The sequence below is a fragment of the Gadus chalcogrammus genome, chromosome 14 (genome assembly GCF_026213295.1).
Source record: "Gadus chalcogrammus isolate NIFS_2021 chromosome 14, NIFS_Gcha_1.0, whole genome shotgun sequence".
NCBI classification, from domain to species: domain Eukaryota; kingdom Metazoa; phylum Chordata; class Actinopteri; order Gadiformes; family Gadidae; genus Gadus; species Gadus chalcogrammus.
In genome coordinates this window covers 20,381,124-20,502,356 of record NC_079425.1, presented here as the reverse complement: position 1 = coordinate 20,502,356, position 121,233 = coordinate 20,381,124, and the positions used below count along the sequence as shown (strand labels likewise).

Here is a 121,233-nt window from a genome sequence, read left to right as displayed (position 1 = left end):
ACATTTTATGATTACAATCCATTATTTCAGGAGCACCGTAATAATACAGTTATTTGTGTACTTAAAATTTTTAAAAGCATATATTGCGAGTGACATATATGTGCATTCCCATGTGACTATTGAAATAATATCACTTTTATTGCAGCAATAATACATTCTTCCTCATCGTCAGACCTTAAGGTTAACCACAGGTACCCTGAGGGTTGGAGGTGAACACAACATGTAGCCAGACAGCAGTGATGGGGTTTATCCTACATGATAGCATTCCTCCACTACCTTCAAACAGCACGGTCACCTTGGCCCGGTCCTGGGTGTGTATGGAAGCCAGGGAGAGACGGAGAGAGAGTCTATGTGTGTGCCCATGAATCATTCCATGTGTGTGTGTGGGGAAGAGTGACGTAAGGAAAGGAGGGAGGAAAGAGGACGTTGAATCAGAATTGTTGTGATTTCATGTGAGGAGGGAACAATTCTGGAGAGAAAGGGCGTAGCCAGGAACACATGTGACAGCTGATTGATATTTAGGGGCAGTGTTGGTAATGTAAGAGGTCTCTTGATCAGTGATGGTCTGAACAGTGGGGGGGAGGGTGGGAACTATTTGTGAGAACCTATTTCTGATTGTGTTTGCTACAATGGTAAACAGTAAGAAAAGAGACTACTCATATTGAAGTTGTGTTGAACTTTTGATCAAATTCCACCATTGTGCTATTTCTGTATCAAATAATATGAACTGCTTACAAGTAAAGTACAGATTTTATTATTAGCTGATGGAACATTTAGACAAGCTCACATTGAATCTGACACACACACACACACACACACACACACACACACACACACACACACACACACACACACACACACACACACACACACACACACACACACACACACACACACACACACACACACACACACACTCCCCATCCTTAAACGTTGCTGTATTTCTCTCTCTGGTCCTCGCTCAAATCTCTCTATTCCTCAAAGCACGATTCATTTTGGGTTACACATTTTGTGCTGCTGTGTTTAGAGTCCAGGGTCTATATTAGTTTCAACTCAACAGCTGCAGTTTGAGTCACAGCTTTTTGAAAAAGTCCCTTTTCCAACACAGACACGCATATAACATCCCAAAAGATAATAATAATAACCATCTAGCTGGCTCAAATGCATACCTCCAAAATATAATCTGTTTACAGTTAATCATCATGGAATGCAAATAGTACAGTTTATGTAATTACACATTACATAAGAGCTTCCATTCAAACCTTCATGTACCTTGATTGTAGCCTATGATTCGCTTCACAATGAATACCGTCATGGATCTATATATTCTGGGTTTGTGGTTTTAATAGAACAAATTATCATTGAAGTCTACCATAACAGATTAACTATGGTAAATGATTGACAGAATCAACAGTCAACCAAATGCCAACCTCACCTAAGGGAGGGGCTCTCAACGGGTTTTAAAGGCCCATTTCGGCTGTTGTCCTTAACAATCGCTTGTGTGTGTGTGTGTTTGTTTGTGTGTGTGTGTTTGTGTGTGTGTGTGTTTGTGTGGGTGTGCATGTGTGTTTGCGTGTGTACACTTGTATGTTTGTGTGTGTTTGTGTCTGTGTGTGTTTGTGTGCTCCCATGCATGTGTGTGTGTTTATCCAAACCATCTAAATGATATATGGTAAAAAATAAAACTACCCATGATAGTAATACCCTTTACCCTCAGATAATTGACTGTTCACATCCCAGACCTCTCCCTCCTTCTCACTTTATGTTCACACACACACACACACACACACACACACACACACACACACACACACACACACACACACACACACACACACACACACACACACACACACACACACACACACACACAACCACACACACACACACATGCATTTAGCCTCGCAACAACATTGCCACAATCAAGTCCACCAATGCCATTCTATGTAAGAAAAAAATAATATCACATGTCACACATATTGCATTTCATGTATGTAGGCTAATCAGTGCAATGCCACGTATGCTCAGCATCCTGTCACCGACTCGCCTTGGGTACCAGCAGGCCATGTATATCCTGGTAGCCAGCAGAGGCTAACATCCACCGACTCATCCCCGCCCCGCCCACCACTCTTCCTCTTCCACACATTCTCCCAGACTGGAACATACTGTCGTGTGTTGAACCTTCGGTGTGCTCTGAATTTCGCTCACATTGTCAAATAACGGTAAGTCAAACTATAATATATTTTTGTCATTCGTTATACCATGTCTCTCGATCATTTTATGCGTATTGTCGGCTTCGGCGAAGCCGTAGATAATCTCCATCATCGGGTAATATGAGGCTCATTTACGCAATTCATCGGCGTTAAAAGGGACACTGTCGAAACTGTTGCTGTATACACGATGGGAAATCACCTGATCTTTGTGATTCATTTGACACATGAGAGTGGGTTGTGTATACCCTGTCGCTAAAACGAGCCTGGACCATTAGCCCGTACAAGTAAGGGTGCGAATGTGTTTTGAATCCACATTTCGACCTTGACAACCCATCTCCAGTGAAGCAGAGCAACCGAAAGGGATTTATTAATTGATTGTCATAAGCTAAAATGTCAGTGCATTCGTTTTTCTTGGTGAAATCAAAGCTCAGATAGTCGGGTTATCCTTGACAGGCCCACGGTAGGCCTTTCGGTGCTGGCTGCCACCTTGCTCCGTAATCGGGAATATAGTCGGTTATAGTTGACAGGTTATAAATCCATCCCGAAAAGCCCGCAGCATAAGAAGCCATGTAATGCGTAAACCTATTTTTCATCCTATTTTTTTTCCAACTGATACATTGGCAATTTTTATTTAGGTTTAAGAGCTGATTTAGCTTACAGTACCCTAAATAATTGATCGGAACTGATCAGTCCCAATTAAAAAAAAAAGAGGCATTATTACGAAAAAGACCTAGGCCTACTAAATGGCAAAAGAACAAACACCGCAATAGCCCCAATGAATTTAATTTAGTCCTATGCAAATGTGATCTGACGCCATTTCGATGACTTCATATTATTTTACTGCTAGGTTACTTTTTTATGTAGGCTATGTTTCTTTATAGTATGATTATATAATGCTCACAATCCCGTAATGTTAACTATCTGAGAAAAATAACTATGACTAACTTTCTTGACAAAACTATATCAGAGTCCACCTGAATTCAGTCATCCCTTGCAGCAATACATTTGGTGTCCCTAAGAGCCTGAAACTAAAACTTTAATACCCACAAGTGTATGATGCATATACTTTTGAGAGGGTCATGCAAGTTAAAGTTCACATATTTTAAACAAAGTAATTTCTGAATGGTTAAAACACCCTTAGCTCCACACAGGCTTGTTTTCATCAGGGCCCATGATGCTACAGGGCATGTGTCTCTTTGCGCTGAGCTCAGCAATATTGGATGGGCTGGGGCGTGGATAGATGCAGTGCTAAGGAATCATTTTGTACTCGCTTTGCTTCCGCTCTGGTCTTTGCATTCTTAAAGTAAAGCGATGGTATTACTATTGTCGTGCTCTCCTTCATCGTTCTTGTACACACGTTTTGTGCTGACCATGCTACTGGCCATAGGATTTTCATTTGTGATGGGGAAGATGGAATGGACCCAGCCAAAATGGGATCCAATCAATCAAATATTGTTGTAAATGTACGGAACATTCTACAAACAAACACAGCAAATGAGGGCATTTCGGTAACACTGGAAACAAACATCGACCGATCATTGGTAAATGATAGAGCCGGCCCCTTGGCTACGCCCCAGGTACTCAGCAACACCTAATAAAGAGAAGATGAATCACCCAGCCTCATCCTAATTCACCATGCACGCATCCTACTGCCACAGCTGTCACAAAACGACAGTCTGCTGTGAAGGTGATTCCAGTCGACTTGACCAATCAGGGTAACCAATTAGTCGGGTCTCATTGTTTTGCTTGGAGAATTAATCCCTGGTGTTTATTTACGAACTGCTCTCAGCTCAGCTTGTTGTAGCTCCTCCCAATAAAAAGGACAGATGATTCCCTGCATGGTTGGACTTTTAGGAGGGGGCGTGATTGAACCATGAACCACTGAACCGTGTCACCATTGCTTTGATTTCAGATCTACTGTTTGATGCACATGCTGTACCGGTCGTAATGTCTGTCACTGGTGTTTGTGTTTGGTTATTGACTTATCAGTTGTCACAGCTCTATGCAGTGATGACACCTTTCTTCGGCAGATCACTGACAAGCTTAAGGATGACGACTTAATTGGTAAGAGTAGAATGGTACAGCGTTAATTAGCTGGCGTTACCTAGCGTCCCTTGTAGCATTGCCTTGAGAGAAGGACGAAATGCACGCTTCAACAGCATCCAATAGATCACCTTCATGGCTGCATGCAATAGCCTCATTTGTTCTAGATATTTATCAAATATGTCCATAACGGCTCAATCGTTGATTGTGTGCCAAGTGAAAATAATTGCATTCGGTGATATATTCTACGGTTTGATACATTATAACTGCTAATGCTGAGTAGACCACTCATCAAGAACACAGTTAGTGATTCTTACCACTGTTAAATGGCCATTTTGGGCCTCTTATAACCAGATTAAATGTTTCTCCTTAATGCTCAATGTGTTAAGGGAAATTAAATCAACAACGAAAGAACATACATTCCCATGACATTTATTCAAACATACAAATCTGGTTATTCAAATCATTCTTATTGAGCAACCATTGGTATCCAATTTAGCATGCGGCCAGAGTCTTTTGGTCTGCTTTAGATATGAAGATGAACATTATTGCAGTCATCAGTTATACATCTGATTCAGTGTAGCAACTATCTAAATACATGCTTGGAAGTTTACCGAACTTCTGAATTATTAACGACTCTATTTTGCTCTAGCGGCAGATTTTATTTTCCAGGAGTATAATTATTTGAATCATTTCTGCCTGACCTTCTCATGGCCTTTCCCCCATCACACTTGACGCTATTTCCTACGTTTTCGTCAAAATGGAAATGTCAACCTGCCATAGGCGTTATTCCTTCACACTGTTTGCCAGCTGTTCTCAGCTAGGGTGAGCAGGATCAAGTAGAGAGTCATGTATGTATCCCCTCTGAAAAACATTTGTAGGATAGGTCTGCTTTCACACACACACACACACACACACACACACACACACACACACACACACACACACACACACACACACACACAAACCCGCAACAGTGTGATTGCATTTGGATGGACACACACATTATGCATGCACGCAGCAGAAGCATATTTACAAATAGGGCTGCTTGATTATGGGATAAATCAAAATCACGATTCTTTTGTTCAATATTGAAATCACAATTATCGATTATTCAAACGAATATTTTTGAGTTTGAAAACATGTATTTATTCAGCATGTCTCTCCCAAAGATTTTTTTGTAACTGAGAACTTAGAACTTTCGCCTTAAAAAAATACACAAAATGGTCAAAAAGAAAGTGTATCCAGCTGTTCTGCCCTTTCTATAATACATATTAAAAAAAATAATAATAATGAAAAGAAAAATGTATTATGTTAATTGTGTGATCATTTGACGCTAAAATCGAAATCGCGATCAAAATTCAATTAATCGGCCAGCCCTATTTACACATGCAGCATAATTGCCAACATGCAATCCCATGTGTACGCAATCATGCACACACATAAACACACTCACACACACATCCACAAAGTGTGTTGAGCCCATAAAAAGGCCACTGTCCTCTGAGCCGGCATTCAAAGCGGTGGCTGCAAACGGCAGTATACCGCCCACACCGGATCCCTTTCCTCTCGTGCTTTCTCCTTGATACGGCAAACTCCTACTCACCATCAGCCAACACGTACACAAACGTCATAAAGAGAGCATTGCTGTTCTCGTACAAATCTGGAGAAAGAAAAACCCACACAGGATTACAGCACTGCTTCCCAACGTGCGTGCTCTGCTGTTATTCACATAAATGGATCATTAACAAAGCAAATGGGGAAATGATGAGAGTACAGGCGTGATACATCTGCGATTCAGTTTAGAGACTAGTCAAGCACTGACCATGGACTTGGGAGTGCGATCATTTTAAGCCATCTAATGTCTGCACTGTCTGCTACAATGTTGCAGTAGAAATGCAAGGTGCAGTTGTATTAGGATCATGCTTATCAAGCAATTCTTTGTTTCACACATTCTGTTTACACAGAGAGTGTAAATGGCTTTATTTATTGAGATTATTTCACCATCCATTCTCCTTCATAACACTAGAGGGAAGAATATTAACTGCAGGATAGCTAATTGCTTGAGATGTGATTACAACTAGAGACACGACAGCCCTCTGCTTGCCAGTGTCCTGGTTTAAGGCTTAGAATATTTTCTAAACACGTTTAATTATCATATTAATTACTTAGTTTGTCGAAAATTCTCCAAAATGTGCTGGCTAATTCTTTAAAGTTCACTATAAATCTCAACTGCTGCCTTAAAGTGAGGATTTTATCTTTTTTCCCATGTCATGAATTGGGTCACCCAGTTCTCTGAACCAAATATAGGCTGACGCATTATGTGTAAAGCCTATTTATACTTTTAAAAGTTTGTCCGGGTCCTTTATCAGAAGTGTGCTATTTCGATCACTGTGGAAGATGTGAAAAACCACAGGTAGGTCTGCTGTAGGGCTAAATGTGGAGCATTGTTGATCCATAGATTCACTGTGACTTGAATTTCAGGAATTATATTATGCTGTTGTTGTCGGTTAGTTGAAAACAATGTCAATATGAAAGTTATGGAATCAGATACTGGTATACCTTGGTTTCTATTATACGAGGTAATCTGACACCTATACATTTTTACATCGTAAGTAAAACACTAATATTCAGCTTTAATTTGGAGAAGTCCAAGGAACAAAACATTTACTAGGACTCGCTTGGTAAGCAGTACCTAATGAAAAATATCAGTAGAAACATATTATGCATATTAGGCATGTGGGTGGGGGGAGCATGGATTATATCGGGGTCGTGGACCCCCCCTGGCTCCCCCTTGGGTGCACCACTGCTTCCAAGTGCCAACTTGAGTCCATTGTTTGAGGCACTGAAACATGAGAAACAACACTGTTGTGTTGCTGATGAATGTGTTTGAATTGTATTCGCTTTTTTAGGATGAATGGTATGCACCAAAGATCTTAGGTATAGTTTCCCATAAACAAAAACAATGTTTACATCTTAGAAGAGACATTGCATTCACTTGAGTCGGACAACCTATTTAAGTTTTTGTTAGCAGTTTATTTTATCATAAGATAAGTTAGTTCATTCATATGTTATGCAGAAATCGATTTGAGTAGGCTATATAAGGCTCAAACTACAAGGCTAAAAATGTTAGCAAAGAGGTGGAAGGGCTGTATGCCTCTGAAGGTCATCGGGTCAAACGTGTTTTTAGGATCTAAAGCAGTTTCATCATGTTACACAAAAGGCTTTTTCACTGAAGGGCATTTGTCTCCATTTACAAGGGCACAACTTATCAAATAAATAACTGAATTGCAGCTCAAAATGTTAGACATAACGCATGTTTTTGAAACACACATTTTATTCAAAAGCTACTCAGTCGAAAAAATCTCAGAATAAATGAAACGTGTGAGTCAGTGTTGTTTTGCTTGCAGCCAGAGTTGGTCATGTACTGGAAGAGGCATACTCAATTGTTCCTGATAATTGTCTCAGACAGGCCTGTTTGTGCCCGATGGGCTAAATTTAGACACGCTTGGATTTGTTTGAGTTTTTAAATACAGTTACAAGAGAGTGAAGGAGGTCCTTAATACAATGCCAATAAGTGACCAAATTCATGTTTGTTGCAATTTTCGGAATGTAATTTAATTGTGAGGATTTATGTTTAATATCAGGAGGAAGTGACTTATAAAACAATATGGGATGTAACTGGCCCAGAATGTGTGAACTCTGTAAGCATAGGCTGTTGAGCTAATTTTGGCTTATGCTGTTGCTGACGCATCAGACGCTGAAAAAGCTATTCGAATATTAAGTGTCAGACCATGACTGTGCCTGTTTGTCTGCATGTTGTATTCCTGCCTTGTGCATGTAAAACATCTCTCGACCATACGTTTCACCTCTGCACACAATGGCACGCTTCTTCCCTTCTGGCCTTTAATTATGTCCCTTAATGCCCTAGCCTCCGTATGTCAGCAGGCTGGGGGCAGATGCAAGCCCCCTGTAAAACCCTTGCATCACAATATCCAGATGGGGGGGGGGGGGGTTTGCCAGTAACATTTGTCATGCTAAATACAGATAACTGATGCAGCAGCCACACATGCTTATTATGCTGTTGTTTGCCATCTGCAATTGCCTTTCTCCTCTATGTGTAGCACTGGGCTGTCTCTCTCTCTCTCTCTCTCTCTCTCTGTCTCTCTCTCTCTGTCTCTCACTCTTTCTTGCTCGCTCTCTCCCTTCCCCTCTCTTCCTCTCCCCTCCCTCTCCCCTCCCTCTCAGAAATGCTGCAATGCGTCTTGCTCAGCCAGGACTGGGTCAGTGTAACTCGCCTGGCGGAGGAAGGCTGATTAGCAGCTCCATAGAGACGGCAAATACAGAGCTTCGTTTTTGTATCATTGATGCGATTCTATAAGAAGTGTTGCAGTGGCAGGATTCAACCCATCAGAGGGCTTCGGTGGTCGATGCCAGGGAAATAAGCTCGAGAGCTCCTGCGTTGGTATTTGGTGTGGTCCAATGAATGCTATCTACAGTCAGAAATTAGCTTGAACCCCCCAATCTTGGATCCAGCCGTCCCACTGTGTTATAGCACCACTTCTGGGGGGAAACGGCACAAAGCCTGAGACCAAAAATGAAAGGGGCAGAGTTACGCCTTGTTTCCTGTTTCGTTACAAGAAATTCTACAGAGGAAAACTCATTGGCGTGAGTGGATGAAGCTTTTAGATGGGGACTTTAATAGGCATAGAGTGGCCTGTCTACACAGGGTGGATTGAAGATCTCAACAGACATTCATTATTTTTTTATTACAATTTATGTCCAAAATACCCACCTTCAGCAACCTGATTGGAAGTAGTAAATATGAAGCAAAATAAAATTATCACAGATTTCAGATTGTCTAACATAACATGTCTAAAGTCAGATTTATGCGACTAAGAATCCCCGAAGGCAATTGCATTTGCCTGTGATATTGACTGTTGTTTACGCCTTTCTGTTTTCAGGCCTGCTAAACCTTCAGCTTAAGAGTGATGTCCTTGAGACAGTGGTGTTATTGAACCGTTCTGAGGTGCTGCTTTAGAGGTGAGTCAAGATTTCATGTTCCAAGACAACAAAGATTTATACGAATCACTGCTGTCTATTCTGAATGATGTTGATGGTCGCGTAATCATGCAAAGCCATTTCCCCCTTTAAGTTACAACCACTGTAAGTTAACGATCTGTATGATTACATATTTGTGATATGTATGTGACTGTGTATGGTATAATGTAAATGCATATGTGTAAGATACACCCAGAAAAGACCATTTTAAACATTGCTTATGCAGTGCATGTTGTCTGTTGCTATGTATTGTTGTAGCTCTCCTGTCTAACCCATGGTGGTTCGTATAAATCAGTGGTTCTCAACCTTTTTTGAGCAAACACCCCCCTGATCTTATCCTGATCCTAAACCAACAACCCCACTCACACTCGTGTTATATTGCTTAAAGTTGTCAGTGCATCGTTTTTCATTGATTTTGCGTTGGTCACTAATAGCAATGAATGCCCTCCGAGTCGGTATTGGTGCAAAAAATATAAAAATATTAGTGAATATTCATGACATGCAATTAAACTTCCAGAGATGAGTTGGTTGAGGAAGAAATGGTTGTATTGAACATTCATTCACCGTGACCGCGGTGCGGGCACTCCCGCGACTCCCGACCGCCACGTCTCCCGTCGTGCCCCGGCACCCTGCGGCCCGGCCACCGTGACCTTGGGCACCGCGACCACTCCCGCATCTCCCGCCATGCCCGGTGAACGAATGAATGAATGGCCCGGGAACCACGGGCACCGCGGCCCAGGCAACGCGGACTCGAAAACAGATCGCACGCAGAGGCCTAATAAGGCCTATATATTTTGTATTTGAAATGCAACAGCCTTTTCGTGGAGACTACGCTCAGAGCAGCTGGAACAGAACAAGAGGAAGGAGGAAAACGGGCTATGAAACAAAATTAGATATTTTTTTTGCTCACGGCCATGTTTGATTGTGTTGTGTTGGTTATTGAACTGTTAACCCGCGAACTTGGGTTATGTTTATCAGCGTTACTGTAGAGTCCATGACGATAGCTGATGTAACGGGAGTCCGAGCTTGTGCAGGACCGAACCGCGCTGTATTATCAGGCTATTTATTTCAGGTAGCCTATTCTTTCACCCAAAAAAAAAAATCCCCCCCCAAAAGTGGAATCACGTTCCCAGCGCCCCCCCTAGGTTGTGCGAATGCCCCCCAGGGGGCGTTACCGCCCCGTTGAGAAACCATGGTATAAATGGTTTTATGTTTATTTGTTTTAATGGAGTCTATTGGCATCATTTTATACTGTTATCTGTTGCTGTGTGTATTCTTTAATATGTTTATTTACTTTTTAGCCATCCTTTGCCTAGCTTAACATCTTGCCAAAGGACTACATTTGAAAAATAGCCTGCTGGCTAACACTGACACATGTACAAAAATATAGATTAATGTGCACTGTCCTTTAAAAAAAGAATATATCTATATATTTGTGATTCAAAATTGAATATCCAGAGTATAGAAGGTCCTTGACCTGTAAATTCATGGAAGGTGTGTTCTCCCAAACACCTTATTCAGATCGGATCTGTGATCAACGACTGGATTCAGGTGACTGGTGCTGAGGGGTTTGAGCTCAAGCAGGGGACGCAACCTGTCGGTGCAGGGTGGTGCCCTCACCTGGAAAGACTTCTCTGAGTTTGTGTCTCTACCGCAAGTAAGCCTTTCTACAGTTATCGTGTACAGATCTTTAGAGCAGCACAACATACAACGGTAGCTATTGATACACTTGTATGAAATGTACTTATGGCGACACATTAGTGCCATAATTCACTAATGTGATAAAAGATGCATTCGGGCGTATTATATTATTCCACACGCGTAGATATTAACTGTGAGCGTGCAAATGATCTCTGCACGCGCAAAACAGCCTCTCGCGCGCGCAAATTACCTCAGCGCGCGCAAAACCTCTCTCGAAAGATGTTTTTACGCTCTCGCTCAAATTTAATTGTGGCACTATGGGGGAGGGAACCAAGGCAGGGCGGGCTTTCCTATGATTGGCCGTTTCTGGAGCGCGATATTTGATTGACAGCCCTCCTCTCATTCAATTCTGAATTGTACAGTAAATGGCTGAAACGATAGTTACGTATTGTAACTCCAGATTCTATGAGTAGGCGCAGCCTTTTAAGTGTCGGCCTCATTGTCCTTTAAATAGCTGAAGAAAAGCTGTTTATTGGGAGCAGAACGTCCTCCGGCGCCTGACTATATCTGCGAAATGCGGACGTCGTTGAGGCACGCCGCACACGGACGTAATTGAGGCCCACGCTGTTGGTGGTCGGGGATTAAAAAAATTTCAGGGCTACGGCTCACGCCTAGGGATAACCCAATAGCGATAGCCTTAAAAGGCTGCGCCTATACTCATAGAATCTAGAGTTACAATAAGTAACTATCGTTTCAGCCATTTACTGTACAATTCAGAATTGAATGAGAGGAGGGCTGAGGAGGGCTGTCAATCAAATATCGCGCTTCAGAAACGGCCAATCATAGCAAAGCCCGCCCTGCCTTGGTTCCCTCCCCCATAGTGCCAAAATTAAATTCAAGCGAGAGCGTAAAAACATCTTTCGCAAGAGGTTTTGCGCTCGCTGAGGTAATTTGCGCGCGCGAGAGGCTGTTTGAGATCATTTGCGCGCTCGCAGTTAATATCTACGCGTGTGGAATAATATAATACGCCCGAATGCATCTTTTATCACATTAGTGAATTATGGCACTAATGTGTCGCCATATGTACTTTTTTTTCCCTCTGTTTATGTTCCCAAGGTGATCAAGATCCTTTGGTGTCAATCTTCAGGGCAGCTTCCAAGACTTACTGTGTCCAGTCAGGGAGTCAGGGGCTGGAGCTCCTTGGTCAGCCAGGATCATCAGTTGCTCCAGAGCCATCTGGAATACTGCCAGAACACTTAACCTATCCAGACATGGACGGAGGCACGGAGTTCGCGGAGTATGAGAATGCAGAGGCAGTGGATGCAGTCTCCTCGCCATTCGAGCTACTGGAGCCCCCTACTTCTGGAGGCTTTCTGAAGCTGTCTAAGCCGTGCTGCTACATCTTCCCAGGTGGAAGGGGGGACTCTGCCCTGTTTGCTGTGAATGGATTCAACATCCTGGTGGATGGCGGGTCCGACCGGAAGTCCTGCTTCTGGAAGCTTGTTCGTCACCTGGACCGGATTGACTCCGTTCTGATCACCCACATCGGGGCGGACAACCTCCCGGGCATCAACGGGTTGCTCCAGAGGAAGATCGCCGAACAGGAAGAGGAGCGTCAACAGGGATCCGACTCCGATGGGGACTGGATGAAGAACCTGATCTCTCCCGAGCTCGGGGTGGTGTTTTACAATGTTCCAGAGAAGCTGAGGATGCTTGAGTCCACAGTGAAGGTAAAGCGCAGCATTGAGGAGGCCTCTCTTACGTTGCAGTACCTCAACACGCTCGGCATCAAGCCGGAACCACTCTTCAGGGTCGTCAGCAACACTATTGAACCGATCACTCTTTTCCACAAACTTGGTGTTGGGAAACTAGACATGTACGTTCTGAACCCTGTCAAAGAGAGCAAAGAAATGCAGTTCCTCATGCAGAAATGGGCTGGGAACAGCAAGGCCAAGACTGGCATTGTGATGTCCAATGGGAAAGAAGGAGAGATCTCTGTCCCTTATTTAACTTCAGTCACAGCCCTCATTGTTTGGATTCCGCACAGTCCCACAGAAAAGATTGTGCGTGTGCTGTTCCCTGGAAATGCATCACAGAACAAGATCTTTGAGGGGCTTGAGAAGCTGAAACACCTGGACTTCCTGCGATACCCAGTGGCGACTCAGAAAGACATATCCTCTGGAGCACCACCGCCTATTATCAAACAAACTAAAATCAGATCAAGGACCGATAGCAAAGAAAGTCTGAAATCCTCCCCCAAACCACACACTAAGACCAGCAAGAAAGAAACCAGTGGACAAGAAGAGTCCAAAAATGACCTGAGTAAAGAAAACAAAGTAGAGAAGAAAGAGGAGAAGAAAGTCAAAAGCATTAGTACAAAAGCCACCAAGCAGCAGAAGAACAGTGAGGTAGCTCCCCAGGCAGCCAAACTGGAGAAAAAGAAAGTAGCCAAGGACAAAGTTATCAAGAAAGAAAAGACAGCCAAGATGGACGAAAAGAAAGACATGGAGAAGAAAGAAGTCAAGAAAGAGAAGCGTGAAGTCAAGAAGGAAAACATCATGAAGAAAGAGGATAAAAAAGACTCCAAGGTCAAGGAGGATAAGAAGAAAGACCCGAACAAGCCTGAGCTAAGAAAAATCACTAAACCAGACCTGAAGCCGCTTACTCCTGAAGTTCGGAAGACTTTACACAAAGCAAAGACTCAGACTAAACCCAAGACGGACAAAAATAAATCGGCCAAAGAGCAAATGGAGGAGAAAAAGGCAGTCCCCAAAAAGGCCCCGGAACAAGCAGCTGCAGCTTCTATAAACCGGTCCGTCCTTTCCTCCCCTGAGGACCTCACTGAGGACTTCAAAGCCCTTAAAAAGGACGAGATGTCCACCCTTCGGAGTGAGCCTATACAAAATGATATGATGTCCCAGCGTTCGGATTATACAGATGCTAAAATCTTCACTGATGAGAAAATAACATCTCCAGACACAGAGTCTACATCCCCTCTGCCGCTCAACACAGCACAACAGGGAGAAGAAAGCAACGATGAAGGGCCATCGGAACCGATCTCTGACATAGTGAAGAAGGAAGAAAATGGTGGGTTAGATAGAACGCGTGAGGAGGATAAAATGGAAAGATATGAGAACTTGACAAGATCCGACATCAAAGACACGTCTAGGAGGAGCGACAGCTCAGAGGAGGAGAGTGATGTTATTGAAAAAGCAGACCTGGAGGGAACAGAAGACGATGAGGAGTTCAAGTACAAAACAGAGGAAGCAAAGAAAGGAAAGGAATCTGGAAAAGAGTGGAGCACCATGCCAACTGAACAGAAACCCCTTTCGGCCATTGCCACAGCTGGGAAAGCAACAGCAATGTCCGCCTCAGAAACATTTCAGTTAATCCAAGATGAGACCATTCCTGGTTACTCCGAAACAGAACAGACCATCTCTGATGAGGAGATTCACGAAGAAACAGAAGATAGGATGCCACAGCTTCAGTATGACACGGCCTCCTATAACATTTCGGTCCCTGACGTCCCAGGAACGTTTGACTCCATGCACGGCATGAAGGAGATAAAGACCCCCACTGTCTCTAAGGTGGAAGACGTTAAACCCAAAGGCTTCATGGTAAGTCATGATCCCGTTCTTTCAGCATTTCCCAGCATCATCACGGCTCCACTCGCAGAGGAAGAGCACATCTCCTCTGCCACCTCGATCACCGAGTACGACAAACTGTCTTCCTTCCCTACATCCATGGCAGAGGACCAGTCCATAGCATCAGTGACTGCACCTCGGACCGAGGAGACTGGGAAGAGCTCACTCCACCTGGACACCATCAACGGCATTCCCTCCCGCACTGAGGCAACCCATGGGAAAGAATATCTACACTCAGCAGGAACTATCTCCCCCACTTCCTCCCTGGAGGAAGACAAATGTTTCAAATCACCTCCCTCTGAGGAGTACCAGCCAATTATTCCCGAGATGGAGGCTATAGATATGAAGGCCAAACCAGTCCAAGAGGACGAAGATGAAGATGAAGATGAGGATGAGGACCAGACTCCCAATGTTGACATTCCTCTCGGTAAACTTCATGAAGGCTACGAGAGGGCTGCTTCGGCGATGCTCCAGGAGAAGGAGAAATCCTCTTCAGCTACTATGTTTTCACCTCCTTCCTCTGACACTGAGCCCTCTCCGACACGGCCCACTGAAGCAAAACAAGCTTCATTTAGTGACGAGTCAAAGAGGTGGGATGAAAAGTCACCTTCTCCACCCTCATCGGTGTCCACTGGTATAGTTTCTGGCTTCATGCAGGAGAGTGTCACGACCCAAGTAAAACCAGATCCATTTAGTCAAGAGTCCATGCAGTTGGAAGAAAATAAGTCACCTTCTCCACCCTCATCCTTGTCTACTGGATTTGTTTCTGGCTTCATGCAGAAGACTGAAGCAAAACCAGATCCATTAAGTAAAGAGTCAATGCAGTTGGATGGAAAGAAGTCACCTTCATCCCCTTCATTATTTTCCAAGGGGATGGGGTCTGGCTTCATGCAGCAGACTGTCATGACCCAAGCAAAACCAGATCCTTTTAGTGACGAGACACAGAGACATGACATTCCTCTCGGTAAACTTCATGAAGGCTACGAGAGGGCTGCTTCGGGAATGCTCCAGGAGAAGGAGAAATCCTCTTCAGCTACTGTGTTTTCACCTCCTTCCTCTGACACTGAGCCCTCTCCGACACGGCCTACTGAAGCAAAACAAGCTTCATTTAGTGACGAGTCAAAGAGGTGGGATGAAAAGAAGTCACCTTCTCCACCCTCATCATTGTCCACTGGATTCATTTCTGGCTTCATGCAGGAGGCTGTCACGCCCCATGCAAAACCAGACCCATTCGTTAAAGAGTCCATGCAGTATGATGAAAAGAAGTCACCTTCTCCTCTTTCATCATTGTCTACTGGATTTGTTTCTGGCTTAGTGCAGGAGAGTTTCCCGACCAAAGCAAAACCAGATCCATTTAGTAAAGAGTCCATGCAGTATGATGAAAAGAAGTCACCGCCTTCACCCTCATCATTGGCAACTGGAATTGTTTCTGGCTTCATGCAGGAGACTCTCGCGACGGAAGCAAAACAAGCTTCATTTAGTGATGAGTCAAAGAGGTGGGATGAGAAGAAGTCACCTTCTCCACCCTCATCATTGTCGACTGGATTAGTTTCTGGCTTAATGCAGGTGACTGCCGAGACTGAAGCAAAACAAGCTCCATTTAGTAAAGAGTCTGCAACTTGGGATGAAAAGAAGTCACCTTCACCACCTTCATCATTTTCCACAGGGTTAGTTTCTGGCTCCATGCAGGAAAGTTTAGAAAGATGCCTAAGTCCAGATGACAGCACCATGAAACTTGCTTCTCCTACACCGTCAATCCCCACCAGCAGTGGCTACTCTCCAACTGAGGAAAAGCCATTTAGGATGGAGGAAAATGAAGCTCAAACTTTAGGCAAACTAAATGCAGCTGAGACTTTAAGCAAGCCAAGTGCAGACATTCCGAAAACTGACAACAGTGCCGTTGGTCTCTCCGATGAACACTCAACATCAGAAGGCTCTGAGGACTCTGAGGATGAAGAGGAGGATGAAGGTGATTATTATGTCAAGAAAGACCTACAGCCTGTTGTGAATGCAAGGCTCATGGAGGAGAAGGAGGGGAGGTTCCTAGACGATGACGACCTGTCTGACTCAAAGCCTCCTATGGAGGGAAAAGAGCAAAATGAACTCTTAGAAGAGTATGACATAGAATCAAAGAACTACTCACAGGTCAAGGACTCAGAAAAAACTAAAAACAGACAAGGCATTGAAGAACAGCCCAAACGCCATGTGATGTATTCAGATGAAGAAGACGAGGAAGAGGATGATGAGGAAGATTATGGTTTCCAAAGTGGGGGAGGATCTAAGACTTCAACGGCTGATCCTATCCAACATATTACTAAAGAAGACGGCAAAGAAAAACCAGACCAAACTGAAATCCAAGAGCAGGAGAAAAGTGTTCATTTTAGTCTCTATAACTGCCCTGAGAGGGAGAGCAAAGAAAAGGAGTCCGAAAGGGACATGAGGCAAGATACCCCCTATGTGCATGGCAAGACATTTTCCTATAGTGACATTTATGATTGCAAACCAAGCACGCTTGACTCTAAACAGGGGGCTTCTGGGACAATGGAGAGAGCCACTGTAAAAAGCAGTTTGGATTCAAAGAAAGAATCGGACGGCTCCCCCTGCCTGCCCACAGCCCCCCACATAAAGCCAGAGGAAGAGGAATATATCAGCTCTTACGAAAAAAATCGCTCCACCTCATACGGTCTTGAGGCCAAAAGCCCTGTAAAAGACGTTGAAAGAAGTAAGAAAGAAACAGATGTATATGAGTATGGCAGAGATACCCGTTTTCCTTCTGTGGCTGATAGGCCTGAGGCCTCTTCCACCTCCCTGTCACCAGAAAAAGAGGCACTCTCCTTCAAAGATCACAGTGACAGTCTGAAGTCTGGTGCATATTCAGAAAAATCCTCTACCGCAAGCTACTACGAGAAGGTTGCTTCACCAACAGCGAGAGATGAAGAGGATTACGATGATGATGAAGTTATTGATGATGATGATGATGAGGAAGAAGAGGAGGAGGAAGATGAGGAAGCTGCCAGCGATTCAGATAATGAGAAAGGAGCCAAAGAAAAATCTGAGAAGGACGTCAAAAGTCCAGTCAGCCAAATGATAGAGTCCAAAAGGACTGAGTTCATGGTTTCCATGGCTGGCTATGGTTATGACAGTCAGAGCAAACCAAGCACCACCGAAAGCAGTGCCTGCCCACCCTTCAAGGCTGAAGAGAAGGCCAAAGCCGTTTCCCCATCCTTCAGCAGCAAGCCCACAGACGTAGGAGCCACAGGGTTCTCTGGCTCCTCCACTGGGTTTCAATATTCATATGGAATTGGAGATAAAGACTCATGCCTATCCAGTCAGATTAAAGACAATGAAAAGATGGACATCTCCCTAAAATCAGAGGATCGCTATTACCAGAGCGACAGATCAGATTCTGATTATGATAAACAGAAGACACCGGACCATGTAGGAAAACCCTCTCTGGACACAAGCTTTCAGTACACCTCTACAGCAGCTCCTGCCTACTCTTCCTCTTCTGCCTACAGCTACTCCTCCTCCACCTCTGGCTCTCTGTCCACCAGCCGGCAGTTTGGAGAGGACCTGGAGACCCCTGCCACAGCAGAGCCTCTGTTTGAATACTCTTCCTTCAAAGACGAACCCTCCCCAAGCATTGACTCACCCTTCTCCAGCTCTGGAGCCACAAAGGATGAGTATCTGGAAGTGTCTGAGAAACAGATGAATGCCCTATCCACCACAACCTCCACAACAGAGCCCAACTCTAGCCAAGCTCGCTCGTCACCACTCCCATTCCATGAGGTCAAGAGCTTTCCCTCAATCTCTTCCACTGCCTTTGCTGACGACCACAAAGTGGAGTGTAAGACAGGCTTGGATGGATTCACAGAGAAGACGCCTCAGTCTGAGTACTTCTATAAACCAGGTTGGTCTGAGGACTCCAAGCTGGAGACAGCTAGTGGGTTCGGGGCGTCTGCAGGAGCATTCGGCCAGCCGCCACCACCCTCAAAAGACACAGAATCAGCCGCTGCTGCTCTTTTCGGCATCACCTCCTCACCTCGCCCGGAGACAGCAAGCAAGCATTACTTTGAGGAGACAGATAGCAGTGAGGAAGAAGAGGATGAGGAAGCCTACGTGCGTGAGGTCGCTCAGAAGTCTCCATGCGTTGACGGCCTTAGCGGTGCCCTCTCGTTCTCTGAAAAAATAAGTGAGCCTTTCCCCACCATGAGTTCAGGTGCTAAGGTCCCTGATGTTCTTAGCTCCTACAAACCCTCACCATTTGATATAAGCAAGCCTGACACAGCCAATGGACCCACAGAGGTCAGCATGAGCTCTCCTGTCACCCCTGCAGCAGCGGCGTCCGGGGCCACGGCCCCCAGCTCCGCTAGCTACAGGGGTACGTACGATTGGGAGATGCCCAAGCCTCAGATCGGAATGGTTCCCGGAGATTCGCCTCCACATTACCGCCATGAGGATGAATTCGAAGAGGAGCGTGAGACGGAACCAGAACGACCCGCCCGTCCTCTCTCCCTCTCCTCTACCGACCAGGCATTCCGCTCTCCGTTCTACGCTGAGGAGTGTAGCCAGGGCGGGATGGAAGACGACGACGAGGACAGCGACCAGGACGAGGCCGAGGGTGAGACACAGATGGGGGCGGCCTCCTCTTACGTCAGCCGCAGCTCCCCAGGCTACTCCGCCTCGGAGCAGAGGCAGCGCAAAGGGGACCTCTCGCCGTCCTTCATCAACCCCTGCATGAAGCACATGTCCAGCGAGGAGGAGGATGACGAACAGGGATGCAGGAGTGACCAATCCCAGGAGGGCATTGAGCACGATCTGTCAGTCAAGAGAAGGGCCAACCGACAGTCGTCGCATCATCCGTCACAGAGCCAGGAAACTGCCGCTATGTACCAACCTGGTACCATGTCCATGGGGCTGGCCCTGGCTACCGAGGACACCCCGCCGACTTCAGTCAGCGAGTCTTTGGCCTCTCAGTCTGACTCAGACGTCCCTGGCGGCGCTGAAGAATGCCCCTCACTCCCTGGAGACTGCAACATGGACTCAGATGACGATGCTGTGTACCTGCCTAGGGACAAGGCCACCGCTATGGCAGGAGGCAGCCAGCGCTCTCCCACCGCCGGCAGCCGTGACCCTCCTCCTACCCCCTTCATGGACCCTCACCCACGTCCCCCTCACCCTGATGTCTGCATGGTGGATCCAGATGCTCTGGCCCCCGAAGGCCTCACAAAGAAAGAGGCCAAACCCAAAGGCCTTAAGAAGACCTCTGGCAAGACCAAGTCAGCTTCCCCTGCCAGACGTAAGAAGTCCCCCATGCCCCTTAAGCAGACCTCGTCCCCTCGCACTTTGTCCCTAAAGAAGAAAGAGGCAGACAAGAGCTCCAGGATGTCTCGTTTGTCAGACGGACAGGGATCCAAGGATGACGACCTCTCCAGGTCAAGCTACAACCCTGGAAAGGCAACCACCAACGGTGTCAAGAGCAGCTCCGGTGAGCAGCATTTGTTTAACTAATTTTAACCGTGTAACATTATGCAGGGATCTGTTTAATTTAAGCGTACTGGAGAACAAGCATTGGCAACTAAATTGACTTTGCTAGTTTGTACAAAATGGTTCTGCACTGGCATAACTAAAAACAAATTGAATCGATTTAACTGTATGAGCTGCACCTGTTTTTCTCCTGGTATAATCAATGAGAATGTCACCAACAACCATTAACTGCTCTGTTTGCTTCTTCCGGTGCAGGCTCTCTGAAGTCAGGCTCAGCCACCCCCACCACTGGTATGCCCGTTTATGTGGACTTGGCCTACATTCCCAACCACTGCAGTGCCAAGAACATCGACCAAGAGTTCTTCAAGCGCGTTCGATCCTCATACTACGTTGTCAGTGGCAATGATTCAAGCAGTGCAGAGCCTAGCCGAGATGTCTTGGATGCGCTGCTCGATGGGAAGGCCCAGTGGGGATCAAACCTGCAGGTAATTTTGCACGAGCATCTTATGTAGAAGAAGTAGTAGCAGTGGTAGTAGAAGTAGTACTAGTAGTAGTAGTAAGATATTTTAAATCCAGGGGATTATAATGGGATCCGAGAATCTTTTTTTAATTTTTACGTAAAAACATATCTTGTTGCTGACAGTCCCCGAGACAAGATCCCTGAACACGACCCCCCCCGTCCTCTACCTCCTCTCCCTCAGGTGACACTGATCCCAACCCACGACACGGAGGTGACCCGGGAGTGGTACCAGCAGACCCACGAGAGGCAGCAGGAGCTCAACATCATGGTGCTGGCCTCCAGCAGCACTGTGGTCATGCAGGACGAGTCCTTCCCGGCATGCAAGATTGAGTTTTAAGACCATCCATCTCTCTCTGTCTCTGTCTCTGTCTCTCTCTCTCTCTCTCTCTCTCTCTCTCTCTCTGTCTCTGTCTCTGTCTGTCTCTGTCTGTCTCTCTCTCTCTCTCTCTCTCTGTCTCGCTCGATCTCTGTCTCTCTGTCTCTGTCTCTCTGTCTCTCTGTGTCTCTGTGTCTCTGTGTCTCTGTCTCTGTCCTTCTCTCTCTCTTTGTATGTCCCTGTCATACCCCGTTATACATAACCTGTCTCTGCTTTGGCAGGTCGGACAACCGGTCTGTCCAGCTCTTACTAAAATTTGGTTCTTGTTTATATTGGTATCGCTGGGGTGCTCCTAAGACAACGCTGTCGACCACATCATTGCATCTATTCGTCTTTTTCATCCTTGTTGTGTGGTAGCAGTTCCCATGGAAGAAATCGCTAAACAATCATGCTAATTTGACCCAAGGATGGAACATGGAACAAAAAAAATATTTTGCCTTATATCATATAGTGGTTCTGTACTGTTTCTTTGTCTTTCTCACTAATGAATCAAAGCACACTTTATTTTACTAAGTTAATTTGTAGAATAATTAGCAACAAAATATATAAATATAATTATATTTATGCCATCAGCTATTATAAGTTTCTGATTTATATTGGTTTTTGGTACCATTTACAGATGTGTCTGTATGTCATCTAAAACAATACTAGTCCAACTGTACTGCTTTGTGCCTACTGTTGTCATAGTAACAGATATTGATCCAAGTAGACTCCAGCTGTCTTTTTGATACGTCTTTCATAGATAATTGCAGTAGGTTCTTTCATGAACTAGATGGGTCCATAGTTATCCGTTTTCTTACAGGTAAAAATAAATATTTAGTAGTCTTGGCTTTGTTAATGTTGTTTATGTTGTCTTGGCTTTGTTTTTTTCGATTGACATTAGGGTTAACATATCCTTGCAGTGGAAGTTTTTGTAGTGAAGGGCAGGATATTGAGTAACAACATGAAAATATGTAGGTAACAGGGTCGGCATTGTTACACTGTAAAATATTTAAAACACCACATATTAACGTCTCTATTTATTGAACATTTCAAAAGTTTTCTTGATGAACTCTGCTATGGTGAGAGTGGGTGACCTTAATGTGAAAGTTCTGTAAAGGACTGGGGAAGATTGTATTTCATGTGAAGCAATAGGAACATGTGGCTCTGACGGGAGTTGGCGGATAGTTGTGCCTGGTATAGTTGTGTGCTGTTTGAGGAATGAGTGACAGAGTTTTGGATTGGGCAATGGTTGGATTTGATTAGAAAGTCACCCACATGTGCCTTTCCGCCCTGGTGTATGGGGTAAGAGAAACACAATTGGCTATGGAATGTCAGATTTTTGAAAGCCGTCACCACAGTTCATTGATTGGCCTGTGTTAAAGGCTTGGTGAGCTGGCCTCTTGTCTCAGTCAGAGTCTGTAGAAAAACTGCTACACAAAATGTCTCAACTGCTTTGTTTTGCACATTGTAATTATACTTGATTGCACCTTTTAGCAGAAAATCAAAAATTCTAATTAAAGGGTCTTTCATTCCTATCGCGACAATTTGCAAAGAAGCACAAATATAAAATTATTTAAAACACAGACCAATGTGCAAAACTAAGGCAAATCTGAGGCTGAAAGTATCATTGTTCACATATGATCAGTTGTGCTGTTGCTCTATCCTACAATTGAATAACGGAAAACTTAATCAAATTGATGATTTTTCATTCTCTTATCTGTATGCATTTGTCTTTAATGTACTGGAACTCTAAACAGGCCTTTTTAAGATGGTTATCTTTGGAAAACATAGTTATCACTTGGTGTGTTTTTATTAACAGGTTACAATTTTAACACTGTATTATGTGTGATGTCTCCTGATTTGATATTGATTCTATTTTAAAGTTTTTGTGGAAGAAAAATGGATTTTTATCAAGCTTCAATGGCAACTTAAGAGCAAACAAACCTTAAAAACTTAAACCACAAGCCTTGCCTGGAAATATTAAATAATTCAGTGCAATTCCTACAACCCGTATTTGCAATCCAAAACTCTACCCCGGTGCATGTCATCTCTTCCACATTCAAAGCAAAAGGACACCCAGTTGTATCAAACAATATACTGTAAAACATCATGTTCAGACAGATTTTAAACTGAGGTTCCTTTGGTCATACCATGCAAAAACAAGATGAGGAGGTTCAGTGGCCTCAGTTGAATGTGTAGAAGCAGATTACCTTTACATCCTCCAACCGGAGGACTCTGATCTCTTGGTTGCCTTGGTTACTGTGCATCACATGGTGCAACCCTGAGCACAAGTCCAATTATCACCTGCAAAGAAACATGGCACTGGAGTTTAGGAACACTATGCTCACTGTAGATAATCCACATTGGGCATTCTTGTGTCATTAGTGTGATGGCTCCTCACACTATGAGTGCTTTTGATTCATTGGTCTTTCAACTCTACAAATTACATAACAAACAGCATCTATTGGATGATTGTAACCTTAATGTGTGGGTGGTGGCAGCTAAATATGGCTGCTGCATTTAGAGAGAAATATAGATGGTGCACATTCATCTCAATTACACACTTATTCTAAGCTAAAGGTGACATAATCAATTATATTATAGCGTAGCATAACCGCACAAACGTACAGACTGCCAGGTGGAGGGACTCGGATCCCTCCGTCAATACATAATAACCTGCACCATATTTATAACCACACACGGATTCATCTGTTTTAGTTTCGGGTTAAAAAAAAAAAAGGAAAAAAAAAAAAAGCTCAAGAATAAGCATTTTTTCTTCTGTCATATCAAACGTATCCAACTCAACCCCACATCTGGATCCCGCTGTTAACGCTAGGCCTGTTGGTTAACCGTAAGACCTGCTTGTATGTGCATGTGTGATTTTGGGTTCTTGTAATAGCTTAAAAGAAAACCGACTTACATAGAAAAATTGTATTAAAAAAAAAAAAGATGTATATTTAAGAAACTAACTATGTGGTACTGAGAAGGGCTTCTGTGGCCTGGCTGTGCTGTGGCTTTACACATATGCATTGTGGTCCCTTTCCATCTCTTCCTGTAACATAGCTTTCCTTTCATTTCCTGGTTTAAGTGCAATATTCTTATGTATCTCTTAAAAAAAAGCCTAAAAGAAAATGATTAATTGTAAACAGGAAAATGTGGTAAACCAATAAAGTACATTTATTAAGGGGAAATTATTGCTGTGTTTATTTTTTCAGTGGTAAACAGATGTATCATTATTCAATTACTTTCATTAAACAAGCTGGCTTCACGTATATACAGAAATACAAAGTATACATCTTACTATAGCAACTCATAATACACTTAACTTCAAACATATTTAGCTATATAGACAGGTACACCCTTTCTGCACTAATGTAGATGATAGTTATTTATTAAGTTCATTTTTACATTCAAAATTATACATCTTTAAACATCATGCCACAACCTTAATTTGAAGACATGATTATTACACATGGAGTAAGGAGTGCGGACAATTGCCGATTTTCTTTTTTGTCGATTTTCTTGATGCAGGGCACGCAGTACAATCTCTTCTTTCATGGGCTGGCACATAATCAGGGAGCTGCTGAATGGCCTCTGGCACAGACTGAATGGGCATGACCATGACATCATCTCCTGAGTCACGTGACCAGACTGGAGCAGGAACAGCATCACACCGCTATGGAAGCAGTCTGTGCTGTGTAGTGCCAGGCTACCAAACACAAGCAAATTTGTCCTGGACTTTAAACTTGTCCAGACAGTCATTGAGAGTTAGTGCAGCATGTATAGGGCAAAAATAGGAAAGTTGATAAATGTAATTTGTCTATATCTACTTACATATTTATGCATTATATTCATATGACATTTCATTGGTTTACGGATATTGGAATGGGCTGATGCTCAACAACAGTACTGATTCTGACTGCGTCCGAGAACATCTCCCATATTGTAATGCTACCCGCCATCCATAGAAATAACATCTGCGGTGACACGATTCCTCCCCTTATCGGTCGATAAGGGGACCCTTCACAGGTTTTCATAGGACTAATTATAGGTCTGCCACTTTTTGTACCAGAGCACAGTACCACTAATGATGATAAGTATCCTACCTACCTTCCTTGTACATACAAGTATCAGAACCATAATAAGTGTTGTGGGGGAAAAAAACGTCTTGAGTCTCACATCAATGCTTCTGTGAAAAGGGTCTATGGGCATCTAGCCAAATCTGCCATAGCAACAGGTGAGCAGGGTAGCACAGAAGTGTAGAAGACAACATATAACTCCACACATCGATAGACATGACAACATATCAAATGTAACTATAGAAAGGTCACAACCCACTTGCTTACCAGAGGGGGGGGGGGGTGGTTTGTCTTTTTAATCAAAAAAAAATAGGCAATCAACAGGCCTAATTCTTTTTTTTAATTAATGGTTGGCACCGATTAGCCTACATTTCAAACAGTTGATCATTCATCTTAATTGCAAACTAAAAAGCCATGAAACATTAAATTTCCCCCCAAATACACAGGGGGGGGGATGATCCCTCCCATCCTCCCCAACAAATCTCACCCTACTTACACATATCAAGTATTTAACAAGTAAATAGAAGTGCACATGTGCAAATGTCAAATAAAGTATTATGGCGATCACAACCGTGGTTGCCATGTTCTGGATGGCTGCAAGGAATTCTGGGACCGGTCAGACCTGTTTGGTTTAGGGTGTGTTCCAGATGCCTCGGACACCAGCCTTCCGAGTTGCACTTCTATGTATTATATTACAAACTATGTATTATTTCTATTTTTCTAATCATGACTGACTTGAATTCTCACAGTTTGAACCCGTGATTGCCCACTCTCTTGGAGTCCCCCCCGAGCCCCACATCACCTCCCCGTAACCCGCAGGAACGATCACTCAGTTGACGTTTTGCGCAGAGTACCCAGAGGAGAGCCGCGATCCTACTTCAGTTCAGACATGAAGTTTGCGGTGGCAACTCTGAGCAACCTAATCTTAACTGTCTAAACTGGGTGGAATATAGAGTCATCCGAACTTATAACAATTATGCTCATACATTTGGGTTATAATCAGTTCCCGAGATGAGGGGGGATGTCATCCCCCTTTGGAATTAAAATTATCAAAATCATCCCCCTTCTGAAACAGCCCATCCCCTGTTATATTATCAATTAATGTGGAAATATTACCGCTATTTCATTTTCAACATTTAGTTTTTGCGCATATTGAGTAGGCTAAAATACTGTGGACGAGGGGCACATGCACACACAAATTTATGTCACTTCCGTCAGCGACATAGCAACGCTGCATGCGCCATGGCATGCGCAGGTGATTTCAGCATCATGGCCAAGCGACAAGGAAAGCTTGATCTGAAGGCCCGTTTCCACCGGACGCGTTACGGCAGCGTTACGGCTGCGGCACGTCTTGGCCACGGTCACCGCAGCAGATAGGTTCCACTCTAATCATGAGACCCAGGGGCGATTCGAGGTTCTGACTTTTCAGGGGACTCAGCCCCAGGAAGCTACAGGGGTATCTGAAGTATATAAAGGGGGGGGGGGGGAATCGTAGTTGTGATTTCCTCCATTTTTATAAAACTGCAAAAAAGTCTGCAAGTACAACATGTGGGCTTACTAGCCTAATTCTATGAGAGCAGGCCGCTATTTTGGGAGCACTAAACTGCGTCAAGTACAACATGTACTAGACTAATGGTGCGTGGCATGATAAAGCACAAGAAGCAGAAAAAGTTGACACAGGTGCTAATTTTCAGTTAAAAAAAAACGCTGGCATTATTTTATCTGAGGGAGTTTTCAGGGCGAGTCTCATAGTATTAGTCTAGAACATGTTGTAGGCCTACTTGTTGATTAGCTCCCGTTGTTATGGCAATGAAAACGCCCTGAGCTGATTAAATAATGCCAGCGTTTTTTTAAACTTAAAATTAGCACCCATGTCAACTTTTTCTGCTCCTTGCGCCTTATCCTGCTTCGCACGATTACAAGCCTCTGCCGACTAAAACATGAAGCAATTCAAGAAGAGGCATCGATAGAATCAGCTTGTGGTCAACTGTCATTTAATAGACATCTGACAGATTATGTCAAGGTTTTTAAATGAATTATTACCTGGTCATGTTATAACACAGCTGGAAATCGTGGATTTTCTGATAAAGACTAGCTAGCCTCTTTGACAGACGAGGTAGAGGGAGTTACAGTAATCCAGCCGTGATGTTATGAAAGCATGGATGACTATTTCCAGATTGTGGTATGATAGGGAGTGCTTTATTTTAGAGATGGTTCCGAGCTGGGAGAAGCTGTTCTTCACGACGGAGAATTGCTTATTAAAGCATAGATCAGAATCAAAAATAACGCAGAGGTTTCTAGCAGATGGTTTTAAGAATGAGGTTAGACTACCTAGGTCAGTGAAGATGGGTATTTTGAATTTGGAGGGGTTAACGATGATATCTTGTTTTGCCATTGTTTAGTTGGAGGAAATTATCCCCCATCCAGTCATTTATCTCCTTGAGACACTCTAGGAGCGTCTGAAGGCAGTCCCTGGATCTCAGAGGATGATATAATTGTGAGTCGTCTGCGAAAAAGTGGAACGACATGTTATCTTTTCTTATTATATTCCCCAGTGGGAGCATATATAAACTGAACAGGATTGGACCCAGGATGGACCCCACAAGACAGAGGGGCAGAGGAGGAGTGCTGACCTATGGACACTGAAAACGATCTATGGAGAGGTAGGAGGAGAACTACTGCAGAGCTGAGCCCCTAATACCAACCCACTGATGGAGACGGGCTAGAAGAGTGGGGTGGTCTACAGTGTCAAAGGCAGCACTTAGGTGTAATAAGACTAAGATGACATTCTCACCCGTGTCTAGCGTGAGGAGTAGGTCATTAGACACTTTCAGCAAAGCCGTTTCAGTGCTGTGGCGTGCCTTAAAGCCGGACTGAAAGGGCTCCCAGACATTGGCAGAGTTAAGAAATGGCAGTACTTGAGGACTGCTTTTTCCAGATTTTATTTTTTTTTTTTAAATGAATGGTAGTTTAGATATGGGACGGTAGTTATTTGGGCAGTTAACATCCAGGTTATGTAGAAACATAACCTGGATGTAACGGCTGGACAACCGTGTGCTTGAAACAAGAGGGAACAGTAGTTTAGGAGTTTAGCTTGACATTAACCAAGTTAAAGGACAATTAAATGAACCGCACCAAACATGTAGAAGTCAATGTGGGATTTTAATATGTAAACAAAAACACTTGACAGAAGTTTAATACAATTTTGTAAAGGAAAGCAGAGAAAAACATTTTCCCAAATGAATCTTTTCAAAATGTCACCACCATACCGAAAGCAAGTGAAGAGGTTTGTGTAAAAGCAGTCCTCCCTGACCAGCTCTGTCCCTGACTCTAAACCCTGACTCTCAACCCTGACGCTCAACCCTGACGCTCAACCCTGACGCTCAACCCTGACGCTCAACCCTCTGAGGGCAGGAAGACGCGCCTTCAGTGTAAAGGTTTGAACCACAGAGAAGGAAGAAAAGAGGAAGCAGTAGAGAGAAGTGTAGTAGTGAGGTTAGTGACAGACATGAGGGAAAGGCGTGTGGAAGCACACGGTTACATGTGGGGTTAAGAAGATCACTCCCACTGGAGGTCATTGATCCATCAGCCTCAGACTGCCGAGCTCAGCAGGTCTTCTGGAGGACGAGGCTCAGATGAACCGAGAAGATGGGAACAGCAGGATGACAGGATCAGGACGGGTGTAGCTCAGGTGTGTCTACCCCCGACCAAACAGGATCAGGTGAGGTTCAGCTGAGGTGTGTCTGCCCGGACCAAACAAGGACATTGATTAGGTTCAATATTCAAAAGATGCAACATTATCTGAACCAAAGATAAGTCATTAAGGAGCAGGCAGGCTTTAGGGCGCCTTGCTCAAGGACGCATCACTGTATTCTGAGGACTTGAACCCTGGTTTGAGAGTTGAACCCCCAACCACCTACCTAGTACACTATGTCCAGATAATGCAAACTTATGAGGAATCCTTGATGGTAGAGCCCTGGTGGTCCTCAGGATTTGCCTTCCAGATGTACGGCTTCTCCATCAGTCCTCCAGATTCCTGATCTGGTTACAAACGTAATTTGTCTCAATTTTGTAAAGGAAAGCAGAGAAAAACATTTTCCCAAATGAATCTTTTCAAAATGTCACCACCATACCGAAAGCAAGTGAAGAGGTTTGTGTAAAAGCAGTCCTCCCTGACCAGCTCTGTCCCTGACTCTAAACCCTGACTCTCAACCCTAACGCTAAACCCTCTGAGGGCAGGAAGACGCGCCTTCAGTGTAAAGGTTTGAACCACAGAGAAGGAAGAAAAGAGGAAGCAGTAGAGAGAATATAGTAGTGAGGTTAGTGACAGACATGAGGGAAAGGCGTGTGGAAGCACACGGTTACATGTGAGGTCAAGAAGATCACTCCCACTGGAGGTCATTGATCCATCAGCCTCAGACTGCCGAGCTCAGCAGGTCTTCTGGAGGACGAGGCTCAGATGAACCGAGGAGATGGGAACAGCAGGATGTCAGGATCAGGACCGGTGTAGCTCAGGTGTGTCTACCCCCGACCAAACAGGATCAGGTGAGGTTCAGCTCAGGTGTGTCTGCCCGGACCAAACAAGGACATTGATTAGGTTCAATATTCAAAAGATGCAACATTATCTGAACCAAAGATAAGTCATTAAGGAGCAGGCAGGCTTTAGGGCGCCTTGCTCAAGGACGCATCACTGTATTCTGAGGACTTGAACCCGGCCCCATTGGTTTGAGAGTTGAACCCCCAACCCCCTACCTAGTCTACTATGTCCAGATAATGCAAACTTATGAGGAATCCTTGATGGTAGAGCCCTGGTGGTCCTCAGGATTTGCCTTCCAGATGTACGGCTTCTCCATCAGTCCTCCAGATTCCTGATCTGGTTACAAACGTAATTTGTCTCTAATGAAAGGTAACAATCACAGGAGTAGTTGAGGTCTAATATCAGGTAACAAACACAGTAGTAGTTGGGCTCTAATGTAAGGTAACAAACACAGTAGTAGTTGGGCTCAAATGTAAGGTAACAAACACAGGAGTAGTTTGTCTCTAATATCAGGTAACAAACACAGTAGTAGTTTGTCTCTAATGTAAGGTCACAAGCACAGGAGTAGTTGGGCTCTAATGGCGCGTAACAAAGTAGCAGCTGTAGTTTGTCTGGTAAACAACCACAATAGTATGCCGTAACTTGTACTGGACAAACTAATCCTGCGTTACAACAAGTGCACTTCGTAGTTTTAGGCAAACTTACGAGGATCCTGGTTGGTGCAGTGATGTCGTCGTCCTCCAGAGTTCTTGGCTCCTCCATCAGCTCTCCTCAGCCAGAGTCCTGGTCTGGAACAAACAGCGCAAGTCTGGCCCTAAAGTCTGGTAACAAACATGTAGTTTGTCTTATTTTTAAGCCCTTTATTTCCAGTTTGTTTGGTTAATACAAACGTACAATCCTTGTTGGTAGAGTGATGTCATCCTCTAGATTCATGGCTCCCCTACCAGCTCGCCTCCACTCCAGAAACACGTTCTACTAAGAAATCACAGCGGTAGTTGGTTAACGCATGTCAAAGTAACAGCTGTATTTTTTCCTTTAAGTCAACCATGTAAATAAATACAAACTTACGAGGAATCCTTGTTGGTCGATTCCTAGTCGTCCTCCAGCGTCTCAGCTCCTCCAGCAGCTCTCCTCAGACAGAGTCCTGGTCTGGAACAAACATTGAAAGTCTTGCTTCAACATGTGGTAAAACAGATGTAGTCGTCTTGGTTATGAAGATCCTGGTCTCCAGCCTCAGTCTCCGGTCCACCCTGGCACCACAAGCCTCCGGACCCCAGCCTCTCAGCCTCGCCTTTCAGCTACCGCAGCAGGTTTAAATCAGCATTTGCCCAACAATAAACTTAATTGACTCATCCGAAACCGAGTTACACAAATAATTGAACTATTATTTTATAACTCAAGGCTAGAAAAGACTTGACAGACATGAGCATCCCGTTTTTGGGAATGAAGACAGAGCAGTCCACAAGTTTAAAGAAGTGGTCAGGCCATGCATTGAAACTGACCTGAGAAGACTCTACTCACAGAGCACTGACCTGTTCTGGGGGACTTCTGGCAGGAGGTGGAGGTCTGGCTCTGGGTGAGGAGGTGGAGGTCTTGCTCTGGGTGAGGAGGCAGACACCTTTGGACAAACTACACGTTACCTTTTTAACCTTGTACAGTTCTAGAGTATCTTCTACTGTAACATGTGGGAATGACGGCCATTATTTTAGCTTTGATATTATCCAGTTGGTAACTCTGCACCAACGTCGTTGTTTAAAGTCATTCCATTGGGTAGGATTTAACTTCTGTGGCAATTAATGACAGCAGATATTTAGAACGTACAAAAGCTGAAGTAACAAAGAACACCAAGCAGTATCGATATTAAATCAAATATACTCAGCCATATTCAGGTGCTGGGTTCCGTTGAAGAAATGTCAAATTATCTTCGACCTTGAAATGATTTTCAGCCTTCCCTGATGTCAAAAATGGGCCCGCAAGTAGAACGCTGTTTTGTACGCAGTGAGAGTCCCGTCACGTCATCGTGGTTAAAAGTACGGCGCAACCATCGGAAATCACCAACATATTGTACGACGTACGTGTCAGTATGTATTTAATATGAAATTTAAGTTGTTTAAGATAGGGGCAACAATTCCCAATGGAAACCGACTGAAAAATTGTTTCCGTTGGAAACGGCTTGAGGTTACGCAAATACAATCCAGAACGTACCGCCAGATTCCCTCAGGGGACTCCCGTCCAACTAACTGCTAGGTGGTTCCTTATGGTTGTCAAGACTACAACGTTCTATGCTAACCATTGGGACTAAATCAGGTGACCGCACTCAGAACCTTCCACGGCGGGAAGCACAAACCGTCCGACTGGAATCCGAACATTCCGGCCGGAACCAACCAAAGAAAAAACAGAACCAGCGCCTCACCTTGAGCTGAACGGAGGAAGATCCTGAAGTCCAGCGGTGGTCTTCATTAAAACACAGCCAACAGACTTACCTTGATGAGATCCGTTTGTTGCTGTTGGTAATTACTACTATTCAGTGTACCTTTACATTATTATGCACCCAGTGTGTAAGTTATATCACTCAAAACCACATGAAGAACCAAACTACCATGTACGTCCCACAACTTTAAACATAAAATCATTCAATACAAAACAGTGTCTACATTTTACAATTATCTAGATTATTTAGGGTACAAACCATACAGAGCAAATCTAAACGTTGAGCTCACTGAGAGCCGACCATAGCCCTGCAACGTCACCCTGACCGCCTCATCACCAACAGCAAATCATGCCAGCCAGCCAACACATGTACAGCTCCAGTGAGAAGTGGGCATCTGAGTGAAAGCACTGCCCATAATAAAAACAAGCCCAATTCCTGAACTATCCAACCATCCTCATGGTTTAAAGATTTACAGCCTTAGTCTGCTCCCTCGTTACTTATAAAACTCTACATCTCCATCACTAGAGTGCTGCATCCTACTCATGGGGGTGTGGTCTGAGTGAGCAGAGATGCATGCTGGGATACAGTGCTGTCTGAAGTCTTCAGTTCTATAGACACGCCCCTCAGGAGAAACCAAGTGTTTGAGAATCTGTCGTGACATCAGTTACATGAGCTGGAATATCCTTCAAGATGGCGCCAGGATTCTCAGAGGAGAAAGGCCAAGAGGAAAATGTGTGGGTTCTTCCTCTTAACCAGTGGAACACAACAACGGTCTACAGAGTACCATGGAACACTTTGAAACATTCTCCTCTTTACACCTTTAATCCCCAGTAAAGGTTTCCTTACTTCCTCAGCTGAAGAGCACAACTTCAGCTCGAAGAGCACACTAGCTGGAGTTCCCGGATTGGTTCTGATTTATGGGAACCAATCGTTCAGCTAGTCCTGTCCGAAACAAATACAGTTCAGCCTGAGAAGACGTGCACTGAGAGCAAGACAAGATCCACAGGGCTCTCCATCAATCCAGCCAGGTAGGAAGAGCCATCTCATTACAGGTCTGAAGGTCATCTTGAATATCCATTTAGGTCCCTTTCCAACGTCAGACTCTCCTTGTGGAATTCCTTTTGGTGTCCATCCTCCATTAATCCTGATTGGTGTAGTCCTAGTTGGAAGTCACTGATCTGAACACGCTGCTTGCATCCTTTTACACTTGAGTAAGATACTCTCCTTCCTGCCCAGTGTGTTGGATATCGCTCCGGAGCGTCGCTCAGGGCTCTTCATGTCTACTGGAGGTCCTTAAGTAAACGTGTGGCCGTCCATCAGGTATGATTTAGTTGACCATTCCAATATCTCAAGCCAACCCCCGTATGAACAGTATCACTGTCAAAGCAAGCCGGATACACACAGAACCCAGGACAGGCACGTAGAACCCCATGCCAGGTGTGAGTGAGAGACACACAGTAGAACCCTAGAGATGCTCAAAGATCATCCATCTCATGTCAAACCAAAACACACACACACACCACTGAGCCATAAAAGGCCAAACAATCATGCAGGGTAAAAGCCTCATGCCAAATAACATTCCATCATTCCCCATCCCCCCCCCCCCCCAGCTCTCCTGCCAGGGCACCCATAACAGAACAACCAATGTCTCCAGAGACGTAAATTATGTACAACATTCTTCAGTGGCGTCCCACATTGGTGATGGATTATGCTTGGCGTCTCCAAAATGTTTCCCAGGTTGATTCAACGTCTCTGAAGTCATGTCTTTGTAGTCCAGTGGTTTCCTGAATGAGGGGCCTTCACAGATGCAAACGGTGCAGCTTTAGTCAGCCTGAGGACAGGAAGGAGGTCATCTGTTCAGAAGACCACCCAGTGGAGGGGGGTGGCTCTTGAGGAGCAGGATCAATCTTGGAATGGCCCCAATTAAGACCTTCTTGGAAATGAAACTGTTCCTGAGGAGTCACGATGCCTGGAGGGGACTGTTGAATGCGTTCCATGGTTCTGTGTCAGACTGAAGTTGTGTTTTAGTCGTTGAGATGAGGAGCCCCCTCATCTCCTCCTGGTGTTTCTCCTTCTGAATCCCTGTCTCCATCTTTAAGAACATTCCAGTCCATGTAACTGACATCACGACAGTTTCTCAAACACTCGGTTTCACCTGAGGGGGCGTGTCTACAGACCTGTAGACTTCAGACAGCTCTGTATCCCAGTATGCACCTCTGCTCACTCAGACCACACCCTCATAAATACAGCAACACTCATGTGATGAAGATGCAGAGCTCAGGAGAGTAGAATGAAAGAAGACTGACGAAATCAGAACCCAACCCATTGCTCCAGCTTACAACAATAACTTGGAGCCTGTAACCATTTTAACAAATCATTAAAACCAACATAAACCAAACACCTAAGTAACCCATGAACCAATAAAACACCCTTACTACTCAGATCAACCTTCAGGTAACAGGTTAACTCACCAGGAAGCCAAAATACATCAATGTGCCCAAGAGTAATGAGAAATTAATGACTTACAGTTGCAGTTCATGGTTAAGTTGGGATACTCACAGAACTGCAGTTAAATATCCATGATAGACCTTTGAAGGAACGATCAGTTTACTCATGGTCCAAATTTCAAATGAGAGTAAACCACCAAGCTGCGGCAGGCGAGTCAATTGGTAAAACTTGGAAACAGTGAGAGGCCATAACAGCTCTGTGTTTGATCTTAAATGACCTCCCTCATTTTAATTAAAGGGATGAGTGATTTAGATTCATACTTCAAAACGAAAAAGATCTTCACACACACACACACACACACACACACACACACACACACACACACACACACACACACACACACACACACACACACACACACACACACACACACACACACACACACACACACACACACACACACACACACACACACACACACACACACACACACACACACACACACACACACACACACACACAATGAGCCGGGTTCCAGGTACGAATCACATGTTTAAGCAAGGGTTAAGCCGCACTCAGCATTTATTGCATACATCTTAGACAATACATTATACTCACGTACTCTAGGGTCTCCGTGAGCCTCTAGCCGCTCGCGGACCCGAGCGCTTCCTTCTCTCTGGCTCCCGTTCCTCCCAAATGTCAGTCCTCATGCTCCTTTTAAAGTCTCTTCCTGGCTGTCCAGCCAGGTGTCTCCCATCTCGCTGATTGGGGTTCGGTAGGTGCTCTCCGTCGCCAGCTGGTGGGTGACGGTAGTATCTTCCGTCCAGGATGAAACCTCGGGCCCGTCCGGGCCGAGGTTTAAGGGACGGGACGCCAAAACGCACACACCATAGGTATACACCAGATACACATACACCATAGTTACACACCATATAGATACACAACGTAAAGATAAACACACCAAATAGACACACACCAAATATTAACTTAATATAGATACAAACTATATAGATACACCCCCCACACACACACACACACACACACACACACACACACACACACACACACACACACACACACACACACACACACACACACACACACACACACACACACACACACACACACACACACACACACACACACACACACACACACACACACACAGATCTGATAGGATAGGTTAATACACTTGAGGTGGTAAACAGGTTGTTGTTTATTCTCTTGCCAGAAGGACTAACTAACGTATTTATCCACGATAGCAGACCCTTTAAATAATAGTTATAATTACATGCAACTTATTTATCTCAACGAAATTTAAAATAGTATACTAGATACATACAAATATATATAAAGGGAAATATACGAAAATGAAATGGCTAAAGTTAATGCAAAATGATGATGTAGTCGAGTACAAACAGTCTACTCTCATTGCAGTCTTTGGAAGTTAATTCTGACTGATATACTGTTATCTTCCACAGCATGACATAACACATCTCAGGAAGTGGTGGTGCTCCACTTTGTTGGAGAATCTCCATACTGAAGGGTATAGTTCTTCCGAAGCAGATGTGCTGTGAATTCCAATATTAACACAACCGTAACAATGACCTACAAAAACGAATTGTGAATCGAAATTAAATCATATATCGATGGGTATTAAGCATACAATATACACAGCAAGAAAATAAAAATGCAGACGTTTTTGCAAAGCAAACAATTTCTGTTCCCTCTTTCTTCATTTGTCCCTGGAAGTCGTTCCCCATTTTGTTATACTTTTCCATCATTGCCAGTAGTCCTACGTTTTTTTTTTTATTATATCAATATTAATTTAAACAAAAATAAATAAATGTAAAGAGAAAAGTCGACTCTCTCTAGCTTTCAATTCAATCCTGTTATTTGTTAGTTTTAATCCGACTATACATTACTTTGAAAGGATGAACCTCAGTTTTGTGGTTTAGGGTTAGGGTTAGACCTCACTAGACCTCACTCCCAGAGGTCCGGTGCAGTTTTTTTTCACCACTGGGATGCTGACGGCGTTACCCGCCTACATTTCTTTCCTTTGGCGGCCCACAGTCAAATTTTGGGTTCCTAAATTGGCCCTCAGCTGTCAAAACTTTGAGAACCCCTGTTGCAGACCAAGCATATAAAAAACTGTAGTTCCACCATAGAAACGCTAGAGGTCAGCAATACTCCCCGTCGCGCAATGACGTCGGTTAGGAAAAGTGGAGTCGAATTCATTTTAAACAGCGCTGTCTTTTCCTATGTTCGAAAGGAAGCACATTTTCATCTCTCCTTGACCCGATGACGTTTTCCACAAAGGTTAAGTAAAGGATAGGAGATTTGACTATTCGTAGAGGAATAGGGACACAGCTAAGGAGTCTCATCGCGTCCGCCATCTTGTCGTCACGTGACAGCACTTGGACATTGTGCATATATTAATATGAATATTAAATTATTAATATAATAATTATATTATATTATATATATTAATATATATATCTATGGTTGGATGTCCATGTCCTACAGGCTGCAGCGAGACCTAATTTTCTCGGTCACGACGGCACCAAATTAGAATTTTATTTTATTATTCGACTACATATAGGCAGGGGCGCCGCTAGGGATTTTGGGCCCCATGAAAAGAACAGTATAATAATTTCTGTATTATAATTTCATCATCATTAGGGGCCTCTCTGGGCCCCCCTCCATCATGGGCCCCTAGAATCCGTCTCCTTTACCCCCCCGTTTTCGGCGCCCCTGCATATAGGACCCAATTTCAATACATATTCATTCCTCCACCGGTGAAATGCTCCTTTAAGCATTTGACTGAATGCCACATAAATATTATGTTTCTGAACGTTTGCAAATTTTACAAGTTCAAAGAAAAGTATATGCTTCTAGGTGTTGCTTAAGCAAATAGCCATTTGAGGCAGTGTTGTTTCTGAATATAAGTGTTAAGGGCCAATCATGCTTATTATCATACATTATTAGTCACGATGTCTGTGGACACATTTGTATGCAGTCACATGTTAATATTAACATGTGACTGCATGTTAATATTAACATGTGACCCCCCCCCCCCCCACACACACACACACACACACACACACACACACACACACACACACACACACACACACACACACACACACACACACACACACACACACACACACACACACACACACACACACACACACACACACACACACAAACACACACATGTTTTCTACCATTCTTTTATTTACTGTATTGGAATAATATTTGAATTTAAGTGAATATTGTAACGGTCTTTCAGATGTTTATGTAGTTTGCACACACATGGATGCTATCTTAAAATTTGTGTAACTTTCTTTAAATTGTGAACATGGAAATTGTACTGCACTGATGTTAATATATAGTGCAACCATTTCGTGTTACTTCTTCTAGTTTCACGGTGCTATATTGAAATAAGAATGCCGCAATTAAAAGTTGCACCCGTCAGAGGCTCTCCGGTTATTTTGATGTCAAGGGCTGCTAGTACACACTGTATTATTATTATCTGGCCTCCTTGAAGGAAAGGTCAACAAAAGCTAAAAATGATCGTTGACACCATTTGCTTTACAAAAGGTGAACCCTGGTTACCTCGTTGACTGAATGTACGCATAACTAGTGGTAGTGGCCCCTGAGAGGGACGTCTGGCTCATGTCTCCATGAGCGGGGGAGACGAGGGCTTTGTGACGTCCAAAAGGAAGAAAGGCCCCGCCTGCGGTCTCCCTGTCTCATGGTACTTACTTTATCTTAGAAGTTAGAGAGAAATACTCAGAACTCCAGTTAGAGTCAGACACTGTCAGCGTTATGAATATTTACCACAGGCATAGTGGTATTGTTGTGAATTATTTCAATGCATGTTTTAATATTTGAACAACATTTGTTAAAAAAGGCTCATCCCTTAAACACATGTGGTAATCAAGTCGGTTTAAGATCAGGTTCATGAAACAGGTGATGAGTGGATTTTAATCAAAGACCTAGGATATAACTAATGTTTAAGATGTAACTTCCTTCCACTAGAATCATTTTTACTGTAATGTTGATGCGTCTTTTCATTGTAATATTCTTTGAATACAGCAGGGCGGGAAGGTAAGTGTATGGGGAACGGAAGTGCGAGACACAAGAGGTGTGCCCAGTTTCAAGGCCCGTAGTATAGAGCGTTGTGATTGGCCAAGTGCATGTTGGGGGAAGCACAATTGGGGATACTCGATACCCGATGTTGTGTACTGTAGTTCTTTGCAAACCAACTCAGGTTTTGTTGTCGAGTATTCGATTTTGGGGTTTTATCCACAGCAGAGTAAAATATGTTTATCAACATGGAAGAACAGCTTTCGCCCATAATGAACGCACTGGCGAAAGCTGCCGTATGTGAAATTAGCAAACTGTTCTCGGAAGGCTCGGCTACCCTTCGCTTACAAATAACTCGGAGCCTGAAAGAAAATGAAGCGCTGAAGTCGAGGATGGAAGTGATGAGGAGGGAGCTGCTTTTTTTGCAGCTTCAAACCAGAACAAATGCATCGCGTGATGCATTGCGTGCGGCAAGTCGTTTGGCCCTGGCTCGAGCCAACATCTGCCGACCTGGGTCTAAACCACTGGGGAATGGTGAGTTGACTTCCGGCTGTAATAAGTGTAAAACTGGAGGGTCCACGTGTTCAGGGGGCAATATCTGTTGTTATGTAAAGTTTTGTTGTAAGTTTTAATCATGATTCAAAATTAACAATCAATAATTATGTATATCGGAGAAGCAGGCTACCTCACAATACATGCCTAATATCATCTGACGATATGCCCGTTTCCTGCACTTTGAATGGTCTTTGATGTAACGTATTCTTTATCATTTCCATCCGGCCTAAAGCACGGTTGGAAATTCCCCTCGTCTTACATCACCCATAGATTCTAGGCAGCATAGATTCTAGGCTGACTGCTATATTCCACCTGCGCTGAAAAGCCTGGTGTACTTTTGAAATGCATCATGACCAGAGCCCTGATAAAACAAGACTCAAACTTGGAAGTTGAATTTCAAAGATGGGAACAGTCAAGAGCCCAGAAGGGTTCAAGACAGATGTCACATTTATCACTCTCAAAAATCAATACATTCAAAACGTAGAAATGTTAGCTGATCAGCTTACAGGGAATGACACGTTTCTCTTGTTATTGTCAAAATATAATAATTGTGCTTATCTCGCATGTCATGTTGTGCTCAGATCATTTTGCACTGGTGTTCGTTCAGTGTCCTCAACCTGGTCACCCGTTTGAGCTTTGAGTCTAGGGAGGAGGGGGCTGGAGGAAACATCCCTCTCCAAATCTCTGAATCTGTGTCTGCAGTACACATTTTAAATCCTCTGTGTCAATGTTACATACACATACATTGAAATAGTTTCTTTCACGTGTACAAATACAAACTGTATCCTTTTGTGCATAATGAATTAGGCAAGGCAACTTTATTTATATAGCACTTTTCATACATAAGGCAGACTCAAAGTGCTTCACATAAACATTGTCATACAATAAAATTAAATAATAGATAAGTAAAAAAACATATGAAAAGAAATTAGTAAAATAGAAAGTGCAATGTATTTAAGATCAGATCAACAGTCTCTCTGGTACCCACGTCGGGACTACAACCCGAACTAAAGGAATTTGGTACCCACGTCGGGACTCCAACCCGACCTAAAGGAACTTGGTCCTTTCTTTGGGACTCCAACCCGGATTCTAGTCAATTTCTATTCTAGGACTGTAACCCAAATTCTAGTACTCTAACCCACACACACGTCGGGACTCTAACCCAGACAGAACTCAGGCCTATTGGTCTGAAGTTGTTAATAATAGAGGCATCTAGGCTCCGCTTTTTTAAAAGGGGTTTAATAACTGCAGTTTTCAAGGCTTTTTGGAAATTGCCTGACTGGAGAGAGTTGTTAACTATCTGCAATATGTCTATTGCAAGGCAGTCAAAAACATTCTTAAAGAGGTTGGTACGTAAAATATCAAGGCAACAGGTGAATGGCTTTAGTTGTGTCACAGTTTACAGAGTTTTAGAGTCTATAACCTCGATGCATGCATCCTTCTCATCACTCTTAATTAATGCAATTTCTTTCTCTCTGTCTTTGTTTTCCTCTCTGCAGAAGACAGCGCTGACTTTGGGGACAGCAGCACACAGCGCGGCGCCACCTCAGAGAGTCGGCATGTGGACGCCCCTGGCTCCTCCCAGATGCCCAGTCATAGCGAGGAGCTGAGGATCCTGAGCGCCGACGGAAAAGGGGAGGGCCCACTGGCGGCAGAAGGCCATGACCTCCTCTTCACTGCGTCTGAAGTGGAGGCCTTGAGCTCCCTGTCTGCAGACCAAAGCTCGACCACGAGCCTGGAGCGCGGCGAGCGGCTGGTCCGCCGCGAGGAGCTGACTGTGCAGGTTGGAAATCATCTTCTCATTCACCATCCAAAAAAGAGGCTTCCTCTGTTACAACTCCAGCACACAACCATAGAAGGCATAAACCTTTAAGATTCAATGTGTTGTCAGTGGAGATTGAAAACTATTCTGTGCAAATGAAAGAATTTGTCTTGTGTGTGTTTCCTTCTTTATGTGGAAAGCAGCAGACTCCAGACGCCATTTTTGTCAAGGTTGAAGAGGATATTGGTGGAGGCCTGCCCGCTGTAGGTTAGTTATACATATTGCATCTATGCAAGCCACCAAACAACCTTGAACAACTGAGAATGTACTAGATTCTACCTGCGCAAAAAAACCTGGTCCTCTTTTGAAAGCGCATCATGACCAGGGCCCCACTAAAACACAGGGACTATCAGGGCTCCAGACTAACTTTTTTTCACAATGAGCACTGTGGCCCCTAACTGAAAAATGTAGGAGCACAACCTGAAGGTTTAGGGGCGCACAGCGTAAATCAACACGCCAATTTGATTTTTTTTTTTCTTCACAAAAAAACACAGTGTAATTCACCGGCGTTCAATCTACCATGTCGTAATATTCCTTCGGCTGCGGGTCGGGCGTCGATATCAATTCATAGCGGGTCGGGTCGGGTGTGGAATGTAATTCGTGCTACTGTGGGGACACGGGTCGGACGCGGTTTTAAGTATTGCTGGTGCGGGTTTGCAAAATAAGATCCGTGCAGGACTCTGGCACTGGCACACTAGCCGCAGGTCAGAAGAACGAGCAAATAGTTTGCGAATTGTTCAAACACGCGTAGCCGGTTAGGAAATCTTTCTCCTTCTCACAGTCGTTTACGCACGCTGGATATTTAATCTCTCGGACCCTCCCCCTCCACGCATTATCCACCAACAGTGGTCATTCCCTATCCTTCTCACACTCATTGGTCTGCTACAGAATCCGGATTTGTTGACGCACCCCTTCCCTGTTTAACGTGTAATAATAAAAAAAATTAAAAGGGCAAATTGACTGGTCGCACATGTGCGACTAGATCTAAAATTCAGTCGAAACACTGTCACATTTTGGTCGCAAAATGCAACCATTTGGTCGCAGTCTGGAGCCCTGATACTTATACAGTTTATACTAGAATGAGTTACATCTTCTTCATGGCAGACTGGTGTCAGGAATGCTGAGATCAGCTCTGATTCCCAATATAACTACAGTATTGGTAAAACAGGTGATCGGAAACAACTGTTTACACAGTACATACTGTATCCCTTTGTGCAAATAATGAATTAATACTTGAGTTAATTACTTTCTCTCTTTGTTTTCCTCTTTGCAGAAGACTGTGTTGACTTTGTAGACCGCAGCACACAGCACGGCGCAACCTCAGAGAGTCTGCATGTGGACGACCCTGGCTCCTCCCAGATGTTCAGTTACAGCAAGACGCTAAGGATCCTGAGCGTGGCCAAGAGCCTGGAGCGCGGCGAGCGGCTGGTCCACCGCGAGGAGCTGACTGTGCAGGTTGGAAATCATCTTCTCATTCACCATCCAAAAAAGAGGCTTCCTTTACAACTATAGCACACAACCATAGAAGGCATAAACCTTTATGATTCAATGTGTCGTTAGTTGAGATTGAAAACTATTCTGTGCAAATGAAAGAATATGTCTTGTGTGTGTTTCCTTCTTTATGTGGAAAGCAGCAGACCCCAGACGCCACTTTAGTCAAGGTTGAAGAGGATATTGGTGGAGGCCTGCCCGCTGTAGGTTAGTTATACATATTGCATCAATGCAAGCCACCAAACGACCTTGATCAACTGAGAATGTACTAGATTCTACCTGCGCAAAAAAACCTGGTCCTCTTTTGAAAGCGCATCATGACCAGAGCCCCACTAAAACACAGGGACTATCAGGGCTCCAGACTAACTTTTTTTCACAATGAGCACTGTGGCCCCTAACTGAAAAATGTAGGAGCACAACCTGAAGGTTTAGGGGCGCACAGCGTAAATCAACACGCCAATTTGATTTTTTTTTTTCTTCACAAAAAAACACAGTGTAATTCACCGGCGTTCAATCTACCATGTCGTAATATTCCTTCGGCTGCGGGTCGGGCGTCGATATCAATTCATAGCGGGTCGGGTCGGGTGTGGAATGTAATTCGTGCTACTGTGGGGACACGGGTCGGACGCGGTTTTAAGTATTGCTGGTGCGGGTTTGCAAAATAAGATCCGTGCAGGACTCTGGCACTGGCACACTAGCCGCAGGTCAGAAGAACGAGCAAATAGTTTGCGAATTGTTCAAACACGCGTAGCCGGTTAGGAAATCTTTCTCCTTCTCACAGTCGTTTACGCACGCTGGATATTTAATCTCTCGGACCCTCCCCCTCCACGCATGATCCACCAACAGTGGTCATTCCCTATCCTTCTCACACTCATTGGTCTGCTACAGAATCCGGATTTGTTGACGCACCCCTTCCCTGTTTAACGTGTAATAATAAAAAAAATTAAAAGGGCAAATTGACTGGTCGCACATGTGCGACTAGATCTAAAATTCAGTCGAAACACTGTCACATTTTGGTCGCAAAATGCAACCATTTGGTCGCAGTCTGGAGCCCTGATACTTATACAGTTTATACTAGAATGAGTTACATCTTCTTCATGGCAGACTGGTGTCAGGAATGCTGAGATCAGCTCTGATTCCCAATATAACTACAGTATTGGTAAAACAGGTGATCGGAAACAACTGTTTACACAGTACATACTGTATCCCTTTGTGCAAATAATGAATTAATACTTGAGTTAATTACTTTCTCTCTTTGTTTTCCTCTTTGCAGAAGACTGTGTTGACTTTGTAGACCGCAGCACACAGCACGGCGCAACCTCAGAGAGTCTGCATGTGGACGACCCTGGCTCCTCCCAGATGTTCAGTTACAGCAAGACGCTAAGGATCCTGAGCGTGGCCAAGAGCCTGGAGCGCGGCGAGCGGCTGGTCCACCGCGAGGAGCTGACTGTGCAGGTTGGAAATCATCTTCTCATTCACCATCCAAAAAAGAGGCTTCCTTTACAACTATAGCACACAACCATAGAAGGCATAAACCTTTATGATTCAATGTGTCGTTAGTTGAGATTGAAAACTATTCTGTGCAAATGAAAGAATATGTCTTGTGTGTGTTTCCTTCTTTATGTGGAAAGCAGCAGACCCCAGACGCCACTTTAGTCAAGGTTGAAGAGGATATTGGTGGAGGCCTGCCCGCTGTAGGTTAGTTATACATATTGCATCAATGCAAGCCACCAAACGACCTTGATCAACTGAGAATGTACTAGATTCTACCTGCGCAAAAAAACCTGGTCCTCTTTTGAAAGCGCATCATGACCAGAGCCCCACTAAAACACAGGGACTATCAGGGCTCCAGACTAACTTTTTTTCACAATGAGCACTGTGGCCCCTAACTGAAAAATGTAGGAGCACAACCTGAAGGTTTAGGGGCGCACAGCGTAAATCAACACTCCAATGTGATCTCTTTTTTCTTTTTTTTCCACTATTACTAATAAGTATTTTGATAAAGGATGCAGATATTACAATGTGCGGTTTCAAATTCAGTGTCGCATTTTATTGTGATTCTCATCTATGCCAACTGTTTCCACTTGTGCGCGCATGCGTTCGACGAGCACGGAAGCGACAGTTTCACGGGAGTGTGACAGCTTGTCGTACCGCTTGACGGTACGTGCGCCTCCCCTCTGCCCGCTCGCCTCTCCATTGAGAATGCAGCAGGCGCGACAAATGCCTCCCGTGTGAAAAGCCCTTTATGGCTCATGAAGTCCTGACCTGGTTCGGGCTTGAAACAGGTGAAAAATAATGTAAGCTACTTTGTCGGACACGGGTGCGGTGCGGGTCGGACGCCTGAACAGCGCTGGTCGGACGCCTGAACAGTGCTGGTCGGACGCTGGTTTTGCGATTGCGAGCGAGACTTCTCCGGTGCTGGATATGTTATTCAGGAGCGGAGGAGTCAACTAAAACCGTCAACAGTGGATGATGTGTTTTTTTGCACAGCAATCTAAAGCACCAGTCAAAACACCAAGTAGTGTAATTCCCCGGCGTTCAATCTACCATGTCATAATATTCCTTCGGGTGGGGGTCGGGCGTCGATATCAATTCATAGCGGGTCTGGCGGGTGTGGAATGTAATTCGCGCTACTGTGGGAACACGGTTCTGATGCGGTTTTAAGTATTGCGGGTACGGGCGGGTGCGGGTTTACAAAATATGACCCGTGCAGGACTCTGGCACTGGCACACTAGCCGCATGTCGGAAGAACAAGCTAATAGTTTGCGAATTGTTCAAACACGCGAAGCAGGTTAGGAACTCTCCTTCTCAGAGTGAGAAGGAGAATCCACTAACAGGGGTCATTCCCTATCCTTCTCACACTCATTGGCCTGCTACAATTTCTTTTATAATAATATATATTTTTATAATAATGCAACAATTTAAAAGGGCAAATTTACTGGTCGCACATGTGCGACCAGTAAGTCGCACATGTGACACACCATTTTGGTCGCAAAATGCAACCATTTGGTCGCAGTCCGGAGCCCTGATACTTATACAGTTTATACTAGAATGAGTTACATCTGCTTCATGGCAGACAGGTGTCAGGAATGCTGAGATCAGCTCTGATTCCCAATATAACTACAGTATTGGTAAAACAGGTGATCAGAAACAACTGTTTCCAAAGTACATACTGTATCCCTTTGTGCAAATAATGAATAAATACTTGAATTAATTACTTTCTCTCTTTGTTTTCCTCTTTGCAGAAGACTGCGTTGACTTTGGAGACCGCAGCACACAGCACGGCGCAACCTCAGAGAGTCTGCATGTGGACGCCCCTGGCTCCTCCCAGATGGTCAGTGAGGAGCTAAGGATCCTGAGTGTTGCCAAGAGCCTGGAGCGCGGCGAGTGGCGCGTCCACCTTGAGGAGCTGCCCGGGCATCGGGGCGGCCGCAAGGGCCGGGCCCGTGTCTTGTTTGGCAAGGGTGTTCCCGACAATACCAAGAAGACCATGCCCACCCACAACGGAGAGAAACCGTACGGCTGTGACCAATGCATGAAGCGCTTCGTACGGAGTGCCCACCTGAGGATCCACATGAAGACTCACACCGTGGAGAAGCCCTACAGGTGTGACCAATGCATGAAGCCCTTCACATGGATGGGCAACATGAAGCGCCACATGATGACTCACTCCGGGGAGAGGCCCTATAGGTGCGACCAATGCATGAAGAGCTTCAGTAGAAACTCCCACTTGAAGGCCCACATGAGGACTCACTCCGGGGAGAGGCCCTTCAGGTGTGACCAATGCATGAAGAGCTACAGTAAAAGCTTTAGCCTGCAGATCCACATGAGGACTCACTCCGGGGAGAGGCCCTTCAGGTGTGATCAATGCACAGAGAGCTTCATTAGAAAATCCAACCTGAAGACCCACATCATGACTCACTCCAGGGACCCACTCCTGGGAGAAGCCCTACAGTTGTAAACAATGCATGAAGCTCTTCAGGGCAAGCTCTCACCTGAAGGAGTACATGAGTAGTACTCACTTTAATTAAGATTAAGTCAAGATAAATTTTATATAATTATTTTATATAATTTTGTATTCGGTTGCTAAGCGTTAAAAAAAAAAAATGCACTGTGACGTTATTTTTTCGTTTTGGCAAGTAGCCGTGTAATAAGTGGGACAAGGTATAGAACGCCGGTCCTTATCGGGAAAATAAGCCCCACACAGCGTAAATCAACATGCCAATGTGATTTCTTTTTAGTATCCGGGATGTACAGTTTCAGAATAGACTGCTTGCAGTACTCCCCTTTTTCCTGTCCCAACATATCCTGTGAAACAAAGAGGGAAAAAAACAAAAAACATACTGACAAGTGATCTCTAGATGTGATCAATGCATAGTTATGACATCTATACTGTGTAATCACACAGATACAAACACTATCAAGTACTGTATAAGATGTATACCTGGTGTGCAGTTTTTATATAGTCGTCCACATCCAAGGCAAGTGTCAATGGTGTACATGGTGCAGAAAGCTTTTCTGTACATTGCAGAAAACCTACTCCATGTAGCAACACCTGTGTAAAATTGTGAGTCAAAAGAGCAGATTTCCATAGAGACAATGAAAATCACCACAGTACTTAAGTATTGTATAGCACTGCTATTAAAGGACTTAATGTCAAGCCACTGAAAATGTGCCCGTCTTTTCAAATAATTGGTGGACACAATGTCTCTGAATGTGGAACACACCAGAGCCAATGTCTAGTAGACATTATGTCCTTCCTGGATCAACACCTCTTTGAGGATTTCATAAAGCACAGATGTTAGCATCTGTAAAATATAGGTCAGGAAAAATCAAGCTTATTAACACATTCCCCTGATGTTTAGGTGTACAGGATCTAGTTTAAAAAAAAGAAAGATTACCTCCAATATGAAGCACCTGTCGGTGGTAGGAAGTGGACCTGTTAAATCGACCCTGAGGACGCTCCATGCTTCTTTGACAGGGATGGGATGGAGGACAGATGCCACTGTTTTATTTTTTTCATGCCGCTGACAGCGAGCACACTCATCAACCTGTAAAACAGGATATTCAAGTAATTTCTTAAATTTCTTACAAGTATACTGTAAATGTGGAACAGTGTAAGGACTCTGCATAATAATTGCATAAACAAACTAAGTGAAATGCACCACAGTTTATGTGGAACGATTTTGGAGATGTAACATATTCTTGCTGTAATGTTGATGTTTCTTTTCATAGTAATATACTGGGAATACAGGGCGGGAAGATAAGTGTAAGCTAAGTACCGGTAGATGGGGAACGGGAGTGGGAGACACAAGACTCGGGTCCAGTTTCAAAGCCCGTAGTATAGAGCGTTGTGATTCGCAAACACTCTATACTATTGGCCAACCGACTGGCTCAACTGGAAACTGCAGGCGGGGTACTTTCAGAAATGCAGATCTCACCCAAAAAAGCTTGTACGGCCTTATTTCAAAGTTTGTATGCGTATGGCAGCACCAGAGACCCAAAACAACACCCCAAATCCCAGAGAAATTGTTGTTTTCATTATGTCACCTTTAAATTATTGGTACTCTTCTCCACACTGGATATCTGAAATGGCATCTGCAGGCAGCAAATCTTTTTTAAACTAGTGTTTTTGTAGCAATGCACTAGCAATGTTTTGGACTGTGCAGCCACAACTAATCACTAGAAAGAAACTGTTACTTTTAAGACGGCTCTCTGACTCGCAGGCTACAGCACTACACTGTAGCCAGCTTTTAGTTTCCACATGCTGGACAGTTAAAAATGTGGTTCATCATTTGCATATTCTCCATAAGCCTTGCAAAAGAGATATTTTGGTTACTGGTACCATGCCTGGGAAAGGCTCATTAAAAATCCTGAGCAGAAGTTCCAGTGACACAACTGAGTACATAAGACATCAGCAAGATTAAACTTTCACACTGGATCATCTTCATCCAATACAAAAGGGTCTACCTGTGAAGACATCATTGAATAATAATACTTGTAAACAATTAATCTGCTTACAAGAAACAAGATTGCTTGTGTAATCAGAGGGAAAACATACAATACTAAACGCAGCCAGACCAACTATTTGTTTTGGCGTGTCTTGCTGACCAACTGGTGTAGCAGACACTTCTGGTGTTTGGTTCTGGTTCAAGTCATAAATAGGTCTGTTACTTTGCTGTTTCATAGTCATAGCACATACAAGCCATACTACTACTCCAACATTTAACTAGTAACTGCAAAAAGGTATATGGTAATCTTTGCATCTATACAATTTTCCACACTGCATTGTTGGATTGTTAGCAGAAAGTAATGCAGATATCATGTACACTAGTTTTTTGTTACATTGTTGTAACTTGTGATAGGGCTTGCATACCCTACCCTCTAACCCTTAAAGTACTGTTCTGAACTTTATACACACACACACACACACACACACACACACACACACACACACACACACACACACACACACACACACACACACACACACACACACACACACACACACCTGGATGAATGTTCCAGAATAGCATTTTATTGCAGGACATTATGAAGTTAAAATGAAAACTGCATTTATAGAAAGGGAAAAGGCATGGAGCTGCAGGCTAGCATACGGCACATTACAGTACGCCTCTGTAGTAAAGTATAGCTTTCTTAACACCTTAATGAGGCTCCTTTTTAGGCTAAAGTTTATTATACAAGTGCATTTCAGTTCACGTATCTCAGCAAATAATTGCAACACAAGCTCTGTAGAAAGGCTTCTTTAACTACATCAAATAAACATCAATCCTCAGTTAAGGAAAGCTTGATCTCATCAACCCACTCCTTTGAAAAAAAATAAAGCAAGCTTTTAGTATACAAAGCATATCCTGCACAATAGCACCGGCAAGAACACACAACAAAACAAACAAACAAAAACAACAACACAGGATCAGATTGTCATTCACAAATCTGTTCAACTACACGTCCACCGACAGGACGGAGTTATATGTTATGCACACAGCAGTGCTGACGGTAACTTACTCTCGCTGGTTCCTTTCAAGACAACCCAGTCTACAGTACATCACGGGACAACATGTTCAAGACCAGAATTGCTTTGAATTCTTTGCAGTCTTGAAGCACAGACCTGCAAAACCTTGCTACATGTCAGTGACATTGTACTGTGCTTAGCACAGTAGGACCACAGAGAACCCACTACAAGAAAGACCCACCCCTCTGAGGGACTTTAAAATGATCACTAGTTAATATACATTTAGAATTAGGTTGAGGATTCCCTCACATAGAAGGGTGTTTCATAAGAAAATAAACAGTAGCTATGTTTATCCATTTCTAGTGGGTTGGCAAACAAAAGAAATACACATTTCCCAGAAGCAAATTCAAAATAAATAGACATTTTTCTCAATGATTTCACTAATAATTATTTATATATTTCGATATAAATGTCTTTATATATTTTTATATGCATTATATTCTAGATGAGGCGTAAGGACTTTGGCAGTTATGGAGAGGAGAACCGAGGAGAGGAGGCGCGTGGAAGGGCAGACTCTTCCCAGCCCCGCTCGGGCAATCATGGAGGTTACACGCCTAGAGACAATCTGGGGAACGATAATCTGGGATCCAGCCGTCCTACTGGGCTATAGTAGCACAATGTCTGGGGGGAGGGGGACACCGAGCCTGGGCCGGACACCTGGACTGCTGGGGCCTGGTTTCCAGTTTAGTTACGGAGATAATCTACCGAAGAAAACATGGATGAAGCTCTTAGAGGCTTCTTTAAAGGTTGACGTTTACAGTCTGCACGATGATGATTTGTGACTTTTAGAGACAATTTTCAGCATACTACTGCTGGCCGAGTTTGTGTTTGAGTGAATAGGCCTCTGACTAACATGATTGGTCAAAACAAACATGAAGTGAAAGCAATGGAAAGGCCCCGTTCTAAAGCCTGATTTGGGGGACTAGGGTTATTAAGCCTGGAGGCTTATATGCCCTCACAGAGCACACAGCCGGTACAATGAAGGTGATTGCAAGGCTGGCAAACCGAATCTCCAAGGGTAAGTTAAACACAGTAAGTAGAGAAGAAGAGATTGGGAGGGAGGGAAACAAGCAGACTAAAAATACAATTGTCATTTGTTAATAATCGGATCACCCTCAAGCAACCAGACACGATGACGACGGGCTGTAACTGTGACAGAATTGGCGGTCCTACGGTGGGATACCCACTGCCCCAGACCTCACTCCCTCGCCTCGTCCATGGATCATGAACCCTCTAGAACACATTCCTTCCCTACACTCCCTTCCCCTAATAAAAATATAACTATGTCGGCTTTTGCATCGTCACCCAGCCTCGTTACTCATCCCAGGGCTGGTTGCCAAACAGTAAGCAGTGCACATATGACGGACCTGGGACCCGGATCAACGCTAGCATCACAAGGCGGTACGAGAGCCAAGACGGCAGTCAGAAACAAATACATTTTTTAAAATCACATAACACACCACACCCAATGTATATAGACAACACGTGACGGCACGTAGACACGGCAGAGACAATGTATGCTGGCATGTGCTTGCGAACACAGGAACACAAACACCGGGGACACAGCTGTAGAACCTAGCTTGCTTTATGCTCCTTTCACTTTGTAACCGCGTCCCTCCATGTGGTGGTGGCGTCTGCGCGATTAATCAGGCCCCTGCACAACAGGAGCCACCACAGGACGTTCCTTCACCTAGTCAGGGGTGGTGGAGCATCTCCTGATAACCCCCCTGGTGACACCCAGTCTGTGAACACATGGTGCAGGACCTTCCTGGGAGACCCACGTAGAGTCCCAGTGTAGGGCTTCCACCCGTCCAGGGAGGCCGGTTGAGCCTCGGAGGCTCAAGTCTAGAGGGGGACGCGGGGGAGGCATGAGCCCCCCCAGGGGCGGGGTCGAGTCAAACATGAAACATTAAAGCTGAACTTCTGGGGCTCGTATGGCCACTGAGGCCGGGGACCACCGGTATGCATCTTTCAACGATCGGCGGTCTCTTTCGTTGGACGCCCAGCGGCATGTTGTGAATCGCCCACATTGACGTGGACAAGGTGGACAACAAGTGTTCTGCTACAGTGACTTCAAAAACAAACGAGAGGATCCACGACATCACTACGCACACCCCGAGAGGCAAAGATTAAGATCATTTGATTCAAAACACTTTTGTGACAGACCCCCTGGGACATCAGGAGGGAGCTTAGGGACCGTCAAGGTCCATGTCGTCGATGTCATCAATGACCCTCAGGCCCCCCCCCCCCTCAAGGCTCGGCCATGTGGGGGGCTCTCACCTCCACCGGGGTCCCAGAGTGGGAGAGGCCGCCGAGGCCGTCCCTCCAGTCCTCCACAGACTCCTGTGTGTCGAAGAACTCCTCGGAGGGCACCTCCGGGGACTGGGGCGTCTGAGCGCTGGAGCCCGCCTCGCTGCCGCTCTCCCTGAGCTCCGGCAGCGCCGGCAGAGAGCCCGGCAGGCAGCAGTAGCCCTCCAGGGGGGCCAGAGGGAGCTCGGCCAGGGGGGAGCGAGGGAGGGTTCGACCCGGACCGGGTTCGGCGGCGCTTTCGCAGCGGGGAGTCTCCGGCGCGCGGGGGCCTTCCTCTGGCTCCTCCTCGTGCCCGTGTTCGGGTTGTTCTTCCAGGGCTGGGAGAGCCAGGACCGAGTGTCCCAGGACCGAGAGACCCAGGACTGGGGGCGCCGGGGCCGAGTGGAGACCCGGGGCTGCAGTCTCCGGGGCCGGGTACTCTGGGGGCGAGGGGTTCCCGAAGGTCCCCTGGTCTTCAGGAGGACAGAGGCCGGGGCCAGTCGGGTCCGGAGGTCGCAGGGCACCGACCGTGGGCAGGCAGGAGCCGTGGTGACAGGCGTGGGCCTCCTCGCCGCCCTGGGGGCTGAGGGCCACCTTGTCGCTGAAGCTGAAGCGCGGGGAGGTGTCGGCCGCGGTGGGGGAGGAGGGTCCGGCGCTGGACACAGTGCTGGAAGGACCGCTGCTGTCTGCAGGGGAGAGAGGTGGTAGTGAGGACGGAGTAAGGTGTGGTTGGTGTATGGTGAGGGGGTGGAGGAGGTATACTGATGGAGTTCTCCACGGGTGGGTCACGACCCGACAGCAATCTGACCTCTTTAGAGCCATCTTTAGAATGGAGCCCGGGTTTGGATGTTATTCCATGCCACGTATCGATGGCTTATTATTAAATTTAGCCCCAATTGTTAGCCTAGGCTAACAATCACTGCGATTTTTCCATTATGCTCTCTGTACTACATCAGTGGTTGAGGTAGTACAGAGAGCATAATGGAAATCAAATAGCCCCTTCAGGAACTAAAGTATGTCAGGAGGTGGTTCTGTTTGCATGGACAAGATGATAATTGGAATAGCCATTGCACAAAAAATCGAAAATAGCCTTTTCAGCATAAGTATATGCTTATGTTTTTTAAAAGTGCATCCAGTACTTAATGAAACATGTTGAAATATAGGTTGGTCAAAAGTTTGTTGTATGTTTTAAATTCATAAAATGAAATGCTTTTTGTTTGCTTGAATTTAGGTAGCAACCCAATTATTATACCCAAGTGTACCAATTGTACCCATACCCGATGTCTTTTGAAAGAACAATATTAGAAACAAAAGCCCTTCTTCGTGAACCACTGCATTGCTGAGAATCAATGCTCGACACAGTATCAAGAGATAAGGACACCAATTTGACAAGGGAACTGTCTGGCAGCCACTGCAAATCGTGCATCCCATAAATAGATAAACAACAGACACCTTAAGTGCTAGAAATAGAAACACCAAGGGAGATAGTGTGGCAAAATATCTGAATAAAAAGGCCCTGGTTGTGGAGGAGTGGTGGTACTCACACCAGGCCGGCCTGTCGGACCGGGTCTTGAAGGAGGAGGAGGACAGCACTCTCTGGGGGAGGTACGAGTCCACGTTGGGCTGGTTCTGCGTGTCAAACATGGCCGACAGAGCTGCAAGGGCAAGAGAGATCCGACGTGTTATAGGGACAGGCGTGATCTTTCCCATGTGGCCGAATTCGAGTCCCTGGCACGTTTCTCCTTACCCTGGGTGGACCTGGCCTGTGAATCTCCGGCGTTCTCGCAGACGGCGGTGAGGAACTCGTTGACCTGTTTGAGCGAGAGCGAGTTGTGCAGCGTCTCCAGGGGGTAGATGGACGGCACCATGGAGCAGCCCTCGAAGCCTGCAGCAGAAGGAGGATGCGGAAGAGAGAGTTGGGGCCAAACGTGGGAACCCGTCCGGTCACGGTGAGAACTGGTCTAGCGGCCACTTGGAGCGCAGCTTATCATCCATAGTTAGTCACCCCGTTCAGCCTAACCCTGCCCTCCTGGCAGCCTCCTGGCGTGCTGGGTGAATTGGAGAAAGCATGCCCTAGGCTGGATAAATGTCTCAAAGCTGCCCTGGGTGCTACAGGTTCCTGCAAAGTCCTGGAGCTTCTATTTCAAATCAGGCTTGTAAGTCATACAAAATGTCCTGCGGACCCCGTAGAGGTGGCTACTTTAGCTGCACAGGATGGATGTCTTCATTGTGTTTCAAAGGTGTGACCGTTACAAGCCGTTTTAGAAATCTGCCTCTTCTCACATCACAAGTGGGCGAGTCCACCTAGATGTATGCTTGATAGATCAGTCTACCAGCCTCCCCAGTGGACTGTAGCAAACGTTGTTCATCCATCTGTCATCCATCTAGGTGGACACCCCCACTTGTGATCAGAAGAGGCTGTTTCAAAACGGCTTGTAACGGCTTATCACGCCTGGTGGTATAATATGTCACCTTTAAACATGGAGCGCACCTTAAAAGAACATATACCATTTTCTTTTTTTTGCCAAGCTCCCCTTCTTCTAGTCAGTCCAAACAGCGGCACACACAGCACCACACAGCAGAAGTAACAGCACCACCACACAGAAGTCAAAGCTGTTCATCCACACGACGACAGAGGGCACAACACATAACTCAGAGAGAAATCAGCCACTGTTAGTTTACACCAAACGTGAAAATCAAAACCACTCGCAAATACAACATTTTAAGAACCGCAAGAACTCAAAGAAGACGCCTTGGCTATTTTCACTTGAAAGCACATTCATTAACACATCCAGGAACAGAAATCCACATGCGTTTTTCCTATACGAACCAGTGGAGGTGTGCCTTCAAACAATGCAACGTTAGGTGTTTGTACTCTGGAGGAAGACACATGATGCATAATAACAATGCCTTTATGTATGAACCAAAGTGAATAAAGTGGACTAAATAAAAGGAGCTTATAGCCCTATGTGTCCATGGGTATTCAGCGACGAAACAGACGTGTTTTGTTAGGGAGACTGAACTTCAATCATGCCAGTTAAAACATTAAACACATCCAAAGACAGAGGGAAGTGAGGCTACTTCGAGCTCTGCAATGGCGGGCTCACCAACGGCCTCTCGCGGTTCGCCAAAGTTCCCGGGGTTAGTATTCAAGCACAAGCTTGCATACAGCAGAACCGGGTGAAGGGATTGTCCGGCAAACGTGGAGCTCTGCTCATAGAGCCTGGCTACGCCACGCAGGCTCTTCGCTCAACCTTCCGGAGGCCGTACAGAATGAGTCAAGCATGCAGCAGCAACATCAGGCCAAGCCGGCGGCACAGAGGCGTCAGCTGCGCTCACAACAAGCCCACACCAGTCAGCAAGCAGAGGCGCCTCGATGGCTCGGAGCGGAGGAGGGAAAGAGGGAGAGAGAGAGGGAGGGAGGGAGAGAGAGAGAGGGAGGGAGTGGCCAGGGGGGGGAGGGCTGACCGTAGATATACTCTAGGGGGTCCTGGCCGGAGACGAGCCAGTTGCGGAACAGGCGCAGGTGGTAGGAGCACTGGTGAAGGTGGTGGGCTAGAGCCCCGTCCAGGCACAGGTGCCCCCCACGGCTAAGGTCAATGGAGAAGCGGTTCAACAACTGGGCCACATGGTGGTCCTCCAGGGGCTCTGAGGAAGAGGAGGGACAGGGAGGAAGGACAGAACAGTGGAGGAGGATGAGGAGGGAGAAGAGTGCAAGGCGGGGCATGAAATGGCCGAATGTGAGCTTGGGGGGAAAGGGGGGCTGGGAGAAGGCCGTGTGTGGGAGGGAAGACAAGCAGAGCATTTGGAAGGAGGATGGGAGAACTCAACGCAGGGTGGAGTCAATGGTGAGAGACAGGAGTGAGGAGAGTGGGTGGAGCGACCGGGACGGTCTGCGGGCTGGGCCGAACGACTGGCAGGTGTGTGTGTGTGTGTGTGTGTGTGTGTGTGTGTGTGTGTGTGTGTGTGTGTGTGTGTGTGTGTGTGTGTGTGTGTGTGTGTGTGTGTGTGTGTGTGTGTGTGTGATGACAACCAATAGCTTCTCTGCTGCAGGTCACACTGATTTGTCTCTTGACACAAATGTCCCCTATCTCCACTCAAATAGGATATTTCAAAAGCCCTACAGAAGTCATTAACTGAACCACTCAACAGGGTTGATTCTATTCATATTAGCACCATGTTCATGAGTGTTTCAAATTTTATGTCTATCTACCACCAAATTCGGATTCAAAGTAAATGTGCCCACCACTAGAAAGCCTATGTAGCCATTTGGGACAAGAGACAATGTACCCTGGGATATGTTGTCTCTGAAATTACGATTTTAATTATCGACATTTTATCGGTCTATAGCATTGTCACTCAGTCACCGCTTGAATTGGTGGCCTGCATGGAAGCTAATCATAATGTGATAATGCAGCCAATACACATAATTAATAAAATTACGCTTACTTAAAGGGGGTGGAAACTGTCACCAATCTGGCAACACTGCACACTTAGTGGTAGAAGTAATAGCGTAGTAGTATTAGTGTGGCTAATTCATTGAAGCATCCGATTCTAGCAAGCGTGATGTGCCCGGACAAAAGATGGACCGATTTCTGATCAAATAAATTTGCAAAGTCGTGTGAAAGACCAAAGGAGTGTGAAAGAATTTGGGAAATGGAGACTCGGAGCATGCAGCAATCGAGAATCAGACAGCAGGTGTTTCGAGGGTACGAGCCATACAAGGTTAGCATAGGAAATTTCAAGAAAAATTGACAGACAACTTTTTATATGTCCTCCATGGATCAAGCCCTTTGTGCTTATTTTGCAAACAAGCCTCTTCCGGCTCAAGCAAAGTAACTTCAGCCAACTCCTACTGAGTGAAAGGAATGACGGATATGTGTTTGAGCCAGAATACACTGACCAAAAAATCTTACAGCATAGACCACAGCAGGCAAATGTGCAATGGTATATTCCGACTTTCATAAATGCAGTATTACTAAACCACTATTTCCACTATAGTCTTCTCATGCACTTTCAGCGTATCATTCAATGAAATAAAAAGGATCAAGGTTAAGGAAATGGTCATTTATGCAGTACTGTCATTAATAAAGCAACATTTTCAGTGTTTACACATGTAGAATCAGCAAACTTAACCACAGCAGGCTCACAAAGATACCACTAAAACGTTCTGGCCTTCAAACATAAAATACAGAACTCGGGACAAAAGTAGCTAAACTAATATTGTGTCTTTCTCTCGAAATGCTGTCTAACCTGTGGACGTAAACAAGTTTCCATAAAGGCAGACTCAACTGGGCTCGACCTGCACATGCGCCACAATGCACCAGGGAGGTTAGTCATTCACAATTTCCTACAAGTCGCGTTTGAAGTTTACTCTGAGATGTTTATGCTGGTTTTACTTCCAAAGCTTGGGACACTGATCTTGGTGTTGTCATCATGGCCAATCAATATCCTCCTGTTCTGTGATGTAAACATATGCTGTGGATAGCTCAGCAGGCAACACACATAAACACTGCTTTATTGGAAGCATCTAGACTCTTAAGTTTAGCCTCAGGTGTAATATTGACTTTAAATAACTGTTTTGGGTCAGACTTTAAAAAATGTATCCATATTATACAATCATCAAAAAGTGGTGAATCCCATCTGACTCTTTTATGTACAACCAGGACACTCATCATAAGCAACACCTTCCAACAACACTTGAGATCCTTACTAAGAATGATAACACTGCTAATTGCAAAAAAAAGGTAGAAACAGAAGGAAGGAGTGGGAAGCCTTTCGCCAGAGTTAGAGTTAGTTTATCCCAAACCCTGAAACCACGCAGTCACAACATGAGTATGAAACAATGTCTTGAAAGTGCAATCTCGTGGTCAGGTGAGAGCCGCCTGGGTTCTCAACAAAGCAATCTCGGTGAACTGTCACTTACATACTCCTCCAAGAAAGTAAACAAGTTGAGATCCCCAAGGTCGAATCCTACAGCCGAGAAGGCAACCTTGATCACCTCTCTGGATATAAAATAAGAAATATACATCATGACCTGTCTGGTATTATCTCTCGCCAGCCACATCCAGGAAAAGCAATCTAGACTCGTTGTAAAATAAAAACTATTCAGTGGCAATTCTGATTTTCTTTCCAAAGAAAGGTGAAAACAAAATCCAAGATAACTAACATGATTTAAACATCCTTCCCATCATTTCGGATCTTGTAATTTCAACATGTATGATTATATATTTGTGCTGAAAAGGGTCACTAACTCTTCATGAAGTTTAAAACACACAACAAAAAAACGAAGGAACCAAATGCCATTCAAGACAGACACTGAGTTAATGGGACAAACAATGCTTTAACCCTTTCTCTGTCAGCAAAGATTGAGCCAACATTTCCCTGTTTAATACTTATTTCGCTTTCAAATCTCGTTTTGATATGAATTGTTGATGCATCTCAAAACAGGCCGCAGTATAACTGGAGACTCGGAAACCTAACGTATACAGGGAAGGGTTAAACATTTCGCCGTTGGTGATGTTCTTGACAAATGGACTCCATTCCATCATCCCCCAAGACGACTATCACATGGACTTTATACATCTTTTGATGGTGTTAACATGTGTGTATATTTGTATATACATACATGCACTCACTGAGAGATTTCAATCGTTGGGGGTGATGGGGACAGATTTACAACAGACCTGATGAAGGATGTGAAACAGGGTTCCCACCTGCAGATCCCTACGCTTTGACCTACTGTGGTAATGCTGTTCTCAGATCAGGGGGAAGCTCATTGAGGTCATAGATATGTTTCGATTACATTAGTTTGGAGATCGATTGACCCAAAAATCTAAATCACGATTAAAATTTGGTTAATTTCATAGCCCTAGTAAGGTGTGCCATCTTGGGGAGGTCAGGTCATCCAGACCGTAAGAATATAGATACGATCAACTCTTAGAGCAGGGATGTTCCTGTGAGCACGCTGTTTTAAAGAACCCAGTGCTGACGTTTTGAGTGAGAGTTTCTGATTTGCTTGTAGTCATGATACTCAAGGAGGTATAAGTAGGGTATAAGTTAGGGTTATTTAGTTTAAAGGTCCCATATTATACCACCAGGCGTGAGTGTGATTAGCCATTTTACAGCAAGCCGTTTTAGAAATCTGCCTCTTCTGACATCACTAGTGGGCATGTCCACCTAGATGTGTGCTGGATAGATCAGTCTACCAGCCTACCCAGATGACTGTAGCAAACGTTGCTCATCTATTCGTCATACATCTAGGTGGACACGGCCACTTGTGATGTAAGAAGAGGCATACTTTCCGAACGGCTTTTAACGGCTAATCACACTCATACCTGGTGGTATGATACGTCACCTTTAATAGAATAGTGCTATCGGAGGTTAGATCAACTAATAGAATAGCTGTTAAACGCATGCAGAGAAAACGCACTGAGGCCTATCCTGGGGGGGAAAAGCCTCCGGAGAAGCATCAGTCTGCGTCGATACGCACCAGAGCTGAGTGGGAACCCCGAGTACAAATGGGAATGTGAGGCGGTGCTAAAGGAGTGAGGTCCCAACCAATGGGCAGGCTACTTATTTTTTTTTGCAATGTTAAAAATATTAAATATCTAAAAATAATGAATTAATTATAAATGGAAACGAGAAACTATTGAAGGGTGTTGGGCCATGATGGAAACCGTGAGAAGCAAAATGTAAACGCTTTGCAAAAGAAAAACTAATGTATTTGAGTCATGCAAGACACAAGGGAGGTGAGGAAGTGGAGATATACTTGAAAAAAAGGGCAGACATACCATTAGTCGGATACTGTGCAAACGACACAGAAAATCGTTTTACTGCCGGCATAGACAACAACTCTGAGGAAATAAAAAACGCTAATGTTACCGTAAAACCTGAGCTACTGGTAAAAAAAAATCCCAATCAAAATGTATTTCCTCTCATATGTGGAACATGGATTCAACTAAAATAGGCCTTTAGAAAAATGAAAAAAATAAGCAAAAAAAAGTGGATTGCTGCATTTGAGGTCTATAGGATCCACGGTGATGTGTGTCATTAGTTAGTAGGCCCTGACTTGCACTGCATTCTCAGGACTGGACTTCGATTGAATATCTTTCAAGACAGGAAGGGATGAAATGATTTCAAGAAGGGAGATGAAGAACGACGAATGAGGAAAAAGTGAGCCAACACAACCAGGGTTTGAAGACAAGCCTACGCGCCCCCCCCTGCCTCCCTTTCGCCCCCCCTGCTTGAGTTCAAACCATGGAGAGCTGTGATGGGAGTGATGGGAGCTATGGACCCAGCTAATGGGTAAAGGACATTAAGGCTCTTTTGCCATGGACTGTTAAAGACAGACAACAATGGACACAATGTCACCCAGAGGATGATTCCCAGTTTAGGCTGGAACATCTCCCAGTGATTAGGTTCCACCAACGCATACAAAGAAAAGGGGAGAACAAATCAAATAAAAACAAGAACAACCAAACAATTCATGTAGAGACCAGCCAATAACGAGGCCACTTATATTTGCCCTTTTTGACAGGTCAATATTCATATATATTACGAAAACGGCAAGGTGGCTGAAGAGCTCCACCTACGATTTGTCTAAAACCTCTTGATTCCATCAAATTAGAAACAAGATGGAGGATGAAATAACACCAAGATGAGAGGTGACACTGAGTAAGAACATGGTGGCTGGGAGAAGACAAACACTACAGTGACACCCAGTGGATGGTGGCTGTGAGGGGACAAACACTACAGTGACACCCAGTGGATGGTGGCTGTGAGGGGACAAACACTACAGTGACACCCAGTGGATGGTGGCTGTGAGGGGACAAACACTACAGTGAAACCCAGTGGATGGTGGCTGTGAGGGGACAAACACTACAGTGACACCCAGTGGATGGTGGCTGTGAGGGGACAAACACTACAGTGACACCCAGTGGATGGTGGCTGTGAGGGGACAAACACTACAGTGACACCCAGTGGATGGTGGCTGATCTATTGGACAATGACAGACACCACGGAAGAACAGCACATAGTGTTTGTGGCACTCATCTGTTGAGTTATCATTTTGATTTGTTATAGATGCACAAAGATATCAATGAATGTAAAAAAAATGTGTAGGACTTTTGTGAACAATACACGATTGTGTTATTTTAACAGGGTGCACTTTTGATATTGTGGGGCGTACTAGTTCCGTACTGACATTGTTATTCGGCACACAGGAACATTTTACTTATACTGATGAAAATGTAAAATAATATATATTATTATATTATATTATTAATTAATTGAAAGTTTCATATTTTTTTTAAATAATGCTCCAGAAAGGATGATAGAACGTGATCAACAACACACATTTTGTAACCAAAAAATGTAAAACATTAAATTTTCTGGACAAAAACATTGAAAGTAGGGGATGCAAAATGATCATATGGTCAAAAACTAAACGACTAAGCACGAAAAAAAACCACATACCATCTTTGTAGGACTGACTGCCGGAGGAGTATTTTTTGCGGTTTGTGCGTGCGTAGTCCTGCAGGTTGGGGGCGCTAGAGGAACCCCCTAGGACCGTGGTGCTGAAGAGCCCGGCACACTGAGACCCTGCCAGGGTTTGAGGAGGAAGGCCAGGGGAGGGGCTGGTTAGTCACTACTGCTCAACATGCAGTTATTCATCACCAGTGACTCACTGCAGCTAACCCCCCCCCCAGAGAGAGAGAGAGAGAGAGAGAGAGAGAGAGAGAGAGAGAGAGAGAGAGAGAGAGAGAGAGAGAGAGAGAGAGAGAGAGAGAGAGAGAGAGAGAGAGAGAGAGAGAGACAAAATACAGAGAGACAGAAATAAAGAAGCAAATGTAAAAAACAAAGAGAGAAAAAAGGAAACAAATAAAGGAAAAAAGCAAAACAAAGAATGAACCAACAAAAGAAAAACAAACATACAAACAAAGAAAATAAGAACGGAAAGATCATAGACAAACAAATAAGACAAATAAAAAAAGAAGGATACTAATACAGAACACGAGAGAATTGTTTTAATAAAAGGAATGAAGGAACCAAAAAAGAAACAACAAAAAGAAAATAAGAAACTCCACAAACAACCAAAGGAACACAGGGCAGGGCGAGAGGGAGAGCCAGGCCTGGGCCGCTGGGGGAGGCTGCGTAGTTCCTACCCTCTGACCCTCTGGGAGGCTGTCTGCAGGTGTTCAGAGACCTCCTGCTCAGCACGCACCCGCCCAGACAGCAGGATTAGGAGGCCGCTGCCGCCGAGCCAGGGGCTCGTGTGAACCCGAGCAGCCTGGAATGTGTAGGGGACCGTGGGACACTGGGACAGCGACCCCAGGGCTACCCACGGCCCTCAACACATCCAGCTTTAAACTGGTTTGGAGGCAATTTGAGGGGGACTTTGTTTAAATGTGGACTCCCGATTTAGGTAAAGTAGATGCAGTGAGATAAATGTATATTGTTTAACATATATTGAATCAGTCATTATAAAATCCTGAAAAGGGCATTAAACCCTTATGAACCACGACTTGGCCAAAATAAATTAATAAATAGCAACCAATACAAAAATGTGTTATGTGTGCTGACTATATTTATAAATTCAGTGTTTAAATGACATTTCAGGTGGTCTCGGCACCAACTGAATGAGCTGCACGGCTTCTTTTGTGTATCAATACCAATGAAAGACTGTATGACACGGATGCACGCACGCATACACCAGTTGCCATGGCAACACAGCCTAGGGAGCACACAGACACCTACCTAGTCCGCTCTGCTTCATCTCAGGTGACTGACGAGTCCAGGTGGGGAAGAGACGATAGCTGCCCGCTTTAGACGACGAGATCTCAGACAGCACCTGGACACACACACACACACAGACGCAGACACACACACGTACACACACACACGCACACACGCACAGTCACAGACACAGACACACACGCACACAGACACACACACACACACACACACACACAAAGTGATTCCGATATAACTTCACTTATAACTGCACTTATGACAGGATATAACAGGATATAACTTCATTTAACGTCATCACTTTCTATGGTTGCCAAGAATTCCTCAACCCACTGAAAATGAATAAGCATTATGTGAATAACGCAAACAACACGAGTATAGAATCGACCAGAGGGGCTCTCATGCTAAACACGAGAGTCAAAAAGAGAAGCCCTGTAGAGAAGGCCCCATGTTTGAAATGCATAAACCACGGCGTGACGGCGAGTCAAGGCGCCGGACGACAAGCCGAGGCCAGTCCCAGTCCCAGGGCGCCATATGAATGACCCCGATGTCATCCAGGCTCCCTGATTGGCCGGGGGCCCTGGTGGCGTGCGCCTCACCTCCATGGAGCCCGTCTTGCGGTTGCGTACGAGCGGGGACTTCCTCTGCATGCTGATGGGCTCCGACAGCACGGCGGCCCCCTCGCCCTCCTCCCGGGTCAGGTCCTCCAGGCTGCCCGGGTCCGTCTGCTTCTGCCCGTTCTGGGGGGGGACAGCCCGTCACCAAAGGATACATACACACACGACACATGCACCCCCCCCCCCCCCCTCTCCCCGACGCAGCACCATTGGGGACAGAGAGGTCAAACGGCGGCGCTTTCCATCTCGCCGAGTGCTTTGTCGGCGTTCATCGCTATCAGCGAGGGCCCCGTGTGACCTGTCAAGATGACAGGATCAAACCCTCACCCTAACCCTCTAACCCTAACCCTACAGGAAGGGCAAACGGCTGCGCTTTCCATCTTGCAGAGTGCTTCTTCAGCATTCATTGCTTTCAATGAGGACCCGGTTAGACCTGTCAAGATGACCATTTAATCTGAAGTGGCTTGAAGGGGAACACGTGGCAAGCTGATTCACTCTGTCACACGCGCACTGCAATAAGATAACCCCCAACACCCCGTTCCAGGGGTAAATAGATGGATGGATGGATGGATGGATGGATGGATGGATGGATGGATGGATGGATGGATGGATGGATGGATGGATGGATGGATGGATGGATGGATGGATGGATGGATGGATGGATGGATGGATGGATGGATGGATGGATGGATGGATGGATGGAAGGATGGATAGGAACTTTATTAATCCCTTGGGAGGGTTCCCTCAGGAAATTGCACTTTCAGTAGCAGCAATCTACTGCCCTGTTACAAACAGAATAGAGTAAAAAACAAGTACAAATGTGCAAAAGTACAAAATGCAAAAAATATATATATGCAGGGAAACAATATATAAGAAGAATACTATACAAGCCAATATTCACATGAGGGAGTGCTTCTACATTGCATAAAAACAGTGCGAGAAAATAGTGTATCAAAGAGCCAACTTTGCTTGATCCAGTGTTATGTCATGCAGTAGGTGGTGGGTGTACCTCCGAGGAGGCGGGCCTGAAGCCGAAGCCGGTGGGGGCGTTCTCCTCCTCACCGACCCCTTTGACCCCCGGGCTGAAGTGGAGCTCCACGTGGAAGCGCTCCTCCGACGAGATGTCCTGTGGAAAGGGAGGGCCAGCAGACACGCCAGATTGGAGATTGGAGATTGGAGAGCTCATACTAGGGCTGTGCAATTCATCTATTTTTTTACGATCTCCAAACTTTTGAGTAGCAACTATTTTTTTTAATTATTAGCCTAACCCTAACCCTATAAAAGCTGGATCATTTTTTTTAATTATATTGAATATTTTCTATTTTAATATTTGGTATATTTTTTCCATAAGTTCTGTTACAAAGTGTTTTATTGAGAGAAATGCTGAATAAATGTATCGTGTTTCAAACACAGAAATAATTGTTTGAATAATCGTGATTTCAGTACTGACTAACATTTTTCCCTTAATCAAGCAGCCCTAGCTCATACTCCACGTTGCGTCACCCTGAGGGCATTTTCATGGCGTTGTTATTCGATAAATGACGCAACGAATAAAGGAATATACATAAATAAATTACATGAATTCTGCAACAGAATAGCCTCCTGGGAACTGTTAATGTTGTCATTCCCAACGAGGTAGACCCTAATTTGATCATTTGCCATTCTGCTCAGTGCCTAATTTTGTTAATGATACTTTCAATGGTCAATTTCACATTGAAATATCAAATAAGGGCAAAATAGAGGTGTAGGCCTATACAGTTTTATAGAGAGGGGTGCACATAACTTCTTTATAGAGTTACTCAGTTGAGTACCAGGAGATGGTGTTTGGTACGCACCCCAGACATAGCTCCACACGTAACATCGGCTCTTATGAAACGTACCCAGTTTCACAGAGGTTTTTTGCGTCACCTTTTTTTTTTATTAAACTGCAGCAGCTCGACCACGGAGCGTTTGATTATCTGACAAAAGGAACGTTGCGATCAGATGATTTTGCGCAGTTCTCCAGTGTGTGCGCAGTGCACAGCGCACATGAGCGCACATTTCATTGCGCTTATCATTCGTTTCGAGCCACGGCACATCTTGGTGCCACTATTTCGAAAAAAAACATATTCTTCTGCTCCAGCTCCATTTGCCTTTTCTTTCCAGGTGGCGAACGCACAAGTAGCTGCTCAATGTATTTTGTTGTTTCGTTTTTTTTCGATCTCCCGTAAGTTACGCAAAAGCGCAGTAGTGACACAAGTGACGTTACGCATCCCTGGTTATGGCCGCGCATGCGTACTTGCGTACCAGTTATGTGCACCCCTGTTCATAGATACATTGTTAAAGGGGACATATCATACCACCAGGTATGAGTGTGGTTAGCCATTACTTGCCGTTTTCAAAATGTGCAGCATTGTGTCAAACCTGCTTGTAATTGCTAATCACACTCACACCTGGTGGTATGATATGTCCCCTTTAAAAGCATTTGAGGAAAACTTTAAAGGTCCCATGGCATGCTACTTTGTGGATGCTTAACTATAGATATCATTGGGCCCCTAACACAGTATCTGAAGACATTCCCGAAATTCAGCCGTGGTGCAGAATTACAGCCACTACGAGCCGGTCGCTCATTGAGCATTCCCCAAACGCGCCCTTTCGGTGTCTGTAGCTTTAATGCAAATGAGGAGGAGAGAGGCGGGTCAAGGAGGAGGGTGGGGGTGTGGCCCTGAGCAGTTTGCGGCCACGGAACCATGAGCTCTGTTTACAGAGTGGATGTATCGCAATGGTGAGGCGCACACAGCCTTTAGCCGTGTTCTGTAAATATTCGGGAGTCCTTGAGCTCTATATCTAAATAATATCATATTATACATAGATATCTATATCATAAAATATATATTATCAGGGCGAAAACCTGTGTGAGCCTCCAGAATATATTATGGATCAAAAGACTGCGTCGGGTTCTCCGACGTCTCTGGTTCTTCCACGACCACATCAATCTGAAGTGGACTGAACCGCGAGCTGCCCGGGCAGCGGGGCTCAACGATGGCTGAGATAACCCCCACTACAGTCTCGTTGTGGAAATACGAGAGACGTCAGAGAACCAACGTGTTATGCGCCATAACACCAACAGCAGAACTGTTATCCAAATAACAAAGAAGTGTACAACACTTGCGTTACAGTGTGTGTAATCACACACACACACACACACACACACATGTGGTGCTCGCAAGGTCTTAGCTCATTGTCTCATTGGCGGGCCAAATTCTCTGGGCGGGAAAGAGCAGAGAAAGGGGAGGTAGCTTGGCCCCTTATACCGACATATAGGGCCAAATTCCAAATCAGTGAGCTTCCATTTTATCAAAGGCGAGCAGAACACCTAGTGCTCGTTTTACACCGAATGCAAATTTTAGCCACTAGGGGGCCATAGGCAGGCTAGGGGAACACATATTAATGTTAGAAAACCTCATAAAGTGAGGTTTTCACACCATGGGACCTTTAAGGGAAGTAGAACCCAAAAGTATACCTTTTTGTTGTCCTCGTAGAGCATTATGACGATCTGGGTCATGTAGTTGAGTTCAGAGATGGCACTGAGGTAGTCCATCGCACGCTTCCACTGCTGGTCCTTCTCTTCCTAAGAGAGACACACAGGCACACACACACACACACACACACACACACACACACACACACACACACACACACACACACACACACACACACACACACACACACACACACACACACACACACACACACACACACACACACACACCAACACACCAACACTTCAGTCTAACTTTCATCAAACAATCCACTTCTGGTCCCTATTTGTAAAGGTGCAGGTCTGAGTTGGTGAGCTTTTTTGGCCAGTCTGTGCAGGTGGGTTGTGTTTGGGTGAGGGTAAGGGTGAGGTGCGTGAGTGAGGGTAAGTTGAGGTGTGTGGGTGGGGGGTAGTGTGAGGTGTTTGGGTGGGGCTCAGGGTGAGGTGCATTGCAGGGCTCACATCCAGCAGACCCCCGTAGCGGAAGACGCTCAGCAGCGAGTGCACGTGGCTCTCGCTCGTGAAGTAGAGGCGGGTTCGGACGTGGCGTCCGGGGGACATCACGCCACGAGAGTACCTGAAAAATAACAAAAACACATTCAAACCGTTACACAGACATCTCTGTCGCCTGTTGACGAGGGCTGAACGATTAATCAAACTCAAACCAACATTGTGATGTAATATAACTTTTTTCTGGGTGGGTTGGGGGTCGGTGTTGAGGGGCTTAATGGAAAGAGCAGTTTAAATGTTGACTGCTTCAAATGTTGTGTTGGTCAAAGTATAGAATGGTTTATTGCTTGTTTAGTGAATAATACAGAACATAAGGAACATTAAAAAGAAAAATCCCATATCAAATCGCAGTCGCAACATCGCAATTTGATTATTTCCCCGAATCGTTCCGCCCTACTGATGACCAGCATTGGGAAGGATTTTATTCGAGGGAAAACATGAAAACAATAAATTGGCACACATTGCCAGCTGTCCAGTTGGCCTAGGTAATTAAAATATAACAATGCGAACGGTTCATCTCAAACCTCAAAGCACTCCTTATTACAGAAGAAATGTTCCCAAACAATCCTATTTCGATTTAGGTGGTGAATGAGGCCTTGCAAATCTATTGAATACAACAATAATGGACTGCATTTATATAGCGCTTTTATCCAAAGCAATTTACAATATTGCCAGACAGTCACCCATTCATTCACACATTCACAGTGGAGTCAACCATGCAAGGCTCATCAGGAGGGGTTCGTGCCTTGCTAAGGTACACCTCGACACGCGGAGGTTCGAACTACCAACCTTGCGGTTACAGGCCAACCCGCTCTACCTCGTGAGCTACTGACACCCCTAATGTAGTACTCATCCAACACTGCTGCTACTTCACAGACAAGCGACAGAGGTGTTTCCCCCCGACAGAACCGACAGTCCTCGGCCCCGGGCCGGCCCTGGAGACTCACAGAGGGTGCAGCTTGTTCACCGACTCGTCCTCGTGGGTCCTCTGGAGGTCCATCTGGATCTTGCGCATTAGCGGCAGGCAGAAGGCATGGGCGATGTCCAGCTTCTCCGCCTTGTTGATGCCGTATTCCTGACAATCACACAATCACACCACACATTAGGGCTGCTTGATTATGGAAAAAAATCATTATCACGATTATTTTGGTCAATATTGAAATCAAGATTATTCTTAACGATTATTATTAAGTTTGAAAACACTCAAAAAAAAAACACAAAATGTTCAAATAGAAAATAATGTACAAATATGTATCAAGCTACAGATTTACATTAAACAATTAATGAATATTAATATTTTATTAGTTTGGAGATCGTTTGACGCTCAGATCAAATTAGTTTAATCGCGTAGCCCTGAGAAGGTTCTCAGGGCTGAGTAAATCTAGAGTGTAGCTGAGATTTAGAATGCTGCGGCGATGTCCAAGGTTTTGAAGACATTATAAAATGATAGCTTGACATGCAAAAGCAACCTACAAACTGCTATTTTTTGTAGCTAGCTATTGCATGTTAAGCTGTCATTTTTATGCAACGCGCTACAACAATATATAATCATGCGGTGAGGACATTATCCTTATCAGTGCGTTTCTTTGACTTGGATTTACCCATAGGAAGGGTAACTGAGCATCAAATGCGTGTTTACAGGAGCACTCTTCTATGCACCCGAACACAAGGCCCTACCACACATGTTTGGAGGGAAGGGAAAAGCAATAAACCCGCAGGGGGATCAGGCAGAAAGCACTAACACACCCCGGGTTCACACAGATAAGATACCATACAAATGGAAGGGTTGTGACTGATTTCATTGTTGTTTGCTGCAACAGCCCCACACAACATTGAAATCTTTTACCAGTGGCTTTTAGCCAAAGCAACTAGCAGTGAATCAGTTTGTTGTTGCTGTTGTTGTAGTTTAAGATACATTTATTTAATGAGCAAGGTCATGGCATCTTACTCCAGGACACCTACAGGCAGGCTGTGGACTTCATCGGGCTCGATACTGGCTCCTTTTTCCGGAGAAAGTCAGACAAAACTGAAACACTGCGCTGCAGCCATAGACCCTCCCTAGACTGGGTACCCCAAGCCCGTTCTGTCGGCGATCTGAATTTGCCCTGCAACAGGGGCTGGAGATGAGCAATTATTCACCTTCCTGTTTCCGTTCCGCTTTTACTGGAGCCAATCGGCAAGCTGGCTTTTCCCCCTGGCGCGCTATTGGCCGGTTTAACATTGGGGAGGCTTGCAATTGGCAAGCAGCCAATTGCGAACAGAGTCGTTTGAACTACGCCTGTTGATCACGCCTCTTGTTGCTGAAGAAAGTGACAGCAGCCTCCCCAGACCGACGTGCAAATCTACGATTGAGCTTGGTCTGGCCACAGCCAGGCTATCGCCTCCCCTCCTCACCTGGGGGATGACGATGTCGGCCAGGGCCCGCGAGAGGCGGAACAGCTCCAGCGTGTCCTCTAGGCCCAGCGAGCCGTTGTGGATCACGTCGTACTTGACGCAGTCGTAGATGTCGGGGATCTTGCTGATGTCGTAGCGGCCGCTCTTCATGCGGAAGTCCCGCTCCAGCTTGGACCAGCGCTGCAGCATCAGCTCCAGGGACTCACTGTGGTACAGCTGGAGGTCTGGGCCCAGGGAGAGAGAGACAACGGTGGGGGAGAGAGAGAGAGAGAGAGAGAGAGAGAGAGAGAGAGAGAGAGAGAGAGAGAGAGAGAGAGAGAGAGAGAGAGAGAGAGAGAGAGAGAGAGAGAGAGAGAGAGAGAGAGAGAGAGAGAGAGAGAGAGAGACAACGGTGGGGAGAAGAGACAGAGGGGGAGAGGGGGAGAGGGAGACAGAGACAAAGAGAGAGACAAAATAAAATAAAATGGGTAAATATAGAATTATTTATAACATTTGTAAATTTATATATTAAAAAGTTATCACATATATTCTTCAAACTAACGATAATGCTTTGACACTTGATGTCATGTACTGAGCAGCCCGGGTTCATGAAGTAAATGGTAAACGGACACATTCACACACCGACGGTGGAGTCAACCATGCAAGGCGACAGCCAGCTCGTCGGGACAAGTTATGGTTAGGTGCCTTGCTCAGAGACACCTTGATACTCACCTAGAAGGAACCGGGGATCGAACTAGCAACCTTGGGGTTACCAGCCAACCCGATCTACCTCCTGAGCTACTGCGGCCAACAGTCAAGTACCGAGGTGGATGGTTGGCTTTTGGCGGCGGGGGATGTTGTTCCACGGCGGGTGTGGTTTCATCTGACCCAGGGCTTATTGATTATTCATCACACGCCACAGGGACGGCTGTTTTCCACTCACCCGCAGACGTGGGGTCCTCCATCCTCTTGCGGATCTGGGCCGTGAGACTCTGGATGAGCGTGTAGACCTGGTCACACACACCCACGGGATTCTCCACGATCTTCATTGAGTTCACCAGGGAGGCACTGGTGGTCGGCGCAAGCTGAGGAAATATACAAAAGCAGTATGGCACGTTGATGAGACTGATTATCAATGGGAATGCAGCGACTAGTGTGGCCTCACTTGTCATTGGAAGTTTGCCTGCTTTAGGACATTGAATACTGTCCCAAACGCCTTGGCTCAAAGGCGTTGAACATAGGGAGACAGACACCGTCGGGTAACGTTCATCACAATAAACTATATTTATTGACAGGCAGTTCCATAGAGCGGGGTCGTCACAATACAAACTCGTGATCGGATCTTCAGGACCTGGTCAAACGGTGTTGATTCTTGAAAGGAGAAGCTTCTGTTTCCAAGTCTCAGAGTGCAAAGCGGATGTGACCGGGGGTAGAGTTAACGATATTCAACGTTACTTCACTTTTGTCAATGAGTGGTTCGTGTGTTAAACTAAACACAGATTGAACAGGAAAGTCCCTCTTCTGTGTTTCAGAAAATTTAGCAGACGCTTTTATCTAAAGTGACTTGCAAGTACATTTGTCATAAGAAAGTGAAACAATATATCGCTGTCTGTACAAGGATGTTCATAGAACCAAGCGCAAAGCAATATTAATCGCTACGTTAACCCATTCCCCGTACACAACAAATGTAGCCAGGATAAAATGCTACGTAACTAAATACTGTAACTAAATAGATATTAAATCATGACATTGACAAGGGCCATTTCGTTTCAATGTCGGTTGGGTCCACAAGACCGTGACAACCGGTTACAAAGAGAGCCACAGTCACGATTGTGAGGAGGGCAGGCATATTGGATCACAACAAAAGCTGGATCTGACCTGGGGTGTCCACACCTGTTAATGTGTGGGCTGAGATGGCAAAAGAGGTAATGGAACAGAGCCTTATTCCAAACCCACAATAACGCACAGCAAACCACAGGGTAGGTACCATACGTTCAAAAAGGACGCCAAAACATCAAAGAAAGGGCTTCCAGGATTCTTGAGCCAACAGGACTAAGTCCTCCTAGCTCTAATCATATTTCATTAGCGGCTCACTGGGAGATCAAACTAAGCAGTAGCTACAAACCGGGTCATAGTTTGGTTCAAAAGAAGTCCTGAGTACCAAGCCGTCTCCGGATCTCAACGTCCTATTGGACTTGGCACTGCAAGATAGTACAATGAATAGCTGAGTAATCGACCAACCCCTGCTAGAGTTCACCCTACCATGACTGGAAGATTTAGGAAATAATCGAATAGCGATTATTTCGGCCAATATTGCGATTAGGATTTAGCATGCAATTTTTCTTTTTAAAGTTCCTTATGTTCTGTATTATTCACCAAACAAGAAATTATTCAATTAACTATTGAATTGTAAAAAGAAGAAAATAAGAATCTTACTGAACTGGAGATGGTGTGTATTTGTGTGTGTGTGAGAGCGATTGTGTCTGTGTGTGTGTGTGTGTGTGTGTGTGTGTGTGTGTGTGTGTGTGTGTGTGTGTGTGTGTGTGTGTGTGTGTGTGTGTGTGTGTGTGTGTGTGTGTGTGTGTGTGTGTGTGTGTGTGTGTGTGTGTGTGTGTGTGTGTGTGTGTGTGTGTGTGTGTGTGTGTGTGTGTGTGTGTGTGTGTGTGTGGGGGGTCACCTTGTCATAGTCGTCGGGCGTGAACTCCTGGTCCTTCTGCATGATGTCGTGCAGCCGGGCCTTGACGCGGTGCTGGCAGCCGCTCAGCGAGTCGCTGTCGCTGTCCAGCAGGCCGTTCATGTTGGCGCTCTTCACCATCTGCACCAGGATGGGGGTCAGCTCCCCCTCCAGCGCCAGCAGGCCCTGGCGCACGCACACACACACACACGCACACGCGCACACACACACACACACACACAAACACACACACACAGACAGAGACACACAGAGACAGAGACACACACACACACACACACACACACACACACACACACACACACACACACAGACAGAGACAGAGAGACACACATACAAAAACACGCACACACAGTGGAACAGAGCCACACACACACAAACAAAAATGCACGCAGACACACACACGGACACACACGAATACACACAGAATCACACTCAGAAAGAGACACACACACATACATATAGACACACAAACACACACACACACAAACAAAACAATGAATCGCCGTTAAGTGATGTCCACATCACCACATCTCTGTGATGCAATACGTCAGCGTCGACCCCGGCGGTGCCCCCCCCCCCTGCTCCCGCTCCGCCGCCGCCGCGCCGTTACCTTGGCGAAGGCGGCCGCCGTCATCTGAACCCTGCCCTCGTCCGACGCGTAGATCTTCAGGTCGTGCCTGTATGTGCTGTGTAACCGTAGCAACCCGCAGCCGGGGAAGCCGGCGTAGTCTCCTGGAGGGACACGGGAGGAGAAACAGAAACAATGGGATTAGAGGGGGCTCAGGAACAGGCCCCTTGTCGCCATGGCGACCGTCCTTGGCCGGAGTCTGGAGGAGTTAAGTGTTCGGCGAGGGGGGCTTGTTGACGCAAGTGGGGAAATAATGGGAACAGTGTAGAAGGAGGTGTGGGAGAGAGTGATTGCGTGTGTGCTTGAGAGAGATGGTGTGTGTGTGTGTGTGTGTGTGTGTGTGTGTGTGTGTGTGTGTGTGTGTGTGTGTGTGTGTGTGTGTGTGTGTGTGTGTGTGTGTGTGTGTGTGTGTGTGTGTGTGTGTGTGTGTGTGTGAGTGAGAGCAATTGTGAAAGCTATTTTGTGAGTGTGTGTGAGAGCGATTGTGTGTCTGTGTGTGTGAGAGTGATTGTGTGTGTGTGTGTGTGTGTGTGTGTGTGTGTGTGTGTGTGGTGTGAGAAAGAATGTGTGTGTTTAAGAGCGACTGTGTGTGTGTTTGTGTATGTGTCTATGTGTGTGTGTGTGTCGTTCCAGTGACTTTTGGGGAAGCAGACGTGCGTACTGCGTCAGCGTCTGAATCATCCTTCCTGCACTGCAGAGGTTTGCTGAAAGTCTTCAAATTGACGTGTATGGGGATTATGAGAAGTGACAGCCCCCATAAACAAACATACTCACGCTCTCTACAGTCTAAGTCCAAGGGCTTTTGCGGGCCGTTAGAAAAGTCCATTAACTCTCGTTTCTGTTCTCTCCTCGCTGCTTGTGTTGACTTTATATGGATCAGTGGGAGCAGACAATAGCTATGGGTGACTACAGTCCCTCAAGGACAGGAGTCACAACATCATTGCAGCCAGCGACAGCCTTCACACACGCATGTATTATAAACAGAGGTTCTCATTGCTGACAAATGATTCACTTAAAATCAACAAGCAACCACAGATGCTCGAGGAAATATTATCATCATGAAGTGATGCACATGTTAATGTGACAGGAAATAACCTCTGGGCTACAGAACTGGTTGAGCAATCATTTGGAGGGGAAGGGAGAGGCACTGGATACGTCCTACAATAATAACATCCACCATTTAATGGTGTTCTCGTAGGCCAAACTGCACCATCCAAAAGAGATCAACCGCAACGTGAGAATATATCAACTGGCCTTCCATACAGGATGTGTGTGTTTCACCTTGTCCCCCGGGGTACATGCAGCGGAAGGCGCGGCCCAGCTCCTCGGCCTGTACCCGGCCCGCGGGGGTCAGCTCTCCGCCCCACTTGAGCACCAGCAGCAGGGACGGCCCTTCCTTCCGGGTGTCTGTCGGGCCCAGAAGAAAGCACAGCGCGTGTTTGAAGCACAGCTGCTCTGAACGGCGCGCCATAGCCGTCCACGGGGGACGACTATGTAAGCAGAGGAGGGCAAGGTTAACTTTCCGACGGGCTCGGTTTGATTTGGCCCACCTTCCTCCTCGCTGGAGGTCTTGGGCTGTCCGTGGGGCAGGTAGGTCAACTGCACTTTCCTGTTGATCCCGGAGAAGTGGCCGTACCTGTGGCGGATAAGCGACCAGAAAGGTTTGAAGGTTTACCGTATCTGAAAAAGTCACGTTCTAATTTTGGCTACAAAAAAAAAGGTGCCTTGAAAAATGTATATACTAGTTTACGAAGCATAAAAGGTATGCCCTGGAATGTTCCATTATAACTAGGAGACAGATCATTGCATAAATACAGCACTTAAACGTTTTTTATGCTATTTCTGTGTTCTCTGCTTTACATACCTGAGCCTTCAACCAGACTTTGACTACAGACACAAGATCCTAAAACTCAACGGAGGCAAAGGGCTTGACGGGAACAAGGAACAAGGTGAGACTCACATCTCTAGGACCGTCCTTAGCTGCTCCAGTTTGGACTTCTTCTCCTCTATCTCACAGTCAGTGTGCTGCCCCAGTTCTGCCAACAACTGTCTGGTGATGTCCAGCACCTCCTGTCAACACACAACACGGCCGACCGTTAAGAGAGCTGCAGGGAATTTTTCCGTAATCAAGCAGCCCTAACGTGGGGTCGTGGCACAGACGTCGTGTTGTCTAAACGCCGTTTGCTTTACCTGCAGCTGTCTTGGCTTCTTGAGCTTCAGTTTCCCGGTCTTGTAACCAGCATATTTTTCAAAAAGCTCGAAGAACCTGCAGCAACACAGAGTGGAGGGCATTGAAGTCCAACCCAGCGACGTGACTGTGGCCGTGTATCACCGGCTAGGAAGGTTTCCAAATGTACAAATTCAAGGACATATTGCAATGTAGACTGTTTCATTCAGGAGGAAACCTTTCAGTTCTGCACCTTTATCACTGAAATACTAGCAGTTTTTTCTTGGAAGATAAAAAAGAAGGGCCATATTGCAATTAAACATCAGATCAAATTTTAAGAAAAAGGGGACTTTAAAGGTAGTGGTCCAAGCGACTGAGAGAGATGTCTTAGAGGCCATTGAATTAAGGGGAGGAAGAACCTACATTGGATTACGAACTTCCATCTTCATCTTCTGTTTGGGTGTTCGGTCGCCATGCCGGATAACTGCGATGACACAGCGTAGCTCCATCCTGAATGGGACACGTAGAGCATGAAGGTCATTTACATCACAGCGTTGCTGATCCTGATTGGCCGACAATGTCCAAAGGGAGGGCCTTTTTGTTCGATAATGGGAGTCCTTTGCCTGTCAACAGTGTTGAATCAATGGGATTCAAATACAACATTAAAATAAAATAAAATAAAACTAAAAAAATAAAACAAATAAAACTATAGACCAGAAGTTTCTGTGACAACAATCTGAAAAAACAAAATGCTTACAGCGCCACATAAGAATATTTTTTAATTTCCCTGCTGAAAAAGTCGATAATAATGTATAATATATAATGTCTAATGTTCCAAATTGGGAGAGAAGTGGTCCACTCAATTGTTGGAAACTGTGGTTCAAGCGGAACAAAGCACTCCACTGTCCTGTTAATAATGGGCTTCCCGTTAATGGACCAAACAAAGGAGTTACACAGTAATGTGTTCCAACTACGCATACATGGCACACTCGAAGTCAAGCGAGTATTTCACTGAGCTTTCGCTTTGGATGCAGACGCGTGTCATGCCATCATGTCAACAATCTGTCAACATCCACGGGTGTCATTGCTGCTCCAGGCTGATGGATGCGGTACAAACAGCACACAACCTCACTCACATAACATCACTTTAGCAACCGTGGTGGTTAGCGAGGTCCCCCCTTCGCTGTTAAGCGTCTTTGAGTGTCTAGAAAAGCGCTATATAAATTAAATCCATTATTATTATTATTATTATTATTAAACGCAACCCCATTTCATTTAATATATTCCCGTTGTTAATTCGCACACAAAACCAGCGTTTGAATCCTTCCACAACAAACACAGGGTGACCTTTGACCCCCGGGGGGGCCACTCACATGGTGCCAGATGTGGTGGGGACGATGGGGATGTCCTCGGCCTCCGTGGGGATGGACCAGGGAATGTGGAACTGGGGAGCCATCTCACGCATCACGATGTTCCTACACAAGCACACACAGGCACGTCAGCACAACAGACCCGCCGCTGCTCCCCGCGGTCAGGGGATTGAGTGTAGTCCAGCCAGCGTACACAGGCTGGGGGGGGGAGGGTGGGGGGCCGGGGGGGGGGATGGCGGACCACAGACAGCTGTTACCCCAGGATCTTGGCACAGTCGTCGTAGTACTTCATGGACTTCTTCACGAAGCTGAAGCCGTTCACGTCGCACACGTATGAGTGGCCGTTGGCCCGGAGGAGGTCGAAGCCGCACACCGTTTGCTGCCGTGGGGGGGAGGGAGGGAGGGAGGGAGGGAGGGAGAAAAAATAAAGAGCGTGAGAGAATGAAAGAGAGAAAAAGATAAAAGGGAGAATGACAGTGAGACAGACAGACAAACAGAGAGAGACAGACAGATAGACAGACAGAGACAGACAGACCGACAGTCAGACAGAAAGACAGACAGGGACAGACAGTCAGACAGAGACGGACAGACAGAGACAGACAGACAGACAGACCGACAGTCAGACAGAAAGACAGACAGGGACAGACAGTCAGACCGAGACGGACAGACAGACCAGTGCTAGGTTCTGTTGAACGCTGTGTCCCTGCATCCAGAACGCGGCCCCATTCTCTCACCTTGAAGGCCAGGCACACCTTGCGGGCGACCAGCTTCTCCATGGCCGACAGCATGACGGGGTAGCGGATCTCCTTGCCCTCGCTGTCCCGCTCCACCTTCCCGTCCAGGGCGGGGGACTTGCGGGCCTCGGCGTGGGCGTAGTCGGGCCCCACCGTGTACACCTGAGGAGCGAGCATTAGTCCCATCATCAACCCGGACAAGCAGAGCAAACCACGCACACTACATCCCTGCTCAATTGTAGGAAAATAATATTACTTTACTTTACTTTAAATTACGACACAAACGGGCATAAACGACCAGATATGACGTAGGGCTGCTCGATTATGTGGAAAAATCATAATCCCGATTATTTTGGTCGATATTGAAATCCCGATTATTCTAACGATTATTTAGAGTTTGAAAACATGACGCACATATTCAGCATTTCTCTCCAAAAAAACACTTTGTATTTGAGAACCTTGAATTTTCCCTAAAAATATATAAAAAATTCTAATGGAAAATGTTCAAATAGAAAATAATATACAAATGTTTCTGAAAAAATAAAAATAAAAATTGCACTGCCCTAATATGACCCCTGTCATATTCAATTGTTGTGTGCCGTTAATAATGTCCTCAAAGTGGAGGTATTACAGACCCCTTTCACAGAGGCGTCGTTGTTTGACAAACACAGGTGTCACTGACCACACTAATTAGGGCTCTGCTCTTCCACTCTCATGTACCAACGGCACGGGTAGCAGCCTCATCTTCACCGGTTTGGTCTGTGTGACGGCACACACAGGGAGCAGACCCATAATTAGTGTTATGAGCGACACCGTGTGTCCTGCCCAGACGCCTCTGTGAAAGGGCTCTGTAACTCCGACATTCGAAAACACGATACACAGCCCCGAATCATTAGCTGTACTGTACTGTACTAGGGCTGAACGATTAATCGAATTCAAACCGACATTGCGATGTAATAGAACGCGATTTGCAAATCGCAGGGGCTGCGGTTAAAATAAATGAATATATTTTTTCTTTTAAAATTCAATAGTTAATTAAAGATGTAATCACATCAATCCATGCATCAATTCATCACAACACATAGGCCTGGCCAAAAGGAAAGAGCAGTTTATATGTTGACTGCTTCCAATGTTGTGCTGGTCATACTATAGAATGATTTATTGCTTGTGTTTACTGAATAATAATAATCGCAATTAGATTTTTTCCCCAAATCGTTCAGCCCTAGTTGAGAGCCTAGCTGTCCTCTTGGAGGGTGTCTGGTGTTGCACACACACAACACGGTTCACCCACAGGGAACGGGCGGGCCACGCTACCTTCACGTCGGTGCCATCCGTGGGCATGAATTCCTCGTAGATGTAGGAGCCTGTTTTGCGCACGCTGCTCTCTGGGGAGTACACACTGCTCCGGCTGCCGATCTGAAACGACCCGAGCACAACAGCAGCTCAGTTGGAGGGAGCCCATCTAGCCCGGGGGGGGGGGGGGGGGTAGGTCTAATTTGGACAGCGGTTGGATAAGCAATTATTCATTTTTTGCCGTCTTAAATTGATTCCTGCTAAGGCCTGAAAAAAAATAAAGTTTGGTTCCTGTTGGTTGTCAGTTGAGGTCATGGGTAGGTAGGGAATTTATTTATTTATTTATTTTTCAGCGGCAGCGAATGATAGGTAGGTTGTTTTCATTTAAAAACGAGAGAATGCGCTCATCCTTGTACAGAATGAAGAGGTGCTGTACAAAAACGTAATTATAGTTTGCATCAAAATTTATTATTATTTTTTTTTCCAAGATCATAAAATAATTTGGGTCGCACATAAATTGACAGGGTCGGTCGGAACCGGAACCGATTTTTTTTCTTTTTAGGCCATTTCAGTCGGATTGGACTATTGCTGTTGAGATACTGCTATTACTGTTGTTACTTCATGGATAATGGGGGGGAGGGTAAGGGGGCCTAAAGGTTGCAGAGGCTCCACTAACACATTCCAAATATAACATTACTGCTTCCACTACGGAACGTGACCTCTGTGGGGGGGGGGGGGTGGGGGTGGTGATGGTGGTCGGGCGTGGTGGTGGCGGTGGCGGTGGTGGTAATGGGGTGTGCGTGGAGCTCGATCCTCGAACTCCAGGAATTTGAGACTCAAAAGGCAGGGAGGAGAGGGTGGAGGGTGGCGTTCCGAGCCGTACGAATGGCGGCGTTTGAGCGCATGCTTTAAGAAATCCACACCTTCCGGAAGAGCCTCTGGCTGCCGCCGCCCGCCGAGCTGGGGTAGTAGATGTAGACGTTGTGGTCCTCGGCACAGACGGGCTTCTCCACGAAGGGCTTGGGGAACACCTCCCCGTTGACCTCCACCTGGTCCTCCCCCTCCTGTAGGCTGCACTCTGTGGAGCCGCCGCAGAAAAAAACAGCCAGACGGGGAGTACGAGTGTGTTACAGTACTGTAACACCGCACGGTGCAACAGTGTGCCTGCTTCTTTCAAATCTGCTCCAAGAGAGTAGGTCAACCACTCCAGAACATGTATGAATCAGCCTCCCATAAAAACAGACTGAGATTGGCTAACGACATTTCCTCCGACCCCAACCACGTCATGAACACTACGATGAGTACAATCTATTACCATAAAATCGGAGATATATTGGGTTCCAACATTCAGGAAGGTTAGACTGAATCACTCTTTTGTTCACCACGCATCTTCAAACTGAATCAGGCAATTAATCACAGATCAAATGCACGTTGACGGGCCTTAATCGTTGTCGTCTGTTTTTGTAATGTCATGATGGATGTATGTATTTTATTTTCATTTTTGGGCCCTGTCTTGATGCCCTGTCCTGATGTCTTGTGTGATGTTTGTAAATAGAGCTGCTGGGATGCAAGACAAATTTCAGACCCAAAGTTCAGCTCTGACAATTAAGTGCTATCGTATCGCACCATCGTATCGTATAAGGGGCGGACACACAACGCACATGCTGCGCACTCACACACACACACAAACACCGTTTCTCCCCCCTTCCACATGGAGCGTGGCGTTTCTTTGTATCGCCATGAATGGAGTTATAGACACATTTCAGAGGGGGAACATTTACGGTGACGGCTGTGCCACACATAACTGAGGGATCAGCTGCTTCCCCCCGGAGACTTAAGTGTCTACTTGTTACCGCGTTACAGACAGAGCTTGAATACCGGAGGCAGCAAGTCACCACTTGCAGTGTGCTACACACTGCGTCGCACTCCCATTTAGGAGCCCTAAATATATACTTGCATCCGGGCGCACTGTTAAAATTGATAGCCTCGAGGTGATGGCCGGACAACGGTGAGGTAGTGGAGAAAGTTAAGCACTCATGGGCTCTTCTGCGTCATCTGCTTTGGGCGCACATGGCGTGCACTGAAGCATTGCGTGCATGGCATACACATACAGCTTGTGTATTAACAAAGCATTATACTGCAAGGGATGTTTCCAAGAAAACATTGCAATATTGAGAATGAAATCATCACAAGGCCTGCTTACTTTTTCTCCAAATCAATTATTTAGCAGTGTTGCATATAATGCATTTACATTTAGATGTCCGACTACTTAATCATAAAGTGACAAAAACAATCCACCAGGATGGCAATATGTAGCTAGTAACTAGCTTGTTCATTAGCTCTGTCCTTGCGCTCTGATAAAATTGATAGCCTAGATGGTCGAACAACGGCAAGGTAGACAGATCTGCCAGTCGTGGAGAAGGAGTTTCAAATATACTCCCACTTCTGTGCCAACACGTTCCAATACTAGAGCTTGAGTTGTTATCTAAAATGGTTGTGCAAAAGGTCACCAAACAGATCAGAGAGCAGTGAGGGACTGACCATCCGGGTTATCTGGGTCTCTGTTCAGTACAGCATAGCGCGGCAGGTCAATCCCTTCCTCCTGCAGGATCCGATAAACCTCCCTCCTGAAATTAAAACAAAGCAATCAATCATTGAATCGCACCAGGCTTTAACCCGCTTCTACTGCTCCCTTTGGGGATATCCATTGTTGCGCGGTACGGCTTCTGCAATCAATGCAAGCTAAGAAGTGGAAGATGGGTTGTACCTGTCCTGTATGTAATACTGCATGTTCAGGTCATTGATGAGCAGGGGGTTTCTGAGCTTGGCGTAACTCACAGCCTTATCCAGGGGAAATCCTGTTGAAGAGAGCACAGGGGAGTATTGAAGACAAACCTCAACTTAAACTCATCTTAAAATATCAACTTATCTGTACACAAGTACACAATTTCACTTTTGTTCTCCAGAACCACGTAGTCAATAAAAAAGCAGACAGTTACATTACAATTTGATCAACCAGTTGTTTGTCAAATGTGATCATGTGCTGCAGAATTACAGTCTCCACCCACACAATGCAGTCTGTTACCCTGTCCGTATCAGCTACCGTATGTTGGATGTCACATAATGCTCGTATTGTTTCATATGAGGGTGTCGGTTTGGCATGTGCATGGATTAATTCTATGTGGTCATTCTTCAGGAGACACTGGCCAACTATAGTGGGGGTCAGTGTGCGCACAGCATGTGACGACCAGCTTTGTACAGTGTGTGTGTGTGTGTGTGTGTGTGTGTGTGTGTGTGTGTGTGTGTGTGTGTGTGTGTGTGTGTGTGTGTGTGTGTGTGTGTGTGTGTGTGTGTGTGTGTGTGTGTGTGTGTGTGTGTGCGCGCGAGTGTCCCACCTTTAGAGTGGAAAGAAATGAGGCAGTCACACAAAGGCCATTTCTCCACAGGCTCGTTGAGGATGGCGTCTTCGGGGAAGATGACCACCGTGATGTACTCAAACTTGCACAGCCTCTCCAGGATCTGGGTCATGGGCTTGGACTTGGATTTCTTCATCATGCAGCAGATCCCCACCACAATCTGGCGCTCGGGGGGCTGTTGGGGGGAAAACAAACACAGCGGAGGGCACGACGTCAGCTGGCCCCTGCACCACGACATGAAACTGTACGACGGCTGGCTGTCGGAGTCCAGCAGGGTAACCCCACTCTGACCGGGGTAACCTGAAGCTCCGAGCCGCCACCCACCGTGTCACCGCCTTCGTCGGCCATGTACAGCTCCATGTCGGTCCGGGTGCGCTCTTCCGGGTCCTCGCTCTCATCGTCCTCACAGCCAACGAAGAATCTCGGAGCGCCACGCTGGCTCTCGCCCGGGCTGCTGGGCTGTGACATCACAGTCCGCCGCGGCACCCATCAGCGTCCTGCCGCCGGGCCATCGCGCACCAACTCAGCCGCCCGAAAGACGATGGGGAAGGAGAGGGTGGGGAAGGGGGTGGGTGGGGGGGAGGGGGAGAGGAGGGGGGCTGGGATGGGCTTAGCTGGAGCAATGCTGGGTAATAGTGGCCACTGGTGGAGGGGAAAAGGAGAGCGGTGGACCAGCTTTATGTGGATCGCTAGGGGAGGACAGGGGTAGTAGGTGGGGGGGCCGTCGGCCGCTGGTCCCCTGGGGTGGAGTCACCGCTCGGGTGTCTCATCCCTTCACTCATGGAGCGGGTCGTGAGTTTCACATGACCGCCGAGAGATCCTGGAACTTAGAGTGGCGAGAGGTCGGCCCGTTTGGTCATCAAGTCGCCCATAATTCCTCTGGATCGTGAAGACTCAATCGATCCTGCAATAAGAACATAGAAAATTACAACGGTGAGGACCACCTATGGTGCCATCACGGCTCTTTCTAGAGCTATGAAGGCCATTGCCATACTTGGAACCACTCTCTCAGCAGAAAGGGTGACATGGTTTAGACATAATTATGCAAACGGATAGGATCTATGCCTAACACTACATTTAAACCCCATGTGTGCCCACGCTCAAAGGATTTTGATTAACTGAGTTGACAGGACCGGAGGTAAAGCTGCACACTGCCTACTCATTGTGCCGTTGGCACAGCTTATTAGTTCATAACTAGGGCATGGCACATTAAAGCTTCAAGTATGTACTTGTCTTTCCCAATAAAGAACCCAATACATGGAAACAAAAGGTAAAACCAGGACAAGAGATCAAACATGCGGTTGAAAGAAATGACCAGGATCCTAGCTCATCAAACAAATTGTGTTCTTGTAAGATTGGCAATTGGATGTGGTAAAACCAGTTTTAAAACAACACAAACTCCAAAAATAAAATTTACAATATCAAATATATTATTATTACAAGTATAATGGTGTAAGCGTTGGGGGATAAGGGTAAGGGTTACCTAAACTGCTACATTATGATATTTTAAAATGCTTGTCCAAATAATCGGACTCACCAAAACCCAATGTCCTTTGAAAGTCGTTTTACTGTTAAAAAAAGTCCTGAGGGTGAAGGCCACGAATAGCTAAAGATAGAAGGTACAGAATGCCTAGTAAGTACACTTCATGCATACCGTTACGCCTAGTTCTGCAGCTGCAGATGTGCGAACACCTAGTTAAAAGTGTGAATGGATCTTGTCAGCTGGAGTCTTACGAACAGGTGGAATATGCATAATGGCAGAATGTAAAGTTAACTCTTGCATGCTTAAGTAGGTTAATTGGTGTTATGATATAATCCTCTTTTGCGTCATCTGCTCAGGGCGACCATGACGTGCACTCAAGCATTGCGTGCATGGCATACACATACAGCTATCTTTTTTACAAAGCATTATACTGCAAGGGTTGTGTAAAATAAAACACTGGAATATTGAAAATGTAATCCTCACAAGGCCCGCTTACCTATTCTCCATCTTAAGTATTCAGCAGTGTTGCATATAATGCATTTACATTTAGATGTCCGAGAACTAAGTCATAAAGTGTCCAAAACTATCCACCAGTATGGCAACATGTAGCTTATAACTAGCTTGTGCATTAGCTCCGTTCACCCACACAGCCCCATCGCCTCAGCAAAATGATAATAGCACAGACATTACCTTAAGTAAAACGTTCCACCAGCTCTTCCCACATTCAAACGATAAGCCTTCTGGTGGCATGTAAAAGCAAAGGATTTATAAAAACAAGTACACTCGCTATTTTTAACGTGTTTAACATTAGCTGGTGTGGTGGATTTGGCTATGAGACGTAAACAAGTCTGCCAGAGCCATTTGGATGACAGCGAATATCCGCGGTTAACCCTTGAAACGCAGTTTCAGTCCTTCAAGAAAGGATTTACATGACATTATTAAATAGATCGACGCTACTTACAGAGTAGCATTACAGTGTAGTCCTGTTCGGTTAATTGTCTTGACAGATCGCACACAAAACCAGTCTAATGTTTCTCATTTGAATCAGAAACTGATTATCGTGAAGGGCAGCCAATGGGAAAGCATATTTTGTTCACAGAGGTATGACCTAAGCTGCGTTTTAACCAATACGTGACGAAAGACAGCAATTCTGCTCCGAGTGGTATTCCCTATGGGAAAATAAGCTTTACTGCCCTCTTGCGTAATAAGTAGGTCCTTCAGATGAAGAGTTAATAGTTATAGTATTAGTGTAGTTAATAAATGGATACATAAATAAATACATTTCCAAAGTCGGTTTCCTTCACATCCATGCAAGGACCCATGGGGCTATTTACTTTAAATTATGCAACTAACCTATTTCACAGATTTAACCTTGAATAATTAACTACTGTACCGCTTCCTCTGGTTTAAACGGTTTAATCTCTGATCTCCCTTATACTTTGCCTCTTAAATTATCTGAACCCCTGTCACAAAGACTTCTTTAACATAGAAGCAGCCTACTGCCAATAGCTTGCACGTGGCTCCAATTAGCCATGGCCAGAGGTACACTGTCTGAAAGGCCTGGGTCAGGTCAGGATAGGGGAGTGGGAGGAGGTATGAATGGACCCAAAGACACTGGTTAGGGTTCATTGCTAGTGTCTAGGTTTCCAAGTATCCAATTGTATCCTGATTAATGCTATTTGAAAGCTTTTTGATGAATCCAACACTGTGGCGGCAAAATGTTACGGCTGTTAATCTGTTGATGAAATAACAGAATTAGTAAACCAGAATTATTAAAGTATGCATGAAAAGTGCATAACTAGAAATAGATTGGACTTCAAATATAACTACAGCTTATTATATTTAATATTATGGATGGGGATGTGTGAAATTAAGGTTTTTGTTCGCATATTCCATAGTTATAATGGATACTAACAGAGCAAGTTCATGATTATTACTTCTGTTCACTTTCTTTAATGAGAGAATTTGTAATAGATGACCATGAAAGGAATCTGGGGTGGATCTCTCTTTATTCAAAAGAGAGATTCATTTCTGCAACTAGCACTAAAACTCATCTCCATGCACCATATGGACTCCCTGTATGGAACACCATCTGGAAGTTATTTTAACATCAGAGGTGAACCACTTGAGCCATTCGACACGTGACAGAAACCTGTATAAAACACACTTGTAAGACCCCTTTCAGGTGACACACGTGTGCCCTGCCACACCACCCATGCAGTTATGCAGGAAATGCAGCATTTAATAGACCTGGAGTGTGTGCCTTGAGGGGTGGGGGGGGTTTGCCGGTGGTCTGGTCAAGTCATTGGTCTCTCGGACAAGGCCCTTTATCAGCCAATCAGTCCCCAGTTCTGCTGCAGCATGCTGAAAAGAGTCTGTCTGAGTTCTGTCAGCAACACCTTAAAAAGGGTCTCGTAGCGATGTGTTCGTTCAATTCACACAAGCCTCCACAAACACCCACGGATAGGCCTTTTTTAAACATGTTTGTGTGACCGTGTCGCAGTGGTAGTGGTTGTCATGCTGGAGCATAGTCTATCCTCTATGTGGCAGCTGAATCAACCTTGTCGAACACACTCTTTCACATTTGAGTGTCAAGTTCAACTCTGCAAACCACAAAATGGTTGATTTTCAGTTGCTCTAAATTTATTTGTTCAGAATTAATTAAGAAAAAAAATATATTTTAACTTCAGAAAAAAATCATTTTTCTTTTACCAGAAGTAAATCTAAATTAATAATGGAAACTATTAGCCAAACAATGCACCATTAGAACACAGGAGTGATGGTTGCTGGAAATGGGCCTCTGTACACTTACGTAGTTAAAAAACCCAAACTGTTGAACGGTAGTATATATATATATATATATATATATATACACTGCAGCAACGGCCACCTGGACCTGCTTTATTTTGGACCTGCTTTATTCTAGGGATCATTGGGTTGGGGAAAAAAAAAGAGACATAATAGTTGAAAGAGATGTGGTTAAGAGATAAACATGTTTTTAATCTCTACACCGAGCAAAGATAAGAAACGTCAGGGACTTGTTTGGCTGGGAAAGTGTGGCTTACAATGAAGCTACGGCTCCGTTACTGAAACCTTAGTTAATTTCTCTCTAACAATTCCAGCCAAATGCAACTCCAGGATTACCGTACTTTGTTTAAATTGCGTCTGGTCATTTTGTTTTCTCCATTCAATCAGTCCAAGTACTAAATCTTTCCCAATGACTTCAACGTTAGGGTTAAATATTGCCCAGTGTCTGATCTGTTGACAAGGAAATTTATAGTCAACACTAACAGGGTGTTGAGGAAATGTACTGCCTGCAGTTCCTGTAGTGCAAGTCAATTTTCCTATTATGCTTCGAGACAAATATAGCACCTAGGTACACACCCTGTTCCAAAACCATCCATACACTGCCCAGTGGAGTTCAGGTGAATATGTTTAGACTTCAGTTAAATGGAGAACTCTGAAATATTCTCAAGTACTCCTCTTCCTCTCAGAGGGTCTAAGGTGAAAGTATTGTTAGAAGGAAAACATCATGGAGAATTTATTCACACACATCATAGTTACAACAAATAGCTACAACAGCTGGCCTAGTGTAGGCCTGTAACACCCTGGTATCATTTAACAACAATCCAACACATATCTTTGAAAAAGGCTTACGTTACTTATTAGAATGCAATCAAACAATGAGGAGATTTAAATAAAGGTTAGTTTTTTTACAGATCTGATATGTTTGTGAGTTTTCAGTACATGGTATTTCCTGTCCTTTAAGAGGTCCACAGTACCCCTGTGAAGGAACTCATGAAAGAACTGCTTTGTCTCAAAACCACTGGATGGAGTGGAACCACAAACATAGAGTGAGTTAAATGTAATAAATATACCACATTCTACTGCCTCTCTATTGTTCACAGAAATATATAATAGAAACTCAAATAAATAAAATAAGAAGATAGAACCTACTAAAGAACCCAAAAGTGACAGCTTTTAAAGATTCTTTTTTTTCAAACTCAGTATTTTGTTTTCCTTAATGTGGAATATAATTTTTATATTTCAAATACCCCCCCCACACACACACTCACACACACACACACACACACACACACACACACACACACACACACACACACACACACACACACACACACACACACACACACACACACACACACACACACACACACACACACACACACACACACACTCAAAGGACACGTTACCTCATACATGCCATGTGCTATGGGGTAGGTGAAACAGTCTCTCTTCTTGCCATGTGTCTGCACCCTCCGCCCCTTCATCGAACTTTGACAACTAAGCCCATTCCACATCTGAAGGAACCCTCTTTCCAGTTTGTACTTGTGACCAAGGTGCACTGGAGAACGGACACGCATCGATTGGGATTTAATTCACTGAAGACCTCACCAAACTGAAATATAGAAACTATACTCAATTATTTGTGTGAACACATCTCAAGAGGTAGGAAATATTTTGTTTTCTGTGTATCACATTTGTACAGATTCAAGAAGTATAACTTGGACATATAGTCATTGTCACCTTTTTTCATTTTATTTACTTATTGATTTGTTTAGTCATTAAGCTTGATTAACAGCAAGTTAGGATAATGGCTTTGACATTAAGCACTATATTATATTGTTTTGATGTTAAAATATGTTATCATAATATTAAATTGTTTTGATCTTAGAATACGTTATTATACTGAAATGAGTTCCTATACTATGGGTTGCTTTCATGGCTTGGGAGATCCACACAGAACTACTTGTTTGAGTTCAAATTCAAGTTCTTCAGTTGATGCTCGCTGCAAAAGAACAATGCTCCCCATGTACTCATGAAGCAATCAGAATGTATGAAAAATTGTGAGGACTTTTCCTAAAGCGCTGCTTTGTTGTGGATCAGAGTCCTGCCGGCCATATGCAGCATCGGTCCGCCTCATATGCCTCGGCACTTTCTAATTATTTCATCTGAATGTGAGCAGTGTTGAGGCATGATGGGAAGGGCTTCTGCGCTTCCATACTGCAATGTTTGCATAGGCCCCAATGTCGTCAGAGCTACCATAATACCTGCCTCAGAAGGGAACAGATCTGGTCTATGGGCCCCCGGGGTCTCTACGGGAATAGCTCCCGGCGCTCGAGATCAATGAGCGCAGTGTGAAGCGCGTCGCCAGGACCCCGCACATAACTCAACCGTTGACGATGTGTCGCTCAGGGCCTAATCAAAAAAGGACGAATTTGGGTGGTTTGTTTTGTTTCAAATGGTTGTGCGAGCCACAGTTTGTTCAATCTGGTACTCTGAGGGAATTTTCGCCTCATAAGTGTAGTGTTAAATCTAAAAGCCAGTGCCGTTGAATAAATAAAAACCTGAATAAGGACATTCAGCCCAGTTTGCGCAGACATGCAGAATGTCTGTCAGTGCCAAAGCGGAAAGGCTGTACGGTTTGTTTGCTCTCTCAGAGGGTAGGCCAGGATAGCGCTTTGTGCCAGGTTTTAAATCACTTTACAAACGTGGCAATCTCTTAGCCTTGTGACCTTTAAATATTTTTTTATTTGGATTGTATCACACACTTTAACGATTTCAATCACTGCACCTCATTCATGTGACAAAGTGCCGTTTAGAGGAAGTCCAACCAAGTTGTTGACCACCATGACGCATTAGGTGCTTTTCAGTCCGATAGGTCTGTAAATAAGGAAAAAGGCTCTGAAAACCAAAGACAAATGCAAGCACACACAGACATTTGTATTCTTCACATAAAAGGTCAACTGTGAAGAATAGAAAATTGTTTTAATCAATATGCAAAGTATCTATTATGTTGTTGGTTTGATAATAATGTGGAAATATTAAATCTCTGAATTGAAGATGTATTATTTTAGTATTTAACCTTTAACTTATTCAGATGATGTGTTTTTGCTTCTACCTTTTTATTTTGCAGGCACAACATGTGGAAGAGGATTGCAATACTATCAGTATGTCTAAACATCATTTCAGCATCATTTGATTACATGTACGATGACGTCTCTTTTCTGGGTAAGTAAACAAATTGTTGGATCATGAGATTAAGAACCATCACATTTCAGATAACATTCATTTTCTGTTTGTATTGGGAGTTTAAAAGCGCCTCTCTTCCTCTAGACCCTGAAGAAGTACTAAGTGTTAGCATTCCTCTGGAGGGTCCCCAGCACTCTTTATTGGGAGGATCCTTGATTCTACCATGCTACTTCCAGGTATATTGTGCTTATATAGGATGGATATTTGCTAGATACCCTGAATCAGTTGTGAAACATGATAGCCGGCGGTAGGTCAGGAGGTAGAGCGGGTTGGCTGGTAACCACACACAAGGTTGCTAGTACGATCCCGGCTCCTTCTAGCTGAGTGACGATGTGTCCCTGAGCAAGACACCTCACCCTAACTGCTCCTGACTAGCTGTCTGTCGCTTTGCATGGCTGACACCGCCACCGGTGCGTGAATGTGTGCATGAAGTGAATGTTAGGCAATATTGTAAAGCGCTTTGGGTGGCCACTGGTTACAAAAAATCCATTTACCATTTACCAACATGATAGCCAAACACTATTAATTATCCTCCTTGTAGGATCTCACCGTCAATGACCCAGGAGCACCTACCGTTACACCTCTCTCCCATCGCATCAAATGGAGCCGTGTGACCAAGGAGAAAACCACCACGGTACTCGTAGCGATGGAGGGAAGAGTGCGCGTCGACATCAACTACCTGGACAGGGTTCAGATGGTGGGCTACCCCTCAACGCCAAGCGACGCTAGCATCAAGATGTCCGAGCTGCGCTCCAACGACACGGGGATCTACCGCTGCGAGGTTCAGCAAGGCATCGAGGACCACCATGACACTGTACACGTTCAGGTCCAAGGTGTGACACCAGAACCGAGCACAACTAGAGCATATGTTGTGAGAGGTTCTTCTTGTCATTCATTTAAGCTCTACATAATGGTGTACAATTCATACTGTATCTACTGTAAAAAAAAAAAAAACTATTATGGATACCATGGTGATAATCGTGCGTTTGCTTTTCCTCTAAAGGAATCGTTTTCCACTATCGTGCCATAACTACTCGCTACAGTTTAACTTTTGAAAAAGCCAAGGCTGCCTGCATCCAGAATAGTGCAGTCATTGCTACCCCAGAACAGCTACAGGCTGCTTATGATGATGGATTCCACCAATGTGATGCTGGCTGGCTCTCTGATCAAACTGTCAGGTCAGTTGGCAACTTTCATTTAAGATCTGTGTAAATTAATGGTTTTGACAACTTGGACACTTGAGATCGATCCCTAGTACCCTTTTCATCATAAGGTACCCCATTCATGATCCGCGAGAGAAATGCTATGGTGATAAAGATGACCTTCCTGGGGTCAGGACCTATGGAATGAGAGAAGTCAACGAGACTTATGACGTCTACTGTTTCGCTGAGAAGATGACAGGTACTTAACAAACTGCTATGATATGCTTAATCCATAATTTCTTATAGACGCATGTTGCTATTTCATTTCCCCCTATGCATGCGATCGACTCATTTTCTCACATTTTTCATTTCTCACATTTTCCCGTTTCATCTCATGTAGGCAGAGTTTTCTACAGCGGTTCTCCGGCTAAGTTCACCCATGCCCAGGCTGTGGATCAGTGCTCTCAGCAGGGGGCTCAGCTGGCCACTACGGGGCAGCTTTACCTGGCTTGGCAGGGAGGCATGGATGTCTGTAACGCCGGCTGGCTGGCCGACATGAGCGTCCGTTACCCCATCAATGTCCGGAGGCCGCAATGCGGAGGGGGTCTGCTGGGGGTACGCACTGTCTACCTGCATGCCAACCAAACAGGGTACCCCCTTCTGGAGACCCGCTACGACGCCATCTGCTACACAGGTGGGTGCCCTCAGCCACAAGACACAAGACAGGAGAACTGTTAGTTCATCACTTACTCCTATCGTTATTACTCTGCCCATCTTCCTGCAAAAGTTGAAACGGATATAAACAGGCACTCTCTCGACAGTACAGTTTATGACTTACTCCTATCGTTAATACTCTGCCCATCTTCCGGAAAAAGAAAAGGCGGATACAAACAGTCACTCTTTCTCCTCTATCACGTCCACAGAGTCCCCAGACGACGAGAGCTCAGGCATGGATTCCTTTACAGAAGTGGACAGCAGCATTCTGAGTGTTGCCACGGTAAACATGACCCCCCTGGTTCTGTTTGGCGCCACAAAGGGAAGCGAAGCGGTCGGTGAGGTGGTGACTCAGCAGCCGCCCACCTTTGACTACACGCAGAGCCCGACCGAGTCGTCCCTGACCCAGCCGCCCGACGTCAAAGAGGACATCCACAAGGTTATAGAGAAGGTCACGACCAGGACTCACATCAACAGGGAGCCGGGCAAAGGCTTTGTGATGCCGTCCACCGGTAAGGACTTCAACTATGTCTCCAACTGGAATCTAAGACAGCATAGCATTATCAACTGATTTAAATAAAGTTGGTTGTTTCTTCCTTTCTAGGCCTGGTGTTCCATTACCGTTCAGGCGCTGGTCGCTATGCGTTTTCATTCGTGGAGGCACAGCTGGCGTGCCAGAGTATCGGGGCATCCATTGCCACCGCAGATCAACTTCAGGCCGAATACAGGGCTGGATATCACCAGTGTGACGCAGGCTGGTTACTGGATCAGACAGTCAGGTAATTATTACACGCTAATCCTTCAGAGCTAGCTAGTGTAGCTCTGTAACCATTCACCATCCAAACTAAAAATGTCTTCCACAATTATTCATCCCAATCCAGGTACCCCATTGTGTCTCCTCGTGATAAGTGCGCAGGAGACCTGATGGAGCAGCCCGGGGTCAGGTCCTACGGCTTGAGACCCGCAGACGAGCGCTATGATGTGTATTGCTACGTTGATGGGCTCAAAGGTGGGTCTTTTCGGGGCATAGCAATTTCGGTTCCCAAGCTCTTAGCTTAGCTCTTAGCTTAGCTCTTTAGCTTACTTCACCCATACTGACACTTTCTCTCTACTCCTCTAAATATCTAAGGTGAGGTGTTCCACGTCAGTTCCGCTGAAGGTTTCACATATGATGAGGCGCTCTCTCGCTGTCAGGAGGAGAATGCCACCCTGGCCTCCACAGGAGAGCTGTACGCCACATGGAAAATGGGCTTTGATAAGTGTCGTGCGGGCTGGCTCCTTGACCGCAGTGTTCGTTACCCCATCAACAACCCCCGGGCGCAATGTGGGGCAGGGAAGTCAGGAGTGCACACAGTTTATACTCACTCCAACCAGACTGGATACCCTGACCCTTACGCCAAATATGATGCCTATTGTTTCAAGGGTACGTAGTGAACCAACTCCATCAAAGTTTTCCGATAATAACACATTTATTGTGATAACAACAGCATGTTATGTATGATGATTTCTATAGTGGATATTTTGCTCATCGCAAATGAAACTGGATTGAACATCACAGAGATCCAAGAAGCTTTGTTAAACCTTACATCAATAAATGATTTGCTCAGGATTGGTAAGTTGCGTCTTCTCATATGCAAAGACATAGTTCACCCAAAACATCCCAGTCTCGTCTCTCTTCTTTGTTTTATACCTGAATTTGCTCTGCATGCTGTTTTCTTACATGGTTCCTGCATCTTCTCCTTTCTACAGCATCTCCTTCCATTGCCCTGCCCATCCCTGTGGAGCCTTCAGGTTCTGGATCAGGCTCAGCGGATTATGGGTCTGGTCTGGGTGTCAGCATTGCCTCTGGGGATCACTCTGGAGACCTATCAGCATCTGGATCTGGGACAGGGCCCGGCTCTGGTGACACATCTGGTTCCGGGGATGATTCAGGATCTGGTGTTATGCCTGGTTCTGGTGACCCGTCTGGTTCCGGGGAACAGTCAGGATCTGGTGCTATGCCCGGGTCTGGTGACCCAACTGGATCAGGAGACCCGTCTGGTTCCGAGGTCCTATCTGGTCCGGGAGACATGTCTGGTTCTTGGGTCCTATCTGGTTCCGGGGACTTGTCTGGTTCTGGGGTCCTATCTGGTTCTGGAGAACTGTCTGGATCCGGTGCCATGCCTGGTTCTGGTGAATTATCAAGTTCTGGAGACATGTCTGGTTCTGGAGACCTGTCTGGTTCTGGAGACCTATCTGGTTCTAAGGTCTTATCTGGATCCGGAGACCACATTACTTCAGGAGACATGTCTGGATCTGGACAGCAGTCTGGCAGTGGAAGCGCTGAACTTCCTAGTGGAGGATCTGGATTGAGCGGCGACAACCTTTCTGGATCCGAGGGCAGTGGATTGGCCTCAGTCATCAAAGTAATTTTCTCAGGTAGTGGTAGTTTTCTGTCTGGAGAAGGCTCTGCTTCAGGAGGACCTCAAGAGGCAGGAAAGGGAAGCACAGAGATCTTCACGTACCTTCCTGACAGCAGCTCTGGGATGTTTAGTGGCAGTAGGGAGCAGGCAGGTTCCGGGTGTAGCTCTGGTGAGAGTGGCTCTCCCTCCTCAGACATATCTGGAAGTGGAACATCTTGCGGCACGTCTGATCCTGGCTCAACCCAAGAGCTTTCTGGGTTCAGTGGGTTCCCATCAGCATTCTCAGCCTCAGGAAGTGCCAGCGGATCGTCAGGAGAGGAATCAGGCAATAGAGAGGTTCGCATCCTACTGGTAGATGGTGAACTGGTTGACGTTTCCACCTCAGTCGATAAGGAGTTTGAGCTGGGGGGAGGTCTGCTTGAGTTCAGTGGTTCTGGAGGCATTTCAGGATCAGGCATGCCAAGTGGTCTGAGTAGTTCAGGCTCTGGAGAGGGCTCTGGGTTCTTCTCGGGTGTGACCTTTGTTGGATCAGGGTTCAGAGGGTTCCTCACAGAGTCATCCTCTGGAGAAGGGGAGGCTTCTGGGGTTTTATTATATGGTTCTGGACAAGAGAGTAGTGGAGACCTGTCTGGATTTGGACCCTCTGGTTCCGGGTCAGGCTCAGGGATTGGCTCTGGAATCTCTGGATATGGTATCTCTGGATATGGTATCTCTGGATCTGGAATCTCTGGATCTGGAATCTCTGGATATGGTATCTCTGGATCTGGAATCTCTGGATCTGGAATCTCTGGATCTGAGTCGTCTACTAGCGAAGAAGAGGGCAGTGTAACATTCTTAGATGGAAATGAGATGACAGAGCAGTCCACCACAGCCACTCAATCCCTTGAGCTCGGACTAGGGTCAGCGGAGTATAGTGGAGACGGAAGCACCGGCAGAAGCTTCTTCTCCGGTAGTGGGAATAGTAGGAGTGGGAACGCCATCTCACCCACAACCAGTGGTGGCTCATCGGGGGATACCTCTGGAAAACCCCTGGTTATACCCACTACATCTGCTGACAGGGAGCTCACAGAAAGCACAGCAGAGGCAGAAGTGGGGAACACGCTCAAGGTAGAGACTGCAGAAGATTTGTATGGGAGCATTAGACCTGACATTGCACCAGCCGCACTGGCTGTCAATGTCACCCAACCCCCGGCCACCACCCTTCAGGCACCGAGCGTCACTGAAGGAGTAAATGGTGAGTCACAATATTCACTATGGCTATTCACTATAAGCTTCTAACCCTAGCAGTGTAAATACAAGTACATGAAATATAATAACTGTACTAATGATACTGCTCTCTGTTCTGTCTTGATTGTTTGACCTCCGTATTTTGTATGGGATATGTTGTGTTGCATTTCAACTTCATGATCTATTGGTTTGCATTTAATCTCATGGTTGGTGGGTTGTCCTATGTGTCAGTACGTGATTTTTTGTTGATACGTAACACATGACATGTAAGGAAATTATGAGTCACATTTGTTGATGACATGGTTCTTCAGACAGGTCCGCTATGCCCGTAAGTCTGCTCTCAGTCTGCTTACCGCCTGCTCAACCCGTGCTACATATGATCTCTGGCATCGTATGTGTGCTCAGCACATTTGCAGATTTGAATTCTGACGCATTGAACTGCTGATCCAAAAGTAAACTGTCTGCAAAATGCTCCATACAATTGTATCAATCCCTTAGGGGGAGGATTTAACAGACATGCACTGAGTGACGATAATAACCTGAGGTTACCTAGTGTATAAGAGTTTTTGGATCATGGGACATCAGTCAAATTCGACCAAAATCTAAGATATGCTGCTACAGCCAAAACACATACACCTCACCTGCCGATATGCCAAGCTTTGCCTCAAATGCCTCACGCCAACGCCTTTTTTGCAGAAGTAGATGTGTGCCATTCCAACCCCTGTGCCAACGGAGCCACCTGTGTGGAAAGTGCCGACTCTTACAAATGCTTATGCCTGCCCAGTTATGGAGGGGATCGCTGTGAGATTGGTAGGGTTGGATCTGCTTCAGCTTATAATTACTAACACCAGACAACATGGAGGCCAGCAGTGGACAGTATCATTATGAGATGTGCTTATGTAGAAGCTACAGTCTATAGGCTTTGCTTCAACAGCTATTTCATGATTAACACGCTGCAGCAAGTCATAATAGAACCCTTCTTACAATGCAAAATGTCATAGTATGCTATTTACTTCAAAATACCGCACATGATACTCAAGGTAAAGTATTGTGTAAAATGTTGCATTCTATTATGGGACATTTATTGTTTTAAGGTTCAAATGTCAATGTTGATTATGTACTGTATCCAACCCCTATTTATCCATTATTGACTCATTTTATGTACGTGCCAATCCATTTTGTATAATATAGGTTTAACCTCACAGAACATACCATTTAGTAAGGATCATACAAATGATTAGGTAAGAAATAGTTCTAAATTGTTGGGGTTGTGCGGATCTAAAATGTTAGTAAACCACTTGGTAGCTTTTCTTTGTACGTACTCTGAGTAGCAATTGGAAGTGTCCAGATGAAGGGACAACATTGATTGAATTGGGTGTGGTTGCTGACAGATGAACAAAAGTGCGAAGAGGGCTGGACTAAATTCCAGGGCAACTGCTACCTGCACTTCTTTGCAAGAGAGACGTGGTTGGATGCAGAGCAGCACTGCAGGGACATTGATTCTCATCTGGTCAGCATTATCACCCCCGAGGAGCAAGACTTTGTCAACTGTGAGTAACACTCTTGGTCGGGTCGGATTGTGTGCAAAGGAACAGTTTAGAAGCGAAACACATCAATCATTCACTGTTTTCCCACAGCAAACGCACAGGACTACCAGTGGATTGGGCTGAATGATAAAACAGTGGAGAACGACTTCCGCTGGACGGATGGCACCCCACTGGTAAGTGTAGGTTAGGATATAACATAGCAAAGAATAGAATGAAGAATCATTGGACTGCTATTGAAATGTAAGCATAACGGACACTTGGACATGGGCATGAATGGGTTTACCACTGAACAAAATAACCCTTGACATTGTCAATCCGTTCTCAGCAATACGTGAACTGGAGGCCCAACCAGCCAGATAACTACTTCAACTCGGGGGAGGACTGTGTGGTGATGATCTGGCACGAGCAGGGCCAGTGGAACGACGTGCCCTGCAACTACCACCTGCCGTTCACCTGCAAGAAAGGCCCAGGTAGGCACGGCCTGATGGAGCTTAGTGGGAGACTGCTGCCAGAATGCACCAACCTTTTATCGTTTTATTCATGGGAAGAAATGAAAGCGTGTCAGATGATTAGGAATAGGCTTAATTTGAAAGAAAGATATGTTTAAAAAAATGCCTAAACAAACTTTGATTGTTCCTGCAGTCTTATGTGGCTCACCGCCAGAGGTGGAGAACGCCAGCAAGTATGGGGATAAGAAGGAGTACTACCCGGTCAAATCCATCGTCCGCTACCAGTGCAACGCAGGCTACAGACAGCGACATACCCCAGTTGTACATTGCAAGCCGGATGGACAGTGGGAGAAACCGCAGGTTCAATGTACTGCCGGTGAGTCCATGCACATACAACCACACACACATAATGCATGCCTACAAAGACCCACACAAACGCAAAGACTCAACTGCACACACACACACCCACACACACCCACACACACACACACACACACACACACACACACACACACACACACACACACACACACACACACACACACACACACACACACACACACACACACACACACACACACACACATCCACAGCAATTGTTCACTAAATGACCTGTTATTGGGTGGTTTTGGGTGCTAACGAATCGTTCTTGTTTTGATTGTTTCTTTACAGTGAAGGGAAAGCCAACACTACAGCGGAGAACCACCAGGGCCAGAGAAGAATCATCCATCAACGAGCTTCTCTAAGAAGGCAATACAATCATTTATTAGCTGTATTAAATTAACATCTAGCGAAAACCAAATTCCTTAACTAAAAATGTAAATATCCAGACGGAAAAAATAGATAATGGAGTAAACAAGAGTATATTTTATAATTTTATTGGTAATTGTATTTGTCAATTCCTCATCTGCCCCCTGTCATTTATACAACTTGTCCTGATATATGATGATCTTTTCTAGTGAAGAGTTTCCAGTTGTCACGACATCCTGAGTCATTCCTATAGGCTACGTCTTCAACTTTTGTGAGCAATGTGTTCACAGGGAATGACTAGCTCACTGTCTGTCTGGTCCATATCCTGGCCAAACATACAAAGCCCTTCAGAGGTCAATATTCCACATACCTGACTTCTGGCTCTGCTCGGAATTTAAACTGACTTATGGCACTTTAGCATTAGACATGATGGAAATGGTTTGTATTTTGAAAGATGATTCAATGATGATTCAATTTTAAAAGATTCTCTTTCAGCAAGCAATGCACCATGATTTCAATGGCAGATATATACAACAAGCATTTACAAAAGTAATCTGCTGAAAATCAAAGATTTTGTCATTTAATATTTCTTGTTTCTGATCGGTTTATATATTAAGCGGCCAAAAGGCCTTATCTTAACATCGAATAGAGAAATAAAATGGCCATTGCTAATTTGGCACTTGCTGTTGTGTCTGCTGTAATCTGGTTGTTTTCAAAACTCAAAGTAGGGTGACGTCTCCGCTAATCGGAAACCATTTATTTATTGATCACAGTGATCGTGTCTGTGCTTAACCCACCCATTAGCCATTGCCCTGCACTGCACTGGACTGAGCCAACCGCCCTCATTCCCATACTACACTTTGACACCCTTATTTGTATTGACACACAAAATACAACGAATATTTTTACATTTCTATTTTCGGTAAAAGTTAGAATTGATTGTAACAGGTTGTCATAGTTTCTCTGTGTTCAGTAAGTTGCCGTTTTCTTCCGCAGAACTGTGCAGAGCACGTGTCCTGAGTGTATAATAATAATAATAATAATAACTGTAATTTAATAATTTAATAATAATAATAATAATTGCTGTTATTCCATTATTGTGCTCTGCATGTAATGTTTCTAAACTGACCTCAGTGGATCCAGACTATTCCAAGACACGGTGTGTCAAATTTGTCCTACAAATGCTTATCTGCTTGTATATTGTGTCTACTGTGTGTTAACTTTATATGGGAGGCTGAGCCTCTTCAATCAATCCTGACTTAATTGTATGCGCTCTTTGATAAACAACACCAGCACCTAATAACATCATTGGAAGATACCTGAAAGTGTATGTACTGTTTGTCAACTAGGCGCTGTGGCACTTATTTAATTTTGTTTTCTAGTTTAATTATTAATATACTCTATATTTAAATTCTGTTGCAAAGAGGGAAATTTAAATTGGTGTGGTGTTGGTGTGAGAAGAATGTCTACATTAAATAAAATGTTTAAAATATATATTTGCGCAATTTCCTTTGATGAATGGAACCTGTTATATTGCATGAGTCCAAACGGGTGTGTGATGCAGTTCTGCACCGGGTACTTAAATATACCTGTTTGTTTATTATCTATGAATGTCAAACAAAAATAATTTGATGGTGATACTTTGTAGGTGACATTTTTGATCTTTTAGATACACACATCATGTATAGACGCAGTCCTGGTCAAAGGCATGTTTGACTCCAATAAATGAGATAATTAGTCTACTAGAGGGATCAGTCAAACCACTCATTCCAGCCGGGTTGCCACCCAAATGTTCCGGGATCAGCACCCAAAAATTCCAGGTACAGAAAACAAATGGTCCTTTCACCTGGCGACCAGGTCCTCCGCCTACTCACTGTTTCTATGGCACCAGCCGGTAGTGCTGCGTCATTGGAATAATGTAATTACTGCACATTTCTATTTGCAAAACAGGGTGGGGGCCCAGATGTCATCAGTTCTGCCACGGTGACTGAAAGGGGTCTCTTTTAACAACTTCTCTCCATCTCAGCCACCGCCCCACCAGCTAACGGTTTGCAGGCAAACGTAAACACACCTTTCTTTTTCTAGCCCCGGCCTTCGAGAACACACCCTTTGAGCGAGTTATACCGTTGGAGTGCTGCTTACATTGTGTATGTTTATGTTTGTATTAAAGAGTTCATGATGCTGTTTAAGTGGAAGACTCAGAAAATGTATAGCATGTAAAAACGAAAATACTTGGGTGTGTTCATAATGCAGACAGACTCGAATCAGACACAGTATTGACTTTACTTCACAGCATACTCCTTTTTTAAACAATGAAAGAAAAAGAAGATCCTCACCATGATTTTGAGCGGTCAGTAGTGTTGTCAACTCCAGAGAAACCATTTATAATTCACTCCATTGATTGGAAAAAAAACATAGTGATAACTTCATGTATAATGATTGGTGTGTGAGTATTTGTATATATGTGTGTGTATTTGTGTGTGTGTGTGTGTGTGTGTGTGTGTGTGTGTGTGTGTGTGTGTGTGTGTGCGTCCGTGCGTGCGTGCGTGCGTGCGTGTGTGTACAATCTAGTTGGCATATGCTGTAAACCCACTAATGGAGGTTCACCCAAAATCGATCTGTTGGCCATGAAAGTAGAGAGAAATTGATTGTCTTCACTCTCTCACCAGAGAAGAAATATTTGCCACCACAGATAGTATTTAGTGAAAGGCCAAGTCCTCTTTATGCCCTAGTCTCTGTTGGAAATAAGGTAGCATTTCTTTCAATAATAACAAAAATTGGCATGTTAACAGATTTGCTTTTAATTTTTAAACCACCATGCATGCTTTACTAAGTACAATAAAACAGATAATCAGATTCAAACATTTTTTTATCTTTTTGGAATTTAATGTATTATTATTTTATTATAATTCCTAATATACCGAGATTAAATCAATATTTTACATAATGGAACCATACATCAAGTTGATATATCGGTTCTACTTAATACTAGAACTTAATACTTAAGTTCAATAACAACTTATTTCATCATATAAACACAAGGTATGTATTACCAACCAAATAATAATACTAATAATAATAATAATTAATAGGTTATTACCATACTGTTTTGCAAATATGTGACTTACATCAACTGAAAATAGTGTGATCTAATTTAAATGATTGTACCTACCTAGTTAATCCTGTTTTTGCAGTTTCAATTCCATATTACAATTCAATATCAAGTTGAAATAACCTTTAAAAATCGGCTTGATGGCAGTGAGGTGGTGTGTATGTGTGCTGTGTCTGTATATCTGCATGTACCCAACAACCGTCTCTCCCCTTGCTCTACCAACATGCATGTGCACCTGGAGAAACCGCTTCAAAGAGTTTCCCTCTATTGATGGCAGAGCATCAGATAACTTCGTAAAACAACCACACATTTGTTTCTGTGATTGTAATCCACGTCCTCAAGGTATAACTGCCAGACTGCTTCAATGGCACTCTTGGTGAACCTGTAGTTTACGGTAATACTGCATGCGGTACAATTGAATATATTGCTTTAGCAACAGAATTACGAATTTATATTATGATAAATCCATTTTTCGAATCTCTGTGCTGCATTTATACGACAACATTTAAGAATTGAGTATGTAGTATTGTTGTGTTTTCCTAAGCTGTGGAAATGTGACCTGATGTGAATTGGATGGTGTCATCTGATTGGGAGAGACAGAGAGAGTGAGTGGAGTGATGCTGTCGGCAGTAGTGACGTACTACAGAGTGTGGGGGCTTACTGTTCATTTGACAATAGAATTGGCACTCTTGGTGCTTACTCCCAGAATGGTCTGTACCTCAGTCATTAGGAGGCCATGATCCCAAAAGGGGTTTCGCCAACCAGTTGGACAGGCAGTGGTTGCAGATAAGGTTGGTAGGGGTGGAATTTCACCCAGGGGAGGCTGTTGTGAGTTTGTAAGAAAAGTTTATAACAAAGCTGTATGTGTGTGTGTGTGTGTGTGTGTGTGTGTGTGTGTGTGTGTGTGTGTGTGTGTGTGTGTGTGTGTGTGTGTGTGTGTGTGTGTGTGTGTGTGTTTGTACTCATTGTAGATTTAATCCATTGTATGGCTTGTGTAGTTTTTCTCCAGATGGTATTATTTTGCCTTTAAAGGCCTACCCTAATCCCCAAACACATACGTTTTTTTTTCTTTTACTAAAACGCCTCACTGAAATTACTTTGCTGCCATCTACAGTTTAAGGAATATCAAATATAATATAATGTAAACATTGAATTGATGCTAAACCTTATTATGAAGGGAGAACTGGCTCTGTGGTTAACTTAAATATTTGGTTGAAATTCGATATTCTAAAGCGTTACATTATTTTTAGATATTTACCTCTCCCTGAGATGTAAACCTTACTTGTATCCTCACAAAATATAACAATGATAAACATAGTCCTCTAGTGAGTTATAATGAGTTATAGTAGCCTACGTTACCGGCCAATATGTGTACAATAATCGTATGGTACGTAGGCCTAAATAGAATGGTGTGTTTTCACACAAAAAATAAATAAAGAATAAAGGCATTATACATCCTTACTCTCAGTAGATTTTCATAATGAAAACGTGTTAACTAGGGTGCTTATTTCTACCAATGAAAACCATGAAAAACATTCCAACATTGTTCTACTTACTTTATGAATGCTTTTCACCCATGTATTCACCCAGATGCATGAATAGGAACGACATATCGCTACTCGTTTTCCCGTCGGACAAATAACAAAGGGCACTTCCGCTTGTTCAATTATGCTGTAAAACGTGATCTTTCCCAGAGTTTCTCTTGAAGAAAAGTGGCTAATTAATAATAATAAAAATCTGCACTAACTCCGAAGGAGTTGGTTAGTTACCTTTATTAACCCAGGTATTTAGCATCTACTTAATCACTCCGTAGTTGACGAATAGCTGATAGCGCTAAAACAACTAACGTTACATTACAGCCTGTTATTAATGGTAGCTTTGCTTGCTGAAAACGTTGTATTTAACAAATGTGATGCACCTATCTGTATACAGATTAATTAATTTGAACGTGAAATAGCTTCACCTCCATTCGACCTAATTGACCTACCAGTTAATCACTAGCACAGCCAACCCACTGACAGCCAGGGTGCTGAGATTGCTGGCCATAACTGCATTTCCCTGAGTTAGTGCTAAAATTGCGTTGCCTGTTTATTTACTATTTATTCGTTGTTGTTTTTTTTATCATGAAGTTATCTCCTCTTACCTTATTTTCTATTTATCTATTTATTTTACTATCATGGCGCTATATATATAATGTGCACTGCCAAATTACCACTTGTTACACACACTGTGCTCTTATAGCTTTGCATGATTCCTTTGCTTTGACATCTTATAGTTACTCTTGTATAAACGAGTTTCGTTGTCAATTCTCATTTTCCACAACATAATGATGTGGGCAATGATAATATAGATTGTGGAACTGGAGAATAGGACTATTAGGTAGTGTTAACTTTTTATTTTCTTCTCAACAAGATTTAATGGCCAGCCATGACACACCCCTCGGATCGTCACCTCTCATGGCCTTGCTGTCGTCCCTGCTGCCAAAAGGCTTTGCTGTGGGGCCATCCAGGGTCTCTGAAGGCAGGCTGGGGTTGTGGTGGGTGGGTCGATGCCTGGATGTAGGAACGGTTCTGGGTAGAGAAGGTGACACTGAGTGGTCCTGGATTCAGAGCCATGAGCCAGACCGTGATCCTCCTAACCGTCACCCCGGAGGACATGACCCAGTGGCCCTCGACGCTTGCCCCAAAGGAGCACAGACCTACAGCACCAACGCAAGAGAGGTGAACATTATTTATTTATATTTAACCTTTACTTAACCATGAAAAGTCTCATTGAGTTACAATAACTCTTCTCCCATGGAGTCCTGGCAAAGACTGGCGGCAAAAAGTTTATACCGACATAATAGTGTACATGTAAGTGTGACAAAGCATGGTCAATGGGTTACAAGTAATTAATGTGTAGGAAACATTGTGGACGAATGCTTAACCATAATATACTTTATAATAATATAATAATCTACAAACAGAGGACAGTACAGAGTAAACAATAGTTTAAGCATGCAATGTGTAAGCTAAACACACCAGGTTAGTAATACTAGTTGTGTTATTGAGTCGGCACATGCTGTAACCTGAAGGTCTGTGGTGTGTTTTTGCTATCGGAGGAAACAAGGGGGATGACTGCGGACGAGGAAGTTCTGCTGGACAAAGTCTTCTGGATCAGGTAGCTAACTAGGATATAGTCACAGCTATCGACTTCCACCCAGGGTCGGTCGAGGAGGAGACATGTTTTGTTTATTTGTTTATTTATATATTTGTTTAAAAGGGAAAGTGTACATTAATCGACATGTCCATTCCATTGGTCATGTAAATGTACCAGATTTAGTTATACAAACTATTTTTCATCTGTAGTCCCTGGGTGGTTAAGGGCGGAACCCATCGCTAACCCCCCATTAGACAAATGGCCAGACCTCTTTGTGATTTCCATGATAATCCATTAGGAGTACGTATGATGCTTGGGACTCAAAGTGACACGAGCTCACAATGTCCCCCTGAACTCCAGAAAAACGTGCCCTAGAATTGAAATGGCTTTAATGATGTCTGATCATGTTTGTCCTGTCACTGCTGCTCCGTTTAGCTTTGCCAGCCACACGCTGTGTAAGGCCAGGCAGAACGTGGAGGTGTGTGGGGGCGTCTGTGGAGGTGCGCGTCTGCGTGTGAGCCAGCAAATCCAGAGCGGATCCGAGCTGTTGCTGTACCGCTGCAGTGCCGCCGGCGTTACGGCAGCAGCCCCACAGAGCCAGTCTGAGAACCACTGCGCTCAGAACAACACAGGTGCTGGGTACTTCCCGTGTACTTGTATGGGAATTCAAGTATACAGAAATGTTCAATGTAATGATCTGTTATCCTAGAAGGTCTTGTTTGATATATTTTTCACGTTTTTGAAGGTCAGTCAGCACCAAGAGTTGCAAATTGGCTTGATATACAACGCTCAGATGTCAAGCACATTGAAAGTGGCCCTATTTCAACACAGTGTCAAATTAGGCCTCGAAAAATGCTTTCTTCATTCTTCAAAAAGATAATATATTTTATCTTCAGAAGGTTTGACTAAAATGGAGTTCTAATTCTTCATTATTATATCCAAGGGAATTTAAAAAAAGTGCAAATATTCTTTTTGAAATTTTGTTCCTTTTGATCCTGACAGATTTAAAGATCGAATGCATGAAACAAGGGCTTAGTTCAAAAGGCCTTTCTTCCAGAATAACTCTGAAGGATGAAGAGGAGGAGGAGGAGGAATTGCTCGAGCCGTCAAGTGTGGGGATAGAAGAGGAGGTACCAGGGGAGATACCGCAAGTCAAGGAGACCACAAAGGAGGCATCACAGGTCAAGGAGACACCAGAGGAGATCCCGCAAGTCAAGGAGACACTAGGGGAGACATCGCAGACCAAGGAGACCAGAGGAAAGGAGAAGAACAAGAACGCAGACGAATGCCTCAAGTCCACTCCACCAGTCCACTACAGGAGGAGGAGGAGGGGAGCCGAGAAGACGATGGCCATCAGCGCAGACACGTCTACAGACTCGCAGCGTCTGTCAGCTGCACGGACAGATGCTCAAACCATTCTCAACCCCGAGCCACACCACAGTGTCCCGCTAGATCTGGTCCCTGGAACCATAACAGCTGCTGTAGAGACCACCAACACGGCAGGAGAGGAACGCACACCGGTACCGGCCGCAGAGTCGGGCAACGCTAGCGGGGAACCCCAGGCACAGGAGGCACATTGTGTACCCGTGACAGAAAGGCCGACTGACCCCCGACCCCCTTCTGCCCGTGCTCCCGTCCGCACCAGCTCCCGCCTAGCCTTGAAGCCCCGCCGAGTCCACAGCCTGCTCAGCCACCAGGGCCCCGGGGCCGGCCAGCCGACCGACGGCCAGGACGACAGACGCGCCGCCGAGACCGATGTGCAGGGCCCCGGCGAGCCGGCCACGAGTGGTGCCGGACCCGTTGCCACGGAGACAGTTTCCATGGAGACGACGGGTGCTGCAGACGAGGTGGGTTCCGTTGCCGGGGAGACTCTGCTGGCAGGGCAATCGGAGACGTTTGATGTGGTTGCTAGGGAGAGGAGATACCAGTGTTCCAGCTGTGGGAAACGGTTCTACCAGTTGTGCCACTTGAAGAAACACCAGTTCACCCACTCCGACACCAAGCCCTTCTGCTGTGACGCCTGTGGGAAAAGCTACACCTCTGTCGAAAGCTACAAAGCCCATCAGGTAATCGCAGTTTGTACGCCTTTGATTTGTACGTGTAAATGCAACAAGCAAATTGCTTCTCCTTTGAGTTATAAAAGATATACACATTTTTTTCCTATGCTATAACTCAAAAGAACATATTTAGTATCACAAAGTATGAAAAAAATACCACTCTTGTGAGTGCAACCAAGAAGTTGTGTCAGGGACCAAGTTGTGTGTTTGGTCCCCTTCATTAAACTTCTTGGTCTAATACGGTGAGGCATATGTGATCTGATATTCCATTCTCCTATCGGTTGCCAGATGAGCCATCGCGGGGAGCGGCCATTTTCCTGCCCCCACTGCGAGAAGAGCTACGGGCTGAAGAGGGACCTCCGGGAGCACATGGTGCTGCACACGGGAGAAAGGCCGTACGTGTGTGACCTGTGTGGGAAGGCGTTCGCCCGGCGGCCCTCCCTACGCCTCCACCGCCTGCACTACTGCAGCAGCAGGCTGAACGAGAAGTCTCCCAAGGTACCGGGAAATCGCTCATTCGTCCACCTTTAGCACAAGCCCATCGTGTTCTCGTACTATAATGTACTTAATGTACGCACACATTGTATGCCGTATTTATGTATAGTACTAGTAGTTATTGAGTATCTTATCCTAGCTATCTTTGTTGTATACGGGGAATGGGGTTACATGCTGCCAGTCAGACATGCCCCCATTCCGATATGCCCCCATTCCAACATGCCCCCATTCCTAACCCTAACCCCGTCAATGGAAACAGAAATTGTCAGAGTGGTGGGACGTTTGAAGGCAATGGAAGTGCCGCCACTCCGACAATTAGATGTCAATGTCGAGTGGGGGTATGTCGGAATGGAAGGCGGGGATTAACCTAGTGATTGTTATTGCTTTCACTTGGTTCTATGAACATCCTTATTGTATCAACAGCGATATATTGTTTCACTTTCTTAGGACAAATGTACTTTGTAAGTCGCTTTGGATAAAAGCTAATGTAAATTCGCTTTTATCAAAAGTAAATGTAAATGTAAATATTTTGCTAACTAAATGATCTAGCTCTACCTTGTGCCAAAACTCCCATGGTTTTAACATGGGATTATGGTGCGTTCCAGGCAACCCGTAACCCGTGTTTTCACAACCTTCTAGCCGTGAAATTGCCCTGGAACGGCTGTCAAACCCGCAACTCACTACCCGTGAACTCGTACCAGATCGATGTACTCCTAGTTACAGCTAGTCACCTACGGGCTAAAAAGTGTCCCTGGAACGCAGCATTATTATAGTTTTCCTTCAAAGCAGTGTTGAGCGTAGCTTTAAAACGTAAAAGTCTCTCCCTTCCCCTATCCCAGTTGCAGTGTCCAGTGTGCTCCAAGTGGCTGGCTAACTCTGGCTCTCTGAGGAACCACATGAAGCTCCACACGGGGGAGAAGCCCCACATCTGTCAGCACTGCGGACAGGCCTTCAGGCAGAAAGGTACCATCGGGCTGACCATCCTCATACGGTCCCCCCAGCGCGTCCATCGCGTCCTCAACATGAACCATGGTGCTAGGGCAGAACGGTTTGGGGAAATAATGTAATTGCTATTATTTCAACCAATATGCGTGCCAGATCATTGATATTCAAGCTGAATGCAAGGGTTGGATCTCACTCATCAAAGTGCATCAAATCAAAGTACACCATTGAAGTAGTTACAATGTTTCGGAAAAGGTCCCTTGAAATAAAAACGGCTTTTTTAATTCTATAAATAGGCATCGGATTAGTTGGGATAAAAAAAAAAAAGACTTCAAACGTAGGTAGTGCGGTTTAAGATTTTGAGTTTGTGGTATTCTTTGATGAATGGCTGATCCACTGATGTGACGTTCTGTAACACAAAAGGCTGAGAGAGAAAGAAAGATCACGACACAGAGAGTCTGCAAAGGGGCGAACATATCAGAAAAATACCAAACCTGCTATTTAGGAATCATGTGCTGAAATAATTATATCTACCAAGGACCCGGGAAGGATCAGGTTACGGTTAGGCAAATAATTGAGCGTTTTCCACACATGACACGTCGTTTCATGTAATTATTCATCAATAGAATTATTTAGAATGAGAATTGCCAATGAATTATATAACTGCGATATATGCGAACTGTGATAGTGTCCCTATGGTTCTGTTATCAATAAATAATTGTACATTTCCTAGTTTCCTAGATAAGGCAACTTGTTATAACTCGGGTTTTGTGGGCGATGGGGAAGAGAAAAGCAAGAAAAAGACACCAGCGGAATCAAGACACCAGTTGAACCAGCGGAATCATTTAGGAAACGATACGGATGGAATCCTCTCATCGGCCAATCAGTGTGCAGGCTGAAGAGGTGTAGGAGTTGGAGCATGATTGAGCTGGATTGCTTTATGATTAGCACCCGAGACTAAAGAAGGTTCAGTCAGTATACCGCCACCAGCTATCCTGAAGCCCTGCACAGAATACAATTCAGTTCACCTGTCATATCGGATTCTAGCACCTCGGTCCTCTTTGTCTGAATCTCTTAAGTCCATATGATGGACTGAGTTTCTGTCCTTATGATTTTTCTGCAGGGCGGAAATTGTCAATTAACACAAAGCTGGATTCACAGCAATCCAACCAATCCTTTCCCACCCTTAACCGAGCCAATCCACCAGCCAGCAGGGAACCTTAACACATCTCTCCAACACAGGAGAATATCAATATAGATGAAGTAGGGAAAAACCTATGTTACTTGTATTGTATGTTTCAAAACGGTATCGCTACACATCCTCTGCCTTGCTCCGGTTTGTCTCTGAACGTGAACGCCTGTGACGCGCTGTGCTCCGTCCAGGGAACCTCCAGGACCACCAGCGCCTCCACAGCGGGGAGAAGCCCTTCCCCTGCTCCCACTGCGAGCGCCGGTTCTCCCACAAGCGGGAGCTCCGGCGGCACATGCTCTCCCACACCGGGGAGGTGTTCCTCTGCAGCTACTGCGGCAAGGCGCTGAGGGACCCGCACACCCTGAGGGCCCACGAGAGGCTGCACAGCGGGGAGAGGCCCCACCGGTGCCAGATCTGTGGCAAAGGTCTGCGCGGTGGCTCGTCATGCTTGTTCATTTAAAGGCCTCTCCTGACTTCACACGTGGGCGTGTATGTGCACCTAGATGTGCGACGGATAGATGAGCAGCGTTTGCTACCGTGCACTGGGTAGGCTGGTAGACTGATCTATCCAGCACACATCTAGGTGGACACGCCCACCCGTGATGTCAGAAGAGGCAGATTTCAAAAACGGCTTGTAAAACGGCTAATCACACTCACACCTGGTGGTATATTATGTCGCCTTTATTTGATGTGAAACTATTTAAATTCATATAACAATGTCTAAAATCAAATAGGGCCAGAGATTCTGGCCGTGTCGATTTGGTCGTGATCAGTCATTTTATTTAAAGCAAATGTATTCGGACAAACCTGTGAGTTTTAATGAATTCATTTAAATGCAGCCCTGTTTTAATTATCTCATTTGCTGTCCCCATGGCAACCGGCAGTGCCTCAATTCATCTCACCTCTTTTCAACACTAGTTGCGTAATAAGCGTGTCTAAGTGTCACTAGACAAGCACTAGACAAGCATCAACGATATAGGAGACAAACCACCACTGGATAGGTATGAAACCAAGCATCCTCACCTAGATGAGCCTCCAGACTATAGGACGCGTCCTAGTTCTGGAGACTAAAGGCTTAAATATGGTTCCCCATTGACACAACGCAATGACCACGCAGACTTACACCTGTTTCGGTTCTGCATCGGGTTTTATTGAGCGGACCAATCACAGCCTTTGCTGCTGCGTCTCCGCGACGAATGGTTAACATTTTTGGGAGGCGCACGTCAGGCCCATGCGAGGAGGGTCCGCAAGGACGTAATGGGTCCGTGACCCCCTTGCGTTGTGTCGACGTTGAACCATAACTGAGCCTTGAGCCCTTTTCCCCTACAGGCTACATCCTGGCCACCAAGCTGCGGCGGCACATGGAGTCGGCGCACGTGAAGGAGAAGGCGTTCCGCTGCCACTGCGGCGCGTCCTACACCCTGCGGCACAGCCTGCTGCGGCACCAGGCCCGCTACAAGGACTGCCACCGCGCAGAGGGGGACCAGGGGCCGGCCGAGGGGTCCGAGGGGCCCGAGGCCACGCACCCGCACCCCAGGCCCGTCTGGGGCCGGCCCAAGAAGCGCCGGAGACCCGAGGAGGAGGAGGAGGAGGAGGAGGAGGAGGATGAAGAGGGGGAGGAGGAGGAGGGGGACGGGGACGATGGAGATGAACAGGAGGAAGGAGGAGCCTCCGAGCGGAAGAGAGGGGCCGGAGGAGGATGGAAGGGGAAGGGATCGGAGGAGGGGGGGAGGAGGAGGCCCCTGGAGGAGCGGGGAGGTGGGGGTCAGAGGGCGGGGCTTAGGAGGATCCGGCAGGCGGGGGGCGAGGCGGGCGGTCTGGGGGCGTCGCCGCCCCACGGGGGCCAGCACACCGTGGTCTACGTCCAGACTGTAGGCGGGGGCGGGGGGGGGATCGACGCTCGCGACGGGCAGAGCTCGGCCCCCCTGCTGCTGGCCTCAGAGGTCCTGCTCCAAGGGGCGGAGCACGAGCACGACATGGTGGAGGTGGTGATGTCCGAGGGGGGAGAGCAGTGCATCGTGGTCCATGGACAGCAGATGGCGGGGGGGCTGGTGATCTTGCAGGGTGACGGTGGCGCGTGTTCGGTGGCCCAGACGGTGGAGATAGAGAGTGGCTAGGAGAAGGAGCGAGGCCCGGCCTGCCACGAGCTGCTGGAGCATTACTGTACAGAACCGTGTTGAATACCTGCTCAGCCATCACTGCGTTTTTCTCTCCCTAAAGGACCTTGCGATATGTAACAGACTTTATTTCAATGTATTCTTTGCTACTTTTGGTTCCTTTGGATCAGTCTGGCGTGACAGAGACGAGGCTAGTTCAAAAGGCTTCTGTTGTATGTCAACTGAGGACAACAACGTTGATAAGCTTCCGTCACGTGAAGTGGGGTACGATCTCCCGGTTGCACTAACTTCAATGAAACCAGGCCACCCTCTGCGTCGAGAAAGCCTTGACGCAAGAGGAGGAAAGAAACAGTTTCAGTCTGGGCTTTTGTTCCACGTTTTGCCGCTGTGCAGCAACATAACTCTAATAAAGGACACGTTCATTCATAACATGCATGTGTCAGCGAGATATGGTGCCCTTAACATGAAACACGCCATCTCCTGGTTAAATAAAGGTTAAATAAATTGTTCTTTATGAGCCTGACCAGTTTGCCTGCTGCAGCGTGGAACTCATTTTTCCCTCGATGTCTATTGTTATAGTGTATATCTTTCCATTTATCGGTCTGGCTGCCTCTGCCTCTTCTAGGACCATGTCAGTAAGAGAGCTATGACTCCCATCCAAAATTTCTCACCCTAACTGTGTGTGTGTGTGTGTGTGTGTGTGTGTGTGTGTGTGTGTGTGTGTGTGTGTGTGTGTGTGTGTGTGTGTGTGTGTGTGTGTGTGTGTGTGTGTGTGTGTGTGTGTGTGAGTTTAGGAATGGAAGGGGGCTTTGGTTAGGCTAATGTCTATATTGCAGCAGAGCTGCTGTGCAGAAATCAGCAGCTTTCCTATAAACAGTGAGTGCAGCAATCCATTTAAGCTCCAGGGTGAGTCAGCTGTGTGCTGGCCCTGGGCTTCGTGTCAAGTGTTATGGCTGATTGGGTTCTTTAATGAGGGAATGTTTGTTTCATTACATGAGTATCAGGAGAGGTGCTAAACGATCAACAAAAAAATGAGTCATGGCACATAATTGCTTCTGTAAATGTTACAATCGAAATGTCATACGCCAGGGCTCCTGAAGAGACTGTTAGTTGCATCCCCACAAATAACTTGAGCAACAAAGATACTTTGATAGATATATCGACATGTTTTCACACTTTCATACAAAGCAAGTGAGATTTAACAATCAAAACAGACTGTCCACATTGGAGCCACCGATTTAATTATGTAACTTTTCGTGAAGACACCCCTTTTGTTCAACAATAGCCCACTACATTTCTAGTGTCTAAACAATGAGACCCAACCACTCAAGGCGTTTTCAACCAGTACAGTGGTAAAGGCGAGAAAATGTCGATGTCAAAGCTTCTTGTCAGAGAGCATCATTTCTTTTTATAAATAGTCCAGCCCTTTTTTTTTTAATATATATCAAGTAATGACTCATCGCCATTTACACATGACAACATCAGTGGGGGCTTCAGAAAACATAACAGAAGAGTCAAATGTTAAAAGCAGTCCCAGAGGGAGAACTGTAGCTACAGCGGTACACTTTCACCACGCAGGAGGGCAGGAAACACATTTAAGGAAACGATGATTGGTCTTCAAACTGGGGTCTGTGACCTGTGAGTGGCTTGCAGCAGCGGCCCAAATGGATTGTGGGATATTATTTATATTTTAGATCTTTATTTTTTTCATCAGTATGTTTGAAGATTTTCCCTTAACAATACACAGTCCATTCACAAATGTCAAGGACCTCATTCATTTGACATGGTGGTCACTGAGGTCCTGCATGTGAAACGGGGCTGGATTGCAAAGTTCCCACAAGGCACTGCTGGACGCAGTTTAGAACCAAAAGGGGTGTCGGGGAGGGGGCGTAGGGACAGAGGAATGTTTCCGTGAGTGTAGAGTGATCACTGGCGACCCTGAATGGAGCCACGGGGGTTATAACTTGATGTGGGATTTTAACATGCAGTGTGCTGTTGCAGGGACACTGGAGGGTGATGAAATGAGAAGTGCACATGTGTGTAATCAGTCTGTAATTGGCTGAGTGGCAGCTGTTGATGCTTAACCACTAATTACAGATTATGGAACCTCTCTGCTGTAGAAGATAAAATGAAATAATATATGCTTAATTAATCCTAGATTAGACATGTGGCTGGTCAAATTAAAAAAATCCATCATTTTAAGTTGGTTAGCGCCTAGAGTAAAGTTTGGAGTAAATGTTAATCCTATTACATTCTGCATGGCTTCCTATGAGACAGCTGAGTCACAGCCTAGTTATTGTGAATGTGAAGAAGCATCACCCTAGGCGCCATCTTGGGAGACGGAACCAACAAGAGTAGTATATACCTGCAGTAGAGGAGGCTGCAGTTTCAGTAGACACTAAAGTACTGTTAAACTAAAGGTAGATACTTGGGCTGAGGATCCTAGACCTGTGGCCTCTCCATTGCAGAAACATCCTGTTGAGCAACAGAGGCGGGAACCGATAGCATTCTGACACAGTGGGTCGTCAAATTCACATTCCCCTCATTATATGAAAACGTTACAAAAAAATGGAATCACACATTTTTCATCTCCAATTATCGACCTGTATAAATGTGTGTGTGTATACAAAAAAAATCGATGCATAAAATACATACATACCGTATACATACATACAGACATACATAATAAGGCCTTGTTATGCATTCATCTACCATTTCAGAAGTAAAAAGTTAATTTGAACTCCTGGTGTTAACCGAGTGCAGTGGCAGATGAAATATGTGTTTACTCAGACGATACTAGAATAGGCGGACTATTAACTGGAGACGTGGTTTCGTAGGATTGCTTTTTATCCCCCACGCTCCCCATCCCCATGGGATAATGACGTCACAGTGCTGGCTGTGTTACTTTAAACATCTGTTTTCAAATCCACAGGCAGATTAGTGTCATTGCATGCACATCAATTGGCTTGTCAGAAAATTCCCACAGCCCTGCTGCTTCACAGACAGCCATCGCATAGAGCCACTGCCTCTCCGTCTCGGAAACCATGGCGCAATTGGCGCATGCCATTCGCCGCGCTTCGACACAACTTGCGACGGTCACCTCTAGTTCCAAGGAGGTTTCCCCACAGGAGTGACACAAAGGCTCACCGACCACTCCGAGCCAGCCTGACATTTCCCTTCCAATAGCCTGGCGTCTCCCTCGTCTCCCTTGTGTCTGGCATCCCCTTGTCTTAGCCCTCTGAGCTCTACTAAATTCCCCCCCATCTGCCCCCACCTCATGGGTCTTACAACGCTTGCTGAGCTTCTTCTTTCCCTCTATTTCACTTCTGATTCCTCATCCACCTCTTTACTCTCTCTCCACTCCTCCTTCTCCTCCTCTTCCTCCTCAACTCCTCTGTCTCCCCTGTGCTCCACTATGACCGACTCTTCTTTCCACTCCCACTCTCTCATGTGTTGCTCCTGCTCCTTCTTTCATACCATCCGCCTCTCTCCCACTCTCATCTCCACTCCTTGCACACTCTCCTTTCATCTCTCTCTCTCACTCTCTCTCTGCCTCTCTCTCTCTCTCTCTTGCTCTCTCTCTCCCCCCCCCCCCCCTCTCTCTCTCTCTCGCTCGCTCTGTTCCAGCCGTAGAGAAGCAGAAGCATCAGCAGTAACAGCAGCAGTGTCATCCAGCCACTGAGCTGGCTGTGCATGGAGCTGGAGACCTCTTTTGCTTCCCTTCTTCTCAATATTTGCTCATGTTTTCCTTCCCTCCGCCAAACTCGCATTCCTCGTCCTCTGAGCCATCCCCCTCGGACTCTGGTTTATTTAAAAAAATATTCCAACCTCTTCATTGTCTATTTTATTATGTTTTTTTCCTTGAACGGAATTTGTCTGCTCGAAAGACCTCTACCAAGTTTAAATTGTTGTCTTTGTAGTGGACATCATTTTCGATTTTTATCTCTTTCATTATATTTTTCAATTTTTATTTTAAGCCCATCATTTAAATTTTTGGTCTAAGACAGCACAACTACTGAGGTGACCTGGTCTTTTTTTGGGATTAACATGACACTCTTGGCAGTAAGGTAACTATATACATCTTTCTAACTTAAACAAATATGCATTCATATATTTCATGAACCTATTACTAACCTATTACCTACAACTACACGGTGCATTGTTGGCTTAATTTATTTGTGACTGTGTGTCGGACAGATTGCAATATCCCTAATATAGTAATTTGACATACTTTCTTTTCACAGGGATTGAGAGGATCACTACGCGTGGTAGGAGAGAAGGGGGGGGGGGGTGTTGTTATGTTGATCTTAGCCAAGATGGAATAGCCAAGATGGACATTACAGCGATCGGGCCACCTTTCATGACAACGGTATCGGTGCAAAACTCTTCTTTGGAGGGCTTTAACCACACAGCCCCTTCGCCACAATATCCTGAACCGCCGCACTCCAGGTGGGCATCAACGGCAATCGTCTTGCTGGTCACGGTGATCATCCTGGGGACAGTGGTGGGCAATGTGTTGGTGGTGGTGGCCGTGATCACCAGCCGAGCTCTGCGTGCTCCCCAGAACCTGTTCCTAGTGTCCCTGGCGTCTGCAGACATCCTGGTGGCCACCTCGGTGATTCCCTTCTCCTTGGCCAATGAGGTGAGTTTTTTTTTTTTTTTTGGGATTAACCTAAAAGGTATGTTTTCTTTTGTGTTCTAAAGGACGGGATGCCACAGATGATTAATCCATGGAAATGTTCTTTACCTTCATTACCATTCAGTGATTTCTCTTTTGAAGTCAGGAGGTTGGGTTGTGGTTACGGTCTTGCAGGTGTTTCCAGATCGTCTTGCTTTTGGATATGCTGCCCGAAGTTTCCCCTCCTACGTTACATGCTTCATTCCCTGGCCTCTTTCTGCTCATGATTGGTTGTTATACTCCAGATTGAAAGATCATTTCAGGGTTTTTCAACCTTGACCCTATTTCCAAAAATCCTTTGATGCAATTTTTGAAAGTGTTCCAGTGTTTAGAGAGAGCGCCTCGGCCTTAGCAGCCTATTCACAGATTAGGGGTGCCAATAGTTCCATCGAGTATGTCCTCTAATGCCGCTTTTCCACTGCATGGTACCAGCTCGACACGACTCGACTCGACTCGACTCAGCTCGCCTTTTTTGCGTTTCCACCGCGATCTAGTACCTCAAGTGGCTGCTTTTTCTAGTACCGCCTCGCTCTAGGTTCCAAGCGGCTGAGCCGATGCTAAAAGGTGACGTCGGCAGACGGCCGGCCACTGATTGGCCAGAGAGTGTGACGAAGTCACGAGAGCGACATGGCAACCATGCTGGTAACGATAGAACAGCCATAGTAGCGCCGCAGCCAACATATTCCACTTCTTCAACATTCCAGCTAATAATACGAACACGAATACCATCGCATCGATGTTCTCCATTGTTGTTATGTGGGTTCTGTCCATGTGTGGGTTACGTAGGTGTTGTTTGCGTCGCGTACAAAAATACGTCACGGCCCTTTCGCGCAAACGACCCCGCCCACGTCCCGGAGGTATTATTTGCGGTGGAAAAGCACCCGCGCTGCTACCGTGTCGAGTCGTGTCGAGTCGTGTCGTGTCGAGTCGAGCTACATGTGCGGTGGAAAAGCGGCATAAAAGAGCTTGTTGTTGCCACTGACAGGCTCAAGAAGAGGTCTCGCTCTGAAATCTCATGTTCTGAAAAGATGAGCTGTTGCAAGCAATGTTCCTATTGTCATTGCAATCTCATTCCTCCTGCAAACTTTTAGAATATAACAAACAGACCCGATAAAACAACAAAGCAAAAAAGTTGTATTTTCTCCAAGTAACCTTTCCTTAACGTAATCAGACACTAACAATCTGAGCATAACAGGTTTCAAAAACCAGACACTGATGGAGGATGTATATTGACAGGTAGCTACTGGCCTTAAGGGATACATTGCAGCCGTGAACGGGTTGTATTGAGCGCACCCGTTCAATACTGGACCAATTAAAAATGAGGATTGTTGTCAACATACTCACTTATACCCAACATAATGGGGAATAGAGGTGTCCAGGTTGAAAAACACTGTCGTTTTCCTTTAGGCTTGTGCTCTATGCTTGATCAAATGTATTTTTCCTTGCTGCACACTTAAGGTGCAGGAAATACCAACAATTATAATTGTTAACGTTTTTTCAAATTGTAACCTTAAATAAATTCCATGAAACTATCTAATAAAATTGATATCCACAAATTCCACCATACTCTTGTGTGTATTCATATTCATATTCACTGTGTGCCCAAAGTACCTCTGAGACTAACTAATTTCTAGTTTATTATAGCTGCTTTTCATTTCACTTTAATTTTCGATGTCTGGACGTCATTATTGTAAAACTTCCATTAAATGTTGACAAATTAGCCTTTTTTATGCAGCCATTCAACAACAATGCATGAGTGCTCCACGGTGCAATTTAATTACATATCCTGCTCCAAAATGTTGCCAAAATACATCATACAGCACACTATGTAATGTATTTGTAAGATGTCGGCAAAACCATTTCCGATGATGAATTTGCTTGACGAGTAGACAACTCGTTAACTCGCGTACGGGTTTGCACACTTCTCACACTGCCTGTGCATAATTAACAACATGTGCATTCTGTCCAGACCGTGATAAAGGATCAATAGAGCGGTGAATATGTTGCTTTGTGCCTAGTTTCTATGTATTTAAACAAAAGACTGTTACAGGCTTTTTCTCAGATCTGGCCTCTTTAGACCCGATTGTTCCTTTATACAGCCGGTCTGGATGGCAGCTCATCAATTCAGGTTATTGTATTCAATCTAGTGCTCAATTTAAACATTTATTGTTTGATATGATGATTCAGCCTCAATGTGAAATGTGTTTAGTTCAGCTACATTTTGAAGTCATCATTTTGGCCAAGAGATTCAAACCACTTCCTCACAGTGAATGTTTTACCTTCACCTTGCAGAGGAACCATAGGACCCCTGACTCCCAGATGGCGCCCTTGACTGCTAAAAGCATGACTAAAACGGTTTCTTGTCTTCCTAGGTCATGGGCTACTGGTTCTTTGGTCCCACCTGGTGCTCCTTCTACCTCGCTCTGGATGTTCTATTTTGCACCTCCTCCATTGTCCACCTGTGCGCCATCAGTCTCGACCGCTACTGGTCTGTCACCAAGGCCGTCAGCTACAACCGCAAGAGGACGCCCAAGCGCGTTAAGACCATGATCAGCGTCGTGTGGCTGATCTCCATCGTCATCTCATCGCCGCCCCTGCTCATGCACCATCAGGAGGAACCGGACAGGAGCCGGCCGGACGAAAAGGACACCCTGCAGCAGAAGTGTCTCCTCAACAACCAGACCTGGTACATCCTCTCCTCCTGCCTGGTGTCTTTCTTCGCCCCGGGGGTCATCATGATCCTGGTCTACTGCAAGATCTACCGCGTGGCCAAGCAGAGAGCCTCCACCGTGTTCGTGGCGAAGAACGGGATGGACCGGCGGCCGTCGCACTCGGAGACCTGCTTTGACCCCGCCAGCGGGAACTTCCAGGGGGGCGGCTCGGGCCTGGCCCGGTCCTGGTTTCAGACGGAGAGCCCGCGCGCCGTGTGCCGCCACAGCTCGGCCATCGGGGGCGGCCTCGGCGACGGCCACCGGCGCAGAGAGCTGGAGGACATAGAGCTGGAGGAGAAGAGCTGCAAGTCCGAGACCAAAACGTCCTCCTCCTCGTCCTTGTCTTATTTCGGCCCGTCCTGCGTGTTCTCCAGGAGAGCGAGCGGCAGGGCGGCGACGGAGGAGGAGGAGGAGGAGGAGGAGGCGGGGAGGGTTAAAGGGACGGCGAACACCCTCCAGCCCCCCCCGGCTCCTCACGCTCCCTCCTGCCCCTCCTTGTCATGGGTGTCGACGTCGGACCAGTGCTCCCACCACCTCCTCCTGCCCTCTCCGCTGCCTCCGCCGGGCAGCCACGTCTCCCTGTCCAAAACCAAAGTGGCTCAGATGAGGGAGAAGCGCTTCACCTTCGTGCTGGCTGTGGTGATGGGGGTCTTTGTCCTGTGCTGGTTCCCCTTCTTCTTCACCTACAGCCTCCATGCCGTGTGCAGGGAGAAGTGCCCGATCCCCGACACACTCTTCAACCTGTTCTTTTGGATTGGCTACTGCAACAGCTGCCTCAACCCAATCATATACACCATCTTCAACAGAGACTTCAGAAGGGCCTTCAAGAAGATTTTATGTCAGGCCCGTAAGGGAAAATAGGGAACTTTTACAAAGGGCTTGAGCGTGTGTGTGCGCGTGTACTCCGAATATTTACCCCAGAGGCTTAAAGGAAAAGGAGTTATTTTACACATGTCGCCCACTCGATGCACTTCCAAGTGACTGGTGTCTCAGTCCAACGTAAACAACTACAAAGTATGGGCCAAAGCTTTAATCCGTTATTTTCCTTGGGGACATTAAAGTGCTTTAGATATATATATATGTTTCTATGTATGTATGTGTATGATTACAATTCTATATAATAATATATTATATATAATATAAAATATTACATTACATACTATATGTATTTATATATGTATGTATACAATTATATAATATGATATATTACATAGTAATGTATAACATATATTTATTTATTTATTTATATAATATATGTTGTATCTCTGTTATTATCCGTGTCTGTTGACAGCAGGCAGCTAGGGGGCAAAGACATTAAGAATTCATATCTGGCTAGCAGATGGGCTGAACTGCTGTAAACAAAACAAGGATGAGGAGGGAGAGAACATTCTTTATTAACAGGCTCATTGAGGGAGGATAATTATTATTTTATAATTATTCTCAACAGCTCAGGACAAATAAGCCCTTCAGATATGATAATGATAATAATTAAGATCATGGCTTTACCGGCTTCGCAAAGCAAAGCCAATTTTGGCTGTAGCAAAATTACAACAAGTTAGTTTTGTTTTTAACCTGGCTTGATCAGCTAAATGTTTTCTGTTTAATGTATGAAATAATAATTGTAACAAAAACTAAGTGTAAATGTATCTTTATGATCTACTTTCTTTTCCTGAACTGGTCAAGAAAAGAAAACAACAATACTGACGATCATTCATCACCTTCGTCCAAAAATGGACACCTCTTGTTGTGAACTGAGGCGTGGAGACAAGACTGCACTGTGTTGAGTGAGCTCAATCTGTTTACATTGTTTGAGTCCGGCAGCAGCCTAATAGCTCTCACCATGTGCCAAAATCCATTTGGTATCCAACAAGCACAATCACAGACTGTATGGCACCTGACAACGCACATGTCAGCCAATGGCCAAATATGGAATTGTTATACAGTATTCTGTGTGTTTTACATAAAGTGGGGGATTATTTTTTTCCTTGAATTGAAATACAGAATGGAAGCAATACATGTGCATCGTCCAACAATATTGTAAATGTAAAAGTAGTTGTGAATATACTGTACCCAAATACCGTCCAACTTTATGTTTTGGGGGATGTTTTCAATGTAAGCCAAAAACATACAGTGGCAATGTATTTGGATAATTTATCAGCAGAAGCAAGTTGAACAGAGGTGTGTGGAAAATGCAAAAAGAGAGATAAAAGATTTATGAGAGCCTGATTGACAACAGCTAAAAAGAAGTTGTTCAACATCCTGATATAAATCTTTCTCCCCGAGACAAATGACAATCAATGTGTTCAGAAAATTGGATTTCATCAACTATTTCGGAAACCAATAATCTGTCAGTAAATTTTTACCCTGTGAGAAATTAACATTTAGTGAAATGTTATATTTGGGATGGAAGCCTGTATCTCGATGGACAGCATTCTCCCTTTATCCAAACCTATTCAACATACAGTATTGACACAGTGTAAACACACACAACCCTACATTCATTTCAACATTCTGCAGGCATTCTTCTGAATAAATATTCCTGGAACCAACTCAAAAGTTATATTCCAAATGCATCACCACCATATGGCCTTGGGCAGGCCCAGACGGACCTAGTGGCACTGCATCTATTACCACTCACACAACAATATGTCAGTCGAGTTCCATACAGGACTGACCAGGGAGTCCTTGTGTTCAGCAGGGGTTTGCGGTAGCAACAAATCATCACCAAGCACTGATAAGTAATAAGGTATGATATTGATTGGTCTTGAACAGAGAAGAGAGAATAAACTAATATTACTGCTAGATGGGCCGTTGCCTGATAAGAATCATTGTCTGAAGTTTTGATTCAAGATCTTGTTATAGCATCCTTAAAAAACAATAGTCTTTCAAATATTTTTTTCTATAAGGTCTACCCATCTAGTTTCCGACTGATCTTGGATGTTTTGTGATTGATGATGTGATGATTTGTACGAATTCCATCTTGCTCGGCCTCCCTCACGCTCTCCAGTAAATCACAACAAAAAAAACCCATCTTGATTATTCTCCTCTTCCCAAAAGTGTCCTGAGCACATTCTTGCTTCCGTTTATTAAACTCGAGTGTCGCCCGGAAAAGAAAAGCTCTTTCAAGGGTTTTCTAAAATGGGAAGCCCTTCACAAAATGTTCCCCCTTGTTTAAACACACATTTTAAAGAGAAACGCATG

General features: G+C 45.2%; 6 protein-coding genes and 2 long non-coding RNA genes across 18 annotated transcripts; 6 read left to right on the top strand and 2 right to left on the bottom strand.

The window, feature by feature from the left end:
• The first annotated feature begins 2,140 nt into the window (after nt 1–2,140).
• Nucleotides 2,141–12,138, top strand: LOC130402969 (uncharacterized). The gene is made up of 4 exons (XR_008904042.1): nt 2,141–2,222; nt 9,221–9,299; nt 10,839–10,974; nt 12,075–12,138. It is a non-coding gene; the product is annotated as an uncharacterized LOC130402969 (long non-coding RNA).
• Nucleotides 12,139–12,214: 76 nt separating this feature from the next.
• Nucleotides 12,215–20,946, top strand: LOC130403519 (microtubule-associated protein 1A-like). The gene is made up of 4 exons (XM_056607909.1): nt 12,215–15,192; nt 16,207–20,090; nt 20,345–20,574; nt 20,791–20,946. The coding sequence occupies exons 1-4, from the start codon at nt 12,230–12,232 to the stop codon at nt 20,944–20,946; spliced, it is 7,233 nt and encodes a 2,410-aa protein (XP_056463884.1). The 5' UTR covers nt 12,215–12,229.
• Nucleotides 20,947–28,204: 7,258 nt separating this feature from the next.
• On the bottom strand, nt 28,205–33,592 carry LOC130404089 (uncharacterized). 2 transcript variants are annotated; one of them, XR_008904174.1, is made up of 8 exons: nt 31,116–33,592; nt 30,652–30,732; nt 30,478–30,558; nt 30,289–30,371; nt 29,799–29,919; nt 29,412–29,613; nt 28,967–29,087; nt 28,205–28,789 (listed from the first exon to the last, which is right to left on the bottom strand). It is a non-coding gene; the product is annotated as an uncharacterized LOC130404089 (long non-coding RNA). The 2 variants fall into 2 exon arrangements; XR_008904175.1 differs by having other exon boundaries at nt 30,478–30,555.
• A 4,985-nt stretch (nt 33,593–38,577) lies between these two features.
• Nucleotides 38,578–50,888, top strand: LOC130403090 (zinc finger protein 425-like). 5 transcript variants are annotated; one of them, XM_056607247.1, is made up of 8 exons: nt 38,578–39,091; nt 40,612–40,895; nt 41,075–41,141; nt 42,208–42,389; nt 42,566–42,632; nt 43,699–43,880; nt 44,057–44,123; nt 45,671–50,888. In XM_056607247.1, the coding sequence occupies exons 1-8, from the start codon at nt 38,794–38,796 to the stop codon at nt 46,384–46,386; spliced, it is 1,863 nt and encodes a 620-aa protein (XP_056463222.1). In that variant the 5' UTR covers nt 38,578–38,793; the 3' UTR covers nt 46,387–50,888. The 5 variants fall into 5 exon arrangements, with proteins under 5 accessions (XP_056463222.1, XP_056463223.1, XP_056463225.1 ...); XM_056607248.1 differs by having other exon boundaries at nt 41,078–41,141; nt 45,671–50,887; XM_056607250.1 differs by having other exon boundaries at nt 42,569–42,632; nt 45,671–50,887.
• Nucleotides 48,924–82,364, bottom strand: LOC130403088 (inositol hexakisphosphate and diphosphoinositol-pentakisphosphate kinase 2-like). Of its 5 annotated transcripts, XM_056607241.1 has the most exons (30): nt 82,147–82,364; nt 81,802–81,997; nt 81,174–81,264; nt 80,948–81,033; nt 79,330–79,484; nt 78,428–78,529; nt 77,114–77,275; nt 76,637–76,758; nt 76,383–76,484; nt 75,433–75,519; nt 75,033–75,108; nt 74,803–74,912; nt 74,393–74,478; nt 74,124–74,249; nt 72,825–72,946; nt 72,197–72,379; nt 70,463–70,604; nt 69,541–69,764; nt 68,094–68,221; nt 67,099–67,213; nt 66,619–66,726; nt 64,126–64,242; nt 63,099–63,239; nt 62,506–62,599; nt 61,225–61,350; nt 59,541–59,603; nt 55,216–55,395; nt 53,495–53,632; nt 53,292–53,402; nt 48,924–52,433 (listed from the first exon to the last, which is right to left on the bottom strand). In XM_056607241.1, the coding sequence occupies exons 1-30, from the start codon at nt 82,288–82,290 to the stop codon at nt 51,709–51,711; spliced, it is 4,362 nt and encodes a 1,453-aa protein (XP_056463216.1). In that variant the 5' UTR covers nt 82,291–82,364; the 3' UTR covers nt 48,924–51,708. The 5 variants fall into 5 exon arrangements, with proteins under 5 accessions (XP_056463216.1, XP_056463218.1, XP_056463217.1 ...); XM_056607243.1 differs by lacking the exon at nt 55,216–55,395; XM_056607242.1 differs by lacking the exon at nt 59,541–59,603.
• Nucleotides 82,365–87,600: 5,236 nt separating this feature from the next.
• Nucleotides 87,601–99,301, top strand: LOC130403944 (aggrecan core protein-like). Of its 2 annotated transcripts, XM_056608497.1 has the most exons (19): nt 87,601–87,775; nt 89,244–89,338; nt 89,444–89,535; nt 89,901–90,192; nt 90,363–90,537; nt 90,633–90,760; nt 90,902–91,195; nt 91,425–91,727; nt 91,820–91,994; nt 92,097–92,224; nt 92,345–92,638; nt 92,729–92,827; nt 92,965–94,851; nt 95,541–95,654; nt 96,236–96,394; nt 96,482–96,564; nt 96,717–96,861; nt 97,034–97,216; nt 97,513–99,301. In XM_056608497.1, the coding sequence occupies exons 2-19, from the start codon at nt 89,251–89,253 to the stop codon at nt 97,584–97,586; spliced, it is 4,713 nt and encodes a 1,570-aa protein (XP_056464472.1). In that variant the 5' UTR covers nt 87,601–87,775; nt 89,244–89,250; the 3' UTR covers nt 97,587–99,301. The 2 variants fall into 2 exon arrangements, with proteins under 2 accessions (XP_056464472.1, XP_056464473.1); XM_056608498.1 differs by lacking the exon at nt 95,541–95,654.
• A 2,925-nt stretch (nt 99,302–102,226) lies between these two features.
• Nucleotides 102,227–110,643, top strand: LOC130403703 (zinc finger protein with KRAB and SCAN domains 5-like). Its single transcript, XM_056608129.1, has 10 exons — nt 102,227–102,485; nt 103,115–103,422; nt 103,803–103,861; nt 104,276–104,472; nt 104,843–105,906; nt 106,186–106,395; nt 107,232–107,355; nt 108,718–108,951; nt 109,856–110,067; nt 110,182–110,643. Exons 2-10 carry the CDS (start codon nt 103,120–103,122, stop codon nt 110,641–110,643), a joined length of 2,865 nt encoding a protein of 954 aa, XP_056464104.1. The 5' UTR covers nt 102,227–102,485; nt 103,115–103,119.
• Nucleotides 110,644–114,973: 4,330 nt separating this feature from the next.
• On the top strand, nt 114,974–118,988 carry adra2db (adrenergic, alpha-2D-, receptor b). The gene is made up of 2 exons (XM_056608128.1): nt 114,974–115,285; nt 117,694–118,988. Exons 1-2 carry the CDS (start codon nt 114,974–114,976, stop codon nt 118,891–118,893), a joined length of 1,512 nt encoding a protein of 503 aa, XP_056464103.1. The 3' UTR covers nt 118,894–118,988.
• Nucleotides 118,989–121,233: the final 2,245 nt, after the last annotated feature.

Bases quoted from the DNA above. Each gene is read 5' to 3' on its own strand.
- LOC130403519 (XM_056607909.1), top strand. From the start codon at position 12,230: ATGGACGGAGGCACGGAGTTCGCGGAGTATGAGAATGCAGAGGCAGTG. The intron at 15,193-16,206 runs GTGGGATGAAAA...AGCTCCATTTAG, and splicing joins TTTAGTGACGAGTCAAAGAG to TAAAGAGTCTGCAACTTGGG. The intron at 20,091-20,344 runs GTGAGCAGCATT...CTTCCGGTGCAG, and splicing joins CGGTGTCAAGAGCAGCTCCG to GCTCTCTGAAGTCAGGCTCA.
- LOC130403090 (XM_056607247.1), top strand. From the start codon at position 38,794: ATGTTTATCAACATGGAAGAACAGCTTTCGCCCATAATGAACGCACTG. The intron at 40,896-41,074 runs GTTGGAAATCAT...TTATGTGGAAAG, and splicing joins GCGAGGAGCTGACTGTGCAG to CAGCAGACTCCAGACGCCAT. The intron at 42,633-43,698 runs GTTAGTTATACA...TCCTCTTTGCAG, and splicing joins TGGAGGCCTGCCCGCTGTAG to AAGACTGTGTTGACTTTGTA.
- LOC130403088 (XM_056607241.1), bottom strand. From the start codon at position 82,290: ATGTCACAGCCCAGCAGCCCGGGCGAGAGCCAGCGTGGCGCTCCGAGA. The intron at 79,485-80,947 runs GTCAGTCCCTCA...GCGGCTCCACAG, and splicing joins AGACCCAGATAACCCGGATG to AGTGCAGCCTACAGGAGGGG. The intron at 67,214-68,093 runs GTGAGTCTCCAG...GTTATTTTTCAG, and splicing joins GTGAACAAGCTGCACCCTCT to GTACTCTCGTGGCGTGATGT.
- LOC130403944 (XM_056608497.1), top strand. From the start codon at position 89,251: ATGTGGAAGAGGATTGCAATACTATCAGTATGTCTAAACATCATTTCA. The intron at 89,339-89,443 runs GTAAGTAAACAA...CTCTTCCTCTAG, and splicing joins CGATGACGTCTCTTTTCTGG to ACCCTGAAGAAGTACTAAGT. The intron at 90,538-90,632 runs GTCAGTTGGCAA...TTTCATCATAAG, and splicing joins CTCTCTGATCAAACTGTCAG to GTACCCCATTCATGATCCGC.
- LOC130403703 (XM_056608129.1), top strand. From the start codon at position 103,120: ATGGCCAGCCATGACACACCCCTCGGATCGTCACCTCTCATGGCCTTG. The intron at 104,473-104,842 runs GTGCTGGGTACT...TGATCCTGACAG, and splicing joins CTGCGCTCAGAACAACACAG to ATTTAAAGATCGAATGCATG. The intron at 108,952-109,855 runs GTCTGCGCGGTG...TTTCCCCTACAG, and splicing joins GTGCCAGATCTGTGGCAAAG to GCTACATCCTGGCCACCAAG.
- adra2db (XM_056608128.1), top strand. From the start codon at position 114,974: ATGGACATTACAGCGATCGGGCCACCTTTCATGACAACGGTATCGGTG. The intron at 115,286-117,693 runs GTGAGTTTTTTT...TTGTCTTCCTAG, and splicing joins CCTTCTCCTTGGCCAATGAG to GTCATGGGCTACTGGTTCTT.